The sequence below is a fragment of the Cherax quadricarinatus genome, chromosome 52, assembly GCF_038502225.1.
Source record: "Cherax quadricarinatus isolate ZL_2023a chromosome 52, ASM3850222v1, whole genome shotgun sequence".
Classification (NCBI taxonomy): domain Eukaryota; kingdom Metazoa; phylum Arthropoda; class Malacostraca; order Decapoda; family Parastacidae; genus Cherax; species Cherax quadricarinatus.
In genome coordinates this window covers 24,179,778-24,299,271 of record NC_091343.1, presented here as the reverse complement: position 1 = coordinate 24,299,271, position 119,494 = coordinate 24,179,778, and the positions used below count along the sequence as shown (strand labels likewise).

General features: G+C 43.9%; 1 protein-coding gene across 4 annotated transcripts; it reads right to left on the bottom strand.

Moving 5' to 3' along the window:
• Positions 1–24,173: 24,173 nt before the first annotated feature.
• On the bottom strand, positions 24,174–116,908 carry LOC128696847 (protein amalgam). 4 transcript variants are annotated; one of them, XM_053788256.2, is made up of 14 exons: positions 116,541–116,908; positions 56,552–56,575; positions 47,260–47,433; positions 46,064–46,143; positions 43,031–43,172; positions 42,280–42,401; positions 40,462–40,603; positions 38,966–39,137; positions 38,026–38,148; positions 36,842–36,944; positions 34,435–34,627; positions 32,157–32,375; positions 30,028–30,154; positions 24,174–27,245 (listed from the first exon to the last, which is right to left on the bottom strand). In XM_053788256.2, the coding sequence occupies exons 1-13, from the start codon at positions 116,575–116,577 to the stop codon at positions 30,039–30,041; spliced, it is 1,647 nt and encodes a 548-aa protein (XP_053644231.2). In that variant the 5' UTR covers positions 116,578–116,908; the 3' UTR covers positions 24,174–27,245; positions 30,028–30,038. The 4 variants fall into 4 exon arrangements, with proteins under 4 accessions (XP_053644231.2, XP_053644234.2, XP_053644233.2 ...); XM_053788259.2 differs by having other exon boundaries at positions 32,157–32,291; XM_053788258.2 differs by lacking the exon at positions 56,552–56,575.
• Positions 116,909–119,494: the final 2,586 nt, after the last annotated feature.

The following is a 119,494-nucleotide window of genomic DNA, read 5'->3' as shown; positions in this document are numbered from 1 at the left end:
AGATACACAACATACCCCTCCAAACTGCCAATATCCCAAACCCCTCCTTTAAAGTGCAGGCATTGTACTTCCCATTTCCAGGACTCAAGTCCGACTATATGAAAATAACCGGTTTCCCTGAATCCCTTCACTAAATATTACCCTGCTTACACTCCAACAGATCATCAGGTCCCAAGTATCATTCGTCTCCATTCACTCCTATCTAACACGCTCATGCACGCTTTCTGGAAGTCCAAGCCCCTCGCCCACAAAACCTCCTTTACCCCCTCTTTCCAACCCTTTCGAGGACGACCCCTACCCCTCTTTCCTTCCCCTATAGATTTATATGCTTTCCATGTCATTCTACTTTGATCCATTCTCTCTAAATGACCAAACCACCTCAACAACCCCTCTTCTGCCCTCTGACTAATGCTTTTATTAACTCCACACCTTCTCCTAATTTCCACACTCCGAATTTTCTGCATAATATTTACACCACACATTGCCCTTAGACAGGACATCTCCACTGCCTCCAACCATCTCCTCGCTGCTGCATTTACCACCCAAGCTTCACATCCATATAAGAGTGTTGGTACTACTATACTTTCATACATTCCCTTCTTTGCCTCCATAGATAACGTTTTTTGACTCCACATATACCTCAATGCACCACTCACCTTTTTTCCCTCATCAATTCTATGATTAACCTCATCCTTCATAAATCCATCCGCTGACACGTCAACTCCCAAGTATCTGAAAACATTCACTTCTTCCATACTCCTCCTCCCCAATTTGATATCCAATTTTTCTTTATCTAAATCATTTGATACCCTCATCACCTTACTCTTTTCTATGTTCACTTTCAACTTTCTACCTTTACACACATTCTCAAACTCATCCACTAACCTTTGCAATTTTTCTTTAGAATCTCCCATAAGCACAGTATCATCAGCAAAAAGTAACTGTGTCAATTCCCATTTTGAATTTGATTCCCCATAATTTAATCCTACCCCTCTCCCGAACACCCTAGCATTTACTTCTTTTACAACCCCATCTATAAATATATTAAACAACCATGGTGACATTACACATCCCTGTCTAAGACCTACTTTTACCGGGAAGTATTCTCCCTCTCTTCTACACACCCTAACCTGAGCCTCACTATCCTCATAAAAGCTCTTTACAGCATTTAGTAACTTACCACCTATTCCATAAACTTGCAACATCTGCCACATTGCTCCTCTATCCACTCTATCATATGCCTTTTCTAAATCCATAAATGCAATAAAAACTTCCCTACCTTTATCTAAATACTGTTCACATATATGCTTCAATGTAAACACTTGATCTACACATCCCCTACCCACTCTGAAGCCTCCTTGCTCATCCGCAATTCTACATTCTGTCTTACCTCTAATTCTTTCAATTATAACCCTACCGTATACTTTTCCTGGTATACTCAGTAAACTTATTCCTCTATAATTTTTACAATCTCTTTTGTCCCCTTTCCCTTTATATAAAGGGACTATACATGCTCTCTGCCAATCCCTAGGTACCTTCCCCTCTTTCATACATTTATTAAACAAAAGTACCAACCACTCCAACACTATATCCCCCCCTGCTTTTAACATTTCTGTCATGATCCCATCAGTTCCAGCTGCTTTACCCCCTTTCATTCTACGTAATGCCTCACGTACCTCCACCACACTTACATTCTGCTCTTCTTCACTCCTAAAAGATGGTATACCTCCCTGGCCAGTGCATGAAATTACCGCCTCCCTTTCTTCCTCAACATTTAAAAGTTCCTCAAAATATTCTCGCCATCTACCTAATACCTCCCTCTCCCCATCTACTAACTCCCCTACTCTGTTTTTAACGGACAAATCCATACTTTCCCTAGGCTTTCTTAACTTGTTTAACTCACTCCAAAATTTTTTCTTATTTTCATTAAAATTTCTTGACAGTGCCTCTCCCACTCTTTCATCTGCTCTCCTTTTTCACTCTCACCACTCTCTTCACCTTTCTTTTACTCTCCATATACTCTGCTCTTCTTATAACACTTCTGCTTTGTAAAAACCTCTCGTAAGCTACCTTTTTCTCTTTTATCACACCCTTTACTTCATCATTCCACCAATCACTCCTCTTTCCTCCTGCCCCCACCCTCCTATAACCACAAACTTCTGCCCCACATTCTAATACTGCATTTTTAAAACTATTCCAACCCTCTTCAACCCCCCCACTACTCATTTTTGCACTAGCCCACCTTTCTGCCAATAGTCGCTTATATCTCGCCCGAACTTCCTCCTCCCTTAGTTTATACACTTTCACCTCCCTCTTACTTGTTGTTGCCACCTTCCTCTTTTCCCATCTACCTCTTACTCTAACTGTAGCTACAACTAAATAATGATCTGATATATCAGTTGCCCCTCTATAAACATGTACATCCTGGAGCCTGCCCATCAACCTTTTATCCACCAATACATAATCTAACAAACTACTTTCATTATGTGCTACATCATACCTTGTATATTTATTTATCCTCTTTTTCATAAAATATGTATTACTTACTACCAAATTTTTTTCTACACATAGCTCAATTAAAGGCTCCCCATTTACATTTACCCCTGGCACCCCAAATTTACCTACTACTCCCTCCATAACATTTTTACCCACTTTAGCATTGAAATCCCCAACCACCATTACTCTCACACTTGATTCAAAACTCCCCATGCATTCACTCAACATTTCCCAGAATCTCTCTCTCTCCTCTACACTTCTCTCTTCTCCAGGTGCATACACGCTTACTATAACCCACTTTTCACATCCAATCTTTATTTTACTCCACATAATCCTTGAATTTATGCATTTGTAGTCCCTCTTTTCCTGCCATAGCTTATCCTTCAACATTATTGCTACTCCTTCTTTAGCTCTAACTCTATTTGAAACCCCTGACCTAATCCCATTTATTCCTCTCCATTGAAACTCTCCCAACCCCTTCAGCTTTGTTTTACTTAAAGCCAGGACATCCAGTTTCTTCTCATTCATAACATCCACAATCATCTCTTTCTTATCATTTGCACAACATCCACGCACATTCAGACTTCCCACTTTGACAATTTTCTTCTTCTTATTCTGTTTAGTAATCTTTACAGGAAAAGGGGTTACTAGCCCATTGTTCCCGGCATTTTAGTTGACTTTTACAACACGCATGGCTTACGGAGGAAAGATTCTTATTCCACTTCCCCATGGATATAAAAGGAAAAGTAATAAGACCAAGAACTATTAAGATAAAATCAAAGAAAACTCAGATGAGTGTGTATAAATAAACGTGTACATGTGTGTGTAGTGTGACCTAAGTGTAAGTAGAAGTAGCAAGACGTACCTGTAATCTTGCATATTTATGAGACAGACAAAAGACACCAGCAATCCTACCATCATGTAAAACAATTACAGGCTTTCATTTTACACTCACTTGGCAGGACGGTAGTACCTCCCTGGGTGGTTGCTGATTATGATCCTCCAGATGTACATGAATCCGAGGACTTAAGTAAGCCATTGGTGAAACTTGAGCCCTTGACATAATGCTTCCGAAGATACTTTTGCTTGACAATGCAAGGAAGTGGTTGGAATGTCAAGTAACATAGGAATGAACTGAAGACAGTCCAAAGAAGTTGTCTTCAACCAGTAAAATCTGGTAGGTGGTGTCTCTTGGCTCCAGGGTCTAGTTCTTTTGTTAAAAATCTTGTATAGATTCACACTTCTGAGACTCATAATGTGAGTAACAATCTAACCTCTCATATCCTCATGAAAGATCTTCAATGAAACATGCTTCTGCAGCTCAAGACAATAATCTGTTTTTAATCCCCAGCCAGGTAGAAACATTGGGAATGTTTCCTTACAGCTGCTGTCCCTGTTCACCCAGTGGTATGTACCTGGGTGTTAGTTGACTGGTGTGGGTTGCATCCTGGGAGACAAAATTGAAGGACTCCAGTGGAAAAAGACACTGTCCCCAGTGATGCACTGACTTTCTTGGCTTATCTTGGGTGGCTAACCCTCTGGGTTAAAAATCTAAACAAATCTTATTTATTACTAATTGACTCTTGTTATTTCCCTGTATAGTAATACTCCAGATAAAATCAGTATGTTCAGCAATTCTTACTTCTGCACATTTCTTGGCTTTGATAAGTTCTCCCCCTGCTGGTCCACATTACCATTAGTGTCTGACTTCAATAATGTCATGGATTATTTTTTTTATATTCCAACTTAGGTCTACTGGGGGATAGTTTTGATACTAACAAACGTTTTGTCAGGCTGATGTCCTTGTTTGACCAAAGAAACTTTCCAAGTTCTTGTAAATTATCCCTGATGAGATGGACTGCAGTATCTGTTATTTTGCAAACTGAAAACACCAACATTGGTAGGTAAATAGATGTACTGTACTGATTAAAACAGAGTTTGTGATCAAATTATGTAGGAATCTAATTACTTCCATTTAAATCCTCTTCAAGGGGGGCTCCTTGGCGTGGTGAAGAGGCTCTTGGTCTGAGGAATTAGACCTATCGGTCTTCTTCCTCAGACCGAACCTAATTACCCCCCAATCTCCCCTCCCCTATCCCATCCTCCCCATCCTCCCCTTTTTCCTTTCCTCCTCCTCCTCCCCACTCCTCCCTTTTGCCCTTCCTCTTTTTGTCCTTTGGGATTTCTCCCACAGGCGCGCTAGTTCCTAGGTAGGGGAAAGGACACCGGGGTCCATCCCATTCCGTTGAGGTTTCTTGGCGGTGGCGTAGTTTGCCGTGGAATCTGGATTGCCTAGGGATGTCCCGATCCCTCTCCGGTATCCCGGAGTAGCTTTGGGTGTCTTTTGGGCGACGGGTGTATCTCTGGAAGCCACCTTTCGGATTCCGGGGGTGGTGGCTGAAGGAGGTATGCTTTGTGGCGGATATCCGGCCGCCCTCTCTTTTGTCCACCGAGGTAGCTCGGCAGATGTGAGGTTGCTATCCCAGATTGCTGGTTTACTGGCATGAAGGGTAGGGTATGGCACGGGTTCCATGCTGCATCTGCGCTACTAGCGGTGTCGAGTCCTCTTGGGCGCGGAGGGAGATTTCTGGCCCTTTCATTCCTCCTAGGAACTATCCCTCCCCGGTCCCCCCTTTTTTTTTCTTTTTTTTATTTTTATTTTCTTTTCTTCTTTCTTTTTTTTTCTTAAAAACAAAAAGAAAGAAGTAACCTAACCATGGCAGCCCTAGTCCATGAACCTGGTACCCCCGGGCCCCTTCTTGATACCGCACCCCGTTCTGACCCCGCCTCGTCTTTGGACCACTCTTCAGACATTCCTCATGCCTCTGTACCTATTGCCGGTGCTGTTTCCTCACCCGCTTCAGGTACTGAGGCCTCGACTGACTCCTTCGATTTATCAGACCTTCGCTCTCCTCTGACTATGCTTCCGGCCTCTCCCTCTACGGTGCGGCAATTTTCAAATCGCCGACCCGTTCCACGTCGGACCAACTCTGGTCCCACGCCTAAACGTCAACGACAATTACCTGCTGATGATACTTCTCCACCTTCACCTTCTCGTTCTTCTCAGAAACGATCGACACGTCCTTCACTACCTTTCCACGCTCAGTTTCAGACTGAACAGTGGACTAAATTCTTCACTTTACGACCAACTTCCTCTACTGCCTATCTTTCTGACCATAGTATTGGCAAGGCACTCCTACGCCATGTTGGTAAAGATATTTCTTTTCATGCTCTTAAGAGCGGTACGCGCATCATTACCGTACAGAATGCTACCCAGGCTCGTGAGCTCTCTCGTCTTTCCCATATAGATACTGTTCCTGTCACCCTTGAAAAACATCATTCCCTCAATTCTTGTAGTGGTACCGTTATTCTGCCCCATACCATAGTTCAACAAAATTTCCAGACATGTGGCACCGACATTCTAGAACAGCTGGAACTCCAAGATCTCCCAATCCTCAAGGTAGACACTTACGTTCTTCCTGCCCGTGGGCGGAGACGATACCCTAGCAATGTGGCTCGTTTAACTTTTGACAGCCGAGAACTCCCATCCTCCGTTTATATAGCAGGACATCGGTTACAAGTTCGAAAGGTGATCCCTACACCACAACAGTGTAGAAATTGCTGGCGATTTGGCCATCCAGCGAAATATTGCAGATCTATCGCCGAATGCCCAGTCTGTGGTGCCGATGACCATTCTAATACGTCTTGCAATCGATCTCCCTCTTGCCTTAACTGTCATGAGGCTCACCCTTCGTACTCTCGCCGTTGTCAGGTCTATTTAAACGAGCGGGAAATCCGTTACCTCAAAGAGACAGAAGGTCTCCCTTATGCCATGGCAGTTTCTCATCTCCGCCTCCAAGGGAGACTCCCACGTGTTTCTTATTCCCGTGTTTCAAAACGTCCCCCCACTTCTGGTATCCCATCTTCTACACCCACCTCTGTGGTTACCTCTCCCATAATCACTCCTGTATCTAATCCTTTTGCTGTCCTCGGCTCAGACGTCCCTACTTCAACGCCTCAGTCTAATCTCGCTTCTTCGAGTTCTCTCTTACAAGCCTCAGTATCGACGAGACCTCGTACGACACCTCTTCCCAATCGTCCCTCTACTTCTCAAAAGTCAAAAAAAGGTCCGGTAACACCTCCTACCCATCTTCCACCTCCTCATTTTACCCTCCCTGTCTCTGTCCCTAGTTCTTCCCCTCTCACTGGCTCAGTTACAAGTGCAGAGGTTCACCCTCCTCCTCGTAATGTACCTTCCTCCCCTGTTCCCTCCCAAGTTTCTTCCTCTTCTGCCACCTCCCAGGTTCCTGTCTCTTCTGTCCCCTGCCACGCTTCTCCAGTTCCCTCCACCCTTTCGCCCCCCCCTACCTTGGTACAGTCCAATACAGTTCCAATCTTTACTCATCCTCCCCCTACCATTCCCAATATTGTCTCCCATACGACATCTCTGAATTCCGAAACACTTGAAGCAATCTCTGAATATATTGCAGAGACCAAACCATCAATGGACACTGATCCACCTTCCGCTCTTTCTCTCTCCTCTGCTCCATCTGCGCAACTCCTTTCTTCACAGCGCACCGTTCCTTCGCTGCTTGAACATTTTCCACTGCCTCCGCATGTGGACTTTTCTAACCCTTCTAGTCCGTAGGAACCCTTACCTGCGGATTTCAAGTATCTTTATCATTGCCAATCATGGCCTTTTTACAGTGGAATATACGCGGCCTCAGGGGTAATCGGGGTGAGCTTCAGATGTTACTCTCCCAGTTTGCCCCTGTTGGTGTTTGCTTACAGGAACCAAAATTACACTCTGCTGTTATTTCTCACATCTCAGGCTATAATTTATTGTATTCTTCAGATCCTTTTCCTGATGGGACCTTTAATGAAAGTGCCCTTCTTCTCCGCACTGATATTCCGTACCATCAGCTATTTGTTCATACTTCGCTGCATTACACAGCAGCCCGTATCCACTTACATAGGTGGTATACGCTCTGTTCTTTATATCTCTCTCCTTCTCGGGCATTATCTATTCCGGATTTTGCCTTCCTTGTTTCGTCATTACCGCCACCGATTCTGTTACTTGGTGATTTTAATGCCCACCATTTCCTCTGGGGAGGGTCTCACTGTGATTCCCGTGGAATTCAGTTAGAGGCTTTTCTTGCCACCCACCCCCTCCATGTTTTAAATACAGGTACTCACACCCATTTTGATCCTCGGACTCATACTCTCTCTTGCATCGATCTCTCAGTTTGCTCTTCCTCCGCCGCATTAGACTTTACTTGGTCTGTTCTCCCGGACTTACATGACAGTGATCATTTCCCAATCATTCTTACTTCCCCTTCATATTCGCCACCTCTTCGCACCCCACGCTGGCAATTTAATCGGGCAAATTGGAACCTTTACTCACACCTGACTGTTTTTAAAGAGGTTCCTTCTTCGTCCTCCATCGATGAGCTTTTACACCTCTTCTCGTCCTCCGTTTTCACCGCAGCTTCTCATTCTATACCCCAAACTTCGGGCAGGCATTCTCAGAAATGCGTGCCTTGGTGGTCTCCTGCTTGTGCTCGTGCAGTACGTTTGAAACGCGCTGCATGGGGCAGGTACCGGTACAATAGAACCACAGAGCGACTCCTTGATTTTAAACAGAAGCGTGCGATCGCTCGCCGTGTCATCCGTGACGCTAAACGCACTTGCTGGCGAGATTATGTCTCCACCATCACCTCTGCTTCCTCTATGAGTGCAGTCTGGAAAAAAGTACGAAAACTGAGTGGTAAATATTCTCCTGACCCGGCTCCTGTTCTGCGGGTTGCCGGTGTTGATATAGCAAACCCACTAGATGTTGCCAATGAAATTGGCAATCATCTGGTCCGTATTTCTCAGGGACTCCATCTATGCCCCTCATTTCTTTCCTCAAAGTCTGCCAGAGAGTTAGCACCCTTGGACTTTTCTTCTCTCAGAGAAGAACAGTATAATGTGCCTTTTACACTTCAAGAACTGGAGGCAACACTCTCAGCTTGTCGATCATCGGCAGCTGGGCCCGACGACATTCATATTCGTATGCTACAACATTTACATCAGTCAGCCCTTGCAGTCCTATTACGCCTTTACAATCTTATTTGGTCACAAGGAGTTCTTCCACAGCTGTGGAAATCCGCCATTGTTCTCCCTTTCCGCAAACCAGGCACTACGGGACATGAAACCTCCCACTATCGTCCCATTGCTCTTACCAGTGCAGTTTGCAAAGTAATGGAACGTCTAGTAAATAGACGTTTAGTGTGGTATTTAGAGACACACAACAGTCTCTCCACTCGTCAATATGGCTTTCGTAAGGGACGTTCTACCATAGACCCCTTACTGCGCTTGGATACGTATGTTCGTAATGCCTTTGCGAATAACCACTCAGTTATTGCCATATTTTTTGACCTTGAGAAGGCATATGACACAACTTGGAGGTATAATATTTTAGCCCAAGCCCACTCCTTAGGCCTTCGAGGCAATCTACCATCCTTCCTTAAGAACTTTTTAACTGACAGGCATTTCCGTGTTCGGGTTAATAATGTGCTCTCCCCGGACTTTGTCCAAGCTGAAGGTGTCCCCCAGGGATGTGTTCTGAGCACAACACTTTTTCTCCTTGCTATTAATGATTTGGCCTCTAGTCTTCCATCAAATATTTGGTCATCACTCTATGTTGATGACTTCGCTATTGCCTGTGCAGGCGCTGACTGTCACCTCCTTACAGTTTCTCTCCAGCATGCAGTCGACCGTGTTTCCAATTGGGCCACCACACATGGGTTTAAATTTTCCAGCACTAAAACCCACCAAATCACTTTCACTAGACGCTCTGTCATCTCTGATCATCCTTTGTACCTCTATGGCTCACGTATCCCTGAACGTGATACAGTCAAGTTTCTGGGCCTCCTCTTTGATCGTAGGTTATCCTGGAAACCTCACATTACCTCTCTGAAGGCAACTTGTCACAGCCGGCTGAACCTTCTTAAAACCCTTGCTCATCTTTCGTGGGGAGCTGATCGTCGAACCCTCCTTCACCTACATTCCACCCTTATTTTATCGAAACTTGATTATGGTGACCAGATCTATTCAGCGGCATCTCCTGCTACTCTCTCTAGCCTTAACCCCATTCATCACCAAGGATTACGTTTATGCCTTGGTGCTTTTCGCTCTTCCCCTGTCGAAAGCCTCTATGCAGAAGCGAACGTTCCATCCTTATCCGATCGCCGTGATGCCCATTGCCTGCGCTACTATGTACGCTCTCATGATCTCCGCAATCCTTCCATTTATAGAATGGTCACTGATATTAGTAGACATTCTTTATTTGTTCGCCGCCCCTGCTTACTCCGTCCCTTCTCTCTTCGCCTTCATTCGCTCTTGTCTTCTCTTCAACTACCACCTTTCTATGTACATGTAGCATCTCACTTTTCCCTACCCCCCTGGGAAGTTCCAGCTGTTCGAGTCTGTTCTTTCTCCCTCCCTTGCTCGAAAGCCCAACTGTCTACGGTCGCTTCCCGCTCTCTTTTTCTTGACCACTTTCACTCTCATTCTCATGCCATTGCTGTGTACACAGATGGCTCTAAGTCTTCTGACGGCGTAGGATTCGCAGCAGTGTTTCCGGACAGCGTCGTACAAGGGCATTTACTATCTTCAGCTAGTATTTTTACTGCTGAATTATATGCCATCCTTACAGCACTTATCCGTATTGCATCTATGCCTGTGTCATCATTTGTGGTTGTCTCAGACTCCCTTAGTGCTTTACAGGCTATACAAAAATTTGATACACCTCACCCCTTAGTCCTCCGTATCCAACTTTGGCTACGCCGCATCTTTACTAAGCATAAAGATATTGTTTTTTGTTGGGTCCCTGGTCATGTTGACGTACAGGGCAATGAACAGGCAGACACTGCTGCGCGGTCAGCAGTACATGACCTACCAGTTTCTTATAGAGGTATTCCATGTACGGACTATTTTGCTGTAATATCTTCCCACCTTCACACCCGTTGGCAACAACGTTGGTCTACTATGCTCGGCAACAAACTTCAGTCTATTAAACCGAGTATAGGTTACTGGCCGTCTTCTTATCACCAGTGTCGAGGTTGGGAGACTACTCTCTCCCGTCTTCGCATTGGCCATACTCGTCTTACTCATGGATATCTCATGGAGAGGCGTCTTGCTCCTCTCTGTGAGAATTGCCAAGCTCCATTATCAGTCAGCCACATTCTGTTGGACTGCCCACTTTATCAACGAGCACGCAGAATTTACCTCTGTCGTCGTCTTCGCCCCGCTGCTCTCTCTTTACCTTCCCTTCTCGCTGATGGACCCACCTTTCATCCGGACTCTCTCATTGACTTTTTGACAACGACTGACTTACTTCACAAATTCTGATACTTTCAGCCCTTTCTACTTGTATCTCTTGCTACCCTCTACCCCCGTACTATCCCCTGCCCCGCTGTTTTCTGTAACCTGCTGATCATCCCCCCTCCCTTCTGCCATCCAATTCCCTTGCTTCCTTCCCTACCCTGCAGCGCTGTATAGCCCTTGTGGCTTAGCGCTTCTTTTTGATTATAATAATAATTATGTAGCAATATTCATGAAGGAAATGCTAAAATTAGAGATTATACAGTGCCTGGGAACAGATAATTGGATTTCATCCCAGGAAATCAAGTGCAGTTCCAATTTCTTGGACCAAGAGCCCTTTAGCTTCAAGGCATCCCTATCCCTTAATAGGGATGAATATTGTTGGTGTTATTATCAGCCTCTGTCATCACAGACTACAATATAATTGTCATAGTTTTCCCCATCTATAATGCCTGTGCCCCTTCAAGGGAGAGGTATAGCACTTTGATGCTTGTGAGGGGCTTTTGATCCAAGGAACTGAACCTATCTTTTCCTCCTTTTGATGGAATCTGCCTTCCATTCCCAGGTGCTGTACAACACTTACAGGTTCATCCCTTCCCTTGAAAATAATATTTTTGATTCAATATTGTTTTATTATTATTATTTTTATTATGGGGAAATGGTAACCCTGTAGGGGTCATAGTATCTGGGGAATAGGAAGCACTCAAGTTCAAGCCAGAGAGAGGTGAGAATAATTCCAACTCCTTGGATCAAGATCACCTTACTGATATTGAGTCCTCCTTTGAAAGGAGTGTCTAGTAGATACACAGTCATAATACAGCCTCTCCTCACTTAACGATGGAGTTCCATTCCTAATACCACGTCTGTAAACAAATTCGTCGCTAAACGTGGAGAATTCTATAATAGTAGTGGGTTTGTCAACCATCTTTGATATTTCTTCAAGGTTACCCTTGCACCATTTGTAACACTTTTAGTATACATATTTTGAAATGTTTATACAGTAGTGTACTGTATATTGTAATAAATAGAATAGAGGAAATCAGCTCTAATATACATTATTTAGATGTACATACTGGTCAGAGAGCCCATCATAAGTCCGAGTCATCGGTAAACGAGTATGTCGCTAAGTGAGGAGAGGCTGTACTGTACTCGAGTGTTAATTTAAGGTGTTCGGCTGTTTCACCTCTCCCCTTGTTCATCTGCCAATCCATCACCATAGGTCAGAAGAGGTTAATATGTTGAATATTATTAATAACAAAAAAAAAGGCACAATACCGTGACTTTGTAAATGGTCCAAGTCGGACCGAAACGTCGTCGTAAGCTTCTCTCTTTTATGTGCGGGTTATTTGTGTATTGAATATTATTACTCTTAATGTTACTTAAAAAGAAAGTACATGTACCAGGAAGCACTAAACCTACAGGGGTCTTATAGTGCCTGGGAAGCGGGAGGTAATCAGGTTTGATTCATGGAAGCCAGGATTGTATGTGATTGCTTACTACCACAGAATGTTAGAGGTTGTATGGCATAAAATAAAAATTAAACTCTCAGCCTGGTCACAGACTGGGATGCAGAGGCGTTGACCCCCGAAACCCTCTCCAGGTATATACCCAGGTATATATACACACAGACACACACCGTAGTGTATAAAACCTTTTCATTTACTCTGGCAAGACAGTGATGGTGTGAAAGTGTTTCTTTTTCAGTTCACCCTGCCTCGGACCTCTTCAAGGGGGGCTCCTTGGCGTGGTGAAGAGGCTCTTGGTCTGAGGAATTAGCCCTGTCGGTCTTCTTCCTCAGACCGAACCTAATTACCCCCCATTCTCCCCTCCCCTATCCCATCCTCCCCATCCTCCCCTTTTTCCATTCCTCCTCCTCCTCCTCACCCCTCCCTTTTGCCCTTCCTCTTTTTAGCCTTCGTGATTTCTCCCACAGGCGCGCTAGTTCCTAGGTAGGGGAAAGGACACCGGGGTCCATCCCATTCCGTTGAGGTTTCTTGGCGGTGGCGTAGTTTGCCGTGGAATCTGGATTGCCTAGGGATGTCCCGATCCCTCTCCGGTATCCCGGAGTAGCTTTGGGTGTCTTTTGGGCGACGGGTGTATCTCTGGAAGCCACCTTTCGGATTCCGGGGGTGGTGGCTGAAGGAGGTATGCTTTGTGGCGGATATCCGGCCGCCCTCTCTTTTGTCCACCGAGGTAGCTCGGCAGATGTGAGGTTGCTATCCCAGATTGCTGGTTTACTGGCATGAAGGGTAGGGTATGGCACGGGTTCCATGCTGCATCTGCGCTACTAGCGGTGTCGAGTCCTCTTGGGCGCGGAGGGAGATTTCCGGCCCTTTCATTCCTCCTGGGAACTATTCCTCCCCGCTCCCCCCTTTTTTTATTCTTTTTTTTATTTTTATTTTCTTTTCTTCTTTCTTTTTTTTTCTTAAAAACAAAAAGCAAAGGAGTAACCTAACCATGGCAGCCCTAGTCCATGAAACCACTACCCCCGGGCCCCTTCTTGATACCGCACCCCATTCTGACCCTGCCTTGTGTTTAGACCACTCTTCGGACACTCCTGATGCCCCTGTACCTCTTGCTGGTGCTGTTTCCTCACCCGCTTCAGGTACCGGGGCTTCGACTGACTCCTTCGATTTGTCTGAACTCCGCTCTCCTTTGACTATGCTTCCGGCTTCTCCCTCTACGGTACGGCAATTTTCGAATCGCCCACCCATTTCATGCCGGACCAACTCCGGTCCTACTCCTAAACGCCAACGTCAATCTCCTGATGATGCTCCGTCGTTACCTTCCCATTCTACTCGGAAACGACCGACACGTCAAGCACTCCCTCTCCACGCTCAGTTTCGGACCACACAATGGACTAAATTCTTTACTTTAAGACCAACTTCTTCTTCTGCCTACCTTTCTGACCATAGTATTGCCAAAGCGCTCCTGCGTCATGTTGGCAGAGATATTTCATTTCACGCTCTCAAGAGCGGTACGCGCATCGTCACTGTCCAGAATGCTACCCAAGCTCATGATCTTTCTCTCCTTTCGAATATCGATACTACTCCTATCACTATTGAAAAACATCTTTCTCTCAATTCTTGTAGTGGTACTGTCATTCTGCCCCATACCATAGTCCAACAGAATTTCCAGTCATGTGGCAATGACATTTTTGAACAGCTGGAACTCCAGGATCTCCCAATCCTCAAAGTAGACACTTATGTCCTTCCTGCCCGGGGGCGGAGACGTTACCCTTGCAATGTGGCTCGTTTAACTTTTGACAGCCGAGAACTCCCGTCCTCTGTATATGTCGCGGGACATCGGTTACAAGTTCGAAAGGTGATACCTACACCGCAACAATGTAGAAATTGCTGGCGTTTTGGTCACCCAGCGAAATATTGCAGATCTATGGCCGAATGCCCAGTCTGTGGTGCCGACAACCATTCTAATACATCTTGCAGTCAACCTCCATCTTGCCTTAATTGTAATGAAGCTCACCCTTCGTACTCCCGCCGTTGCCAGGTCTACTTAAATGAACGTGAAATCCGTTGCCTCAAAGAGGCAGAAGGTCTCCCTTATGCTATGGCAGTTACTCATCTCCGCCTCCAAGGGAGACTACCCCGTGTTTCTTATTCTCGTGTTTCCAAACGTCCCCCCACTTCTGGGGTCCCATCTTCTGCAGCCTCCTCTGTTGTTACCCCTCCCATAGCCACTACGGCATCTAATCCTTTTGCTGTCCTTGGCTCTGACGTCCCGACTACAACTCAGTCTGTTCTCACATCTTCGCGTCCTTCCTCACAAGCCCCAGTATCGACAAGACCTCGTACGACACCTAATACCAATCGCCCCTCTACTCAGAAGTCCAAAAAATCCACATTGCTCAAATCTTCTTTGCCCCTTCCTTCCCTTCTTCCACCTCCACACGTTACCTTTCCAGTCTCTGTACCTAGTTCTTCCCCTCTCTCTGGCTCTATTACAAGTGTGGAGATTCACCCTCCTCCTCGTACTATGCCTTCCACCCCCGTCCCCTCCCAAGTTTCTCCCTCTTCTGTCACCTCCCAGGTTTCTACCTCTTCTGTCCCCCCCCACACTTCATCTCCAGTCCCTTACACTTTTCCCTCCCCCTCTACTTTGGTACAGTCCATTACTGTCCCAATCTTTACTCACCCTCCTCCTCCTATCTCCAATATGGTTTCCCATACATCTTTGAATTCAGAAACACTTGAAGCCATTTCAGAATATATTGCAGAGACTAAACCTTCAATGGACACTGATTCACTTCCTGTTCCTTCTCTTCCCTCTCCTCCATCTTCACAACCCCATTCTTCGCAACGCTCCGTTCCTTCGCTACTTGAACATCTTCCAATGCCACCACACGTTGACTTTTCTAACCCCTCTAGTCCGTAGGTGCCTTTACCTACAGATTCCTGATATTTTCTTCATCGCCAATCATGGCCTATTTACAGTGGAATATCCGCGGCCTCAGGGGTAATCGGGGTGAGCTTCAGATGTTGCTTTCCAGGTTTTCCCCTGTTGGTGCTTGCTTACAAGAACCAAAATTACACTCGGCTGTTTTCCAACCTATCTCAGGCTATAATTTATTGTATTCTTCGGATCCTTTCTCAGATGGGACCTTTAATGAAAGTGCCCTTCTTCTACGCAATGATATTCCGTACTGTCAACTATTTGTCCATACCTCGCTGCATTACACTGCAGCCCGTATCCACTTGAATAAGTGGTTTACAATATGTTCTTTATATCTCTCTCCTTCTCGAGCATTTTCTATCCCAGACTTTGCCTTTCTTGTTTCATCCTTACCACCACCACTTCTGTTACTTGGTGATTTTAATGCCCACCATTTCCTCTGGGGGGGGTCTCATTGTGACTCACGTGGCATTCAGTTGGAGGCTTTTCTTGCCTCTCACCCCCTCCATGTTTTAAATACGGGTACTCCCACCCATTTTGATCCTCGTACTCATACTCTCTCTTGCATCGATCTATCAGTCTGCTCTTCCTCCACTGCACTAGACTTCACCTGGTCTGTTCTACCAGACTTACATGACAGCGATCATTTTCCGATCATTCTTACTTCTCCTTCCTATTCACCACCTTTCCGTAGCCCTCGCTGGCAATTTGATCGGGCAAATTGGGATCTTTACTCACACCTCACTGCTTTTAGTGAGGTTCCTTCTTCATCCTCCATTGATGAGCTCCTACACATCTTCTCGACATCAGTTTATACCGCAGCTTCTCATTCTATACCCCAAACCTCAGGCAGGCATTCTCAGAAGTGCGTGCCTTGGTGGTCTCCTGCTTGTGCTCGTGCAGTACGTTTGAAACGTGCTGCATGGGGCAGGTACCGGTACAATAGAACCGCTGAGAGACTTGTTGATTTTAAGCAGAAGCGTGCGATCGCTCGCCGTGTCATCCGTGAAGCTAAACGCACTTGTTGGCGAGACTATGTTTCCACCATCACCTCTGCTTCTTCTATGAGTGCAGTCTGGAAAAAAGTGAGGAAATTGAGTGGTAAATACTCTCCTGACCCGGCTCCTGTTCTACGGGTCACTGGTGTTGATATAGCAAACCCTCTCGACGTTGCCATTGAACTTGGCACACATCTGGTCCGTATTTCCCGAGGGCTCCATCTATGCCCCTCGTTTCTTTCCTCAAAGTCTGCCAGAGAGTTAGTACCCTTGGACTTTTCTTCTCTCGGAGAAGAACAGTATAATGTGCCTTTTACACTTCAAGAACTGGAGGCAACGCTCTCAGCTTGCCGATCATCGGCAGCTGGGCCTGATGACATTCATATTCGTATGTTACAACATTTACATCGGTCAGCCCTTGTAGTCCTCTTACACCTCTTCAATCTTATTTGGGCACAAGGAGTTCTTCCCCAGCTGTGGAAATCTGCCATTGTTCTCCCTTTCCGCAAACCGGGTACTACAGGACATGATGCCTCCCACTATCGCCCCATCGCTCTTACAAGTGCAGTTTGCAAAGTGATGGAACGCCTCGTAAATCGACGTTTAATGTGGTATTTAGAGACTCACAACAGTCTCTCCGCTAGTCAATATGGCTTTCGTAAGGGTCGTTCTACCATAGACCCCTTACTACGCTTGGATACGTATGTTCGTAATGCCTTTGCGAATAATCACTCAGTTATTGCCATATTTTTTGACCTTGAGAAGGCATATGACACAACTTGGAGGTATAATATTTTGGCCCAGGCCCATTCCTTAGGCCTCCGAGGCAATCTACCATCCTTCCTTAAGAACTTTTTAACTGACAGACATTTCCGTGTTCGAGTCAATAATGTTCTTTCCCCGGACTTCGTCCAAGCTGAAGGTGTCCCTCAGGGATGTGTTCTAAGCACAACACTTTTTCTCCTTGCTATAAATGATTTGGCCTCTGTTCTTCCACCCAATATTTGGTCATCACTCTATGTTGATGACTTCGCTATTGCTTGTGCAGGCGCTGACTGTCACCTTATTGCAGTTTCTCTCCAGCATGCGGTCGACCGTGTTTCCACTTGGGCCACCACACATGGGTTTAAATTTTCAAGTACCAAAACTCACCAAATTACTTTCACTAGACGCTCTGTTATCTCCGATCATCCTTTGTATCTCTATGGCTCCCGTATCCCCGAACGTGATACAGTCAGGTTTCTAGGCCTTCTCTTTGACCGTCGGTTAACCTGGAAACCTCACATTACCTCTCTGAAGGCAACTTGTCACAGCCGGCTAAACCTTCTTAAAACCCTTGCTCATCTTTCCTGGGGAGCTGATCGTCGAACTCTGCTTCGCCTACATTCAGCCCTCGTTTTATCGAAACTCGATTATGGTGACCAGATTTATTCCGCGGCCTCTCCTGCTACTCTCTCTAGCCTTAACTCTATCCATCACCAAGGCTTACGTTTGTGCCTTGGTGCTTTTCGCTCTTCCCCTGTTGAGAGCCTCTATACAGAAGCAAATGTTCCATCCTTGTCTGATCGCCGTGATGCCCATTGCCTTCGTTACTATGTACGCTCTCACGATCTACACAATCCTTCCATTTATAGAATGGTCACCGATATTAGTAGACATTCTTTATTCGTTCGCCGCCCCTGTTTGCTCCGTCCCTTTTCTCTTCGCCTACATTCACTCTTGTCTTCCCTTCAGTTACCACCTTTATATGTTCATGTAGCATCTCACTTTTCCCTACCCCCCTGGGAAGTTCCAGCTGTTCGGGTCTGTTCTTTCTCACTCCCTTGCTCGAAAGCTCAACTGCCTACGGTGGCTTCCCGCTCTCTTTTTCTTGATCACTTCCACTCCCATTCTCATGCCACCGCTGTGTACACAGATGGCTCTAAGTCTTCAGACGGCGTCGGATTCGCAGCAGTGTTTCCGGACAGCGTCGTACGAGGGCATTTACTATCTTCAGCTAGCATTTTTACTGCTGAACTGTATGCCATTCTTGCAGCACTTATTCGTATCGCATCTATGCCTGTGTCATCATTTGTAGTAGTCTCAGACTCCCTTAGTGCTCTACAGGCTATACGAAAATTTGATACATCTCATCCCCTAGTTCTCCGTATCCAACTTTGGCTACGCCGTATCTCTACCAAACATAAAGATATTGTTTTTTGTTGGGTCCCTGGTCATGTCGACGTACAGGGCAATGAACAGGCAGACACTGCTGCGCGGTCAGCAGTATATGACCTACCAATTTCCTATCGAGGTGTTCCATTTCTGGACTATTTTGCTGCAATAGCTACCCACCTTCGCACCCGTTGGCAACAACGTTGGTCAACTCTGCTCGGTAACAAACTTCATTCTATTAAACCGAGCATAGGTTACTGGCCGTCTTCTTGTCATCAGTGCCGAAGTTGGGAGACCACTCTCTCCCGCCTTCGCATTGGCCACACTCGTCTTACTCATGGGTATCTCATGGAGAGGCACCCTGTTCCTCTCTGTGAGCAGTGTCAAGTTCCAGTATCGATTAGCCACATTCTGTTAGACTGCCCTCTCTATCAACGAGCACGCAGAATTTACCTCCAACGTCGTCTTCGTTCTACTACTCTCTCTTTACCTTCCCTTCTTGCTGATGGACCCTCCTTTAATCCTGACTCTCTCATTGACTTCTTGACAACGACTGATTTACTCCACAAACTCTGATGATACTTTTCGCACTCCCCTCAGCCCTTTCTGGTTCAGTCTCTTGCTGCCCTTTACCCTTTCACCATCCACTGCCCCGCTGTTATCCGTAACCTGTTGCTCATCCATCTCCCTTTTGCCACCTGATGCCCTCACTTCCTTCCTGCCCTGCAGCGCTGTATAGTCCTTGTGGCTTAGCGCTTCTTTTTGATTATAATAATAATAATGTATACACATATGCTTAAATATAAAGCATAAGAATTAAGCACTATCGGAAATTGACCTGGTAGGCATCAGCTGTAATAGCGTGTGCTTCAGTAGCAGTATTCTGTCAAAGGAGAATTTTTACAGTATCAATATTAAAGACAAGTCTGGGATCACTTGAAGATTCATCCTCCTCTACCTCTTCCCACCAAAGGAGACCAATAAACCAAAGGTGTGTAAATTTTTTATATGTCAAGCTTAAGTTTGTTATAAAAACTAACCTAACACTGTAATCTTGTTAAATTTATGTAAAACACCCTAATTTACATATGCTGTCTATGAATTTACATAATGTTTAACTGTTTTCCTAGGAGGGGAAAATACAACGTGGAGAGTCCTCAGCTGAGTCTAAGTCAACAGGTGTGGGTGTGGCCCGGTGGCCTGGTGGCTAAAGCTCCCGCTTCACACACGGAGGGCCCGGGTTCGATTCCCGGCGGGTGGAAACATTTCGACACGTTTCCTTACACCTGTTGTCCTGTTCACCTAGCAGCAAATAGGTACCTGGGTGTTAGTCGACTGGTGTGGGTCGCATCCTGGGGGACAAGATTAAGGACCCCAATGGAAATAAGTTAGATGACGCACTGACTTTCTTGGGTTATCCTGGGTGGCTAACCCCCAGGGGTTAAAAATCCGAACGAAATCTTATCTTATCTTATCTTATCTCTTAACAGGATTGTACAATCACTTCTCATTTCTTGCAGCAAACACAGCTTGGACATACATTAGAACTCTCTAAAACTGCTTTTACAACAAACCTGATTTAAACTTTTATGAAAATAACTATGTATTGCTATTTTACGAGAATATATTCTCCATGGGGGAAGTGGAACAGAATTCTTCCTTTGTAAGCCAGGAGCAAGGTGCTAATAACCCCTTCTCCTGTATACATTACTAAAGTTAAAAAGAGAAACTTTTTTCTTTTTGGGCCACCCTGCCTCGGTGGGATATGGCCAGTTTGCTGAAAGAAGAATATTCCTCTATGCAGATGTTTATAATGTTATGTGAAGAACATAGGCATTTCAAGTTTTGTGTCCACCAGATATCAAGGGTTACATATTAAATGTAGTGAATCAGAAAGATGGACAGGAGGCTTGAACCATGACCCTGGTGGTGGCAGGCCCAGCACTTTACAGCTGAGCTATAGGGCTTCTAATAGGAAAGATCCAAAAGCACAACTTCTGTTCATCTATGTGGTTTTGAAGGAGGTAAAAATCGATTTACTGCAAAAGCTACTGGAGCCATGGGGAAGATAATAGGGTTAGACGGTGCCACTGAGGATATATGACCTGAAGTTCTCTTTCTGGTTCTTTCCTATTAGAAGCCTTGTAGCTCAGCAGTTATGGACCTGCAGTAGCAGGTCCATAACAAGTTAAATTGAGATCATTAGATGTAGTGTTGAGGGCGAGTACAATAATAATGCAATCAGTGTTGTATGACCCATGTAAGTCATACAACACTGCTGGTAGGAATGTGTGAAGGATAGGAGTGTGTAAGAGGCAGGGGTGTGCGAGGGTAGGGGAGAGCAGGTACAGAACCAAACGGAACACTTTCAAGTTGGTGCCTCTCAAGGGGGTTCATTGATGAAAACTTATTGATCCAAGGAAATGGAGCTACTCTCTAATCCCTTGAATCAAACCTAATTATCTCCCAGTCCCCAGCTGCTGTTGGTTTAGCATTTAGTTATGAATATAATAATTTCCAGCTGCTGTATGACCCTTATGTGCTTAGATAATTATTCTTATATTCATGGAGAAGCACTAAGTTGGTGCAATAAAGCTGCATATAGAATGGCAAAGGCTCTACCCATAGGGTCATTCAGTGCTCTATGCTAGTGGTTCCCAACCTTTTAAAGTACAAGGACCCTTCTTTTACCTTGTGGATTTAGCACTTAGTTTTGATTATAATAATATCTTACCTCAGGTTTTGTGAACCCCTACATGCTAATTATTGAAGTTTTAGACTCGGTTGATAAAATTATAAAAATCATCATTTGGTAACACTTCATGGACCCCTTATAATAACTCAGCAGGACTCCAAGGGTCTGCAGCAACTGCTTTACAAAATGAAAAGATTTTACATTCGTGTTCACATAATTCTCTCAAATGAATGCTAATTCCCCTGAAGTTAGGAAACTGACAAATACAAAGGCTGTATTTTCCAGTCTTGTCTGAGATGTCAGAGGATTGAGTTTCCCATGGAGGATTGAGCTTCTGTGTTTCTATGTTGAAGCAGAGCTGTATAACCCTGGTGGGTTTAGCACTTAGTTTTGATTATTAATAAAAATAATGTAATGTTGAAAAAAAAGTACCGAGCCTCCATTTTAAAGAGACTTAAGCACATCTGGTGTAGTATTAGAGAACTGGCATAATTAAATTCAGCTGATTCCACTTACTGTCACTTTCCCTGCAAAGGGGTTCTTCATCATGTTGAAGTGCTCTTGGTCAGAGGAACTAGAGCTATCATCCCCTTGTATCAAAACTTATTACAGTGGAACCCCAAATATTGGCCGCTGCATTTATTGGCAGAATCGTATTTAGGCCAGTTTTTGGGCCAAAATTTTGCTCCATATTTCGGCCAGTGCCTCACAAATTGGCCGTACTAGACACAGCCCATCTCCCCCTGGGACGCCACGCGTAGGTGAGTCAGCCTTCCTGTGTCTCTTGGAGAATGAGCATATACTCCATGCATTCATCCAAACATTTCCTTAAAATCCACTGGTTTTTGTGCTTGTTTATTAAGTGCAGTAAGCCACCATGGGCCCAAAGAAAATTCCTAGTGCCAGCCCTTGGGTAAAGAAAGTGAGAAACATGATAAAATTGAAGAAAGAAATTGTAGAAAAATACAAGAGTGGTGTGCTTGTGCTCCAGCTTCCCAGCAAATCAACAATCACTTCTATCCTGGCAAAGAAAGAACAACTCCAGGAAACTGATGTAGCAAAAAGGGTAAACATTTTAATGAAAAAGAGATAAACAATGGAAGATGTGGAGAGAGGCAGGGAGTGTAGCAGGGAATTATTATTATTATTATTATAATCAAAAAGAAGTGCTAAACCAGTGTAGAAGGGAAACAGGGAGTGTGGAAGGGAGGCAGGGAGAGAAGTAATCTCATCAGAAAGGGCTTTGATACCTGAAGTCCTTATGAAGGTGGATTCCCCTTCCAAACAATAATCAGTCCTCCCTGTCTTCCATAAGCCAACAAGAGTCTTCAATAAAGGTATGTAATATAGTGATTTAAATGTTCATTTATTTATTTTATTTAGTTCTCATTGTTTTGTGTATGTAAAACTATAATTAATCTTTAAAAAAATATTTTTCTTTTTTTTTTTTTATTCACACATCGGCCTATTCCCATTAAGGCAGGGTGGCCTGAAAAAGAAAAACTTTCATTATCATTCACTCCATCACTGTCTTGCCAGAGGGGTGCTTTACACTACAGTTACAAAACTGCAACATTAACACCCCTCCTTCAGGGTGCAGACACTGTGCTTCCCATCTCCAGGACTCTGAATCCCTTCATAAGTGTTACTTTGCTCACACTCCAACAGCACATCAAGTATTAAAAACCATTTGTCTCCATTCACTCCTATCAAATACACTCGCACATGCTTGCTGGAAGTCCAAGCCCCTCGCACACAAAACCTCCTTTACCCCCCTCCCTCAACCCTTCCTAGGCTGACCCCCTACCCCGCCTTCCCTCCACTACAAATTTATACACTCTCGAAGTCATTCTGCTTTGTTCCATTCTTTCTACATGTCTGAACCACCTCAATGACCCTTCCTCAGCCCTCTGGATAATAGTTTTGGTAATCCCACACCTTCTCCTAATTTCCAAACTATGAATTCTCTGCATTATATTCACACCACTCATTGCCCTCAGACATGACATCTCCACTGCCTCCAGCCTCCTCATTGTTGCAATATTCATCACCCATACAAGAGTGTTGGTACAACTATACTCTCATACATTCCCTTCTTTGCTTCCATGGACAAAGTTCTTTGTCTCCACCGACTCCAAAGTGCACCACTCACCCTTTTTCCCCTCATCAATTCTATGATTCACCTCATCCTTCATAGACCCATCTGCTGACACGTCCACTCCTAAATATCTGAATACATTCACCTCCATACTCTCTCCCTCCAATGTATTTTTTGTTAATATTTTTGGGTGTGTGGAACAGATCAATTGTATTTACATTAATTCTTATGGGAATATTGCTTCGAATTTAGGCCGACCTTCTGAAATGGATTACGGCCAATATTCGGGGTTCCACTGTATCTCCTATTCCCTGGGTCCTGTATGACACCTACAGGTTTATCACTTCTCTATGAATATGCAGTAACAACTGTGAGTCCAGTTAATGGGAAAATTTATTTCCAAAATGGCCACAAAGAGTTACACTGCTTATTATTATAGGCAGTATTTTTTATATGATTATACATGTCATTATTTTGAATTCAGTATACTGTAATGCTTTGCTGCATAAAGAATGAAAAAGCACAATACTGTGACTAGAACAATGCACAAATAATAGGCAAATAGGAGACTGAAACATAAGTTTGTCTCCTATGTGCAGGTTGTATATTTGTATGTTCTTTGCTTTAAGGATATTATTATTATTATTTTTATTATCACACTGGCCGATTCCCACCAAGGCAGGGTGGCCCGAAAAAGAATATATGTGTTGAAAAGTCTATGCATGTGCTTTATAAGTATTAATACTGTGTTAAAACGTAATATTTATCTGTTCTTTATAAGAGTGTAAACAGTATTAAAAATTCAATAGGAAGCCTTATTTTATGAATATAGGAATACTGAATGTTTTAAAACATTATAGAGGTATTTGAGATATCTGGATACAAAGCAGGAATCAAAATTAAAAAAATAAATCGCAAGTTTTCTCTTAACAGGGATAAGTTATGAAAGTCCCCCAGTCTCTAAAAGTAATAATGTTCATACATAACATTAAATTAATACCTACTCTATTTGTCCTGAGGTATTATAATCATGGGTGTTGGTGAAAGTTTCACAGCGCTGGTGGGTCTAGCACTTAATTTTGATTGCAATAATAATAATAGAGACCCACTTACGCAAAGCCTTGGGAGATGAAGAGACGTGTAACATTAGCCTTATATAATAATTTAGCTATCATTATATTGTGAAGATGAAAAATAAATTAAAATCAGAAAGCTATGGAAAAATGTGATCAATAGTACCCATTGTGGTCCAAGTTAATGTGCTGCAATTATTTGTATATATAACTTGGATGATGTTTATGTTGTTTCAGGTACTGTACCTCCTCACTACATCAATTACATCTGGCATTTTTCAAATGATTTAACAGGTTTTGTAAAGGACATTACCTATAATATTTCTATTTTCATAAACAATCCACAATATATTACCACAAAGAGCCATAACTTAGTTTAATTTATATACGTATTTATATAGTGTTCAAACTATACCAATATGCTCTATAATAACCCACATGGAGACAGAAACACAGTAGCGACCAGTGAAGAGGCAGGGGCAGGAACTGTGACCCAACCCCTGCAACCACAATTAGAAAAGTAATTAGGCGAGTACAGAAGATTAATTGGTCTGCACATTTCGATCCCCTTCTGGGATCCTCTTCAGCATATACATCAAATTAATCTTGTGTGTTTCTGTCTCCATTTGGGTTATGATTAAGCACTGACAAGTGTTCATTACACTTTAGTTATCTATACCAGTATGCTTATATAAACAAATGTCTTTTTTCAGATATACTGTACATCATTATGTTTAACCAAACTGATATGTTAAGAAGTAGAGCTTCAAGCCTTAGAAGGTGCAGAAACGAATTTATCACTGCCACTAATAATTATCAAAACAGTAACTGGACGGGATATAATGAGGTTACAAATGGTGATAAACACAGGCAGGTACGTATATAAGAAAGACGCATGCTGTATTAGAATATTTATGAAGGAGACATTTTGCTCACCAGGGACTTTATCAATCTGATTCAGAGGATAAATGCAGTAAGGTGTGAGGGGCTGCACAGACTGAAGGGCAGAGCTTGGTAATGGCTGTGTTCTACATAGGTCGAGTTTGTCAGGCACCTCTGAGATCATGAAATTGCCTTTGTTTTGAGCACTGGTGTTAGTATTTGCAATGAGAGCAGATTCTAAATAGCATCTGCAATGCAAGTCTGATTCTTTGATGATAAATTGGTGAAGGAAGCAATCCTGCATTACAGATGCTGTTTATAATCTGCTCTCTTTGCTACTACCAACACAGCTGTTCGAAACACAAGCAGTTTTATAATCTTTTAAGCACTTGCCAGATTGATCAGGACCTGATCCACTGGGGAGGCTTGGTTTAGGACTAGGCTGTGGGGGTGTTGACGTCTGGAATAATCTCCAGGTAGACATCCTACCTAACCAGAACACAACCATCATCTAGTACTACCCTGCAGCCTATGCAGCAACTGACCCAACCCATTGTATTTATGCTCTGAGTACTAGTCTCTATTGAATTAATAAAGCCCCTGGCAGATGAAATGTCTCTTCCACAAATGTCCAGATATAGTATAACATATGCCTTTCCTACATACAGTATGGGATATGTTCTCAGTGTTGATGAACCTGCACCAACAGAGGCAGCATCAGTGTCTACCATGATATAGGGGCTCCTTGACTTACGATGGGGTTACGTTCCGACAAATCCACTGTAAGTTGAAAATATCATAAGTCGAATATGAATGATATGCTAAATAAATAACTACTGTCATTGAATGAACAAATAATTATTGTAACTAAATAAATGAGTACACATTATGGACTTGCCGTCTTTGTGCTGAGTAATTATCTTAAGTTTTATCTCCAAAGTAATTGCTTTTGCACTATTGTAAAGTCAAAATATCATAAGTCAAACCATCATAAGTCAAGGACCACCTGAATATTATGAATTTTGTATTCACAACTGACTCATAATATGGACATACTTATTATTATAACACAGGTTCCAGAAATGTGGGTTAGTTGCAAATCATTCCAGTTAAGTATTGAGACTTTTTTTTTTTTTTTTTTTTTTAAGCTTTTGCATTGATGACACTTTATTTATTTATGTATAACCTCAGTGCAGTGACTCTGAAACTTTATTATTTGATGCAATGTGATGAAAGTTCTCAGCAGTGTCAGTTTTTCTGATGTGAATTTTAAATCAGAGAACTGCATGTATGTTTAGTATCTTTCACTTATATTGTAAGATGAGGATAATGCTTTTTTGGTTACAATATACACACAATGACTACTTTTTAATTTCTTAAAATTAATTTTTTTACCCATAGCTAATGTAACAAAAATCAATCCCCATAAGTGTTCATATTACTGTCTTCTTAATTTTCCTCATTATCTTACACCTAACTAATTATGAGTGCACTGATAATTTCTCATCTCACCATCACTAGTCAGTTTACAATTTCACTTGTAAAAGAGCAAGTGTGTGTGTGTGTGTATAATATATATATATATATATATATATATATATATATATATATATATATATATATATATATATATATATATATATATATATTATATAAAATTTATTTTTTTCCTTTTCCCATCCCTCCAAGAAATAGGGTTTCCTTGCCCTTCCTTGGATCAAACATAATTCTCATTCTTAAGTGCTATATGACCCTTATTGGTTTAGCGCTTCCACATTAATATGATAATAATATTCCCACTTTTAGAGCAATCTCAATATTCATGAAAGTCTATAACTTCATGGAATGCTTTTACTTGTAACTACCGCTGACTTAGCTTCTGTTGTCCCTCTAGCCTTGGTAAAGACATCCTTAATGTAGTAACACTCTTGAAAGCTCTTATTTTGTGCATTCCAGACATAGTAATTTGTGACGGTTTCCCCAATGGTAGTGAGCTATGCATAGGCAAAATCTGCTCCTTCTCCAGCAATGTACATTTCCAAGCCAGGGATAAATACAATTCTTCTCACAGCCTGAAAAAAAAAAAAATAAATTTTTTTTTTTTTTTTTTTTTTTTTTTTTTTTACAGATAGCAGTTCTGTATCACAGAATTTTGAAGTAACTGTAATATTGCAAAATTTAATAAATAATACTTGTACTATTTTTTAAACAACAAAAATAACTGACCATCCCAATTTTTGAAGCAACAATATGTATTGCAAAGTTTGAAACAGTAGGAGTTTGATATCATTACACTAATTAGAACAAGAGTGTAATAAATCTTGACTTGGAAGATGTGCTTTGCATCACTTGTATGGCTTGATCCAGTCAAAGGGAGTGCCTTGATGTTGAAAGGCTCATGATCCAAGGAATTGGAACCACCCTCTCCTTTCTTGGACCAAACCTGATTATCACAAGTGATTTTTAACTTGTCAAAATCCAAATAAAACTAATCTTTACTTACTTCTTTACTCCCATTATGATGCATGGGAAAAAAATGCTTCAGTAGTTGTCAAACATAATTTATATTTTTAATAAGCACTCATTAAAACAAGATTATACAATATGAAAAAGTTTCACTGTGTGTTTTTTTTATTTATCAACAAAATATGTTTGTTTACTGTAAAACCTGCAGTGCTGTATGACCCTAGTGGGCTTAGCACTTTTTTTATTATAATAAATTTAATGAATAACATGTGATAAATGATTTGAAAACCATTTATGACATGATATTCAGTGAATATTACAGCCACTGAAGCACTGGCAGGCACTGCATCCTTATTTTTATCTGTTCTTCTTCATGGACCATTGTCCATTACTTCATTGTCCATTACTTTCATCCAGTATTTTAATATTGCCTTCCCTATTTCAGCTGTGATCAATGACTTTCATATCTGAATTACAAGCACCAAATATTCACCAGTTTAATTAACATTCAAGGTTGAGGAAGCAACACTTCTTTCAGATGATATTGTGTGAGAGTTGAAAAACAAATATGGAAACTAATGGTCTGATGTGTTACATGGTTTCTTTGTACAGGAAGGCCCCACTTATACGGCGGGTTAGGTTCCAGGCTACCGCCGTAAAGCGGAAACCGCCGTAAAGTGGAACACCCTTTTTTTCCACTTAAAAATGCATACAAACACTAGATAACAAGTTTACACTAACATATATTAAGTTAGCAATAGAACCAGGCATCAAAAAACAATAAAAAAGTACAATACACACATAGTGCACTCATTACTTACCTTAAAATATTTATAGTCTTAATCTAGGGTGAGACAAGTAGTATTTATTGTAAGAAATCAAGTGTGGTATGTATTGTAATAAGCCAGGCTACCTTACCAGGCCACCCCACCCACACATAGTTATGTAAACAAACCAGGCTCCCACATCTTATATTTATGTTTATTTATTCTATTGTGGGGTGTATTTATCATCTTTTTATGTTATGTATCGTGTTTATTATATAATTTTGAAAAAAATATCATGGCTGGATTAATGAAAATGTGTATATTACCGTAATATACGACATTTAATGAGACTCAGTATTGTTATTATCACCACTTGTGCAAGTCGTCTGCTCACATCTCACATTTGTTTATTTATTCTACTGTGGGGTGTATTTATCTTATTTATATGTTATGCATCGTGTTTATTATATAATTTTGAAAAAAAATATCATGGATGGATTAATGAAAATGTGTATATTACCGTAATATACGACATTTAATGAGACTCGGTGACTATTGTTATTATGGCGTCACTTGTGGAAGTCGTCTGCTCACATCTCACATTTATGTTTATTTATTCTACTGTGGGGTGTATTTATCTTATTTATATGTTATGCATCGTGTTTATTATATAATTTTGAAAAAAATATCATGGATGGATTAATGAAAATGTGTATATTACCGTAATATACGACATTTAATGAGACTCGGTGAGTATTGTTATTATGGCGTCACTTGTGGAAGTCGTCTGCTCACATCTCACATTTATGTTTATTTATTCTACTGTGGGGTGTATTTATCTTATTTATATGTTATGCATCGTGTTTATTATATAATTTTGAAAAAAATATCATGGATGGATTAATGAAAATGTGTATATTAACGTAATATACGACATTTAAATGACTCGATGTATGTAAGTTTATTTAGGTACAGGTATACATAAGTATAATTATCAGAGTATATATAAAATATGAAATAACTTTTAAAAACATTTGAAATTTTGGAGTTTCCAGACAAAATGGAGAGACTTAGTGCTTACTGAGCTCATGGAGAATGAAAACAAACAGGGTGGGGCACGGTGACCGTATTAGAAAGTCAGGTGGGGGGAGCCGTATAGTGAGTTTTGGTCATAATTTGAAATGTCCGTATTAGCGGAACGCCGTAAAGTGAAACGCCGTAAAGCGGGGCCTTCCTGTATTATTATTATTATTATTATTATTGTATTTTTGCATTTTATGTTTTAGCAAAGCAATTTTTAATACACAAATATATTTTGAGAATATACATAAAGAATAAATTTTAAATTTCCTTTAGTTTCTTAATGCTATCAATCACTTAATTATGGTCTTCAGTAAGTTACTGTGGTATCCAAACATGTTGAAGATTTATGGTCACTTCATTCCTATAGCAAGACAAAGTTTTTTTTTTTCACTTAATGACTTCTTTTTTTTTGTGCTGCCCCTCTTCCAAGTTTTTGGATGCCTCCCTAGAGGTATATGTCTTGATAATGATCTGTAAATATGAATAACTTATTTTAGTTCAAAATAAATTGCTTCCATAAACAGTCTTGAAAACATACCTCATAGCAAATTATGAGAAAAAACAAGATAGACTGATGGCAGTTACAAGGGCGACCATCTGGCCCCGTCTCTCTGCCGGTGTCATTGTGAAGGTGAATGCTCCTGAGGAATCATCGTGCACTTTTTCTGTTGGATGTAATATCTTTGTATACAGTCATCAGTAAATTACTTTAATATGTATAACATGGAAATTCTCAGTATGAAGGCTACGTACAGAGTTCACTTTAATTCTCGTTTTGGAGATTAAAGTATTGGTAGACTAGTAGTGTACAGGTTACATGCATTTCAGGGTATGTTTTTTTTTTTTATTATCACACTGGCCGATTCCCACCAAGGCAGGGTGGCCCGAAAAAGAAAAACTTTCACCATCATTCACTCCATCACTGTCTTGCCAGAAGGGTGCTTTACACTACAGTTTTTAAACTGCAACATTAACACCCCTCCTTCAGAGTGCAGGCACTGCCTGTACTTCCCATCTCCAGGACTCAAGTCCGGCCTGCCGGTTTCCCTGAACCCCTTCATAAATGTTACTTTGCTCACACTCCAACAGCACGTCAAGTATTAAAAACCATTTGTCTCCATTCAGTCCTATCAAACACGCTCACGCATGCCTGCTGGAAGTCCAAGCCCCTCGCACACAAAACCTCCTTTACCCCCTCCCTCCAACCTTTCCTAGGCCAACCCCTACCCCGCCTTCCTTCCACTACAGACCGATACACTCTTGAAGTTATTCTGTTTCGCTCCATTCTCTCCACATGTCCGAACCACCTCAACAACCCTTCCTCAGCCCTCTGGACAACAGTTTTGGTAATCCCGCACCTCCTCCTAACTTCCAAACTACGAATTCTCTGCATTATATTCACACCACACATTGCTCTCAGACATGACATCTCCACTGCCTCCAGCCTTCTCCTCGCTGCAACATTCATCACCCATGCTTCACACCCATATAAGAGCGTTGGTAAAACTATACTCTCATACAGTCCCCTCTTTGCCTCCAAGGACAAAGTTCTTTGTCTCCAGAGACTCCTAAGTGCACCACTCACCCTTTTCCCCTCATCAATTCTATGATTCACCTCATCTTTCATAGACCCATCCGCTGACACGTCCACTCCCAAATATCTGAATACATTCGCCTCCTCCATACTCTCTCCCTCCAATCTGATATCCAATCTTTCATCACCTAATCTTTTTGTTATCCTCATAACCTTACTCTTTCCTGTATTCACTTTCAATTTTCTTCTTTTGCACACCCTACCAAATTCATCCACCAATCTCTGCAACTTCTCTTCAGAATCTCCCAAGAGCACAGTGTCATCAGCAAAGAGGAACTGTGACAACTCCCACTTTATGTGTGATTCTTTATCTTTTAACTCCACGCCTCTTGCCAAGACCCTCGCATTTACTTCTCTTACAACCCCATCTATAAATATATTAAACAACCACAGTGACATCACACATCCTTGTCTAACTATTTGTTTTTTGTATGTATCCCACATTTGTGTTATTTTCACTGCACAAACTTTCATGTAGTAACTGATCATTCTATTTCACTTCCCTCATGTACTGTACATACCCTCCTGTAACTACAAACCTCCAGTCCACAAACCTTAGCACATTATTATATCAATTCTACACCTTTATATTTCCCCGTGGAAGGCTCCATGATGCCCATGAGGGGCTCTTAATCCAAGGAATTGGACTTGCCTTTCTCCCTCTCTTTAGATCGAACCTGAATGCCTCCTATTTCCCCAGGTGGTGTATGCTCTCATAGGTTTAGTGCTCCCTCCCCCTCCCCCACGATTTTGATAATACATTTTCACTGCATTTTGCACAAACCTTTCTTCACACTAGCCAAACTTACTTTCATCGCTTGCTCGTATCTTTCAATAAACTTGTTTAATATTATCTACTTCTCATTTTACCTACTGACACCATTCTTCTTGTTTTGTACTGCTGCTACTACCACCACCACCATATAATAACTATTATTACTGTTGCTACTATCATGAGTTTACTCTTACTACTACCACTACTATAGTATTACTAATAATAATGACAGTGTTACAACTAAAACTTTCTGCTGCTTATACTTTACTACTACTACTGCGACTAATACCGTTACTACCTGCAGTTGAAACCTTCTTCTGAATTTGCTGCTGCTCTGTTAAGTTGGCAGCCACGATGCTTGGAGTGTTAGGACTGGTAGCAGCATCCATGCTGGGCGTGGGATCTGCTTGCAGCTGACTCACTCCCACAGCCTCTGAAACCACGTCTTCATATTGGTTGATAACGGAGAGCGAATCCTCCCCCTCAGCATCATAATCTTCGGGGGAGTCAGGGCCAGCTAGGAGACAAATGACTCATGCAATTTGTGGGACAAATATGAGTGTGTGTGTGTGTGTGTGTGTGTGTGTGTGTGTGTGTGTGTGTGTACATATGTATGTGTGCATACATGCATGTGTAAACATGCATACATAAATGTTTGTGTATCCATGCTGATATTGTTAAAGAAACTAACCTGCATTTTAGAAAATGCAGGTTAAACTACAATAATTGACCTAAATTTTGACCCTTATACAACATGTACGGTTGCATGAGAGAGCTGGAGAGCTGTAGTAATGAGATGCATGAGTGTACCTGTAACTGCACTGCCACAAGTGCAGTTTAAAAAACTATACCATTTGTGAGATGCTGACCAAAAACTAAGAAGTAAATCATTAAAATAAAACTCTTCTACAGGTTCAGCATTATTCTGTGATAATAAACCTTGAATACCAGTGAGGGGCTCTTTAATCTAAGGTACTGAAGCTGTACTTCCTTGGATTAAATCTAAATGCCTCCCATTTCCCTAGGTGCTGAATGACTCCTGTGGGTTTAGCACTTCCCCCATGATTATACTGCATTTATATTCATGTTTGGGCACTTGTTATTGCTCCAGAAGGCTCGAGGCACTCCTAAATAATTTTCTGACAATAGATGACTGGGAAGCCAAAGTTCCGTTTAACAATCCTGAGCTTTGTGTTATGAAAATATACCCATAGGGGTTTAAAAATTTTTATGAACAATGAAAATAATATAATATCAATAATAATTATAATATTTAGTGTGATGGACCCCACTATTATTATTATTATTATAATCGTAGGAAGTGCTAATCCTGTAGGATTATACAAGGCATATGGGGGAGATGGAAAGTATTCAGTCTCAATTCAGGGAACTGGACCACAGATCCAATTCCCTATATCAAGAGCCCCTCACCAGTGTCAAGGAACCTCCCTTGAGGGGCTGGATCCCACAAAGGAGGTTCCTTGATGCTAGTGAAGGGCTCTTGATCTAAAGAATTGGACCTGTGCTCCAATTCCTTGAATCAAGCCTAAATGCCTTCCATTCCCCAGGCCCTGTATGACCCCTGCGAGTTTAGCATTCTATGAATATAATATGTAATACAATGTAATGAACAGAAGTTACTGTAAGGTATTGGTAAAATACAGTGGACCCCCGCATAACGATCACCTCCGAATGCGACCAATTATGTAAGTGTATTTATGTAAGTGCGTTTGTACGTGTATGTTTGGGGGTCTGAAATGGACTAATCTACTTCACAATATTCCTTATGGGAACAAATTCGGTCAGTACTGGCACCTGAACATACTCCTGGAGTGAAAAAATATCGTTAACCAGGGGTCCACTGTATGTGAAGAATCCGAATACAGTCGTCAAGGTGGAATACGTTACAATTACATTCTTTATATTATGCCCTTAAGCCCCTCACGGAAGGTTCCTTGATGTTGGTGAGGGGCTCTTGATTTAGGGAATTGGATCTGTGCTCGTTCCCCAAATTAAGCCTGAATGCCTTCCACATCCCCCCCTAGGCGCTCTATAATCCTCCGGGTTTAGCGCTTCCCCCTTGATTATAATAATAATAATAATATGCCCTTAAGGGGCTCTTCATCCAAGGAACCAAACATCCTCCTCTTCCTTGGATCAGACCTGAATGCCTCCCATTCCGTAGATGCTATTTGACACCTACAGGTTTAGTGCTTCCTTGTCATTGTAATGAACTTGATTACCCTGAAAAGGACACACTGCAGCTTAAGCTTTAACAAGATATTACATTTAAGGGAGAGTTCTAAACCTGTAGAGGTCATAGAGCCAAGGGAAATCGGTAGCATTCAGATTCAATCCAAGAAAGGGGAGGGCACGTCCAATATCTTGGATCAAGAGCACCTTATCGGCATCAAGGAACCTCCCTTGAGGGATTTACTGAGACAATGTTTCGCTCTGTGAAGAGTTTTATTACAGAATTGGGTTTAGCATTAAGTTTTGATTGTAATAATAATTATTATTAGTGTGACTCTGTCTTTACTATCGTTGGCAGTTTATCATTTATTTCCTTCACTAACCTGGATCAAATGTGGTAAATGTAAAAGTTTCATTGACGTCACTCAGACCAAATTCGTTTTTGGCTGTGACTTGGACATAGTATGTTGCCCCTGGCTCCAGCTGGGTGAAGTTGTGACTGTAAGAGTGGTAGATGGAGGAGGATGTAGTTCCTGGCACCGTCAACTTGATCCCCTCGTCCTCGCCATCACTCTCCTGCAAGAGTGACAAAATCTGCATAAAAATGTTAATTTAATTTACAGGTGCCCTATCAGCCAGGTTGTGATGAATATATGGGCCTGCAGGCTGCTAGCACTAACATCCTTGTTGACCAGGTAGGTCATTTTTAAATTTAAAGATAAAATTAAAAACTAAAAAATTACCAGCATGAATTAAACTCACAACACATACTGTTTTAACACACTTTTATTTTATAATAATAATAACACACTAAACCCACTAGACCCTAGTGGGTTTAGTGCTTCTTCTTTATAATAATAATAATAATATAATCATAAGTAAGTGTTAAACCCATAAGGGTCATACAGCACTGCAGGGTAGGGTGTGCTAAAGGTTATTAATGCTTGATCCTGATCTTTATGTAGTTCACTGGTGTTGTCCCGACCCGGGTCTTTTTCAGTTGGTGACCTGGCTGCTAATCTGCTTGATCTGAGACTAGCGAAGGTGGAGGGTATAACAGACGTTGAGTTAGTAAGGGCGGTGATGACTGCTAAAGGAAGTATAGTCAAAGTTTGTGATAAATCTGTTGCTGACAAAATGTCAGAGTCTGTGCCAAAAGTTGAGCTGTCAGCAAAGAGGGAAGATAGAGTAAGTGGTACTTACCTAATTGTACTCACCTAATTGTGGTTGCAGGGGTCGAGACTCACCTCTTCACTGAGTGCTACTAGGTCCTCTCTCTCCCTGCTCCATGAGCTTTATCATACCTCATCTTAAAGCTATGTATAGTTCCTGCCCCCACTACCTCACTTGCTAGTCTATTCCACTTCCTGACTACTCTATGACTGAAGAAATACTTCCTAACATCCCTTTGACTCATCTGGGTCTTCAGCTTCCAATTGTGACCCCTTGTTTCTGTGTCCCCTCTCTGGAACATCCTGTCTCTGTCCACCTTGTCTATTCCACGCAGTATTTTGCATGTCGTTATCGTGTGTGCCCTAACCCTCCTGTCCTCCAGTGTCGTCAGACCGATTTCCCTTAACCTTTCTTCGTAGGACATTCCCCTTAGCTCTGGAACTAACCTTGTCGCAAACCTTTGCACTTTCTCTAATTTCTTGATGTGCTTGATCAAGTGTGGGTTCCAAACAGGTGCTGCATACTCCAGTATGGGCCTTACGTACACGGTGTACAGTGTCTTGAACGATTCCTTACTAAGGTATTGGAACGCTATTCTCAGGTTTGCCAGGTGTCCATATGCTGCAGCAGTTATCTGGTTGATGTGTGCTTCCAGAGACATGCTCGATGTTATACTCGCCCCAAGATCTTTCTCCTTGAGCGAGGTTTGCAGTCTTTGGCCACCTAGCCTATACTCCGTCTGCGGTCTTCTTTGCCCTTCCCCGATCTTCATGACTTTGCATTTGGCAGGGTTAAATTCGAGAAGCCAGTTGCTGGACCAGGTGTCCAGCCTGTCCAGGTCTCTTTGAAGTCCTACCTGATCCTCATCTAATTTAATTCTCATTAACTTCACATCATCTGCAAACAGGAACAGGGTGTTAGGGCATTGATGACGTTGGAGGCTGTAACATACCAGCTGTCTCCCACTATGGCAGGGTGACTTGAAGAGAGGAAACACTTTCACCATCACTCATTCAGTCACTGTCTTGCCAGAAGTATGCTGACATCACAGTGCTATTCTTAACTGCCCTTCAAGAGGAATGCTTTCTTGATCCCCTTAAAGCAATTCCAATTATCTTCCCCTATATACACCTGGAAAATCGTAAAGGGACAAGTACCGAACTTGCACACGAAAATCACTCACTACGAAAGCAAAAGACTCGGCAGACGATGCAACATCCCCCCAATGAAAAGCAGGGGTGTCACTAGCACGTTAAGAGACCATACAATAAGTGTCAGGGGCCCGAGACTTCAACTGCCTCCCAGCATACATAAGGGGGATTACCAACAGACCCCTGGCTGTTTTCAAGCAGGCACTGGACAATCACCTAAAGTCGGTACCTGACCAGCTGGGCTGTGACTCGTACATTGGATTGCGTGCAGCCAGCTGTAACAGCCTGGTTGATCAATCTCTGATCCACCATGAGGCCTGGTCACAGACCGGGCCACGGGGGCGTTGACTCCCGGAACTCTCTCCAGGTAAACTATCCCAGGCGCTGTATAACCTCTGCACCGCCGTATGACCCTTGTAGGTTTAGCACTTAGTTGTGATTATAATAATAATGAATAAAGACTTACGTTTCTATAGGCAATGATGTAGGCGAGAACTGGAGCATAACTCTCCACGTCCCATACAAGAGTGTAAGTATTCTCCTTGTCCCCCTGGCTGAGGCTGGTAAATCTGTCAGGATGAAAATTGTTAACAAGCAGATGTGTATCATGAACTATGTTATCCCAAGATGGTATACCATCATCCCCGGACCTTTTATATCAATACACTGCAAGAGGAATAGTGTTAAGCGGTTATGCAAGTCAAATGCAACTAAATGTAAGCTTACTTTTGCTTGTATACGTCTGTATATATATAATATTACTGTGCGTGTGCTTGCATATGCATGTGTGTATGTACACTTGTGTGCATTTATATATGTATATGTACATATGAACTCAATTTAAGTCGTTAAAAACGACTGTAGGGTCGCGGTTCGAGCCCCCGTCCATCTTTCTGTTTATTCATATGCATATAAGTGTGTGAATATTTTCGTGTGCACATGTATACTTGTGTGATAAAAATAAGCTAGAACAGAACCCAGTCAAATAAGCACCCCAATGGAAATAAGTCACTTTGCCTTATTTTTTGGGACTATCCTATAGGTAATTTGCATTACGTATGATAATTGTACCTATGTGTACCTGTGCCTAAATAAATTTAATACAAATCACTTAGCGAAATTTTGCGGGTGATACCCGCAGAGTTTTGCGACAAACGAAGAGTTCAATGAGGAGTTGTGACCCTGGAAGGTTTAACGCTTCTTTTTTTGGATTATAATAATGTGGAGTTGTTATAAGTAATATCTATAGGCAAACTAATTTTCTGGGCTTCTGTTTTCATGTTGGTTATTATTCAACACATCTCAGTACAATTACCATACCTAGTAACATATGTGTAAATTACCTGGGATAACCTTCCCAAAAAAGTCAGGGTGACATTTCAATTGGGATCCTTGTAATATCTTATAATTCCCAGTTTATGCCATGGAAACATAAACTGATATTAATGAAATTGACAAAAGTTATTCTGTATCAATATTGGTAGAATTACAGACGATATGCTAAGTAAAAGGACACATGCAACTAATGTGACATTTATTGTGGCAACGTTTCGCTCACCAGGAGCTTTATCAAAGGACACAGTAGTTAGCAGCATATTTGTAGAGAACCTCCAAAGTTACTGACATTTTGGACAAACCATCGGCTCTTACCTGACAGGCTTGGGTCGCCCAGACAGCCTGATGATGGCTGAGGAATTTCCTATGAAGTTGGAGGCGTTGCAGGTGTGGTAACCGAAGTCACTCAGTTGCACGTGGTCAAAATGCAACGAGTACCTGAGAAGTGAAATATACAAGCTAAGTATGTATCCCGAAGGAGATGTATGGAGGGGTGACCTGCAGACACACGTCACCACAGACGCAGGCTGCAGAAAAAGCATTTCTTTGTAGAGACTGTATCAAGTCATGTTTGACTCCGTGTAGAGCTTGTATCATGTTTGAATCTGTGTAGAGCTTTATCAGGTTATTTTTGGCTGTGTAGAGCTTTATCACGTCATGTTTGGCTCTGCGTAGAGCTTCACATAGAGCGTGACAATGCCACAGTATAAGCTGGTTCAGCAACCCGTAGCTTCTTTCATAACCACAAGGACAATGAACGGAAAAAACAATTGCATTTATTGGAAAGCACTAAATACTTAAGGGTTATATAAAGTAGGGGGAAATGGGAGGTAATTATGTTTGATCCATGGGATTGGAGCTACCTTCCCGTTCCTTGGATCGAAGGTGTTTACCTTCCATTCCCTTGGTGCTGTATGATTCCCTACAAGTTTAGAGCTCCGTGTGTGTGTGTGTGTGTGTGTGTGTGTGTGTGTGTGTGTGTGTGTGTGTGTTATTTTAATTCACAAAAAAGTTAAAAATAATTCGAAAACAGTCCCAACTTTACAGCATCAACCGGGTAACATAGACGGTACCCAGCTATTGTTAACATCGACGATACCCATCAATTGCTAGCATCAGCGATTCTCACCTATTGTTAACATCAACGATACCCACCTATTGTTAGCATCGACGATACCCACCTATTGTTAGCGTCGACGATACCCATCTATTGTTGGCAGCGACGATACTTATTGTTAGCATGGACGATACCTACCTATTGTTAACGTCGAATGTCTTGTAAAGCCTGAGGGGATCAACGGGGATATCGCCCAGACGATAAAACTTGACCTGTGGGCGAGGTTCGGCTTCCACGTAACAAGCTATTGTGGCCTCGTAACCCACCCCAGAGTACACCTCCTCTTTCTCCGCCCACACCTTGGGTCGATCTGGCGGTGGAAGGAAGAGATTTTGTTGGCACAGGTCAATTTTCAGGCCAAGAGCTATAGTTCTACCTTGGTTTATGGCGGTGGCATTGTGTTACAGCGGGGATGTGTTTCCTGGAGCTGAATTTTGGTAAGATTGGTGAAACCAGTCAGTGGTTCAGTATATGCTGGTGGACAAGTGTTATATGATTGTAGTTCAGCATTCACTGGCTTACCGGAGCTGCTAGACATTCCTACGTCAAGGTCTCCACTAGTTTGTCAATCCCTAAAAACAAAAGACTACTACAAGTAATTAAGTCCACCATGCTGACGCCAGAACAACACTCATCAACCATGATGACGTCAGAACAACACCCAGCAATCATGAACTAGTGCATCCACCAAAAGACTTGCCAACCATGCTGACATTAGAGCACACACCAACATGCACTCTCTCTCTCTCTCTCTCTCTCTCTCTCTCTCTCTCTCTCTCTCTCTCTCTCTCTCTCTCTCTCTCTCTCTCTCTCTCTCTCTCTCTCTCTCTCTCTCTCTCCCTAATAGCGACCAGTGAAGAGGCGGAACCAGATATGAATCGACCCTTGCAACCAGAATTGTGTGAGGACACATGAAAAAAAAGAATAACAAAGAACACTAAACGAATTTCCACGTACGTCATCAAAAAATACAAAAAAAAAACAACACCTGGAATGTTACTAAACAGCTCCACCAATTTAAAACCATCAGCGCAAATCATCCACTATTGTGTCCTGCACTCGCACAACTCTGCTCTGGTCAACGTGCCTTTCAAGGAAGGTGTCTTACAACCAGCCACCAACAGACCGCACATCACCAGTACTCTACATACGATACTGTGCCTATTGAACCTACAATGGAATTCTTCACGATAATCTCATCGATTTACTGAAGTCTCCAAGCTCATGCTGACAGATTTCACTTCATGGTGTAAAAAAAAGAACCTCTCCCTATGTCATGGAGAATGACAGAAAAACCTTTTTGTCTGATGGAGTCTAAAAGGGGGAAAGACTTCTAAGCGAGGGAGAATAACAGGAAAATTGTCCTGCATGATGGAGTATACGGAAACCATCCTGTCATGGAATATAACAGGAAAGTCCTCCTGTGTAATGGTTGCCTTAGGTGTACATGTCTCTTACTCTGGACCTTTTTTTTAACTGTTTTAAACTATCTCACAGAAAAGAGCCGAAAGTCTCCACTTTGAAGGAGGCGTGTAGATGTTGCAGTCGGAGAGCAACTGCGTCACCCTACCTTGGCGGGGTGACCCCTTCCCCTGGAAGGTAGCACAAAGGTTGTAGGTAGCACAAATACTCACGCATGACTTGCAGGATGATGGAGGTGGAGGCTGGCTTACCCACACCGTTGGTGGCTGTGCACTTGTATACACCATTGTCTTCAGGTACTGCCTCGTGTACTGTCAGGTTGGCACCTTCAGCTGGACCTGGCAAGTTTCCACCCTGAGAAGACAAGAGTTTTGGTTGGTTAATTGAGCTTAAAACCTATTAACTACGCGAGGGTCATTAAGGTTGAACATCAACAATATCCTAATCGTTTATTAGTATATTATTCCCAAAGTTAATCATTATTATGTTTACGTGGTGGATGTACCAGGGAAAGGTCTCTATCATATGACCAAAAACTCCACTGAGTAGGTCATTGCTTGACCAAACGTTCCACTGAGTAGGTCATCATTTAAACCGCGTCAGGAGATGTTGCTCCCATCTCTGCTGACAATATACACACCATCACCACTACTGGCCAGGTGTAAAGATGTCTGATATTTACCCAACAAGTCAAACGTGACTATTTCCCATTCCTCAGGTGTTGTATGATCACTACAGGACTAAGGCTTCCTAATAATAATAATAATAATAATAATAATAATAATAATAATAATAATAATAATAATAATAATAATAATAATAATAATACTGTTACGCCCAACAAAGCGTCTTGTAGCATATCAAAATCTTTACTGAGTCAGAACCCGTCTTGATATAATAATAATAATAATAATAATAATAATAATAATAATAATAATAATAACAAAATTAATAATAATATGAATAGGGTCTAATAAGAACAGATGAAACTCGAAGTCAGAGTGGGTTGAGAAAGGTATTTTGTGTGTATTGAGCGGCCAGCACCTGACAACTGCAGGAAGGCAGGCAACACACATCTAGCAGAGCAAGTTCTTTACCAGCCGAGGTGTAGCATTAAGCAAGAATTAATACAAAAACTATACAACCTATACACAAGGTTGTATGATGCACTAAAACACGTATTTTCATCATTTTATTTGCGTCAATGGCGGCCTCATTCCTTCACTGCTTGCCACATCGATGCACATACCGAAGTTTATATCTCAGTCATCAATATTCGCAGTATCGGTAATGAGATAAATGGCTGCAGCTTTACATCAATCATCACTGTACCGTTTAATTTAATTATCCTCATTATTTTCTCCCCCCTAATATCTCCTACTCCCCTCTCTCCCTCGGTATATATATATATATATATATATATATATATATATATATATATATATATATATATATATATATATATATATATATATATATATATGCAATAAGATCACAGTAAACAGGTGATTTTAAAATATGCAAAACAACCACTGTGAAAGAGTAGTGAAATTTCAAGCGCTTTCGTGACTACTCACATTGCCAAGGAACTATGACAATGGCTTACCCACAATGTGAGTAGTCACGAAAGCACTTGGAATTTCACTACTCTTTCACAGTGGTTGTTATGCATATATATATATGCATATATATATATATATATTATATATATATATATGTATATGTATATATATATATATTCATAATATATATATATATATATATGGGGAAGTGGAACAGAATTCTTCCTCCGTAAGCCATGCGTGTTGTAAGAGGCGACTAAAATGCCGGGAGCAAGGGGCTAGTAACCTCTTCTCCTGTATATATTACTAAATGTAAAAGGAGAAACTTTCGTTTTTCCTTTTGGGCCACCCCGCCTTGGTGGGATACAGCCGGTGTGTTGAAAGAAAGAATATATATATATATATATATATATACATACATATATATACATCAGGTGACAGGGATGGGAAGAGGCATGAGATACTCACCTTTCGGGTCCAGGTGACAGTAGGTGTAGGGTAACCTGAAGCATGGCAACCCAGGGTGACAGTGCTGCCAATCCTGATGGTGACTTCACTGCGGTTATTGGCCGGGTACACTGACGGAGGCACTGTAGAAGCAACAACAACATTACAGCTTGCAGTTGGTACACTGCTTGTGTTTTATAAAGACTTCTTTTTACCTATAAAGTGACAAACCTCTGATGGTAAGGGTGTGGTCTGAGTGACGTACCTATGACGGTGAGGGTGTGGTATGAGTTACGTACCTCTGACGGTGAAGGTGTGGTCTGAGTTACGCACCTCTGACGGTGAAGGTGTGGTATGAATTACGTACCTCTGACGGTGAAGGTGTGGTATGAATTACGTACCTCTGACGGTGAAGGTGTATTAATTACGTACCGCTGACGGTGAAGGTGTGGTCTGAGTTACGTACCTCTGACAGTGAAGGTGTGGTATGAATTACGTACTTCTGACGGTGAAGGTGTGGTATGAGACACGTACTTCTGACGGTGAGGGTGTGGTCTAAGTGACGTACCTCTGACGGTGAAGGTGTGGTATGAGTTACGTACCTCTGACGGTGAAGATGTGGTATGAGTTACGTACCTCTGACGGTGAGGGTGTGGTATGAGTTACGTACCTCTGACGGTGAGGGTGTGGTCTAAGTGACGTACCTCTGACGGTGAAGGTGTGGTATGAGTTACGTACCTCTGACGGTGAAGATGTGGTATGAGTTACGTACCTCTGACGGTGAGGGTGTGGTTGAGTGTTCGTCGTGGCTGTGTGGAAAGTTCACAGGTATAGGTCCCAGCATCCTTCCACTGTACCCTGGACAACATCAGAGAGGTACCATTGAGACCGATCCGGTGGTCCTGTGACACAGCCTGGTAGGAAGGCACGCACCTTTTAAACCTTTGCACATTACTGACACAACGAGAACATTCACCAACATACATTAAGATCAGAAAAAGTATTTCTTGTTTTTTTTAATTAGTGTGAAAAGTTAAATCCGTTAAACCAAGGGAAGGGTGGGTAAAAGACCTCGATCCAATGACCATAAACCTTCAATAAGCGGTTTATCATAACTAAAACCAACATCAGGATAAATTTCTTCACTTCAGCGCTATGCAATAAAAAGTTCTATACCGCCATTTACTCCCTCACAAAATGGCCAGTAAACCACTAGAAAGATGGCACAATGGTTTGGGTGGTATTACATATATCTATATATATATATATATATATATATATATATATATATATATATATATATATATATATATATATATATATATATATATATATATATATATATATATGATGGCAAGGACTCTTATTAAACGCAAACTAAGCCTAATCTTAGCTAACCTAATCTAGCTTAACCTAATGTAACCTAACCTAACAAAGTGTAGGATACGCACACACACACACACACACACACACACACACACACACACACACACACACACTTAAGAACAGTGTTTCGTCACCTCAGCAATGAATCGTTCACGACACTGTACACCGTGCACGTTAGGCCCATACTGGAGTATGCAGCACCTGTATGGAACCCACACCTGGTCAACACGTTAAGAAATTAGAGAAAGTGCAAAGGTTTCCAACGAGACTAGTTCCGGAGCTAAGGGGTATGTCCTACGAGGAGAGGTTAAGGGAAATCCACCTGACAACACTGGAGGACAGGAGGGATAGGGGGGATTAGGTGAGTACATACCACTGAGTACTGACATGGAAGGAAGATATAATAAGATTTACAAAGTTCTTTGCTTAAGAGATCATTCAGCACTTGTGACAATAAAAATTTATATATAACCATGAATGCTAACTCTCACTCATGAGAAAGGGAAGACCAACATACTAAATGTATGAGGAATAGTCTCACGACGACAGTTTTTGTGGAAAGAGGAAGGAACACTTACATCTTGTGGCCCGGTGGCCTGGTGGCTAAAGCTCCCGCTTCACACACGGAGGGCCCGGGTTCGATTCCCGGCGGGTGGAAACATTTCGACACATTTCCTTACGCCTGTTGTCCTGTTCACCTAGCAGCAAATAGGTACCTGGGTGTTAGTCGACTGGTGTGGGTCGCATCCTGGGGGACAAGATTAAGGACCCCAATGGAAATAAGTTAGACAGTCCTCGATGACGCACTGACTTTCTTGGGTTATCCTGGGTGGCTAACCCTCCGGGGTTAAAAATCCGAACGAAATCTTATCTTATCTTAGCTTATCTTTACCCTGGCGTAGGAAGGCAGCAGGACTAGAAGGTGGCGGGCAGGATCAACAGGATTAGGGAGAGGACCGGCAGTATTAGGAAGGCAAGATTAGGGGGGTGAAGGAGGGCAAGATTAGGATGGACAAGAGGGAAAATTGAGAGGAAGGCGGGCAGGATTAGAAAGGAAGAGCAGGATGAGGATACAATTGACGATGAGGAAGGGGAGGCAAATACGGAGGATAATGCAGCAATCGAAACTGATTCGGCTGAATAGCGGCATTTATGATACTAAATAAAGCACCAGCATAAAAGGTGCCACCGTCACAGGAAAGATGCCACCGTCACAGCAAATATGCCACCATCACAGGAAAAGTGCTACATCATAGGAAAAGTACCACCGTCACAGGAAGGAGCCGACAAGCAAATATATCCATTAATATCTTCTACTCCTGTATTTCACGCGGGCAATGGCTGGAGTGGAGCTTGGGGAGAGAGCCTTCTGCTTTTATCTTTGTCTCACACACAAAGTAATACATGATAGTGCCTAACAGTCATAAATCTAGATAGAAATACATTGCTTTTCTCAACATATAGTCTCCGTGGGTACTTAGATGACCGTTGCTATTGTCTTTCCAGTGTAATCCCATATACCTGTTCAACAGTCAACAGTTTACGACAGTGCACAGTGACGGAGGTCACCTTGAGATGACCTCCAGAGTGCCAGGTCACTATGGGGCGACCAAAGAACAGACGTCTACAATCAAGTAATACGTCATAAAGCGTTCGTTTTTTGATGCTTCTCGCCCGTTTACTCAGCCAGTGCTACAGTGAAATATGCCACTTCCGGTTAGGTTACGTTGAGTTATGTAATGGCAGGTTAGGTTAACGTTAGCCTAAAATTACGTAAATCACAAATAATCAAAATACATATTTTTGTTTGTAAAATGGGAGGATATTATCTCGCAATAATATAGCAAAAGAGTATTCTAAGGGGTGCAGGATCTAAGAGGTGCAGGATCTAACAGGTGCAGGATCTAAGAGGTGAAGGTTCAAGAGGTGTAGAATCCAGAAGTGTAGTCTCAAGCGGTGTCAGAATTCAAGGACGGAAGATCCAAGAAGTGTGGAACCTTGAAAGAAAATGGCCCAAGGTGTAAAGGAATCTAAGATTATTAGCGCTCTAAAGATATTGAACTCCAAGAGATTTAGGATCCATGAGGTGTTTATGCAAGAAGCGAAGGGTTAACTAGGTGAAAATAAAAATAAAAAACAAAACATAAAATGTAGCTTCCCCCAGTTGTAAGACCCAAGAGATGAAGAACCAACGAGAGGAAGATATGTAAGAGAAGTCGCATCTAAGTGTCGTGGCGAGCATTTAAGAGATACAGTGAATTACAAACATTTATTGACGAAAAGATTCGCTCTGTGTAGACTTGATAAAGCTCTATACAGAGTGCACCATTGTCCCAATAAAACCTTGTTCTGTAACGTGTGTATTTTCTCCAGCAGAGGAACAAATTGAGGATCCAGGATAGAAATAGTGAGGTCGTACCTCGACGATGGGTCCGTCTGGTCGATGCTGCAGCACCCACAGAATCTGATTCCCGTGGCGCCAGATGAGGCTATACTCTTCTGTGGAAGGAAGCAAGTGGTGTGAGTCTTCAGTGATGGTAGTCTAGAATGTGGTGATTCTGGAACGGGTGGGGCTTTGGAGTGAAACAAGAAGGCGAAAGGGGGGCGAAATAGCTAAGGAAAGAGAGAAAGAAATGGGGAAATAATTAATCGGGAAGAGAAGGTAAGAAGAGGGATAGAGGGAAAGAGAGCGTGAGTGAGGGAAGGAGGGCGAAATTAAGAGACGGTAAAATAACCATCAATGAGAAAGAGAGAGGAACTAACGCAGAGAGGAAAAATACACAAATAACCCGCACATAGAAGAATGAAACATGGCAACGTTTCGGTCCAACTTGGACCACAAACTAATCACACGCGTTATTTGTGTATTGTTCCAGTCACGGTATTGTGTCCTTCATTCTCTACAGAGAGTAAGTAAAGCAGAGAGGAACTAAGTCACAGTATGCTGTGTGTGTCACCAGATGTGTCAACTAGTGTCATATCACGGGCGAGAAATGCGGACCCTTTTTACCCTCAGTATGGTAAGTAATGAGTAATGAGATGAAACAGTGAGGACACCATCTTACCTCACTACACACTATTGGGACTTTTATTATTTCCACTAAACTTTTACCTTACTACTTAAGTAATATCCCCTATTTTTAATTTGTCATTCTTATTAAGAATGACAAATTAAAGATAGGGGAAAGTGAATACTATAATTCACGTTATTACAATTCGTTAATCCTTAATTATTTATTACAATCTGATACCAAAAATAACTAGGGGTAGAAAGCAAGATAATTGAGACAAAGGAATATAATTAACATAGAGCCTTAGCACTGTCCTAGACAGTCTGATCAAGCCCTCACAGAGCCTTCAGCTCTGTAACCATCCACGGCTCCTGACGAAATTTTTCTCTTAGTTACTTTCCCTGAATTTATAAAGGTCTCCACACACCCCGACGTGTGGAGGCCAGCTCCCACGGGAAAATTCACCACGTAGTCTCAATAGAGACTGGAATTCCCCTGACAGAGCTAGGGTGTGAAGATTAGCAGCCGAAACAACTATCTTTGCAAGCAGATGGAATCAGGAGACCCAATCTCAGGCTGTCACACCAGCGAACACAATACTGACCCAGGTTCTGCACGACGCAGGGCAGGATGACGGAGTCTCCCTGTTGGATAGAGAAGGAGCGGCTGCTGCTAGTGATGACTGGAAAGGTGTCCTCTGGGTTAAGAGGGTCGTAGTAATAGTCGTTGTCCCCAGTGGTCCACGGAGACCCCGGCTGGCCGAAGACCAGATCCGTCACTGAAAAGAACAGAGACTGATCGTCAGAGAGATTATTAATTCAATTCAAGTTTATTCTCTATAATGGTTACAATGTGGGGTTTACAGGTTTTGGGTAGTTTGTGGTTTACATGTTATAAAATACTAATTACAGAGGGGGCCATTAGGACACCTAGCATGGCTAGGCATTTCGAGCAGACTTAGATTAATTCTTAACATTAAATCCTTACAGATTATGGTATTAAGGCTAAGTGACTACATCATAATTTGTGAGTTTAGCAATGTGAATGCTTTTGTTTTGGCACAATACAAGGTGTCAATATTTGAGTATCATAGGCAAACTTATGACTAGTTAGGATTTATTATTTTAAGATTAAGATTAGTATTTCTGGGTTTATAGTCAGTGGATGAGTGAGTGTAATTTTGAACCACCAGGTAGTTATCATGTAGTTAAACCATACCACGGGCGGGTTGAAATTACAGTGCTAGGTTTAATTATATTGGGGTCCCCTGGGTAAACAGTTTATAAGCCCTCAAATTATTATTATTATTATTATTATTATTATTATTATTATTATTATTATTATTATTATTATTATTAATCATTACTGCTACTATTATTACTCCTGATCATGTAGCTACAACATTTCGTAATTTAGACACAAATCTTGAGCACTTGGCAAAAGCAATGGGTACGCACTGGTGAAAATATATGAACAATGAACAGTCAAGTTCAACAAAAATGAATAAACAGTTATTTTTTAACAGAATATGTTCTTCCATTGGACACATTAATAAAACCTTAGACTTGTAAACCAGTCTATCATTCCTCAGTGGTATGGTGGTAGGGAAGAAGGGACCATATATCATGATCGTCCACACAGTCGTCAATACACAACCGAGACTCGAGTAATTATTTGCTACAAGCTTCAGAGGAATTATATATTTATAACATGGTTTTATTTTATGGATTATAAATTAATATTTATTTCCTAGTAGTATGAAATATAGTTTCTTTGTGGGGGCCCTACTGTGTATGTGTGTGTGAGGGGCCCCTGGGCTATGGCCCCTGTTGCCCTCCCTTAAAGCTTGCCCCGACTGTAAAAGAAATGGGTTGTCACAGGGATGAACACAGACTGGTTGTCAGTATGATGTTACATAGAAATAATACTGGCAGAAGTGCGCGCAAAATCTGCAGAAAAAGTTACTGTAGTTTTATGCATATAAGCGCAATGTAAAGTACCACAGCTCAACAGAAAAGACTCTTTTTAGGTTTAATTACCGTAGAGTTTCCCATGTTAGTTATCCAGACGACTCACTCCAGAAGGGGGTCGAAATATGCAGATCAATCAATCTTCTGAGTTTCTCTCTCCATGTGGGTGATATAGATAATGTTTTCATAAAAGCTTAGAAATACTTCGTTGTGGCTTTCGATTTTGTTTAAGAGATGTGCGCAGAATTTGAAATATATTTTCCATCAAATTTATATTTTTCGATTTAAGCAATAATATGAGATATGTTGCAGAAGCCAACATTGTGCACACCTGTTCTACATATCAAGGAGTAGTCAGCATAAATCAATAATAAGTCGACTTGGCATAGTCGTGGATATGTGAAATTGTTTCCTCTTGTACATGGTGACCCGGCGAAGAATAAAGTGCAAAGTATAAAAGATCTCGCTTTATTCCTGCTTGGCAAAAGTGAGGGCGGGTGGGTGGGTTAGTAGGCGGGTGGGTGGGCAGGAGAGTGGTTTATTACGGCGCCAAGTGAGCTGGATGATAATGGATGAGCTTAGCGCCATCACCTTCCGCGGAGGATGCATAAACAAAGGTACCTCCCACGAGCCAGCAATCAGAGAGCTCGAGCTGCGTTACGTCACTCACCTGCAGCTGCCTCATTGGTTGATAAGTGCTACCTGACTGACCAATCACGTAACCCGAGACACTTGATGCCTTCATAAACATCATGTGATCGGCCAGTTACCAACTGTATATATACCACTTTGTTAATAAGTCACACAATATTTACTAAGTGGTTATAACTACGATCACAATTTTTAAAGGGGTGGACCGGCAAGCTAGCGGAAGGCCTCGGTCGGATGACCAAAAGCTCCAGCTGCGGGTCATCTTCCAAGACCCGCGTCAGGAAACACTTGTCCTGTTTCCTGACGAACCTTACCTAACCTAACTCACACAAGGCGGGTTGTGCTTGTAAATGTTATGGTGACACCACAAACCTTGGCAAAAGGACACTTGTGATAGCTCAGGACAACATTTCGCCACTAGGACTGATGAAGCCATTGGTGGCGAAACGTTTCATTTAATGAATATCCTGAACAGTACACAAGTGTCCTCATCCATATGCGTGTTATGGCATTTATTGAGAAGACGTTTCACCCTCCTGGGATGCTGGGGCGAAACGTGTTCTCAGATGCCATAAATCACCAATTGTATTTTTTACACATAAACAGCGAAGTGGTGTGGAAGATAATGAGAATAAAGTGAGATCAGATCTATGATCACAAGGTTCAGAGACCAGCGTAAACATCGCACCTGATTGGCTAATAAGAGGAAATTAGAGCGCTGACCCGACCGTCATTTGTGGATCAACAGCCAATCATTACCTCCCAGTGACGTCACTCCTGATTAATGACCAGGCTAAAATAACCAAGATAAATATATCCCTGATGAGACAGTGGGAGCACTAATTGCTGAATTTTAACCTTGGGGGAATAGGGGGCTGTTAGGTTAGATCCTGGGAAGGGGAAGAGAGCTCCAATTGCTCAGATCAAGAGCTCTTCATCAGCATCAAGGCTCTCATGAGGTATACACCACATACTGGAGTATGCAGCACCAGCATAGAACCCACACGTCATGAACAAGTGAAGATAAAGAGCATCATGCAAGGAGACACGATCACAACGTACAAGATACTAGGCTGTTGTGCAAGAAAGGTATAAAATACCGACAATATGAAAGTTAAGACACATGTGCAACATCTGGATATCTTTATTGTAGTAGACGTTTCGCCATCCAGTGGCTTTATCAATACAGATTCTAGGACATAATAGGAAGACAGTAGAACTATATACAAAAGATGAGGTAATCAGTCCCTCGGCCTTGGAGTTAGTGTTCACAGCATCGTGGTGGAGGAGAGTCTGGAGCAAAGGCAAGAAGACTGGCGCTTTTTATAGGCGTCAGTGAATGGGACGGGCAGCAGACGAGGGCTGTCACTGGTAGGTGGGATTCCCCAGTGGAAGTAGGTCCTTCCCAAAGAGATGGGTTAGTTGCAGCAGCCGTGAAGAAGGTCTTGTAGATGTCCTCTGAACCAAGATTCCATGATGTTGCAGTGTCTGACAAGTTGTGCAAGAAAGGTATAAAATACCGACAATATGAAAGTTAAGACACATGTGCAACATCTGGATATCTTTATTGTAGTAGACGTTTCGCCATCCAGTGGCTTTATCAATACAGATTCTAGGACATAATAGGAAGACAGTAGAACTATATACAAAAGATGAGGTAATCAGTCCCTCGGCCTTGGAGTTAGTGTTCACAGCATCGTGGTGGAGGAGAGTCTGGAGCAAAGGCAAGAAGACTGGCGCTTTTTATAGGCGTCAGTGAATGGGACGGGCAGCAGACGAGGGCTGTCACTGGTAGGTGGGATTCCCCAGTGGAAGTAGGTCCTTCCCAAAGAGATGGGTTAGTTGCAGCAGCCGTGAAGAAGGTCTTGTAGATGTCCTCTGAACCAAGATTCCATGATGTTGCAGTGTCTGACAAGTTGTGCAAGAAAGGTATAAAATACCGACAATATGAAAGTTAAGACACATGTGCAACATCTGGATATCTTTATTGTAGTAGACGTTTCGCCATCCAGTGGCTTTATCAATACAGATTCTAGGACATAATAGGAAGACAGTAGAACTATATACAAAAGATGAGGTAATCAGTCCCTCGGCCTTGGAGTTAGTGTTCACAGCATCGTGGTGGAGGAGAGTCTGGAGCAAAGGCAAGAAGACTGGCGCTTTTTATAGGCGTCAGTGAATGGGACGGGCAGCAGACGAGGGCTGTCACTGGTAGGTGGGATTCCCCAGTGGAAGTAGGTCCTTCCCAAAGAGATGGGTTAGTTGCAGCAGCAACTAACCCAGATGTCCAGATGTTGCACATGTGTCTTAACTTTCATATTGTCGGTATTTTATACCTTTCTTGCACAACTTGTCAGACACTGCAACATCATGGAATCTTGGTTCAGAGGACATCTACAAGACCTTCTTCACGGCTGCTGCAACTAACCCATCTCTTTGGGAAGGACCTACTTCCACTGGGGAATCCCACCTACCAGTGACAGCCCTCGTCTGCTGCCCGTCCCATTCACTGACGCCTATAAAAAGCGCCAGTCTTCTTGCCTTTGCTCCAGACTCTCCTCCACCACGATGCTGTGAACACTAACTCCAAGGCCGAGGGACTGATTACCTCATCTTTTGTATATAGTTCTACTGTCTTCCTATTATGTCCTAGAATCTGTATTGATAAAGCCACTGGATGGCGAAACGTCTACTACAATAAAGATATCCAGATGTTGCACATGTGTCTTAACTTTCATATTGTCGGTATTTTATACCTTTCTTGCACAACTTGTCAGACACTGCAACATCATGGAATCTTGGTTCAGAGGACATCTACAAGACCTTCTTCACGGCTGCTGCAACTAACCCATCTCTTTGGGAAGGACCTACTTCCACTGGGGAATCCCACCTACCAGTGACAGCCCTCGTCTGCTGCCCGTCCCATTCACTGACGCCTATAAAAAGCGCCAGTCTTCTTGCCTTTGCTCCAGACTCTCCTCCACCACGATGCTGTGAACACTAACTCCAAGGCCGAGGGACTGATTACCTCATCTTTTGTATATAGTTCTACTGTCTTCCTATTATGTCCTAGAATCTGTATTGATAAAGCCACTGGATGGCGAAACGTCTACTACAATAAAGATATCCAGATGTTGCACATGTGTCTTAACTTTCATATTGTCGGTATTTTATACCTTTCTTGCACAACTTGTCAGACACTGCAACATCATGGAATCTTGGTTCAGAGGACATCTACAAGACCTTCTTCACGGCTGCTGCAACTAACCCATCTCTTTGGGAAGGACCTACTTCCACTGGGGAATCCCACCTACCAGTGACAGCCCTCGTCTGCTGCCCGTCCCATTCACTGACGCCTATAAAAAGCGCCAGTCTTCTTGCCTTTGCTCCAGACTCTCCTCCACCACGATGCTGTGAACACTAACTCCAAGGCCGAGGGACTGATTACCTCATCTTTTGTATATAGTTCTACTGTCTTCCTATTATGTCCTAGAATCTGTATTGATAAAGCCACTGGATGGCGAAACGTCTACTACAATAAAGATATCCAGATGTTGCACATGTGTCTTAACTTTCATACTAGGCTGTACCAATAGGGTTGAGGGTGTCCACCACTACACTACCATCACCACTATTCACCACCACTAATTCCTCTCCCCTGACAACGATCGTGCGCAAGCATCAATCCTTCTGTCACTTGTTTTTCATGTTATTGTCCTTGTTCATGAAGATAATGTTGTTGTTGGACCTGATGTTGTTGTTGTTACTAGTGTAGTTGTTGAAATAATGTTTTTGTTATATAGTTTGTTGTTGATGTTATTTGTTGCTTGTGTGTGTGTGAGAGAGAGACAGAGACAGACAGACAAAGAGGGAAGGGGAGAGAGAGACTGAAATATCAACAGTATATTTTGGTCTACAAAGGGAAGGGGGGTGTGGAGGGAGCAGTCACAAGGGGTTGCAGAGCCTTGTATGTCACACATAATTATAGGTCACTGTGATGCGGGTCATGTTTAGGTCATTTATCATGCCAGTGATTAGGGTTCACAGACAGACCCTTAGTCAGTGTTTAGGATGAAACAGGTCACACTGACATAAACTTTAGTCAGGTCATATTCACCACGACTACTCCAGCTCAAGGGTTACATGTGTGAGGGAAAAGTAGGCGTAAGTGGGGTTAAGGTTGTTCGGGCATCCAGGAACCATTAGTTACGTCGCATGCACCCCCCCCTCTCTCGGGCTGGGGCGAAACTAGTTCCTGGTGTCCGATTTGTTAGTTTCTACTCCTGGTAATATTGACCTTACCTGGTGTGGGTTGAAGTTTGGAGAGTCACTTCACCTCCACTCTTCTCCTAATCAGGTAGGGTGATCTACCAGGAGTATTACTGTTTGTTCTTTTCTTTTGTTTGCTGGTTACCAGTAATGATTTTGGCATTTATCATTCTTTTTCTTTCTTAAATGTTATATTATCATGACTATGGGTAACCAGTTTTCTTTTCTCATTACCAGCTCTGTTCCTGGCGTGGTCTTCCAGGATAGACGCCAGATGAAGGAGCAAGACATGTGTTAATAATACTTATTAACATTATTCTACTACTACCGGCCCTTACCTATTCTACTTGTGCTCCATCCAAGTGGTAGGAGATTCCAGAACATCGGATTACCATCTGCCCAGGATAACCTACATAAATAACATCAGAGGAACTATCCAGGGCCATACCTACTCCTGCCCAACTAAAAGAAACTGAAGGCCAATTTTTGTATTATATTTAAATTTTAAGTAAAATTCTCAAAAATCATTTTTCTCATTTTTTCCTAAGTTATTTCTTTATCTATTTATTTTTCCATTAATTTCTTTTGTTCAGTTGGAAGGCGTTCCACTGACAACATGGGTACGTCAGTTACTGTGATAACTATATGGTAACACTGCTGGCCAAGGCATGTTGTAGGCTAGTCTTTGGTACACGGAAGATTTTCAGTCATATTCATAGGTCAAGGCTACACCCATTGAGGGCTACACAACACTTGGGAATGGGAGGTAGTCGAGTTTAATGTAAGAAGAAAGAGGGCAGCTATTTCTTAGATTAAGGGACCCCTTCACCAGCATCAGTGAATCTCCTTTGAAAGGAACGAGTTTCAATAAGATGACGAGGAGTCCAGCCCAGATGTTACTATCTTGCCACCGTCAGGAAGACAGTCCAGCCCAGACGTTACTATCTCGCCACCATCAGGAAGACAGTCCATCAAGACACACCATGGATACATTTCCTCCTCACTTTTTTGTTCTGATTAAAACAAATCCTGTTTTTCAGAAACATAAGGAGTGATACACCAAGGAATATCTCCCTTGCCCTTTGAGGGAGATGACTCCCGAAGAATGGAGGGAGTGTCATGGGAAGGGAGTAGATATCAGGAAGTGTCGGGAGGCAGATGACCGGGACGTGAGCGGGTGCCAAGGTTATTGTCGCCATAATGAGCGAGTCAGGCGGCTGTGTTCTGTTATTACACACACACACACTAGAGGAGAGGGTTACACAGGGTGATGCCGCTAGTTTTTCATCATAGGAGAACTTCTTTATATAATTGGCAGATGGTTTCCTGGTTGAAGAGTTTGTTTGACAAGACTTTCTACGCTGATCACCTCACAGTAATTCTAGGTCAATGTGACCTCACTGTTTTTTCTCTGTAAGAGGATGTTAGTAGTAATGAGGAGCACTTCCAGTGTCGCGGGCATTACCTTCAGCATCACCACCACAAGAATTACCTTCAGCATCACCACCACAAGAATTACCTTCAGCATCACCACCACAAGAATTACCTTCAGCATCACCACCACAAGAATTACCTTCAGCATCACCACCACAAGAATTACCTTCAGCATCACCACCACAAGAATTACCTTCAGCATCACCACCACAAGAATTACCTTCAGCATCACCACCACTAGAATTACCTTCAGCATCACCACCACAAGAATTACCTTCAGCATCACCACCACAAGAATTACCTTCAGCATCACCACCACAAGAATTACCTTCAGCATCACCACCACAAGAATTACCTTCAGCATCACCACCACAAGAATTGCTTTCAGCATCACCACAACAATCATTATCTTCACCATCACCACAACAATCATTACCTTCAGCATCACAACAATCATTACCTTCCCCATCACCACAACAATCATTACCCTCAGCATCACCACAACAATCATTACCTTCATCATCACCATATCATTACCTTTAGCATCACCACAACAATTATTACCTTCAGCATCACCACAACAATCATTACCTTCAGCATCACCACAACAATCATTACCTTCAGCATCACCACAACAATCATTACCTTCAGCATCACCATAACACTCATTACCTTCAGCATCACCACAACAATCATTACCTTCAGCATCACCACAACAATCATTACCTTCAGCATCACCACAACAATCATTACCTTCAGCATCACCACAACAATCATTACCTTCAGCATCACCACAACAATCATTACCTTCAGCATCACCACAACAATCATTACCTTCAGCATCACCACAACACTCATTACCTTCAGCATCACCACAACAATCATTACCTTCAGCATCACCACAACACTCATTACCTTCAGCATCACCACAACAATCATTACCTTCAGCATCACCACAACAATCATTACCTTCAGCATCACCACAACAATCATTACCTTCAGCATCACCACAACAATCATTACCTTCAGCATCACCACAACACTCATTACCTTCAGCATCACCACAACAATTATTACCTTCAGCATCACCACAACAATCATTACCTTCAGCATCACCACAACAATCATTACCTTCAGCATCACCACAACAATCATTACCTTCAGCATCACCACAACAATCATTACCTTCACCATCACCACAACAATCACCAACAGCACTGCTCCTCTCCACCAGCTCTCTCTCTCTTCCACCACCACACATCCTACTCTCACCACTAGCATCATCACTCTTACAACTATCAACACAACCACTGCCACTATCGCCAGGACTACTATCACCAGCAACATCATAGACACGATATCTTCGTCAGGTGGTCTACCCCACCACCTCACGATTTATCAGCCAATAAGCTATGATGATTTTATCCCTCTCCCTTCTTCCCTGATCTTATATCCTCCTTTCTCTCTCCCTCTCTCCTCCCTGATATATATATATATATATATATATATATATATATATATATATATATATATATATTCTAAACCAAACAAAAGAGTAATTATTTTTCTTACCAGAATCCGACAGTCCTTCATACACTGAAAAAATAAAATTAAAAAGAGTTAAAAGCAACAAAAATAATTATTCCTAAAACAAGAGAATACATCTGACATAAATACAAATGAAAATAAAAAAACATAAATCAAAAAGCTAATATCTGGCCTCAAGAGAAAAAAAACCAGCTTCGGTTTTATTTGTTTGCTCATGATAATGGGAGCAGAAAACTACTGAGATCAAATTAAAATACCACAGCAGATATTAAGAGATCGTAAAAATATATACATTATAAACATCAGTCCATAGGTCTTTATAAATCATAACGTCGAGGAAAATTTACTCTCCAAATTGTGGGTTATTTGTGAATTGTTCCAATCACAGAATTGTGATTTGTTCATCTCTAAGAAGCGACTAACTAGAAATAATGAAGATGTTTGTTGCACACTTGTGAGGCACAGAGCTACACTAAGACGATGGTGGTACATTCCCAGGTGTTTGGGATACTAGGTCATGTATTCCATCTTGCTCTGGGGTGAGGGTATCCCCGACTCCTCACACCAAAATTTGTCTCTAATCATTCATCGGAGGTTGAGTCTGCTCGTCACATTCATACATGATGAATAAGACATATGTGCAACACTTGGGTGTTGCACATGTGTCAGCAACTTGTTGGTATTGATCTATTGATCATTTGGATCCATAAATAATGAAGACTGGACACCATAGATGACACACACACACACACACACACACACATGTCTCCATAGACACGTCCACACACACGTCTCCATACAGACACGTCCACACTCACGTCTCCATACACAAGCAACACAGTTAACTGAGTATAAAAAGCTGGGAAATGCGGAGAGTGAACCAGAAACTAACCATGTGACCATCAACATTTTTTTTTGTCTACTGTAATGATGCATAGAATTCACTTCCGGAGGGATGCTGCTCCTCTCACTGCCTCCAACCCCACCAACTGTGTGTGTGCGTGTGTGTGTATACCCACCTAGTTGTACTCACCTAGTTATGGTTGCAGGGGTCGAGGGGTCTCAGTATCTGGCCAGCTTTCTGGGGGAAACGTGAGTTGAACTGTGGGTCTTTGAGCAGTCGGACGCCCGAAGACCAGTACGTACCGGTGTCTCTTCTTATTAGTCTAGAAGCTAGTGTGTGTGTGTGTGTGTGTGTGTGTGTGTGTGTGTGTGTGGTAAAGTGTTAATCACATGGGTTATAAAACGCCTGGAAAAACGAGTGTGGCCCGGTGGCCTGGTGGCTAAAGCTCCCGCTTCACACACGGAGGGCCCGGGTTCGATTCCCGCCGGGTGGAAACATTCGACACGTTTCCTTACACCTGTTGTCCTGTTCACCTAGCAGCAAATAGGTACCTGGGTGTTAGTCGACTGGTGTGGGTCGCATCCTGGGGGACAAGATTAAGGACCCCAATGGAAATAAGTTAGACAGTCCTCGATGACGCACTGACTTTCTTGGGTTATCCTGGGTGGCTAACCCTCCGGGGTTAAAAATTCGAACGAAATCTTATCTTATCTGATGCAAAGAATGGGAAGGTGCTTCCCATTATTTTCATCAGCAATCCTTCAGCAGTGTCTGAACACTTACTTCCCTTGAAGGGCGAGAGATAGAAGGCTTTGAGTGGTCAGTGAGGCTTATTTTAAGGTATTAAGGTATGAAAGGTAGAAGGCTGATAGTTTCCAGTGAAAGTGGACTCCTACTGTCAATGTTGTACCGTCATGAGCAACATTGACAGTAGGAGCTGTCAATGTTGCTCATGACGAAGCTCTCTTGGAAAGTCGGAAGATGGAAACGTTTAGTAAAGTGTCTAAGAGAAGTTGAACACTTAAATCCTTCAGACAGCGATTTTAGTAAAGTTTCAGTGAATGAGACTGTACTCAGATATACTCATACATGCATATACTTTAAAAGAAATGAAAATTTATGCATAAGAGTATATACATTACTGTCTAGTTAGCAACATTCAACAGCACTGGATTTAAGCACAAGTTTTTCCCTTAATACACTTGTATTTGGTAGTGGTGGTAGTAGTAGTAGTAGTAGTAGTAGTAGTAGTAGTAGTAGTAGAAGTAGTAGAAGTAGTAGTAGTAGTAGTAATAGTAGTACTAGTGTGCTCTGTGACACTGCTGGCAGCCAAGGTGACACTGCTGGCAGCCAGGGTGACACTGCTGGCAGCCAGGGTGACACTGCTGGCAGCCAGGGTGACACTGCTGCTGTAAAATATGTGAGTGAACATAAATCAGTAGGAGCCACCATACTGTAACGTCACTCTTTGTTATACTCGTACATTATGGGTCGTTAAAAATAAGAATGGCGTGCGACTGCGCAGTCATGTTGATAAATACCACATACATTAGCAAGTACTGTTATTATTATTATTAAAGATTAGCCGGTATTCTCCCGGCCCGGGCCTTTTCCAAGTGGTGGCCCGGCCTTGGCTCCCTCTTTAGGGAGTGTCTGAGACCTAAGTCTCCCATGGGAGGAGGCACAAGTACCTCCTCATCTTTGGGACCAACTGTCCCCAGGCCTAGCCACAAGCTAGGCCTCTCTGGTCTGCCATCCCCGCCACAAAGGGGCAAATGGGAATGACAGTCTTATGAGCTAAAGGCTCGGGCTCAGGCACCTACCCTACCCTAGAAGGGTTAGGCATGGTGTCGATCCAAGTACTGTGATCAGACTAGAGAACGAATAAGATAAACCAAACATGATAAAATACCTATATCATAAATGTTATGCAAATGTTGATACTTCAGTTAGTCACCCCAACACCAGTTTCCATCTTTACCAACACAGCTGCATCAGTTTACAAACATTAAACTTATTGCCTCCCTAGATTATTTGGTGTTGACTCTGCTGTTTAAAAATCCGCAAAGGGTTTGTTGTGAAAACATTCTTTGAAGACCTCCCTCAGCCGTTCTCCTTTTCCCTTCCTCCCGCCGACTTAAAAATATGAGTGTGTTTACAGGCGTAAAGTCAGAGAGACGAGCCAATTATGGCGGAGATGGATGATGGATAACACTCACGCCACCTCTATACTCCTACCCATCCTTGACTTGTGTATTATCACTGCATTCACTCATACAATGTCCAGCACGTTCACGAATCATGTCTGTTTTACATATGAATGAAAATGTAGTTTCGAGTACAGTGAGACGAAGGTTCCCGTGACTGTTTCTTTAATTATTATTCTCTATTGTTATATTTATGGAAAGAGCTAACTCATTGGTGTAATACAATAACTAGGGAGTTAACTAATAGGTGTAATACAATAACTAGGGAATTAACTAATAGGTGTAATACAATAACTAGGGAGTTAACTAATAGGTGTAATACAATAACAAAGGAATTAACTAATAGGTGTAATACAATAACAAAGGAATTAACTAATAGGTGTAATACAATAACTAGGGAATTAACTAATAGGTGTAAATAAAAAAAAGGCACAATACCGTGACTGGAACGATACACAAATAACCCGCACATAGCCGTCCTACTCCACTTCTGGTTAGTGTGACTTTGTCAATGGTCCAAGTCGGACCGAAACGTCGTCGTAAGCCTCTCTCTTTTATGTGCGGGTTATTTGTGTATAATAGGTGTAATACAATAACTAGGGAATTAACTAATAGGTGTATTGCAATAACTAGGGAATTAACTCATATCCTGGTGCTAGACGTGATGCGACATAAGACAGCATTAGGTCTTTACTGAATTCACTCACTGACGAGGATCCTGTATGTACAGACCTTCTTCAGGCTCCCACAGTCCCAAACCTCCCACCACTGAGCATCAGAATTCTTGCTGCGCTGCACTGGGATATTCTTGTCCAGATACGTGATAACTCACACCCATCAAGTATTTCGTTATAAGAATGGTGCACAAATCAAAATCTTTAAAACATGTACAGAAGAAAACAGAGCCATGATACAGGTTACCATCAGAATCTCCAACTGTAGTGGATGAAGGAGCAGCACCACAGCCGCCCTCAAGAACCAGGCTCCCAGAGATTTTAGCAGCATTTGGTCAGTAATGTAAGAGGCTGAATCAGAAAGAAAGCTGAGTTATAATTCTTCAGTTGCCACTACTGGATCTGCTGGCGACATACAGTAGTACTCTCATGTGATGATTTAATCCACATTTATGTGGAACGATCGATAATATTGCAGTGCAATATGCAAGGAAGCTAGGAGAGCTCCAGATGTTTTTTTTTCCTTTTCACACAATCTATACTTCATGGATGGGAAAAAAATACTTGCTACTTAAGTCAGATGAAAAGGATGGGGACCCTCAAGGGTAACATATACCGAGTGAGACAGCATAGAGGATGAGCCTGAAGAGGGATGGTGTTGGGGAGGTAACAACCATCACACCAGCGGAAACCCAAAAACATCGTCACTAGAAAACGGCTCTAACCTCCCCCGTCACCGCTTCCCTCCATCTCAGTAATTATTTTCCTCACCTAACTTGCTCCACCCTATTACTGTTGCTGTTGCTTCTGTGCCTGTGCTGTTGGTATTGCTGCCGCTGGTGCTGCTAATACTGCTGCCGTTGCTACTGGTACTGATAATGATGCAGCTGATGGTAGTACTACTAATGATGCTGCTGCTGTTGCTACTGGTACTACTACTACTGCTGCTGCTGCTACTGGTAGTACTACTAATGGTGGTAATAATGTTGCTACTGGTACTGCTGCTGCTGCTGGTGCTGCTGCTGGTGCTGCTGCTGGTGCTGCTGCTGGTACTGCTACTGCTACTGGTTCTACTAATGGTGCTGCTACTGGTACTACTAATGCTGCTGCTACTGGTACTACTAATGGTGCTACTACTGGTACTACTAATGGTGCTGCTGCTGGTACTACTAATGGTGCTGCTGCTGGTACTGGTGCCTTTGTCGCTATTCTTGCTGCTGGTCCTGCTGCTAGTGTACGCCTGGGGCTTGGAATGTTAAATGTGCCGCTCTGTTAGGTTAAACATCGTTGTGTCTTACCAGTAACTGGATAGATAACCTCTTGGCTACAGTCTGGCGGCTACACTGTAAAAAGTTAAGCCACCGGTTTCCTAGCCCCGTCACGGGTATGCCATGCCAGCTGGGCTTACTCGACGAATTAAGGTCCAGCGTGCGTTTATCATGTCATAAAATCCGTCATGAAACCGCATTACTGCCTCACGAACAACGTCACCCAGTTGCTGCTGTTGGCTGAGTGATATCACTGACCTCTTGTTGGTTACTATACAACAATACTGACGCCCCCACAATGAGTGAAAGATAAGGGGGGATACGTAAAATCCTGGCAGGTCCAACTTACACCCACCCATACCCACTCTTGTACCTGTCCAAACTATATTTAAAGTTACCCAAAGTTCTTGCCTTACTGACCCTACCTGGGAGTTTGTTCTACTCGTCTACAACTCTACTGCCAAACAAGTACTTCCCAATATCCTTCCTAAACCTAAATTCCTCCAACTTCAATACACTGCAGCTAGTCCCGTCTTGGTTTCGATATATTAAACACGCTATTTATATCCTGTTCATAATTTGCCCACTTCATTCATATCTTACCTAATTCTACACCTTTCCAGAGAGCGCAGGTTCAATGACTTCAACCTTTTTTCATGGGAAAGGTTTCTAATATATGGAATAAACTTCGTCATCCTTTATATATCTCCGAGCGAATTTTTTGGAGACCAGAAATGAGCAGCATTATCCAAATGAAGTCTAACCATAGATAGACAGTATAAAGTTGATATATAACCCTAGGGCTTCCATTTTTTAGACTTCTTGAATAGAAACAAGAATACCAGTAGTTGCTTTGCGGATACTTATACACTGTATCCGCATTCGCTTTGATTAAGATTTCTGCGCTACTGAGTGGATAACAAGAAACTTTGACACTGATTTTCCTTCAAGGAAAGTCACTGCCTCGGGACTGATCTAAAGAATCTGAACTATCCTCACTTTTGTTTGAATTAAACCCGGCGCTGTGTGACTCGTACGAATACTTCCCCGTGATTATGTTGAAAATAATACGACACCTCGTGGAAAATAATGGCGATGTTGACTGTTTAATAAAGGTGATGTATTAATTTTGGGTGTGATTTACAGGGCCCCAAATCTTGATAGGGAGTGCAGTAAACTTCTATGGGACGAAATTCGTAAGGCATCTACATACGAAAATGTTTTGCTAATGGGAGATTTCAACTATAGACAGATTGACTGGAGCAATTTGACAGGAAATTTAGAGTCAGATGACTTTCTTGATACGATCCAGGATTGTTTTTTAAAACAGTTTGTGACAGAGCCAACTAGGGGAAATAACCTCCTTGACTTGGTTCTTGCCAGTAGGGAAACACTAATTAATAATCTTGAGGTTAATGATGAGCTTGGGGAAAGTGATCACAAATCACTCAGTTTTAATATATCATGGAATTCCCCTAATAATGGCAATCAAGTCTCCGTCCCTGACTTTCGCTTGGCTGATTTCATAGGACTGAAAAATTACTTAGGTGGGCTGAACTGGAATGACCTGACTAAGGGTCAGGTAGGTGGTGATGGTTGCCGATATGATGCTTTCCAGGGCATAGTTCTAGCTGCTCAGTCAAATTATGTTCCAAATAGGGAAATCAGATCAAACAAAAATGATCCTAAATGGATGAACAATAGATTAAAATATCTGATTGGTCAAAAGAGAGGCATATACAGGCAAATCAAAAGAGGAGAGGGGCAATTGAGAAATCGATATATTCAGTTAAAGAGAGAAATAAAAAAGGGAATTAGAAAAGCAAAAAGAGATTATGAGGTTAAAGTTGCAAGAGAATCGAAGACTAACCCAAAAGGATTCTTTCAGGTATACAGAAGTAAGATCAGGGACAAGATAGGCCCACTCAAAAGTTCCTCGGGTCAGCTCACGGACAGTGATAAGGAAATGTGTAGAATTTTTAACACATACTTCCTCTCAGTTTTTACACAGGAGGATACCAGCGATATTCCAGTAATGATAAATTATGTAGAACAGGACGATAATAAACTGTGCACTATTAGGGTCACAAGTGACATGGTCCTTAGGCAAATAGATAAATTAAAACCTAACAAATCCCCAGGCCCTGATGAACTGTATGCAAGGGTTCTAAAGGAATGTAAAGAGGAGCTTAGCACACCTTTGGCTAATCTTTTCAACATATCACTACAAACTGGCATGGTGCCAGATAAGTGGAAAATGGCAAATGTGATACCTATTTTCAAAACAGGTGACAGGTCCTTAGCTTCGAACTATAGACCAATAAGCCTAACCTCCATAGTGGGAAAATTTATGGAATCAATAATTGCCGAGGCAGTTCATAGCCACCTTGAAAAGCATAAATTAATCAACGAATCTCAGCATGGTTTTACAAAGGGGCGTTCCTGCCTTACGAATTTATTAACTTTTTTCACTAAGGTATTTGAGGAGGTAGATCATGGTAATGAATATGATATTGTGTATATGGACTTCAGTAAGGCTTTTGACAGGGTCCCACATCAGAGACTATTGAGGAAAATTAAAGCACATGGAATAGGAGGAGAAATTTTTTCCTGGATAGAGGCATGGTTGACAAATAGGCAGCAGAGAGTTTGCATAAATGGGGAGAAATCAGAGTGGGGAAGTGTCACGAGCGGTGTTCCACAGGGGTCAGTGTTGGGCCCCCTGCTGTTCACAATCTACATAAACGACATAGATGAGGGCATAAAGAGCGACATCGGTAAGTTTGCCGATGACACCAAAATAGGCCGTCGAATTCATTCTGACGAGGACATTCGAGCACTCCAGGAAGATTTGAATAGACTGATGCAGTGGTCGGAGAAGTGGCAGATGCAGTTTAATATAGACAAATGCAAAGTTCTAAATGTTGGACAGGACAATAACCATGCCACATATAAACTAAATAATGTAGATCTTAATATTACGGATTGCGAAAAAGATTTAGGAGTTCTGGTTAGCAGTAATCTGAAACCAAGACAACAGTGCATAAGTGTTCGCAATAAAGCTAATAGAATCCTTGGCTTCATATCAAGAAGCATAAATAATAGGAGTCCTCAGGTTGTTCTTCAACTCTATACATCCTTGGTTAGGCCTCATTTAGATTATGCTGCACAGTTTTGGTCACCGTATTACAGAATGGATATAAATTCTCTGGAAAATGTACAAAGGAGGATGACAAAGTTGATCCCATGTATCAGAAACCTTCCCTATGAGGATAGACTAAGGGCCCTGAAACTGCACTCTCTAGAAAGACGTAGAATTAGGGGGGATATGATTGAGGTGTATAAATGGAAGACAGGAATAAATAAAGGGGATGTAAATAGTGTGCTGAAAATATCTAGCCTAGACAGGACTCGCAGCAATGGTTTTAAGTTGGAAAAATTCAGATTCAGATTCACTTAAACAGTATAATGTGATCCTTTATTGACAACGTTTCGCAAACACAGTGGACTTTATCAAGTCACAAACAGATCTATTTGTGACTTGATAAAGTCCACTGTGTGGGCGAAACGTTGTTAATAAAGGATCACATTATACTGCTTAAGTGTTTATATTTCCAGACTCCTTGATGATGATTGGACAGCAGCAGAGACTCCTTGATGGCGACTGGACACAGCAGCAGAGACTCCTTGATGGCGACTGGACACAGCAGCAGACCCCCTTGATGGTTATTGGACAGCAGCAGAGACTCCTCGATGATGATTGGGCAGCAGCAGAGACTCCTCGATGATGATTGGGCAGCAACAGAGATCCACCGAATTTAAGTGAATGACAAAATATTATTTTCGGGATTTTTTTTTATATTTTATTTAAAAGAACAGAAGGGTACATACATGTAGCATACAATGGTAATATACATGTTCTTATAACAAAACTTATATTTTCGGGATTGTAACTATTATACAGGACGTGTCTCTAATTTCTTTCTTATTCTCTAAACTCCTTCCGTAATCTCTAAAGACCTACCCACTATCACCTCCCCCCCCCCCCTGTCTCTACCAAGACCACCACCTTCACCTGCCTCCCCCCCACCTCCCTATTAAGTGCTCCTTCCTCCATAAATCCCTCAGTGTTACTCACTATGCCCATCCTAAATCAATTACCTTCATCAGTGTGTGGGGCCCCCCCACACACTGATTTCCTGCGAATCCCCCACCCACCCACCCTCCCTCCCTCCCTCTTCTCTCTCTCTCTCTCTCTCTCTCTCTCCGTCACCCTCTCTCTCTGCACCCCCACCACCAACCCCCATCACAACCCCTCCCCCATCAACAACACAACCTTGCCTGCTACTCTTCCAATCTCTTCCCCTCATTTTAGTATCTTCCTTCTTCATCGCTTCTTTCTCTCGTTGGTAATCATTTCTTCTTTTTTCCCTCCCTTCCTCTGCTTCTTCCTCGTGTTTCTCCATTTTTTTCTGTTCCCTTTCCCTCCTCTCCATCTAACAGGAAAGTTGAACACACACACTGGGCTTATCCCATTTATTAAAAAATAAATGCCCATCATCCCAGATGCGTCCAAGGTCATCCCAGATGCGTCCAAGGTCATCCCAGATGCGTCCAAGGTCATCCCAGATGTGTCCAAGGTCATCCCAGATGTGTCCAAGGTCATCCCAGATGCGTCCAAGGTCATTCCAAACTGAAAAGTCACAGCCAGTGTTTATTTCCCCCTCAAGTAGAAGATGTGAGGGTATTCAGAGTACATCAGTGTTAATATTGAGCTCCACACTGGTCAGTAGTCCAGCACTGCTGCCAGACTAGACACCAACTCTCCCTTGAGGCGGGTCCCTTGATACTGGTGGTAGGTTCTTAAAGAGTTAGAAGGTTCAATACCGTGTCTGGAACAATGTACATATAATCCGCAAACAGGAGAATGAAACCTTTGACGACGTTTCGGTCCGACTTGGATCACAGATTCCCATTACATCCCCTAACCATCAATAATACGACCTTGCCTGCTGCTCGTCTGGCCAGTCGATGGTCCAATTCTGGCCGAAATGTCGTTATAAGTTTCATTTTCCTATGTGTGGACTGTATGTGCGGCGAAAGGTTCTTAATCGGAGGAATTGGAGCTACCCTCTCCTTTCTGGGCTCCAATCTGATTACCTCTCGTCTCTCAGGTGATACATGATTCACACAAGTCCTGAACTGCCCCGTAGATATGACAACATAGTTCTCCAGCACATAGTAAGTTTATTCAGGAACAGAAACACATAAATACAGTTATAAAAATTATCATACATAGTAACATACGTGTAAATTACCCAGGATAACCCTCCCCCCCCCAAACAAAAAAGTCAGTGCTTTATTTTCAAAGGGTTTCTTGCCTCTTTGCTGACCAAAGACGTTAATTTTGTTTCCTAACGACTGTTAGAAATCTCAATAATAAAACTCAACTATAATATGAGAGAATTTTTATTTAGTTTAAATACAGCTTAGATTAAAAAAAAAACCCATAAGTGGAAGTCTATTGCGTAGGACTTGCCGTAAAATGATCCAGTAGGCCTACAACACTACTCTGGTCTGATTTTCTTAGGTTGGATAAGTATAAGTAGGAATGGTTGGGTGTAAGTAGGCTCTGCCAAACATGGATCAGGAGGAGTGTCTGAAGGATGATTCCTGGGGGTCGACGCCCCCGCGACCTGCTCCTAGACAGGATAGATATAAATATACCAATAACCAATTTAGGTAAATGTACACGCATGAAATGTTCTAAATGTTTTAGTCTACAGTGTTTGTGGCTCGTTAATGGTCCAAGTTGGACCGAAACGTCGCACTGAGTTCGTCTCTCCTATGTGTTGGTTATTTGTGTGTTGCTCCAGTCAGGGTATTGTGCCTTTTCTTTATTCTTTCTTGATAAAGTTCCTGGCGAGCGAAACTCAGCCGAAATAAAATACCGAGAACATTTTATACACAATATATGTAATTTCCCTGTAAACCAGGAAGCTCAGTGCAGTTCTAAAAATTATTTTAATTGACATCACTGTCGCATTGATTAATAATTTAATTAAATCATTAGATAAACAAGAGGAGATGTGCGCATCTGCTGTGATGGACTCTGAACACAAGTGGAGAGCGAAGAAGAAATTTTGTTAGGTGTACACACGGCAGTGATGGCCAAGGTAAGCTAGAGACCTTGGCACGTGGTTCACATAGCCAGCTGTACAAGCAGCCTGTGTGGCCTTGCCTCCTGTAGTGGGAGGCAGAATGGGTAACATTTTCTAAGCGCCTGGAACAAATGGGCATTGAACATTGTTTATTGTAAGCTCACACACTACTGGACTGATTACATCGACTCCAGGCTGAGGGACTGATTGTCTCAAGCTTCTTCTGATCCAAGTGTTGCACATGTGTCTAATTATCAACTAGCAGTTCTCTGAACCATTTATCGATACTTCTGCACTCGTATTACTGAATGCCAACACAAACTCTGACAACAACATCTCGGAACTAACACAGTTTGGAGAATGAACTGGGTTGCAGACGAGGGGATCAAATTACCATCTGACATTAACTCAAATACACTACAAAGTTTCAAGTATAGGATGGACAAATATATGAGAAAATGAGTATAAATTTAGAGTGCTTCGCATAGACCAACTGGCCCATGTGAGGCACTCCTTCCATGGTCCTATTTATCTAATTCCTCTATTTTTTTTTTTTTTTGAACAGAGGGATAGGTCCATGAAAAAAACGAGGTAAAGCATAGAAAAAGGGTAGTTTAGTTAGTTTAATATGTATGTTATGCACCCCATACCCATCCTGTGGGCGGCAGTCAAAAGATTACAGAGGTACATAATGGGTCCAGGGACTGGACTCCAAAGTTTTGATAGCTGAGCAAGTTACAGAGGTAATGAACTCACAAGGGTAGGTGGCGTGTTGAAACATTTGCAGAAGTTTATCTATGGAGGTAACCCAGAGTAAAGTGGTGCCAACAATTTGAAATGGGTGTGAGGAATGAGCTCTAAGTGGTGCGCTGAAGAGAAGACTGAGAGGGATGTGTATGTTGCGTCTCGGAGCAGAGTGTGGTGCGAGTGTTAGACACAGAATTCCGACTACATTAATCAGATGATGACGGTGTGAGGTTAAAACACTACCAGAGGTGTGGTAACCCCACCACAGAGGTGTGGTAACCCCACCAAAGAACTGTGGTAAGCCTCCTCTAGTGTTGTGGATATTTAGAGAGGATATACGTAGTAAAATAATAAGCCCAAAAAGGCCTATAAATCTGGGGTTGTAGGGAAGGGTAGGAATTGCCCAGGAAGGGTTGGAGGAAGAAGTTAAAGAAAGTTTTGAGTACCAGGGGCTTGAGCATCCAGCAGGCTCGTTTGAGTGTGTTAGATCTGAGTGGAGGTAAGTGATGATCATGGCTAGATGTTCTGTTGGAGTGTGAGCAAAGTAACATTTATGAAGGAATTCAGGAAAAAAGGTTACCCGGACTTAACTCCTGGTTGTGAGAGTACAGTGTCAGCACTCACAAGCCAGGAGCAGGATGTGGGACCTCAGAGAGTCATTTAAACTATAATGTTCGCGAACCTTGGCAAGGCAGCGATTGAATAAATAATGATGAAAGTGGTTCCTTTGTCATGTCACGCTACCTAGGAGACGACGGGAGATTATATATATATATATATATATATATATATATATATATATATATATATATATATATATATATATATATATATATATATATATATATATATATATATATATATATATATATATATATATATATATATATATATATATATATATATATATATATATATATATATATATAGTGACACACCGGCCATCGTTCCCCGAGGTAAGGTAACCTAAAATAAGAGAGAAAGTGCATTTACCCTCATTCATTCAACGGTTGCCCAGAAGTGCGCTGACATCACAGTTAAGATGGCTCTCCAACCTGTAACATCCTCACCCATCTTCAGCGTGCAGGCACTACAATTTTCTTCTCCAGGACTTGAGTCCAACTAACCGATTTCGCTAAATCTCTTCATAAATGTTACCTTGCTCACACCCAACTGAATATAAAGTAAAACAAGAAAAAAACAAATTTTCCTCCACTCCGACCTACAGCGGTCACACAAGCCTGTTGGATGATCAAGCCCCTTGCACTTAAAACCTTCATCCCTTCTTTCCAAACCTTGGGACGATCCCTACCCCTCCTTCCCTTCACCAAAGACTTACATACCATCCTACTTAGCCTATTTTACACTATCCTTCCAAATATCCTTAAATATTAATAACAAATGGCGTTTATAAGACTTCTGGCATTTATTAAACAGGCGCTAAACCCGTGTGTTAAAGACTCATGAAAAATATAGTTAGCCTTGGCGTTTAGTCATACAGTATTTGTTCCATTATTTCCTGGTGCCAAAACGTCAATCACACGTCAGCTGATAATAAAAGACACAGAAACAAACATTCACTTACGTCAGCAAACATTCACAGTCTGGGTGGTCAGAGAGTACACTATATTCTGTTATATTTAACATGAGTGATTAAGGTTCGATACTCTGTTATTGTGAGTTATTGCTCAAGGAGCACTAACAACTCGATTCTCCGTCTGGTAACGGCGAGCCAGACTATTTCTCCTTGGAGTGGAATGATCTGGACGAGAAAGTGGAGGCAAACGTTATACACAGCCTTAAGAATGGGTATGGCGCAATTTAGTTACTAATTAGTGAACATGTTTAATTACGCACGGTCACTGCGTCAGTTTTCGAACGATTTAATAAACCTGTGAAATTAAATATGAATTTAGATAAATTACTTGTAATTAGACTTTAATTAAGGGTGTGGGTAGCGTGCGCTCGAGTAGTGTACTGTGTGAGGTGTTTACTGTAGTGTAACAGAGGGCAACCCTCACTGCTGGGTGATGTTAGCAGGCAACCCAGCCCCCTAACTGCTGGGTAATGTTAGCAGGCAACCCAGCCCCCTCACTGCTGGGTGATGTTAGCAGGCAACCCAGCCCCCTCACTGCTGGGTGATGTTAGCAGGCAACCCAGCCCCCTCACTGCTGGGTGATGTTAGCAGGCAACCCAGCCCCCTCACTGCTGGGTGATGTTAGCAGGCAACCCAGCCCCCTAACTGCTGGGTAATGTTAGCAGGCAACCCAGCCCCCTCACTGCTGGGTGATGTTAGCAGGCAACCCAGCCCCCTCACTGCTGGGTGATGTTAGCAGGCAACCCAGGCCCCTAACTGCTGGGTAATGTTAGCAGGCAACCCAGCCCTCTCACTGCTGGGTGATGTTAGCAGGCAACCCAGCACCCTCACTGCTGGGTGATGTTAGCAGGCAACCCAGCCCCCTAACTGCTGGGTAATGTTAGCAGGCAACCCAGCCCCCTCACTGCTGGGTGACGTTAGCAGGCAACCCAGCCCCCTCACTGCTGGGTAATGTTAGCAGGCAACCCAACCCCCTCACTGCTGGGTAATGTTACCAGGCAACCCAGCCCCCTCACTGCTGGGTAATGTTAGCAGGCAACCCAGCCCCCTCACTGCTGGGTAATGTTAGCAGGCAACCCAGCCCCCTCACTGCTGGGTAATGTTAGCAGGCAACCCAGCCCCCTCACTGCTGGGTAATGTTAGCAGGCAACCCAGCCCCCTCACTGCTGGGTAATGTTAGCAGGCAACCCAGCCCCCTCACTGCTGGGTAATGTTAGCAGGCAACCCAGCCCCCTCACTGCTGGGCAATGTTAGCAGGCAACCCAGCCCCCTCACTGCTGGGTGATGTTAGCAGGCAACCCAGCCCCCTCACTGCTGGGTAATGTTAGATGGCAACCCAGCCCCCTCACTGTTGGGTAATGTTAGCAGGCAACCCAGCCCCCTCACTGCTGGGTGATGTTAGCAGGCAACCCAGCCCCCTCACCGCTGGGTAATGTTAGCAGGCAACCCAGCCCCCTCACTGCTGGGTAATGTTAGCAGGCAACCCAGCCCCCTCACTGCTGGGTAATGTTAGTAGGCAACCCAGCCCCCTCACTGCTGGGTAATGTTAGCAGGCAACCCAGCCCCCTCACTGCTGGGTAATGTTAGCAGGCAACCCAGCCCCCTCGCTGCTGGGTAATGTTAGCAGGCAACCCAGCCCCTTCACTGCTGGGTAATGTTAGCAGGCAACCCAGCCCCCTCACTGCTGGGTAATGTTAGCAGGCAACCCAGCCCTTTCACTGCTGGGTAATGTTAGCAGGCAGGCAACCCAGCCCCCGTCACTGCTGGGTAATGTTAGCAGGCAACCCAGCCCCCGTCACTGCTGGGTAATGTTAGATGGCAACCCAGCCCCTTTATTGCTGGGTAATGTTAGCAGGTAACCCAGCCCCTTTACTGCTGGGTAATGTTAGCAGGCAACCCTGCCCCCTCACTGCTGGGTAATGTTAGCAGGCAACCCAGCCCCTTTACTGCTGGGTAATGTTAGCAGGCAACCCAGCCCCTTTACTGCTGGGTAATGTTAGCAGGCAACCCAGCCCCCAACTGCTGGGTAATGTTAGCAGGCAGGCAACCCAGCCCCCGTCACTGCTGGGTAATGTTAGCAGGCAACCCAGCCCCCGTCACTGCTGGGTAATGTTAGATGGCAACCCAGCCCCCAACTGCTGGGTAATGTTAGATGGCAACCCAGCCCCCCACTGCTGGGTAATGTTAGATGGCAACCCAGCCCCCCACTGCTGGGTAATGTTAACAAGCAACCCAGCCCCCCACTGCTGGGTAATGTTAGCAGGCAACCCAGCCCCCGTCACTGCTGGGTAATGTTAGATGGCAACCCAGCCCCCCACTGCTGGGTAATGTTAGATGGCAACCCAGCCCCCCACTGCTGGGCAATGTTAGCAGGCAACCCAGCCCCCCACTGCTGGGTAATATTAGATGGCAACCCAGCCCCCCACTGCTGGGCAATTTTAGATGGCAACCCAGCCCCCCACTGCTGGGTAATGTTAGATGGCAACCCAGCCCCCGTCACTGCTGGGTAATGTTAGATGGCAACCCAGCCCCCCACTGCTGGGTAATGTTAGATGGCAACCCAGCCCCCCACTGCTGGGTAATGTTAGCAGGCAACCCAGCCCCCACTGCTGGGTAATATTAGATGGCAACCCAGCCCCCCACTGCTGGGCAATGTTAGACTGCAACCCAGCCCCCACTGCTGGGTAATGTTAGATGGCAACCCAGCCCCCCACTGCGGGGTAATGTTAGATGGCAACCCAGCCCCCGTCACTGCTGGGTAATGTTAGCAGGCAACCCAGCCACCTCACTGCTGGGCAATGTTAGCAGGCAACCCAGCCACCTCACTGCTGGGCAATGTTAGCAGGCAGGCAACCCAGCCCCCTAACTGCTGGGTAATGTTAGCAGGCAACCCAGCCCCCGTCACTGCTGGGTAATGTTAGCAGGCAATCCAGCCCCCGTCACTGCTGGGTAATGTTAGATGGCAACCCAGCCCCCCACTGCTGGGTAATGTTAGATGGCAACCCAGCCCCCCACTGCTGGGTAATGTTAGCAGGCAACCCAGCCCCCCACTGCTGGGTAATATTAGATGGCAACCCAACCCCCCACTGCTGGGCAATGTTAGATTTCAACCCAGCCCCCCACTGCTGGGTAATGTTAGCAGGCAACCCAGCCCCCCACTGCTGGGTAATGTTAGCAGGCAACCCAGCCCCCGTCACTCCTGGGTAATGTTAGATGGCAATCCAGCCCCCCTCACTGCTGGGTAATGTTAGATGGCAACCCAGCCCCCCCTCACTGCTGGGTAATGTTAGATGGCAACCCAGCCCCCCTCACTGCTGGGTAATGTTAGATGGCAACCCAGCCCCCCTCACTGCTGGGTAATGTTGGATGCCAACCTAGCCTCCTTCACTGCTGGGTAATGTTAGATGGCAACCCAGCCCCCCTCACTGCTGGGTAATGTTGGATGCCAACCTAGCCTCCTTCACTGCTGGGTAATGTTAGATGGCAACCCAGCCCCCCTCACTGCTGGGTAATGTTGGATGCCAACCTAGCCTCCTTCACTGCTGGGTAATGTTAGATGGCAACCCAGCCCCCCTCACTGCTGGGTAATGTTGGATGCCAACCTAGCCTCCTTCACTGCTGGGTAATGTTAGATGGCAACCCAGCCCCCCTCACTGCTGGGTAATGTTGGATGCCAACCTAGCCTCCTTCACTGCTGGGTAATGTTAGATGGCAACCCAGCCCCCCTCACTGCTGGGTAATGTTGGATGCCAACCTAGCCTCCTTCACTGCTGGGTAATGTTAGATGGCAACCCAGCCCCCCTCACTGCTGGGTAATGTTGGATGCCAACCTAGCCTCCTTCACTGCTGGGTAATGTTAGATGGCAACCCAGCCCCCCTCACTGCTGGGTAATGTTGGATGCCAACCTAGCCTTCTTCACTGCTGGGTAATGTTAGATGGCAACCCAGCCCCCCTCACTGCTGGGTAATGTTGGATGCCAACCTAGCCTCCTTCACTGCTGGGTAATGTTAGATGGCAACCCAGCCCCCCTCACTGCTGGGTAATGTTGGATGCCAACCTAGCCTCCTTCACTGCTGGGTAATGTTAGATGGCAACCCAGCCCCCCTCACTGCTGGGTAATGTTGGATGCCAACCTAGCCTCCTTCACTGCTGGGTAATGTTAGATGGCAACCCAGCCCCCCTCACTGCTGGGTAATGTTGGATGCCAACCTAGCCTCCTTCACTGCTGGGTAATGTTAGATGGCAACCCAGCCCCCCTCACTGCTGGGTAATGTTGGATGCCAACCTAGCCTCCTTCACTGCTGGGTAATGTTAGATGGCAACCCAGCCCCCCTCACTGCTGGGTAATGTTGGATGCCAACCTAGCCTCCTTCACTGCTGGGTAATGTTAGATGGCAACCCAGCCCCCCTCACTGCTGGGTAATGTTGGATGCCAACCTAGCCTCCTTCACTGCTGGGTAATGTTAGATGGCAACCCAGCCCCCCTCACTGCTGGGTAATGTTAGATGGCAACCCAGCCCCCCTCACTGCTGGGTAATGTTGGATGCCAACCTAGCCTCCTTCACTGCTGGGTAATGTTAGATGGCAACCCAGCCCCCCTCACTGCTGGGTAATGTTGGATGCCAACCTAGCCTCCTTCACTGCTGGGTAATGTTAGATGGCAACCCAGCCCCGTCTACTGCGTCAAACGCAAAGTATATATAATAGCACTTCCTTCCCATCAACATTCCTAGTAAAAGCTCGGAAAAATCGTAACAAAAAATAAACCAAATTCACACAAGACTGGACGGGAATCGAACCGAACGTGTGATGGCTGCATCACCCTACACAGTTCTATATATAGTTATTCCTGGTATGAGGGAGTGAGTTGTCTCCAGGTGGGGTGGTAGGGTACGTGACGTCGCCTGCTAGGTAATAGGAAGAGATTGTTGGATAAGTTTTATATGGGGGAAGAAGCAGGAAGAGTTAGCCGCCTACCAGACCGGTTGGGGAGGACTGGGTGCAGGAGGGCGGAGGTACTGGCCTAGATGGGCGATTAAGAAGGGAAACTGGGCCTGGTCACAGACCGGGCCGCGGGGGCGTTGACCCCCGGAACTCTCTCCAGGTAAACTAGATAGCTACTTGCAAATGGTTATAATTATAACCATAATTTTAAAAGGGGTGGACCGGTGAGCCAGTGGAAGGCCTCGGTCAGATGACCAATAACTCCAGTCATCATATGACTAATGCTCGCGTCTGGAAACACTTGTCCTGTTTCCTGACAACCTTTACCTATCCTAACCTGACATACTAGGCAGATTAAGAGGAGAAACTAGCACAGTAGACGGGTTGAATAAGTTACTGGTGTGGATAGGACTATAGATTTCGCCAAGTATTGGAACCGATAGTTCATTCATTTATATTTACAAGTAGACAGCATACACCCAGTCATCTCACAACACAAGCATACACCCAGTCATCTCACAACACAAGCATACACCCAGTCATCTCACAACACAAGCATACACCCAGTCATCTCACAACACAAGCTTACACCCAGTCATCTCACAACACAAGCATACACCCAGTCATCTCACAACACAAGCTTACACCCAGTCATCTCACAACACAAGCTTACACCCAGTCATCTCACAACACAAGCTTACACCCAGTCATCTCACAACACAAGCTTACACCCAGTCATCTCACAACACAAGCATACACCCAGTCATCTCACAACACAAGCTTACACCCAGTCATCTCACAACACAAGCATACACCCAGTCATCTCACAACACAAGCATACACCCAGTCATCTCACAACACAAGCATACACCCAGTCATCTCACAACACAAGCATACACCCAGTCATCTCACAACACAAGCATACACCCAGTCATCTCACAACACAAGCATACACCCAGTCATCTCACAACACAATCTTACACCCAGTCATCTCACAACACAAGCTTACACCCAGTCATCTCACAACACAAGCTTACACCCAGTCATCTCACAACACAAGCATACACCCAGTCATCTCACAACACAAGCTTACATCCAGTCATCTCACAACACACAATGTTAATTACACGCTCCGTAAAATAATAGCAGGTTAATATATTAATATCCATTAAAGTACTTCTTAGAAAGTTCCTTGTTGTGCTCTGTGTAACAAGGATCAACCTCTGAAAATTTCCTGTCTTGAAACTCGCCTCAGCATTTTTAGAGAGCTTTTAAGTTAGGTCAGGTTTGCCAGGGAACATTACAAGTGTTTTCTGACGCGGGTTTTAGTCAGACGATGACCCGCAGCTGGAGCTTTTGGTCATTTGACCGAGGCTTTTCACCGGCTTACCGGTCCACCTCTTTAAATAATAAGGTTATATAACTGGATCTTCTAGAGAGCGTCGAGTACCCGGCAACCAGAGTCATCCAGGCCTGGCTCTCTCTGAGTCGATTAAGGTCTTAAAGGAGGAAAATGGCCACAACCATGCCCGTCTATACATCACTCCAGACCACATGGCCATTTCTCCGGTAATTCAGAAATCTAGCTAGTGTATGAGGTTCTCAAGCCTTTAACCCAGAACAACCCGGTAAACCCAGATAGCAGGATTTTAGTTGGTTGCGACCCACAATAGGCGACTAATGCCCAAGTGATTTTAATGTCCACTCTGTCTCCTTTATTTGTATGACACCTGAAGGTCTCCTATGTTCCGGGGATTTAGGATACTGTTTGGAGTGTGTTCTGATCATGAGATATGTCAGCTAGGAGCCGTAGCATGGGTTCGCCAGTATGGGGTCAGATCATGCGTTGAGAAAATAAAATTGAGAACCACAGCGCCAATGAGCATGCAGCGAGACAACTTTATGAGCCCATAGCTCGGTTGGTAGCGCACTCACCTCACACACTGAGGTCCTTGTTTCGATCCCCGATATGTGTGGAAACATTAAGACGTGTTTCTTTAAGACACCTGCTGTCCCAGTTCACTTAGCAGTAAAATAGGTACGTGGGTGTTAGTCGACTGGTGTATGTTGCATCCTAGGGATAAAACTGACCTAATTTTCCCGAAATGCTCAGCATAACAAGGGGCTTTCTATATAGTAACATGTCATTAATGTCACATAGATCTGTATACCTTGTACATGTACTTGTGTAAGTAAAGATTATGAGAGAAAGAGAGAGAGAGAGAGAGAGAGAGAGAGAGAGAGAGAGAGAGAGAGAGAGAGAGAGAGAGATGGAGGGGGGAGAGAGGGGGGAGAGAGGGGGATGAGGGAGGAAGAGGAAGATAAACACAAAGAGTGGTGAGAGGAGGGGACAGCTGTGCTGGTGTGAGGGAAGCTATTGCTGGTATTACTGCCACTTCCCCCTTCACCTTCCCTCCCTCCTTCCCTCCCTCCTCCATCACTACCCTCCCTCCCTCCTCCATCACTACCCTCCATCCCCACAGGGGTGCCGCGTAGCTCACTGGTGAGAGCACTAGACTCCAAATCGCAAGAACAGGGGTTCGATTTCTAGCCAAGCAGAAACACCCTTGCTGTCCCTGCCCTCCTGGCAGTAAGAAAGAACTACCTGTGTGTTACCCAACTGTTATGGGTGGCATGTGGTGGAAAATTTGTTAGAAAACTGCAGTACCTACTGGGAAGTCATATTTCATGTGTAAAAAAGTATCTGAGTGCAATTAAAGTAACTCCAGCACTTAATGGAAGCATTCAAATCTTAAGTAAAAATAATAATAATAATAATAATAATAATAATAATAATAATAATAATTTCCTGTACAAAGTTTACAGCCTAGCTGACATCACTGACATACTACTATACAGAAAGTCCCTTGTTATGCAGAGCATTTCCGGAAAATTAGGTCAGTTTTGTCCCCAGGATGCGACCCACACCAGTCCAGAAACACCCCGGTACCTATTTTACTGCTAGGTGAAGAGAGACAGCAGGTGTCTTAAGGAAACACGCCCTAATGTTTCCACCCTTACGGGTGATCGAACCACGGACTTCAGTATATTAGGTGAGTGCGCTACCAACCGAACTACGGGACACTTAATATGAGTCAATGTTAATTAAAAAACAGTCCATCCCTACTCACTCCCGTTCCTCTTTCCTGTTCACCATCACTACCAAACCTGCCCCATCACTACTCATTACCCTCCCTCCCTCCCTCCCTCCCTTCCTCCCTCCCTCCTCAATTTATCCGTTCCTTCTTTCAATCGTCTCCTTCACCCTTACATACCACAACCAAAATTCAAGGTAAAGGTGTCTGTTTGAACACTGAAATAATTTGTTATTATTATTATTATTATTATTATTATTATTATTATGTATCCTTGAAGAGGTACCTAAGTGGTTGCTGAAATTTTTTTATTGGCTAATTATTTTACATTAGAAGAGAGCCTCAGCCCATCGGTTTCAATCTTTCACCGCTGGTACGGGGTAACTATGGCAGTTTGATGGAAGTGTTGTCATGCGCAGGAGTCTTGTCACCAAAGCTGCATAACTCGCTCTAGGATTCAGGGAATTAGTCCGATAACTTTCAAAAGTTTCTGCTGTTCGGCTTGAGAGTTACTGAAAGGCGTGGTGTAAGTCTTGTTAATTGATTAGAAGTGATCAAGGTCCCAGGGGCCTCGCTTGTGTGTAGTGTGTCCAGCACTTGTTGGTGTACCCACTATCCTGGGTTGCTGGTGGGCATATTCACACATATATACACGCGTATTCACATGTATTATGCACATGTGTATTCACATATATTATGCACACGTGTATTGACGTAAGAATATAATGGAGGAACACTGCAGTAGGCCTACTGGCCCAAACTAGGCAGGTCTTTCTCTAAATCAACCATTCCTAACTATACATGCACATGTTTTACAAACCTCTGCTTGTTGTCGTTCCTGGATACGAGGAGAATCGTTAGTGGTCATACAGCTCCTGGGACATGGGAGGTAGACAGGCTTGATCCGAGGAGTAGGAAGGGTAGCTCTAACTCCAAACATCAAGAGCCCTTCACCACCATCAAGGTACCCACCCCCTTCCACCCCTGAAGGGAACTTCTTTAACATGTTCCCTGCACATGTTCCCTGCACATGTTCCCTGCACATGTTCCCTGCACATGCTCCCTGCACATGCTCCCTGCACATGCTCCCTGCACATGTTCCCTGCACATGTTCCCTGCACATGTTCCCTGCACATGTTCCCTGCACATGCTCCCTGCACATGTTCCCTGCACATGCTCCCTGCACATGCTCCCTGCACATGTTCCCTGCACATGCTCCCTGCACATGCTTCCCTGCACATGCTCCCTGCACATGCTCCCTGCACATGTTCCCTGCACATGCTCCCTGCACATGCTCCCTGCACATGCTTCCCTGCACATGCTCCCTGCACATGTTCCCTGCACATGCTCCCTGCACATGCTTCCCTACACATGCTCCCTGCACATGCTTCCCTGCACATGCTCCCTGCACATGCTCCCTGCACATGCTCCCTGCACATGCTTCCCTACACATGCTCCCTGCACATGCTCCCTGCACATGCTCCCTGCACATGCTCCCTGCACATGCTCCCTGCGGCAATATAAACACAAATGCAGTATAATGTGTTTATATTGCCATTGTGTCGGTATTTTATACCATTTATTTCCACATGCTCCCTGCACATGCTCCCTGCACATGCTCCCTGCACATGCTCCCTGCACATGCTTCCCTACACATGCTCCCTGCACATGCTCCCTGCACATGCTCCCTGCACATGCTCCCTGCACATGCTCCCTGCACATGCTTCCCTACACATGCTCCCTGCACATGCTCCCTGCACATGCTCCCTGCACATGCTCCCTGCACATGCTCCCTGCACATGCTCCCTGCACATGCTCCCTGCACATGCTCCCTGCACCCTTGCACTAACTTGCAATTATGTCATTGTGCAGATTTGCCACGAGATACTCTGCTACACAAGTCTTAATTCAAAACGTTTTAAGAAGGGAAAAACCTCAAGTGATACGAGGTTTCGCCCACAGTGTTGCCAAAACGTATTATAAAAGTCCTTCTGGTATACTGCGTTACACTGCGTCACCAGTATGACGCAGTGTGACGCAGTGTGACGCATGAAGTAAGGTTTATCTATCTGGAGTAAATTCCGGAGGTCACCGCTCCCGTGGCCCGGTCCCAGACCAGGTCACAGTACAAGACCAGGTCACAGTCTAAGACCAGGTCACAGTCTAAGACCAGGTCACAGTACAAGACCAGGTCACAGTACAAGACCAGGTCACAGTCTAAGACCAGGTCACAGTCTAAGACCAGGTCACAGTACAAGACCAGGTCACAGTACAAGACCAGGTAACAGTACAAGACCAGATCACAGTACAAGACCAGGTCACAGTCTAAGACCAGGTCACAGTACAAGACCAGGTCACAGTACAAGACCAGGTCACAGTACAAGACCAGGTCACAGTCTAAGACTAGGTCACAGTACAAGACCAGGTCACAGTACAAGACCAGGTCACAGTACAAGACCAGGTCACAGTACAAGACTAGGTCACAGTACAAGACCGGGTCTTCAGATATGACAATGAACTGGTACATTAATACGAATAATTATAGTATAACTACGTCATTTTTCTAACGTAGTGTTAAACGTCAGTTTCTTGGCTTTCTAGTTTCCTCATTCTAACTGAAAATAAAACTGTTGTAGTTAAGTTAGGTTCAGAATGCGTTTAAGAAGTTTTATTTAAACCACAAATATGCAAATTATACAAAAACCAGCGGTGATGCGTCTTTCAACAAGGAGGCTAAGAAAAACCAACGTCAAAATCTGAAGGTGAATGATTTTTGATGTGATAATGAGTGGATAAGTATCCTGGCATGCACACAAGACGTTAGTTTTCACACGCATTACAATTTATCGACTCTGCCACAGAAATAACTATTGGCTATTGGCTCTCTCTCTCTCTCTCTCTCTCTCTCTCTCTCTCTCTCTCTCTCTCTCTCTCTCTCTCCACCGTTTCTTATCATCAGCATTCCTCTCTCATCCCTACTTGTTCCTCTTGCACGATATTCTCCCGTCTCTCTCCCTTCCTTCCTCCATCTACCTCTCCTACTTCCTCTCTACCTCGCTGCGTGCACAAACATCAGGGGAGAACAACGGCAGCAAGTGATGGGTACAATTACACCATCAGGCAAATAACTACCCTCGTCGTCACCTTAACAACCCTACACAACACCAGAGATAATCACTCTCTTGTTATTGTAATGTTTATGAAGACACCGTGAAACACGGTAAGATATTTGTCAAGTAACAGCGCATGAGAGACCGCCAACTGGGGTATATATATATATATATATATATATATATATATATATATATATATATATATATATATATATATATATATATATATATATATATATATATATATATATATATATATAATGTAATAAACACACACACACATCAGTTTTCGTGACCAGCAGAGCTGGAGTTACTGTTACCATCTTCCTGCATGGACCATTTCATAAGGATGGAAGAAGGGAAGGAAGGAAGGAAGGAGGAAGCCCCTAGAAGTCAGGTTATCCAGTAATGAGGTGTTGGCCAGGATAATCACTCACTCAGTCTTCTTTGTGACGTAGGGAAGTGGAACTTACAGTACCAAGCCTCTTAAAGAGTAAATATTCCGTCTCAGTTCCCTCAGGGGAGGTTCCTTGACGCTGGTGAGGGGCTCTTGATCTACGGAATTGGATCTGTGCTCTGGTTCCCTGAATTGAGCCTCAATACTTTCCATCGCCCCTCACATGCGCTGTATAATCCTACGGGCTTAGCGCTCCCCATGATTATAATAATCTCTGTCTCAGTAACAGGATAATTAAAGCAAACATTGTACCGAAACACTGTCGCCATTAATTTTTATTAACACATCGGCCGTCTCCCACCGAGGTAGAGTGATCCGAAGAAGAAGAAACACTTTCACCATCATTCACTCTATCACTGTCTTGCCAGAATCCGATTCTACAGTTCAGATGCCCCTCCAGACAGTAAATAACCCCCACCCCTCCTTCAGAGTGCAGGCACTGTACCTCCCACCTCCAGGACTCAAGTCCGGCTAACCAACTGCCCTGAATCCATTCCCAAATACTACCTCGCACTCCAACAGTTCGTCAAATCCCAAAAAAACATTCACGTGGACACCAAAAACATACAGTGAAGTTCAAATATTAGAGAGAAACTAATTAATGTTAAAGCCTTATAGATCAAATCTTAAATATTACAAATGATTAATAAATTGGCCAAATATTTTGCAAAAGAAGTTTTATGTAACGTTGGTTTATGTCAGACATTGACTGGTTTATCAGGTTTAGAGGCTGTTGACTACACGAGAGTCATTAAGGCTGAATGTTACCTACAATAACAATAATAATTTATTCCTTAAAATAAGTATTATAGAAAATTCTCAGAGGTGACAAGTTTATCCCGGACAACTGTATCCCGGTCAACTGTATCCCGGTCAACTGTATCCCGGTCAACTGTATCCCGGTCAACTGTATCCCGGTCAACTGTATCCCGGTCAACTGTATCCCGGTCAACTGTATCCCGGTCAACTCTATCCCGGACAACTGTATCCCGGACAAATACGTCCTGATCACTGGCCTTCCTGGACATTTTCGTCCGTTTTTTTGCGTCCAAGACACTTGCGTCCGAATATTTGTATATTTCATATATATATATATATATATATATATATATATATATATATATATATATATATATATATATATATATATATATATATATATAGGAATTCACAAGAGCAGGCGAAATATACACAAACACTGATCTCTGGCTGAAGGAGACTCGAACCTACGAACCTTAGGACAAGGTACGCAGTGCTTTACCAATCTACCCACACTGGACAATACCTTGGCGTGTAGCTTGCGCTACACGTTTGATCCAAGGCAGCCAGCTTTCAGGGAGAAGGCTTACAGCTTTGTGTATATTTCGCCTGCTCTCGCGAATTCCTTGCATTGTTCAAATCTCTAGTAAGGCTGATGCATGCAGGGGATGAGATGAAAAGCTGTAAGCCTTCTCCCTGAAAGCTGGCTGCCTTGGATCAAACGTGTAGCGCATGCTACACGCCAAGGCATACGCAAACGACCAGGACGAGTTTGACCGGGACACGATCTTCCAGAACGCAAATACCCTACTACCATTCTTGGCCAGGTACCTGAAGTCAGTACCTGACTAGCCGGGCTGCGGTTCCTACGTCGGTTTGCGTGCGGTCAACAGTAACAGCCTGGTTGATCAGGCCCTGATCCTCCATAAGGCCTGGTCACAGACCGGGCCGCGGGGGCGTTGACCCCCGGAATCCCCTCCAGGTAAACATTGGAAAGGCTATGTACGTACACGGAGAGACGTGTCTGGCACCTCTCCGTATATAACCTACATGTTAAGCATTAGAAATAATATCGTGATTACAGAATAACAACTTTGAATCTCCCAGGAATTCTATTAGAAGCCAATGTTTGATTTTTAACCCAGTTTAACACTTAACACTGTGGTCGTAAACAAGTGCCCATCTTTCTTCCCTCCCCTCTCCTCTCCTCCCCATCCTCACCGTATTTTGGTAGCTCTTCTGACCATGTCAGTCTAACCTGTTCTCCAAATACTTATACACCAAAGTTAAACAGTACCTCTTACATACAGCACATGTCAGAGGTCTTCCAGCACGTCATATGCCTGTAAGACCTGTCACAGAGGTCTTACATGTCATAGGTCTTACAGCACATGCCATAGGTCTTACAGCACATGTCAGGTCTTACAGCACATGTCATAGATCTTACAGCACATGCCATAGGTCGTACAGCACATGTCAGGTCTTACAGCACATGTCATAGATCTTACAGCACATGCCATAGGTCGTACAGCACATGTCATAGATCTTACAGCACATGTCATAGGTCTTACAGCACATGTCATAGATCTTACAGCACATGTCATAGGTCTTACAGCACATATCATAGGTCTTACAGCACATGTCATAGGTCTTACAGCACATGTCATAGGTCTTACAGCACATGTCATAGATCTTACAGCACATGTCATAAACCTTACAGCACATGTCATAGATCTTACAGCACATGTCATAGGTCTTACAGCACATGTCATAGATCTTACAGCACATGTCATAGGTCTTACAGCACATGTCATAAACCTTACAGCACATGCCATAGGTCTTACAGCACATGTCATAAACCTTACAGTACATGTCATAGGTCTTACAGCACATGTCATAGGTCTTACAGCACATGTCATAGGTCTTACAGCACATGCCATAGGTCGTACAGCACATGTCATAGGTCTTACAGCACATGTTATATATCTTACAGCACATGCCATAGGTCGTACAGCACATGTCATAGGTCTTACAGCACATGTCATATATCTTACAGCACATGTCATAGGTCTTACAGCACAGGTCATAAGCCTTACAGCACAAGCTCTCGTGTTTTTACATATTGCACAAGCCGTGGTAGCCCCTAAATTCGAGAGCAACAGCAGCCGTAGTTGGTGTTGCAAGTGGTGAGGCTTGCAAACATGGCCTGCATAAGACACGTTGCCACTCAGTTTAAAACTTGCAACCAACATGGCTCAGTGTGTGACGTGCTGGGAATGTATACACGTCTCCACGGGGGATCAGTCCCCTCGTGGTTTATCTCTGACATTTACAGTCGTTCACTGTGGCTCTCCAGAGCACACTGCCTGGTTATGGACCGGGCCGCGGGGGGCGCTGACCCCTGGAACAACCTCCTGGAAGGCAGACACAGCGCTCTACACATTAACGCTGCTGCTACCGGTACAACAACGATATTATATTCCAGGAAAACACTATTTTGAGTCAGTTAATTAACTCAACGGCACAACGATAACTAGGACTGTAGATGAATAGTTCAAAGAACCGACATGCTGTTAAATTAGACACATGTGCAGTCAGTCCATCAAGATTGATGGACTGACCACATCGACTCAAGGCTGAGGGACTGATTACCTCATTCTCCTCCTGTTCTTCAAGTTTATCCTTTGTATAGACTGATGAAGCCACTGTGTGGCGAAACGTTTCCTCAATAAAGATACCCAAGAGTTGCACATGTGTCTAATTTAACGATAACTAGGACGACGATCACGAGTAGTGTGACCAGGTGGACAGGAACGACAAGCAACGACGACTGTGATAACGAGCACTGTGACAAGGTAGACAGGAACGACAAGCAAGGTGACTACGGTGACGAGCAGAGGATGTGGCCACTTTGGAGGCTCGGGTCAAGATAATGCCACAGTTGAGTACTTACACGGTACACTATGAAGTGTACTTAAGGCACTTAGTGCCGGGGTGTGGCAGGGGGGAGGGGGAGGTAGTGGAGGGGGGAAGCGTTGGAGGGGAAGACGGGGAGGGGGAGGGGAGGCAGGAGAACAGCAGGCATGTAACAGGTACTCCCGATATCGTAATGACACGATTGCAAAGAAACTATACAACCGATAGAACCCGCGGTCAGAGTCATTAAACTCCAGACCGACGCGTTAGCCACTGGCCCAGATGGCTACAATAAGATTTATTAAACTAGGTATATTTATACACCATAGGAAGATTAGTTCTCTGACCGCGGGTTCTATCCCGCCCGTGGTATGGTTTGTTTTCTTTGAGGGAACTTGAGCTAGAGTTCGTCACGGCCACGCTGGCGGGAGATTCGTCTGTATAAACTTGCATTTGTGGACACAGTGGTGCCTATGCTAACCTTCCTATGGTGTAGAAATATACTTAGTTAGATGAATCTTATTGTAGCCAACTGGCCCAGTGGCTAACGCGTCGGTCTAAAGTTTTATGACTCTCTGATCGCGGGTTCTAACCCCACCCGTGGTATGACTTTTTTTCAGGTACTCACGTCACTCAGGTAACATACACTCACAATGTTGGAAATACTGGTAATGTTTACCAGGACATGATGTCACTGTTTATCAGGACGTGATGTCACTGTTTATCAGGACGTGATGTCACTGTTTACCAGGACGTGATGTCACTGTTTATCAGGACGTGATGTCACTGTTTATCAGGACGTGATGTCACTGTTTATCAGGACGTGATGTCACTGTTTATCAGGACGTGATGTCACTGTTTATCAGGACGTGATGTCACTGTTTATCAGGACGTGATGGTACTGTCTCCCTTATATATAAATGTATCTTTCTGTCTTTCAACACACCGGCCGTATCCCACCCAGGCAGGGTGGCCCAAAAGGAAAAACGAAAGTTTCTCATTTTATATTTAGTAATATATACAGGAGAAGGGGTTACTAGCCTCTTGCTCCCGGCATTTTAGTTGCCTCTTACGACACGCATGGCTTACGGAGGAAGAATTCTGTTCCACTTCCCCATGGAAGTATATATATATATATATATATATATATATATATATATATATATATATATATATATATATATATATATATAAACTCTCCCTGCAGTCGTGTGGCTGGAGCCACACGACTGCAGGGAAGTCACTATCCTGACCTACTGATCCTACCGCCCCTTATCTCTTGCCGCTGATCCCTCCTCTTGACCAACGAATGTCAAGGGTTTAAGGGAAGAGGGGGTGGGAGGAGACAAGAGGACAGTGGGAGGAGACAAGAGGACTGTGGGAGGAAGAGAGAATTAGGGAGAAAGGGCATCTTGTTTGTGTAAAATGTGGAAATGCCTGGTGATGCGGGCTTTTAATTAGCGATGATTCGCTCAGTGGAGACTGTGGTCATTTGACAGAGATCTTCCCCTGGTTAGGTCTTCATGGGTCTTTAGACACACTGCCTTGCTACGCCCCCGCAACCCGTACCCATCCTGTGGGTGGTAGTCAGGGGATTCCAGATGCACATAATGGGTCCAGGGACTGGTCCAGGGACTGGTCCAGGGACTGGTCCAGGGACTGGTCCAGCGACTGGCCCAGGGACTGGTCCAGGGACAGGTCCAGGGACTGGTCCAGGGACTGGTCCGCACAGCGGTTGTAGGCACAACTTTTGAGGGTCATCTTATGATAAACATCTCTCATGGAGTTTTTTCTTTCTGTTGGCTTACTGGGCCACCCCGTGCACTGGGCCACCCCATGCACTGGGCCACCCCGTGCACTGGTCCACCCCATACACTAGTCCACCCCGTGCACCGGTCCACTCCATACACTAGTCCACCCCGTGCACCGGTCCACCCCATACACTGGTCCACCCTGTGCATGGTCCACCCCATACACTGGTCCACCCCTTGCACTGGTCCATTTCGTACATTGGGCCATCTCGTACACTGGTCCACCCCATATACTGGTCCACCCCATATACTGGTCCACCCCATATACTGGTCCACCCATACAAACATTTTACAGTTAGTAAAAACACACAAACAGCAATTATAAACATTCTCTGTGTCTAACATTAGAATGTTGGTACATGTGGTCAGCAACAGCCTGGCTGGTCAGAATGGAGGGGAGGTCACACTGGCTCACACATCAGTCATGTCTCACAGTGTTTTGCATGTTTTTATGAACTCAAATTATGTTTGAGATGACGCTGGTTGTTGGTGTGAGTGGAAGGGAAGAGAAGGGTGTGTGGGAGGGGGGGATATGAGGAAGGGAGGGAAGGAAGGGTTGTGGGGGGTGAGAGTGGGACAGGAGAGGAGGGGTAGGGTGTTGGGGACACATGGGTGGGGGAGGGCACATGGGAGGGGGGGGGTGAAGTGCTTGCTAGCATTTATGTCGCCCACACTTCCTCCCCCACTGTGGGTTTGGTGGGTGGTTGGGTGGGGGGTCGTCACGCCCATCCTGTTACCCCTCCCATTGCCTAATCCCTCACCTCAGGCACCCCCTCCTCCCCCTCCCTCCCCCCACAACCACATCCCTCACCTAATATATTTAATCAACAATATACATAATTTATATGGGTTCATTTCTCCCGTGTGTGTGAGAGTCCATCCTGAGAGATGACACTTCCCATGTGATAGTAACTCCAGTTCTGCTGGCACGAGAACTCTGAACAGAAGCTGTCGTAGCTGATGAACCTTCAGTGGAATCCTTGACGATATCCTCATTGTCTTACTGAAGTCTGCCAGCTCAGAATGACGCATTTCAACACTACGAAACATTAGGGTGTCTTTCCTGAAGACACCTGTTGTTCCTGTTCACCTAGCAGTAAATAGGTACCTGGGTGTTAGTCGACTGGTGTGGGTCGCATCCTAGGGACAAAATTAACCTAATTTTCCCGTAATGCTCAGCATAACAAGAGGCTTTCTATATGGTAGTATGTCAGTGATGTCAGCTATGGTCTGTATACCTCTGACATGTACTTGTAGAAATACAATTATTATTATTATTATTATTATTATTATTATTATTATTATGTAACGCATTTTGAGTGACGAAATATAACAGGGGAAAAAGGCTTGTTTTTGCTGCTGCTGTGTGACTATCACAGTATAGAGTAACAGCACATCGTTGATATATCCGATTTTGCTAAATAAAATGAATCCTTTAAAAAGGCGAATCCACGAGGGAGAGAAATTCTTGAGGTTTTGAATATCTAGAAATGCCTATTTTTTTTTTATAGCAGTAGCAACAGTTCATGAGTAACGATACAAAAAATCGAGAGGATTTTCTTTTTTACATTAACTTGAAAAATAAATTCTTTGAGAGTGGCTTATAGGGGTCATTGTCCCCCTTCCCCCCTGGCCACTTCCTTCAATTCTGTCCCATTCTATATTTTGTCATCCCCATTTATCTCACTATCTCCCTCACTCCTCATATTCTCACTCACTAACCACAGTAGTAGGCAAAATATGAGACGATGTTAAAAAGAGGAACTGAACAAGCAGAGAGAAACAGTGTACTGACAAACTAGATTTAAAGGAGCAAAATCTAATCTGTTGTCTCACTATATATGTAATCTGCTGAGCAATTATGTCTGAAGATGTTATATTTATCTTTGTTAAAAGATGCGAACGTAAAATTATAACCATGTGAATAGTAATCATAGTACCGTGACTAACAACAGTCATAGTACCATGACTGTAATAAAAGTCACAGTACCATGACTAACAAAAGCCATAGTACCACGACTGTAAGAAAAGTCATAGTACCATGACTGTAACAAAAGTCATAGTACCATGACTAACAAAAGCCATAGTACCATGACTAAGAAAAGTCATAGTACCATGACTAAGAAAAGTCATAGTACCATGACTAAGAAAAGTCATAGTACCATGACTAACAAAAGTCATAGTACCATGACTAACAAAAGTCATAGTACCATGACTAACAAAAGTCATAGTACCATGACTAACAAAAGCCATAGTACCATGACTAAGGAAAGTCATAGTACCATGACTGTAAGAAAAGTCATAGTACCATGACTGTAAGAAAAGTCATAGTACCATGACTAACAAAAGTCATAGTACCATGACTGTAAGAAAAGTCATAGTACCATGACTGCAAGAAAAGTCATAGTACCATGACTAACAAAAGTCATAGTACCATGATTAACAAAAGTCATAGTACCATGACTAACAAAAGTCATAGTACCATGACTAACAAAAGTCATAGTACCATGACTGTAAGAAAAGTCGTAGTACCATGACAGTAACAAAAGTCACAGTACCATGACAATAAAAGACAGTGATAAAAGTCACTAATGTTGACACTATCTTAAGACTCCTTCCAGCTTGTGGGAGATATTACAAGACTGATGGGAAAACTAAAGCCGTATGGATCACACAGCTCCTGGGTAATGGTAGACACATCAGGTTTAATCCAAGGAGCGGGAGGGAAGATCCAAGTTCCTCGACTCAAGAGCCCTTCACCGCCACCGAGAGGACAAGACGCCACTGTCTTGAGCGACGGAAGAGACAGGGAAGCTCTTCTTGACTACTTAATGAGAATGAATCACTGGAGCAAGCAACCCACACACGCTACACTGGAGCAAGCAACCCACACACGCTACACTGGAGCAAGCAACCCACACACGCTACACTGGAGCAAGCAACCCACACACGCTACACTGGAGCAAACAACCCACACACGCTACACTGGAGCAAGCAACCCACACACGCTACACTGGAGCAAGCAACCCACACACGCAACACTGGGGCAAGCAACCCACACACGCTACACTGGGGCAAGCAACCCACACACGCTACACTGGAGCAAGCAACCCACACACGCTACACTGGAGCAAGCAACCCACACACGCTACACTGGAGCAAGCAACCCACACACGCTACACTGGAGCAAGCAACCCACACACGCTACACTGGAGCAAGCAACCCACACACGCTACACTGGAGCAAGCAACCCACACACGCTACACTGGAGCAAGCAACCCACACACGCTACACTGGAGCAAGCAACCCACACACGCTACACTGGAGAAAGCAACCCACACACGCTACACTGGAGCAAGCAACCCATACACGCTACACTGGAGCAAGCAACCCACACGCGCTACGCTGGAGCAAGCAACCCACACACGCTACACTGGAGCAAGCAACCCACACACGCTACACTGGAACAAGCAACCCACACACGCTACACTGGAGCAAGCAACCCACACACGCTACACTGGAACAAGCAACCCACACACGCTACACTGGAACAAGCAACCCACACACGCTACACTGGAACAAGCAACCCACACACACTACACTGGAGCAAGCAACCCGCACACGCTACACTGGAGCAAGCAACCCACACACGCTACACTGGAGAAAGCAACCCACACACGCTACACTGGAACAAGCAACCCACACACGCTACACTGGAGCAAGCAACCCACACACGCTACACTGGAACAAGCAACCCACACACACTACACTGGAGCAAGCAACCCGCACACGCTACACTGGAGCAAGCAACCCACACACGCTACACTGGAGAAAGCAACCCACACACGCTACACTGGAACAAGCAACCCACACACGCTACACTGGAGCAAGCAACCCACACACGCTACACTGGAACAAGCAACCCACACACACTACACTGGAGCAAGCAACCCACACACGCTACACTGGAACAAGCAACCCACACACGCTACACTGGAACAAGCAACCCACACACGCTACACTGGAACAAGCAACCCACACACGCTACACTGGAACAAGCAACCCACACACGCTACACTGGAACAAGCAACCCACACACGCTACACTGGAGCAAGCAACCCACACACGCTACACTGGAACAAGCAACCCACACACGCTACACTGGAGCAAGCAACCCACACACGCTACACTGGAACAAGCAACCCACACACGCTACACTGGAACAAGCAACCCACACACACTACACTGGAGCAAGCAACCCACACACGCTACAACGGAACAAGCAACCCACACACACTACACTGGAGCAAGCAACCCACACACGCTACACTGGAGCAAGCAACCCACACACACTACACTGGAGCAAGCAACCCACACACACTACACTGGAGCAAGCAACCCACACACGCTACACTGGAGCAAGCAACCCACACACACTACACTGGAGCAAGCAACCCACACACGCTACACTGGAGCAAGCAACCCACACACGCTACACTGGAACAAGCAACCCACACACACTACACTGGAGCAAGCAACCCACACACGCTACAACGGAACAAGCAACCCACACACACTACACTGGAGCAAGCAACCCACACACGCTACACTGGAGCAAGCAACCCACACACACTACACTGGAGCAAGCAACCCACACACGCTACACTGGAGCAAGCAACCCACACACGCTACACTGGAGCAAGCAACCCACACACGCTACACTGGAGCAAGCAACCCACGGACTACACTGGGGCAACAAACACACACTACACTGGAGCAAACAACCAGCTTGTTGGTGATGGCATCAGGGTAAGGACGATTACTTTCTATTTTCCATTGTACTCGAGTTTGTCAGAAAGTTAAAAATTATTTAATTTATATTGAAAGGTTCCAAAATGTTATATATTAATTTATATTGAAAGGTTGCAAAATGTTGTATATTAATTTGGAGGATCAGGAAAGTAGTCATCCTCCAGGTGTCTCATACACAGGTTGTTTCAATTAAATTCTTTAACATTAATATTTATCTGCATTACAGGCTTGTGCCGCACTCTGCACTATGCCTTTTGCAAATAGTGGCGTCCAGGGAGCTGGGGGAATGCATTACGGGAATACTTTTATCGGATCATGCAGCGACCGAAATGCATCTTGTTTTCATTCGAATTATATCGATGGAGCACTAAATCCACAGGGGTCATACAACTCAGGCAATTGGGAGGTAATCAAGTTCGGCTTGGCGTCCCTTGTTTTGAAGGTTCTAGTTATCCAACCTATTAGTTTCTTTCCAGCTGCGATAATAACGTTGCTCTGCTCCTTGAACGTGAGATCTTCTGACATGATCACTCCCTGGTCTCTCACGTTTGACTTACATTCTGTTGAGCGGAATGAGTTTGTCGTGTACTCTGATCATTATATTCCCTCCATTTTTCCACGGCGTAATAACCGAGACTTGGCTTACACCCGGTAGCAATAATAATAATAATAATAATAATAATAATAATAATAATAATAATAATAATCTTTATTTACTACAAGTACATGTACAAGGTATACAGTTGTACCTAGCTGACATCAAGACATATTACTATATTGAAAGCTGCTTGTTATGCAGAGCATTTTGGGCAAATTAGGTCCTTGTCCCAGGATGCGACCCACACCAGTCGACCAACTCCCAGGTACCCATGTTATTGATGGGTGAACATAGATAACCGGTGTAAAGAAACACGCCCAATGTTTCTACCTTCGCTGGGAATCGAACCCAGACCCTGGCCGTGTGAAGTGATAGTTCTAGCCACCAGACCACGGGGTACGCAGAAGGCTGACACTCAAGCACTTCCTCCTATTATGTAACCCAAAATTGGAGGTTTTCAGAAGTTGCATTGTTAGTTTGCATTATGAATGGTGACGACTACCAATCATCTCGTTTACTTTTCATGAAGATTGTCCTTAATTTTAATGTCGCCTTGTCACCATAATCTCACTTTATGGAGAAGTGGAATTAAATCCAACTCGACTCAAATCGTTTTCAATCCACTTTTATCATGGAAATCATGCTTATAAATTACGAATACAATATATATATATATATCGTGCCGAATAGGTAAAACTTGCTATTTTGGCTTATATAGCAATGCTCTTCTTGCCGAATAAGGCTTAGACTAAATTAAATTGCGCTTGTTATAATAAGGTTAGGTAGGTTTTCTAAGGTTCTTTTCGTACAAAATTATTAATTTTTACATTAACATAATTGAAAAAAAGTATCCTTAAACGTATAAGAGAAAATTTTAGAAAGGACTTAATTTTAAATAAGTTCTTGCTAATTGCACGTTATATATATATATATATATATATATATATATATATATGTCGTGCCGAATATGTAAAACTGGTCAATTAGCAAGAACTCATTTAAAATTAAGTCCTTTCTAAAATTTTCTCTTATACGTTTAAAGATATATTTTTTTCATTAATGTTAATGTAAAAATTTATAATTTTGCTCCAAAAGAATCTTAGAAAACTTACCTAACCTTATTATAACAAGCGCAATTTATTTTAGCCTAACCCAACTAAATATATTTTAGATTTGTTTACAATAATTTAATACTTAACAAACACAGTGAAATATATTTTTTTCGTTAGGTTCAGAATGATTTTGGTGAAATTATTGCATACACAAATTTTCACTTGTCATATATGGCATGATGAGCGTTGCTATTTAAGCCAAGATCGCAAGTTCTGCCTATTCGGCACGACATATATATATATATATATATATATATATATATATATATGTGCATATGTATATGTATGTATATATATATATATATATATATATATATATAATATATATATATATAATATATATATATATAATATATATATATATATAATATATATATATATATAATATATATATATAATATATATATATATATAATATATATATATATATAATATATATATATAATATATATATATATATAATATATATATATATAATATATATATATAATATATATATATATAATATATATATATAATATATATATATATATAATATATATATATAATATATATATATAATATATATATAATATATATATATATAATATATATATAATATATATATATATAATATATATATATAATATATATATATAATATATATATATATATATATATATATATATATATATATATATATATATATATATATATATATATATATATATGAGAGAGAGAGAGAGTATCACTCATGGCTGTTCTGTGTTAATGTTAGTTGGTTGGTCAGGCACAAGCTGTGCACACGGGTGTGTGTGGTGATGCTACCCACCTGCAGTCTTAATGTTTACTCAAGGCTTCTCCCTCTTATCATATATTTCCCCCCTTATTTTTTTTCTCTCCCTGTCCATCTTCATCTGTCTGCCTCTCTTCCTTCCTCCCTCTCACAGTTTATCTTGCCCACTCTTCCTCCCTCTCACAATTTATCTTGCCCACTCTTCCTCCCTCTCACAATTTATCTTGCCCACTCTTCCTCCCTCTCACAGTTTATCTTGCCCACTCTTCCTCCCTCTCACAGTTTATCTTGCCCACTCGTCCTCCCTCTCACAGTTTATCTTGCCCACTCTTCCTCCCTCTCACAGTTTATCTTGCCCACTCTTCCTCCCTCTCACAGTTTATCTTGCCCACTCGTCCTCCCTCTCACAGTTTATCTTGCCCACTCTTCCTCCCTCTCACAGTTTATCTTGCCCACTCTTCCTCCCTCTCACAGTTTATCTTGCCCACTCTTCCTCCCTCTCACAGTTTATCTTGCCCACTCGTCCTCCCTCTCACAGTTTATCTTGCCCACTCTTCCTCCCTCTCACAGTTTATCTTGCCCACTCTTCCTCCCTCTCACAGTTTATCTTGCCCACTCTTCCTCCCTCTCACAGTTTATCTTGCCCACTCTTCCTCCCTCTCACAGTTTATCTTGCCCACTCTTCCTCCCTCTCACAGTTTACCTTGCCCACTCGTCCTCTCTCTCACAGTTTATCTTGCCCACTCGTCCTCCCTCTCACAGTTTATCTTGCCCACTCTTCCTCCCTCTCACAGTTTATCTTGCCCACTCTTCCTCCCTCTCACAGTTTATCTTGCCCACTCTTCCTCCCTCTCACAGTTTATCTTGCCCACTCGTCCTCTCTCCCACTCCATAACCTTCCTCTCTCCACCTTGAATAAAACAAAAGTCACAGTACCGGGGTTGAAACACTTCAGCGACAACCCGCACTTAGAAGAAACTAATGACAACGTTTCGGTCCGTTCTGGACTATTGCCAAGTCACAGCTGTGTGAATTGACAATGGTCCAGGATGGATCGAAATGTCGTCATAAAATTCCTCTCTTAAACGTCGTGTTTTGGATCATTCTCCTGCCGGTCAGTACAGTACAGGAGACATATGCCAGACCTCAATTCTTATACTGTTGTAGGATATTATCAATGTTTAAGTCATCAGGGGAAGCCATCAATGGTGGAGTATTTCTGATAAAAGAAACTGGAATTACTCTTCCGTTCCTCGGATTACCGTCCGAATTTGGGTGCTTATCATTCGTGGTGTGAGGATGTAACGTAAGGCCCATGGGGCCAGGAATCAGTAAAGCAGGGTGGTATTAAAGAGGGCCAGGAGCTATGACTCGACCCCCCTCACCCCTTCAAACACAGCTAGTTAAATATAACTTGGTACCCACACACGGACACACACAACTACACATATACACACACCTAGTACACATACACAAATTCAATTTGAATACCTTTTGGAATTAAACACTGAGGGAAGAATGGAAACTAGATATCAAAAGAAATCTGGACGACAGTAATAGTAGTCGTAATGTCGAGAAAAAATGAGACAGGGCGAGCGTTGAGCTACAAACCACCATCACTGACAAGTATTCTATGGAAGGTAAGAGAGAAAATAATCAAGACAGTGGCGGGGCACTTGAAAAGAAGTGATTTAAAAAAATAATAATAGCCAGCACAAGTTAACAGATGGCAACTCTTGCCTCATAAACCTGATGGAAGTCTCTGAAAGAGGAACTGTAATGTGGCAACGGTGAGAGCAAGAGGGCAAGGTGTAGGCGGACTGCGAGATGATGTTATCGATAATGTACGTCTGTAGTGACTGGGATAAAATTCTGAGGAACAGTCAGAACTAACAAGGAATGCACTGAACATTAAAATGGTATAAAATACCGACAGGTTGTTAGGTAAGACACATATGCAACAGTTAGGTATCTTTATTTCGAAACGTTTCGCCTACACAGTAGGCTTCTTCAGTCGAGTACAGAAAAGTTGATAGAAGCAGAAGATTCTTGAATTTGATGTAATCAGTCCATCACCCTTCAACTTCTACTAGTGAGAATGGCTGGATTTGAGAGGGACCTGACCTTCCAACGACTACATTCTTACCTCTTATAGTGGCCTACATCTCACCTCCTGGCGGTATATAAGGCTCCATCCTGTCACTTCAATTCCATATTGTTTCAGACTATGGAACAATGCTCTTCTCCAGACTGAGGGACTGACCACCTCAAAACTTCAAGGGTGATGGACTGATTACATCGTCTTCAAGAATCTTCTGCTTCTATCAACTTTTCTGTACTCGACTGAAGAAGCCTACTGTGTTGGCGAAACGTTTCGAAATAAAGATACCTAACTGTTGCATATGTGTCTTACCTAACAAGGAATACACTACTGTGAATCAGAGTACTTAATGAGACAGAGTGATTTTCTGAGGTGTCAGAATGGGACAATAATAAACGAGGTTCTGCATGGGTCAGTATTGGGACCATTGCTGTTTTTTGTATGAGTGGATGACATACCAGAAGAGTTAGTCAGATGTGCTCCAGTTCGCTGATGATGTAAAAGTATTAGAAAAAAATAAAAACCGCTTCGACGGTAAAATCCAAAATCCAATCACGTGCTAAAGATGTTTGAAAAAACTGAAACAGTTATAAAACTCGAATATAAAGGTGCAATAAACACTAGTCAGTGGAGAGTGAGGAACAAGGGAGGGAATGATGAATATGGAGAGTGAGGAACAAGGGAGGGAATGATGAATATGGAGAGTGAGGAACAAGGGAGGGAATGATGAATATGGAGAGTGAGGAACAAGGGAGGGAATGATGAATATGGAGAGTGAGGAACAAGGGAGGGAATGATGAATAGTGAGAGTGAGGAACAAGGGAGGGAATGATGAATATGGAGAGTGAGGAACAAGGGAGGGAATGATGAATATGGAGAGTGAGGAACAAGGGAGGGAATGATGAATAGTGAGAGTGAGGAACAAGGGAAGGAATGATGAATATGGAGAGTGAGGAACAAGGGAGGGAATGATGAATATGGAGAGTGAGGAACAAGGGAGGGAATGATGAATAGTGAGAGTGAGGAACAAGGGAGGGAATGATGAATATGGAGAGTGAGGAACAAGGGAGGGAATGATGAATATGGAGAGTGAGGAACAAGGGAGGGAATGATGAATAGTGAGAGTGAGGAACAAGGGAGGGAATGATGAATATGGAGAGTGAGGAACAAGGGAGGGAATGATGAATATGGAGAGTGAGGAACAAGGGAGGGAATGATGAATATGGAGAGTGAGGAACAAGGGAGGGAATGATGAATAGTGAGAGTGAGGAACAAGGGAAGGAATGATGAATATGGAGAGTGAGGAACAAGGGAGGGAATGATGAATATGGAGAGTGAGGAACAAGGGAGGGAATGATGAATAGTGAGAGTGAGGAACAAGGGAGGGAATGATGAATATGGAGAGTGAGGAACAAGGGAGGGAATGATGAATATGGAGAGTGAGGAACAAGGGAGGGAATGATGAATAGTGAGAGTGAGGAACAAGGGAGGGAATGATGAATATGGAGAGTGAGGAACAAGGGAGGGAATGATGAATATGGAGAGTGAGGAACAAGGGAGGGAATGATGAATATGGAGAGTGAGGAACAAGGGAGGGAATGATGAATAGTGAGAGTGAGGAACAAGGGAAGGAATGATCATATGGAGATTGAGGAACAAGGGAGGGAATGATGAATATGGAGAGTGAGGAACAAGGGAGGGAATGATGAATAGTGAGAGTGAGGAACAAGGGAGGGAATTATGAATATGGAGAGTGAGGAACAAGGGAGGGAATGATGAGTATGGAGAGTGAGGAACAAGGGAGGGAATGATGAATATGGAGAGTGAGGAACAAGGGAGGGAATGATGAGTATGGAGAGTGAGGCACACAAGGGAGGGAATGATGAATATGGAGAGTGAGGAACAAGGGAGGGAATGATGAATATGGAGAGTGAGGAACAAGGGAGGGAATGATGAATATGGAGAGTGAGGAACAAGGGAGGGAATGATGAATATGGAGAGTGAGGAACAAGGGAGGGAATGATGAGTATGGAGAGTGAGGAACAAGGGAGGGAATGATGAATATGGAGAGTGAGGCACACAAGGGAGGGAATGATGAATATGGAGAGTGAGGAACAAGGGAGGGAATGATGAATATGGAGAGTGAGGCACACAAGGGAGGGAATGATGAATATGGAGAGTGAGGAACAAGGGAGGGAATGATGAATATGGAGAGTGAGGAACAAGGGAGGGAATGATGAGTATGGAGAGTGAGGAACAAGGGAGGGAATGATGAATATGGAGAGTGAGGAACAAGGGAGGGAATGATGAATATGGAGAGTGAGGAACAGGGAGGGAATGATAATATGGAGAGTGAGGAACAAGGGAGGGAATGATGAATATGGAGAGTGAGACACACAAGGGAGGGAATGATGAATATGGAGAGTGAGGCACACAAGGGAGGGAATGATGAATATGGAGAGTGAGGAACAAGGGAGGGAATGATGAATATTGAGAGTGAGGAACAGGGAGGGAATGATAATATGGAGAGTGAGGAACAAGGGAGGGAATGATGAATATGGAGAGTGAGACACACAATGGAGGGAATGATGAATATGGAGAGTGAGGCACACAAGGGAGGGAATGATGAATATTGAGAGTGAGGAACAAGGGAGGGAATGATGAATATTGAGAGTGAGGAACAGGGAGGGAATGATAATATGGAGAGTGAGGAACAAGGGAGGGAATGATGAATATTGAGAGTGAGGAACAAGGGAGGGAATGATGAATATTGAGAGTGAGGAACAGGGAGGGAATGATAATATGGAGAGTGAGGAACAAGGGAGAGAATGATGAATATGGAGAGTGAGGCACACAAGGGAGGGAATGATGAATATGGAGAGTGAGGAACAAGGGAGGGAATGATGAATATGGAGAGTGAGGCACACAAGGGAAGGAATGATGAATATGGAGAGTGAGGAACAAGGGAGGGAATGATGAATATGGAGAGTGAGGAACAAGGGAGGGAATGATGAATATTGAGAGTGAGGAACAAGGGAGGGAATGATGAATATTGAGAGTGAGGAACAAGGGAGGGAATGATGAATATTGAGAGTGAGGAACAAGGGAGGGAATGATGAATATTGAGAGTGAGGAACAAGGGAGGGAATGATAATATGGAGAGTGAGGAACAAGGGAGGGAATGATAATATGGAGAGTGAGGAACAAGGGAGGGAATGATAATATGGAGAGTGAGGAACAAGGGAGGGAATGATGAACATGGAGAGTGAGGAACAAGGGAGGGAATGATAATATGGAGAGTGAGGAACAAGGGAGGGAATGATGAATATGGAGAGTGAGGAACAAGGGAGGGAATGATGAATATTGAGAGTGAGGAACAAGGGAGGGAATGATGAATATTGAGAGTGAGGAACAGGGAGGGAATGATAATATGGAGAGTGAGGAACAAGGGAGAGAATGATGAATATGGAGAGTGAGGAACAAGGGAGGGAATGATGAATATTGAGAGTGAGGAACAGGGAGGGAATGATAATATGGAGAGTGAGGAACAAGGGAGAGAATGATGAATATGGAGAGTGAGGAACAAGGGAGGGAATGATAGTATGGAGAGTGAGGAACAAGGGAGGGAATGATGAATATGGAGAGTGAGGAACAAGGGACGGAGGGAGTCCAGCTGTCCATTAATTCAGCGCGAGTTAGAGACACAACACTGTTGTACAGTAATTCAGGTCGATGACGGAGTCAGATCCTTGTGCTGAGTAATGCCACCATAAATATTGTGTGTACCCCCCTATATGTACTAACTTACATGTGGTTGCAGGGATCGAGTCACAGCTCCTGGCCCCCGCCTCTTTACTGGTTGTTATACATGAGTGGGTGTAAGTTGGACCTGACTAGCTTGTGCTGCTGGGTCTGGTGCCGTGCTCCTTCCTTGAGTGGAGGTGACCAGAGTGGGTGGGTCATTGGGCTAATCCGGGGGGGGGGAGACATGGACCTGCTCCGCATGGGTCAGTAGGCCTGTTACAGTGTTCCTTCTTTCTTATGTTCTTATGTTCTCATTAGGTCGAATCCAACCTCCTCTTTTTTTGAGTGCTCTGTGTTGGGTGGAAATAAAGGGGAAACTCAGACACAGTGGCTGATGTTTCTTGATAATGTTTCTAGAGGTGAGTGCCAACCCACCTGCCTGCTTCACTGTTTTTCTGCCTTCCTTCAAGACCACCTGTCTGCCTACCAGCCAACATGTCTGCCCACCCATCTGCTTACCCACCTGCTTGCCAGTATACAACGTGCCACACTTAAGATTTGTAGCATACAGGTCAGGAGGGTAAAGTATAAACACTGTTAGCTTGTGTCACAATAAATTCGCGACAGTTCACGGAGCTCCAGGTTGTGATATTTCTGGCAACCAGCACCACCATCTTTACCTGAAAACCAACAACACAGCTTCACACTTTCTGGGGCACCGCGCTACTGATATTATAACCAGATGTGTTTCGGTTGTTGCGTGTTGCGAGAACCATATCCCTGCATCTTCTAAGCCCAGCCTCCTCCACCTCATTGCATGCAAAGGGAAAAGTACATGAGCATAAAGAGGATAAGGTTTAGCAAAATACTCAGAGGACTCAATTGATGAGACAGGGATAGGCTGTTAGAGAGGCTGTGACACAGATGAGTGACAGGGATATTAAGGAATATTATTGTTTTCATCCTCAGGTTGGTTAGGAAATAGTATAATCTTCACGATATAGTGGAGGCAGGCACCATACGTAGTTTTAAGAATAGGTATGACAGGACCCACGAGGCTTGAAAAGAATAAATCCGGCAATCAACAAGCTAAGAGGCATGACAAGGAGCTGAGACTCGACCCCTGCCACCACAAAGATGTGAACACAAATAGGTGACCACACACACACACACACACACACACACACACACACACACACACTGTCGCTACACTATTCTCTGATTTTCTTCACCAACCCACACACCCACCTCCCCAACCCACACACCCACCTCCCCAACCCACACACCCACCTCACCAACCCACACACCCACCTCACCAACCCACACACCCACACAAATATCCAGGTGCTTTAACACTATACTCCTTCCAATGTGACCTACATTCTTTCATTCCCTAGATTTCATTTTCTCTCATCACCTTGCTCACTGCTGCTTTCACACTCCCTTCTAAATCCACTAAACTTCTGAGTGTCACAAAAGCACTACATCATCTTCTAAAAGCAGCTGCAGCACAATTAAATATTATTTATTATGGTTGAAGATCAAAGCCGTTGCTAACACTCTCCAGCACTCATTCTTACAACGTCGTTTCTAAACACAAGATCAAAGTCACACATGTCGTTTTCGGTTCCATAAATGCAGTATGTGGCTCCATTATCTAAGTACTCAAATCATCTATTTAAATACTTTCTTCTCCTCATCACTTCTTTGTAATTGAATTCTGACACACACTTTACCTAGCATATTTATCAATGCATATTTTATGCATTTCTTGACGAAGCGGTAAAACCCGTCAGTCTCTCGGGATACAGATCAGTCTCTCGGGATACAGACACTGTACATCCCACCTCCACCCAGCCTTCAGAGTGCTGACACTGTACATCCCACCTCCACCCATCCTTCAGAGTGCTGACACTGTACATCCCACCTCCACCCAGCCTTCAGAGTGCTGACACTGTACATCCCACCTCCACCCATCCTTCAGAGTGCTGACACTGTACATCCCACCTCCACCCAGCCTTCAGAGTGCAGGCACTGTACATCCCACCTCCACCCATCCTTCAGAGTGCAGACACTGTACATCCCACCTCCACCCAGCCTTCAGAGTGCAGACACTGTACATCCCACCTCCACCCAGCCTTCAGAGTGCAGACACTGTACATCCCACCTCCACCCAGCCTTCAGAGTGCAGACACTGTACATCCCACCTCCACCCAGCCTTCAGAGTGCAGACACTGTACATCCCACCTCCACCCAGCCTTCAGAGTGCACTGTACATCCCACCTCCACCCATCCTTCAGAGTGCAGACACTGTACATCCCACCTCCACCCATCCTTCAGAGTGCAGGCACTGTACATCCCACCTCCACCCAGCCTTCAGAGTGCAGACACTGTACATCCCACCTCCACCCAGCCTTCAGAGTGCAGACACTGTACATCCCACCTCCACCCAGCCTTCAGAGTGCAGACACTGTACATCCCACCTCCACCCAGCCTTCAGAGTGCAGATACTGTACATCCCACCTCCACCCAGCCTTCAGAGTGCAGACACTGTACATCCCACCTCCACCCAGCCTTCAGAGTGCAGACACTGTACATCCCACCTCCACCCAGCCTTCAGAGTGCAGACACTGTACATCCCACCTCCACCCAGCCTTCAGAGTGCAGACACTGTACATCCCACCTCCACCCAGCCTTCAGAGTGCAGACGCTGTACATCCCACCTCCACTCATTCTTCAGAGTGCAGACACTGTACATCCCACCTCCACCCAGCCTTCAGAGTGCAGACACTGTACATCCCACCTCCACCCAGCCTTCAGAGTGCAGATACTATACATCCCACCTCCACCCATCCTTCAGAGTGCAGATACTGTACATCCCACCTCCACCCATTCTTCAGAGTGCAGATACTGTACATCCCACCTCCACCCATCCTTCAGAGTGCAGACACTGTACATCCCACCTCCACCCATTCTTCAGAGTGCAGACACTGTACATCCCACCTCCACCCATTCTTCAGAGTGCAGACACTGTACATCCCACCTCCACCCAGCCATCAGAGTGCAGGCACTGTACTTCCCACCTCCACCCAGCCTTCAGAGTGCAGGCACTGTACTTCCCACCTCCACCCAGCCTCCAGAGTGCAGGCGCTGTACTTCCCACCTCCACCCATTCTTCAGAGTGCAGACACTGTACATCCCACCTCCACCCATTCTTCAGAGTGCAGACACTGTACTTCCCACCTCCACCCAGCCATCAGAGTGCAGGCACTGTACTTCCCACCTCCACCCAGCCTTCAGAGTGCAGGCACTGTACTTCCCACCTCCACCCAGCCATCAGAGTGCAGGCACTGTACTTCCCACCTCCACCCAGCCTTCAGAGTGCAGGCGCTGTACTTCCCACCTCCACCCAGCCTTCAGAGTGCAGGCACTGTACTTCCCACCTCCACCCAGCCTCCAGAGTGCAGGCGCTGTACTTCCCACCTCCACCCAGCCATCAGAGTGCAGGCACTGTACTTCCCACCTCCACCCAGACTTCAGAGTGCAGGCACTGTACTTCCCACCTCCACCCAGCCTTCAGAGTGCAGGCACTGTACTTCCCACCTCCACCCAGCCTCCAGAGTGCAGGCGCTGTACTTCCCACCTCCACCCATTCTTCAGAGTGCAGACACTGTACATCCCACCTCCACCCATTCTTCAGAGTGCAGACACTGTACTTCCCACCTCCACCCAGCCATCACAGTGCAGGCACTGTACTTCCCACCTCCACCCAGCCTTCAGAGTGCAGGCACTGTACTTCCCACCTCCACCCAGCCATCAGAGTGCAGGCACTGTACTTCCCACCTCCACCCAGACTTCAGAGTGCAGGCACTGTACTTCCCACCTCCACCCAGCCTTCAGAGTGCAGGCACTGTACTTCCCACCTCCACCCAGCCTCCAGAGTGCAGGCGCTGTACTTCCCACCTCCACCCAGCCTTCAGAGTGCAGGCGCTGTACTTCCCACCTCCACCCAGCCATCAGAGTGCAGGCACTGTACTTCCCACCTCCACCCAGACTTCAGAGTGCAGGCACTGTACTTCCCACCTCCACCCAGCCTTCAGAGTGCAGGCACTGTACTTCCCACCTCCACCCAGCCATCAGAGTGCAGGCGCTGTACTTCCCACCTCCACTCAGCCTTCAGAGTGCAGGCGCTGTACTTCCCACCTCCACCCAGCCTTCAGAGTGCAGGCACTGTACTTCCCACCTCCACTCAGCCTTCAGAGTGCAGGCACTGTACTTCCCACCTCCCAGCCTTCAGAGTGCAGGCACTGTACTTCCCACCTCCACCCAGCCTTCAGAGTGCAGGCACTGTACTTCCCACCTCCACTCAGCCTTCAGAGTGCAGGCACTGTACTTCCCACCTCCACCCAGCCTTCAGAGTGCAGGCACTGTACTTCCCACCTCCACCCAGCCTTCAGAGTGCAGGCACTGTACTTTCCACCTCCACTCAGCCTTCAGAGTGCAGGCACTGTACTTCCCACCTCCACCCAGTCTTCAGAGTGCAGGCACTGTACTTCCCACCTCCACTCAGCCTTCAGAGTGCAGGCACTGTACTTCCCACCTCCACTCAGCCTTCAGAGTGCAGGCACTGTACTTCCCACCTCCACTCAGCCTTCAGAGTGCAGGCACTGTACTTCCCACCTCCACTCAGCCTCCAGAGTGCAGGCGCTGTACTTCCCACCTCCACTCAGCCATCAGAGTGCAGGCACTGTACTTCCCACCTCCACTCAGCCTTCAGAGTGCAGGCACTGTACTTCCCACCTCCACTCAGCCATCAGAGTGCAGGTGCTGTACTTCCCACCTCCACCCAGCCTTCAGAGTGCAGGCACTGTACTTCCCACCTCCACTCAGCCTTCAGAGTGCAGGCGCTGTACTTCCCACCTCCACTCAGCCATCAGAGTGCAGGCACTGTACTTCCCACCTCCACCCAGCCATCAGAGTGCAGGCACTGTACTTCCCACCTCCACCCAGCCTTCAGAGTGCAGGCACTGTACTTCCCACCTCCACTCAGCCATCAGAGTGCAGGCGCTGTACTTCCCACCTCCACCCAGCCTTCAGAGTGCAGGCACTGTACTTCCCACCTCCAATCAGCCTTCAGAGTGCAGGCACTGTACTTCCCACCTCCACTCAGCCTTCAGAGTGCAGGCACTGTACTTCCCACCTCCACCCAGCCTTCAGAGTGCAGGCACTGTACTTCCCACCTCCACTCAGCCTTCAGAGTGCAGGCACTGTACTTCCCACCTCCACTCAGCCTCCAGAGTTACTTAGTATTAAGAATGGTGGTGGCGGGTTATTTACCTCAGGATGGTGAAGGCTCGATTCTCCGTCCAGTAATTGTGACATTCATAATACATAGTTGTACAAACCTCTCATCCAGGCTACAGTATCGTGGTTGGAACAAATGACAGTATCGTGGTTGGAACAAATGACAGTATCGTGGTTGGAACACGTGACAGTATCGTGGTTGGAACAAATGACAGTACCGTAGTTGGAACAAATGACAGTATCGTGATTGGAACAAATGACAGTATCGTGGTTGGAACAAATGACAGTAACGTGGTTGGAACAAATGACAGTATCGTGGTTGGAACACGTGACAGTATCGTGGTTGGAACAAATGACAGTACCGTAGTTGGAACAAATGACGGTATCGTGGTTGGGACAAATGACAGTACCGTGGTTGGAACAAATTACATGAGCCACAGTGAATGAGGAAACTTCAAACGACGTTTCTGTCTGTCCTGATCTGTTAAGTCCAGGAGGGAGCGAAACGTCATCTACAGTTCCCCCTCAAACTTTTCCTTATTTATTAATCTCCCATTTTCATTGCAGAAACGTGCCAACTCTTCCAAAACTTGGCACCCCACCTGTTCTAAACATGTTCCTCGCGCTGTACTGGACAAAGGGTCGAGTCTCAACCATACCCTGCTGTCGACGACCCAAGGGGGTTTAGCGCTTCATATAATGTATACTAACAAATCCTTTCCTGGCGTCCCTGACCTAAATCTCCCACAAGAGATGTAAGTCAGGTCACCTTAAGCCACATATTTACTCTCTATACCAACGCCCAAATGTCTTTTTGGGATTTTTTAAGTATCTTCACTTTACACAATATATATATATATATATATATATATATATATATATATATATATATATATATATATATATATATATATATATATATATATATATGAAGGTACCACCTCTAGAACTGTCATAGGGACCCTCATCCTCAGAGAAAAGAATAAACTTGCTTCAGGGAAAACTCAAGGTTCTCCCTGAAGCTGTTTGAGAATTTTCTCCTACCACCCCCTATATTTCAGGTATGTTTCATTTAAAGACAAAATACATTGGCCAAACATTCACAAAAAAACATCAGAAAGTAATACAACATAGGTAACTCAGAGCTACATCTCGAATACTTCGTCCAGCTCCCCTGCGGTGGGCCGCGTGCCCAGAATGCTGCAGGCATTTCCTCTCTGGATCGCAACACTGAGTCACTGAGTCTCTGAAAGAGGAAGCTGGTCGCTCTGTGGTCCTTGGTTTCTATGATGAGCTTTTCACCCAGCTGTTTGAGGAACTTTAGAGCACACTTGCCCCATGCTCCAAGGGTCTCCGACTCTATTGGATATATATATATATATATATATATATATATATATATATATATATATATATATATATATATATATATATATATATATATATATACACACACACACAGATGACTGTACCACACCATCACCTGCCACTCTTTCTACCCTCCTTGGTCATCCTCATTCACCACCTTCCTCTCATCATCTTCCTTCCTGCCCCTCCTTTCATTATCCCTCTTCCTTCCATCACTGTTCCCCTCTCTCTCTCATCTTAGCCCTGGGTGATGCTCAGACGTAAACAAACATCTCGTCGGATCATAGATCACAGCGGCATCTTTCTTCCTTATCTCCCGGCCTTCCAGCTTCCCTCAGCCTTGGTCTCTTTTCCCGTCACTTATACTTTCACCTGCTGGGCCATTTGTCTCAGGTCATGGGGGAGATACACTTGCCCACTACATCCCGAACCACTGGGTCTATCCCCTGGGGCATGTTTCTCACTGTGGGTACGTTCCTCCTTCCTTCTCAGGGGTAGGGTAAGACCACCACTCAATACCCCATAGTGTTACTTTGATTTATAAAACGCAACAGTGTGTGAAAGCAAACAATGATGCAAGAGAAGTAAACAAAGTGTGGAGCCTAACACTGTGTGTGTGTACTCACCTAGGAGTGGTTGCAAGGGTCGATTCATAGCTCCTGGCTCCTGGTGTGTGTGTGTGTGTGTGTGTGTGTGTGTGTGTGTGTGTGTGTGTGTGTTAAGTTAGGTTAGTAATAAAGTTGGTAGAATTACCGACAATATGTAAAGTAAAAGGACACAAGTGCAACTAATGTGGCATTTATTGTGGCAACGTTTCGCTCTCCAGGAGCTTTATCAAGCCATTACAAACAATTGTGATGAATGGTTTGTGATGAATTTCTCTCTGGGGAATGTATATACTCTGGGCACTGTGTACATTATTAAGAAAACAATCATAAAAGCAGATCCCTTCATATTCATAAGTATGATTATCGTCAATAAAATCATTAGCTAGATAACCCCAATCAAGGTTAGACAGATGTTCCCTAAGTCCATTATAATCGGCAGAACGAAAATCAGGGATTTTTACTGTATTATCATTATTCTTGCATTCCCAATTAATGCTAAAAGTGATGGATTTGTGATCACTTGCGCCAAGCTCTTCAGTGATCTCCAGATTATTCACGAGTGTTTCCTTATTTGACAAGACTAGGTCTAGCAAATTATTACCCCTCGTAGGCTCAGTTACACTCTGTTTCAGAAAACAGTCTTGAACTGTTTCCATGAAGTCACTGGACTCTAGATTACCTGTCAAAGAATTCCAGTCAATTTGGCTAAAGTTAAAGTCCCCTACTATGACTATGTTACTGTGTCCAGAAGCCCTAACAATTTCGTCCCAAAGAAGTCTCCCTCTATCGTGATCCAAGCCTGGAGGTCGGTATATTACACCTAGAATTAGTTTTTCTTGACCCTTCACGAACTCTACCCAAACAGATTCTGTTACTGCTCCATCTATTTTTATACCTGTTTTTATGCAACAATTAATATTTTCTCGAACATACAATGCAACTCCTCCCCCCTTCCCATTACATCTATCCACATTGAACAACTTAAATCCCTGAATATTACACTCAGCAGTCATATCCCGACTCTTTAAATCATACCACGTTTCAGTTAATGCAATGATATCAAAGTTCCCAGCACATGTTACCAAACGTAGTTCATTAATTTTATTTCTTGCACTTCGACTGTTAGCATAAAATACCATCATATGTTTTTTCTTCTGCACATTTTTCCTATTCATCTTTGTTTTTACACAATTTCTGAAATTATCATTACCCAGAGTTACTCCATGACAGTTACTATTAAGATTCTTAATATCAGAGCATAAGTCAATATATCCATACTCTTTATTAATCATTTCTAAACCCATACCTCTAACTAATCCTAGTTTAAAGTCCTAACAACCCCCTCAACTGAGTTAGCAAGAAAACCCACACCTGCCCTGGATAAGTGAACCCCATCCCTGGCATACATGTCATTTCGGCCATAGAAGTTGTCCCAGTTGTCAATGAATGGTACTGCATTATCCTTACAGTGTTTATCCAGCCAACAATTAATACCAATTGCTCTGGACAACCATTCATTACCAACACCTCTTCTTGGCAAAATGCCACATATAACAGGGCGCCCCCCCCCTTCTTCCTAATCATGTCTATAGCTGTCCTGAACTTTCTAACTAAATCCTCACTTCTACGCTTGCCTACATCATTGCCTCCAGCACTGAGGCAAATAATAGGATTGATCCCATTACCGTTCAAGATGTTGTCAAGCCGGCTAACAATGTCCTCCATCCCAGCCCCAGGAAAGCATACCCTTTGTCTCCTACTCCTGTCCTTCAAGCAGAATGCCCTATCCATGTATCTAACCTGGCTATCCCCAACAACAACAATATTCTTACCTTGACTTAAGAAATCGTAATGACACGATTGCAAATAAACCATACCCCCGGCCGGGATTGAACCCGCGGTCATAGTCTCAAAACTCCAGCCCGTCGCGCTAGCCACTAGACCAGCCAGCCACAATAAGATTCATCCAACTAGGTATATTTCTACACCATAGGAAAGTTAGCACAGGCACCTCTGTGACCACAAATGCAAGTTTTTACAGACGAATCTCCAGCTAGCGTGGCCGTCGCGACGGGCTGGAGTTTTGAGACTCTATGACCGCGGGTTCAATCCCGGCCGGGGGTATGGTTTATTTGCAATCGTGTCATTACGATTTCTTAAGTCATGTTGACGGCAGTGAAGGGACTTGAGCTAGAGTTCGCCACGGCCACGCTAGCTGGAGATTCGTCTGTAAAAACTTGCATTTGTGGTCACAGAGGTGCCTGTGCTAACTTTCCTATGGTGTAGAAATATACCTAGTTGGATGAATCTTATTGTGGCTGGCTGGTCTAGTGGCTAGCGCGACGGGCTGGAGTTTTGAGACTCTATGACCGCGGGTTCAATCCCGGCCGGGGGTATGGTTTATATTCTTACCTTCCTTGTTGTCGTTCGTCGTGACGATCCCAGTAGTCGACTCACATTCGTCGGGTAGCACCGAGAATGCGTTGGAGGTTTCCACGGGAGTTTCCACAGCAGTCTCTTTCTTCTTCATCGTTTCTGGCTTTCCATTCGTCTTCTTGATCGTCAACTTCGTCGTCCCCTGCTGTCCAGCCACTGACCACGATCCCTTCTTGACCTGAGGACTCGAAACAGGAGGACTACTACGAATCCTCTTGTTTTCCTCGGTCAATCGCCGTATCTCCATCTTCGCTGCCCTCAATTCTTCCTTAAGTTGCTGGTAAAGTTGCTCGATGGAGGGCATCTTGGTTCAGTCCACGGGAGCAAACAAGACACTTCTTCACAGAGTTAAGTACAGGTCACCACTGAAGTTAAGTACAGGTCACCACTGAGTTAAGTACAGGTCACCACTCATGTATTTATCCAACCTATTTTTAAAACTACACAACGATTTAGCTTCTATGACGGTACTCGGGAGTTTGTTCCATTCATCCACAACTCTATTACCAAACCAGTGCTTTCCTATATCCTTCCTGAATCTGAATTTTTCCAGTTTAAAGCAATTGCTGCGAGTCCTGTCTATGTTAGATATTTTTAGCACGCTATTTACATCCCCTTTATTTATTCCTGTTTTCCATTTATATACCTCAATCATATGCCCCCTAATTCTACACCTTTCTAGAGAGTGAAGATTCAGGGCCTCAGTTTATCCTCATAGGGAAGATTTCTGATACATGGGATCAACTTTGTCATCCTCCTCTGTACGTTTTCCAGAGCATTTATATCCATTCTGTAATACGGTGACCAGAACTGTGCAGTATAATCTAAATGAGGCCTAACTAGAGATATATAGAAACAAGAAGGACGTTATGAGGGACATCTAGTGATGAGAATGAGAAAGAACACAAGGAAAATGTGGAATGTAGCATATTCAGAAGAATGACCACGCCAACAGGTGTGCATTCGAGTGCAGAATGCCAGGAAAAATAGCTGACGAAACCACGAAGGTAACCAGCGGGAGTCAGCAACAAGCATCTGAGCGTACAAGAGCTGAAACCTGGCTGACAACACCCTCAGAAAAAAACTGGAGTGTCACCTTTCACACGCAACTTTGTGTCACGGGAGAACATCAAATCTGGCACCAGCAAGTGTGTGTGTGTGAGGCAGCCGGGCGAGGCTGGCTGCAGGTGTGCCACCCAGGCTGATGCAGTGCCAAAGATGAGTGTCAAGTGTAAATAATCATAATTATTATTACATTAACATCAATATAATAATATTACCAATGATAATGGGTATTATAATTAATAATAATAACAATGAAGAAATAATATTACTACTACTACTACTAATAATAATAGCTATTATTATATTTATATTAATATAATACCTATAATTATATTAAAATAATAATACTTACGTAATGTTATCATATTGATATTAAAATAATAATAATAATAATAATAATAATAATTATTATTATTATTATTATTATTATATTTTCTCAAGAAAGAAAGAGCTGAACCAGCAAGGAACCTGAAGGAATTAAAAAAATGTAATTAGGTTTGATCCGAGGAAAGGGAAGGCTAGTTTCAACTCCTTGCATCAAGAGCTCTCCACCAAGCTAAGGTACAGTGATGACAGTCATCAATATTGACGATATGAACTTACATAAACAAATATATTGACTCAGGTGAGAGGTTGATGTATTGGGTTCCCTGTAGGTTACTTGTAGGTTCCCTGTAGGTTACTTGTAGGTTCCCTGTAGGTTACTTGTAGGTTCCCTGTAGGTTACTTGTAGGTTCCCTGTAGGTTACTTGTAGGTTCCCTGTAGGTTACTTGTAGGTTCCCTGTAGGTTCCCTGTAGGTTACTTGTAGGTTCTTTGTAGGTTCCCTGTAGGTTACTTATAGGTTCTTTGTAGGTTCCCTGTAGGTTACTTGTAGGTTCTTTGGAGGTTATTTGTAGGTTACTTGTAGATTCCCTGTAGGTTACTTGTAGGTTCCCCGTAGGTTGCTCTAGGTTCCCTGTAGGTTCCTTGTAGGTTGCTCTAGGTTCCTTGTAAGTTTCTGCAGAATCCCGTAAGCTCCTGTAAGTTCCTGTAGGTTCCTCTTAGGTTCCTTATAGGTTCCTTGTAGGATCTTGTAGGTTCCTGTTGGATCATTGTATGCTCCCTGTAGGTTCCCTGTAGATTGCTCTAGGTTCCTTGTAAGTTCCTCTAGAAATCTCCTGTAAGTTTCTTATAGGTTCCTGTAGGTTCCTTGCACGTTCCCTGTAATTAACATGTAGGTTACCTGTAACTGCTTCCCGGGGATCGCCGTCCCCGCTCCACGGTCCCAGATCAGGCATAGACCACCTTCAGACTCACGATACACCAGCTGACATCACCAGCTGACACAGCACCAGCTGATGGAGCACCAGCTGACACATCAACTGACACAGTACTAGCTGACACATCACCAGCTGACACAGCACCAGCTGACACAGTACTATCTGACACTTCAGCTGACACAGCACCAGCTGACACATCAACTGACACAGTACTATCTGACACATCACCAGCTGACACAGCACCAGATGACACAGCACCAGATGACACAGCACCAGATGACACAGCACCAGCTGTGCCCAACTCTCACAGTTTATGCGACATAAAGACACCTAAACACACCTCCCAGACCCAGGGTAAACTTATGTACATGAAGAACTGTGGGCACTGCAGGGTTGGTGGCAGGGCTGGTGGCAGGGTTGGTGGCAGGGTGGTGGCAGGGTTGGTGGCAGGGTGGTGGCAGGGTTGGTGGCAGGGTTGGTGGCAGGGTTGGTGGCAGGGTTGGTGGCAGGGTTGGTGGCAGGGTTGGTGGCAGGGCTGGTGGCAGGGCTGGTGGCAGGACTGGTGGCAGGGCTGGTGGCAGGGTTGGTGGCAGGGCTGGTGGCAGGGCTGGTGGCAGGGTTGGTGGCAGGACTGGTGGCAGGGCATTGCCAACAAGTACTGTTTTGATTGAACATCAAAAATGGTATACAATACCGACAGGTTGGTAGGTAAGACACATAGGCAACAGTTAGGCAACTTTATTCCGAAACGTTTCGCCTACACAGTAGGCTTCTTCAGTCGAATACAGAAAGTAGGCAGGAACAGTAGAGATGTGAAGACGATGTAATCAGTCCATCACCCTTGAAGTCGTAGAATTTGAGGTTGTCAGTCCCTCGGCCTGGAGAAGTTCAGTTCCATAGTCAGGAACTATCTGAAGATTAAGCTGTTGTTGTTGTTAAAGATTCGCCGGTATTTTCCCGGCCCGGGCCCTTCCAAGTGGTGGCCCGGCACTGGCTCCCTGTCTAGGGAGTGTCTGAGACCTAAGTGTCCCATGGGAGGAGGCACAAGTACCCCCCTCATCTTGTAAGGTACAAACTCGGGCTCTGGCACCAACCATGCCCTAGAAGGGCAATGCATTGTGTCGATCGTGCTAGCGCTGTGCTCTCCTGTGTGGAGTGTCGTGTGTTGGTGTTCATTTTCATTCATGTTGATTCGCAGGTCCTTCTGGCCCAGGTCTTCTCCAGATGGTGACCCGGCAGTGGCCCCCCGGGTGGGGGGTGACGATAATCATCTTTCTTCTTTCTTGGCCCTCCGGTTGGATGATGTCGTCTTCTATCTTCCGCTGACTTCCCCAAAGAGAAGCGCAGTCGGGCAGAGGCAGCAGTTACAGGGTTGATTGGAGCCACACCCCAGCTTTAGCGGACAGCAAAGTGCTGGGTGAATGGTCATGGATAGTCGTGCTAGACGAGGGTACCGTCTTCAAGGTCCCTATTCTGAAGCATGAAGTTGAAGTGTATGTATGTGTGTATAATGTTCGCCAAGACCGTAGTCCTGGCACGGGTCTCAATCTTGCGATGACCCGTCTCTGGCTCCCGAGGGAGAAAGGTTTCTACAATGATGCGACATATGCTGTTCAAGCACTCTTCTGGTCAGTTCAACTGGTGCATCTCATAAGCGACAACACCGTATGTACTCCTAACTGTGGACACTAGCGAGGAGGAGGATATGTCGTTATCACAGGTAACAGCTTGTCTGGTTCGTTGACTCCATGGTACACTAGTGTGGCCGCAGTCATCTCTGGGTCCTCTTCGGGAGGGAATATCACTCCTAGTTGCCTGCGGAGCGTCTCAGTAACTTCGCACTCCAGAAGATAGTGTGTTAGGGGCCGCTGGACAACGTGCTGACAGTACTGGCACATCTCCTCCTCAGCCTTGTCTACCATCATCTTGGCTGTGGGAAAGCCCAAACGAAGCCGATGGATGGCGGTACACTGCGCTCTGGACCAGCTTCTATCATATGGAGGGGGTTCTCCCTGAGTCGCTGCTCGGTACCACTGTTGAGATGGGGTATCACCTAAGACCTCCCCCATAAGTTTCATGGCTCTGGCAGCCACCAGTTTGGTCTGTCGTAGGCTGATTGGGACAGTAATCCCAACATGTGGATAGTCTGTTGCTGCCTTGGCTGCATCATCTGCCGCCTCATTTCCCCGGATGCCAGCATGGCTGGGGATCCAGTTCAATGTCGATCTGTTACCCTGAACTTCTAAGGCTGTCATTATGCTCAGGATCGATGTGATGAGGTGAACATTGTCCTGTGGTTGAGGATGGGAGAGGGCATTGATTGCAGACGTGGAATCAACATGTATGACAGGTCGGAGTCGATGTCGTAGGGCATGTGACAATGCCTGCTGAATCGCCACCAACTCAGCTTGAAGGATCGTGCAGTGGTCAGGGAGTCGCCAGCCTTGTGTGTGACCATTGTGGTACAGTCCAGCTGCTGCTCTCTTCCTGTCAGGGTCGACAGAACCATCTGAAGATTAAGCGACAGTGCGGAGACTTAAATACTGTCGAAAGGAGAGGTGCAGAGTAGTAGTAGTAGTGAGACTGTAGCCACTGAGAGGTCAGGTCCCTCTCAGATCCATCTTGTCAGACACTGCAACACATGGCCTCTTGGTACAGAAAACGCCTTAGACAACCCTTTCAAGTGAGAACTGTTGGATCTGAGAGGGACCTGACCTCTCAGTGGCTACATTCTCACTACTACTACTACTCTGCACCTCTCCTTTCGACAGTATTTAAGTCTCCGCACTGTCGCTTAATCTTCAGATAGTTCCTGACTATGGAACTGAACTTCTCCAGGCCGAGGGACTGACCTCAAATTCTACGACTTCAAGGGTGATGGACTGATTACATGGTCTTCACATCTCTACTGTTCCTGCCTACTTTCTGTATTCGACTGAAGAAGCCTACTGTGTAGGCGAAACGTTTCGGAATAAAGTTGCCTAACTGTTGCCTATGTGTCTTACCCACTGTTTTGATTGTTATTCTTGTTACTGCTACTGTTTTGTTACTGTTATTGTTGCCATTGTTCCTATTATTGCTGTTGTTACTGTTCTTATTACTGTTACTACTGTTCTTGTTACTGTTGTTCTTCACCCATTCCCCATGTTGCAGATATCTCGTACACCCATTTCCATCTTCAACAAATAAAACATTTTTTTTCTGTTCTAAATACAAGAAATCAATAGTTCTCCTTCATGAAAGACTATTTATCTCCGTTGTCTTCTTGTTCGTCTTCTTCAGGACACGTACAGTGTACTTGAGGCGTCTCCTCGTGCTGACAGCCGTGCTTGGAGTCCTGTGCAGTGTCACCTTCACAGGTAAACATATAGAACACACCAGCTTTATGGTACCATTATTTTCCGGGTAAAACTTGAGACACAAAACCCACCAGGTATTTGCAGTTCTCGGTAAAGTTAATATCTTGAGCATAATATATTACCACGGCTGACATCAACACGAGGCTCTATAATGTATGACATCAAAACTGATATCAAGGTGAGTAAGAAAGTCACAGTGCCGTGGATGGAACGATGTGCAATATGCTTATTACGACGTTTCGGTCCGTTCTGGACCGAAACGTCCATATCGTCATAGGGATCCTCTCCTAAGTGAGGGTTGTGTATACAACTGACATCAGTATACACAAATTGATATCACAATAGACTCTCCCATAACTGAGAAAGAATCCCTGTATACGCAAAGTGACATGAAATTATTCCCGTCTGCACAGCTGACATCATAATAAACTACCATCTACATAACTGACATCATAATGAGCCCCGCCCCTGGACAACTGGCTATAAAGTCAACTCTTCCTCCACACAACACTATAAAATGAACTATATATATATATATATATATATATATATATATATATATATATATATATATATATATATATATATATATATATATATATATATATATGACAATTGTTATCAACTTCTCTACCTACTGTGTGGACAAAATCTAGCAGATCTACAACGCTACGAGATCCTTTTTAATATTTTTCACGTACCAGCGCTAAGCCCGTCATACACCGCCTGGGAAATGGGAGGTTATCAGGTTTGAGTCGAGGAAAGGAAGGTCAGGTCCAATTCCTTAGATTAGAGACCCTCACCGGTATCAAAGAACCTTCGCCTCACGAGGAACCTTCCTTGATACCGGTGAGGCGTCAAGGTGAGAGTACTTACCAGAGCACGAGGCCAGGAAGAGGGCAGCGAGGAACATCTTGAGGACGAGGTAGTTTATCTGACACTTATCTCTTGCAAATAAACAACTTAAAGTCTTGTGGAAGTGTTCAGGAGCACTTGTCACTGGCCATCTCTCACTATTTATCACTTCGTTGTGTCTAATCCTCTTATGCCTATAGTTACCTCACTCGATTCTATAAACGAAATTATGCTTAAGAGGATATCTAGTTTTAATATTGGATATATAGTTTGTTGTATGGTTCATGAGGGAGAGATAGAGAGAGAAGATGGGGTATATAGATGGCGAACCTCTCTCGTGTGTGAGTGAACTCGAGTTGACTAACTCTCCCCTCGTCCCAAGGCAGCTGGCTGGCTACTGCCCTCACACCCACCCCAACACTCATTATCAACACGCTAGTTTCTCTAACTTGCAACTCTTTGTATGTGCTCCCCTTTTATGACCTAGTTTTCATGTGATGTGAGCGTTCTTTTAATCTTGGTTTTGCATAACGCTGTTTATTTTAGTTTCAAGTATTGAAAGTGGGTCACCTATAGGGGTGGAGTTTACAATAGGTGGGACGCAGTGTCATGGTCGGGTTAACACGAGTTTCCTGGTACTCATGTAGCCTGCTCAACAACGTTACAGAATCAATGTACACTATCATTACCAAGAACAGTGACGCATGCTTGGTATTTATTTATTTAATAGTATGCGTGTAATTGTCTCCCTGCATTTGGGGAGGAGGGGTCGATCCCTGGCTCCTGGATTTGTGTCCTTTTCGATAGACTGATAAAGCCATGTCTTTTATGCTGTCAGTCTCTATGGTCCTCACCTCGCTCTGCTTCAAGACTATCCTAGCAATGAAAAAAAAAATGTGATTCATTGTCTGCGACTTAACTGGCTGTCAGCTTTCATGTGTGTCCCATCGTTCTTATCCATCCCATGTCAGTCTGGTTTTGCTCATCCTGTCAGTGGAAAGCCGACCTTTGAACATTTAGTCTGATTTGGTATCAGAGGAAGGCTTGTTACGTGGATCGAAGACTCTGAGCAAAAGACCTGCTTCGCCTCACGAGAAGTAATAACAAGTCTGCAATTTCAAGGTAGATGAATGGTTCAGAGAACCGACATGTTGATAAATTAGACACATGTGCAACTCTTGGGTATCTTTATTGAGGAAACGTTTCACCACACAGTGGCTTCATCAGTCCAAACGTAGGAGAAACTTGAAGAACAGGAGGAGAATGAGGTAATCAGTCCCTCAACCTTGAGTCGATGTGTTCAGTCCATCAATCTTGAATAGAATACGGCATATCAGCGAAGAAGCAGCTTATAAACCGTATGGCAGGAGAGGTGCAGCAGTCATAGGTAGTGTCACATTTGTTCAATGTGGAAGTAGGTCGTGCCCAAGAATTAGGCAAGCGAAGAATTCCTAAGTATTAAGATCCCAAGAAGTTGCAATGTCTGACAGATTTGTAGATGAATGGTTCAGAGAACCGACATGTTTGGACTGATGAAGCCACTGTGTGGCGAAACGTTTCCTCAATAAAGATACCCAAGAGTTGCACATGTGTCTAATTTATCAATTTCAAGGTAGGCAAAATTGCAGACCTGAATATACAGAGAGCTTTAATTGCACGTATAAGTACAATAAAACACCTCAGTTACTGGAAACGGCTGAAGTCCCTTGACCTGTACTCCTCTGAACGCAGGCAAGAAAATCCTAGAGAAAGAGACTAGTTCCAAGTCTGCACAAGGAAATCATTCCCTAAGAAAGCAAAAGTCTCGGCAGGCGGTGCAACATCCTCTCAGTGAAAAGCAGGGGCTCCCTGAGTACACTAAGAGACAATACAATAAGTGTCAGAGGCCCAAGACTGTTCAGCTGCCTCCCAGCATACATAAGGAGGATTACCAATATACCACTGGCTGTCTTCAAGAAGGCGCTGGACAGGCACCTACAGTCAATACCCGACCAACCGGGCTGCGGTTTGCACCACACAATGGGTGAGATTTGAACCAATGATAAGTGAGTTCAAACATCTTCAGTGTGAGAGTGGTCATGAAGTTTGAAGATCTGGATGAAGCACTAATGAAAGCATGTTCCATACACAGTTTTAGGAGTAGGTGCGACTTGACCCGTGAGGCGAAAAATAAAGTGTGACCGTTCTTCAGTAGTCGACTAGTTGGCCAGGAGCCCAGACTCGACCAAAATAACTACAAAGAGGTGAGCACTAATACACTGCTAATATACAATGTAATCTCATGCGAGCAGTTAGAAGGACTGTAGGACACGAGGGATCGAAGCCGCCAATGAGTGGGATCGAAGCCGCCAATGAGTGGGATCGAAGCCGCCGATGAGTAGGATCGAAGCAGCCAGTGAGTGTTATCGAAGCCGCCAATCAGCTTCGGCGAAGCTCCTCTTTCATGACATAATTGATTCCTGTTTGACTTGCATACCAACTCTTACAACTAGCACAACTTACACCACACTGGTCAGCTTACTATGCTGTCGCAAATACTCGTGTATTCGGAAAGCTGGCGAGGTAATGGGAAGCTTCACAAAGCTCCTGAAGAGTGAAACGTTGCCACAATAAAATGTCACGTCGGTAATTCATCGATTATTACTAGTATGTATATTACTAGTTATCTGACTGGAGGTATAGCTAACACCCAGTGTGTCGCCCAGAGAAGAGAAAGCTTGAGGCCGTTTCTAGCATAAAATTTAGAAATGTTATAATTATTTAGGATAGATCTGCTAAATACGTAAAACATCACAGAAGAGAGAGAGAGAGAGATTACGAAGAGAGAGAGAGAGAGAGAGAGAGAGAGAGAGAGAGAGAGAGAGAGAGAGAGAGAGAGAGAGAGAGAGAGAGAGAGAGAGCTGATGAGTATGTAAGGCTCGTGGATACTGATCTGGCCTTAAATCCTCTTCAGATGGGTGATGATTTTTCTCTTC

Excerpts from the sequence above, each read along its gene's own strand:
- LOC128696847 (XM_053788256.2), bottom strand. The coding sequence starts at position 116,577 with ATGTTCCTCGCTGCCCTCTTCCTGGCCTCGTGCTCTG. Across the intron at positions 56,576-116,540 it reads CTTCCTGGCCTCGTGCTCTG|TGTATGAAGGACTGTCGGAT; the intron begins GTAAGTACTCTC and ends TTATTTTTTCAG. Across the intron at positions 47,434-56,551 it reads TGAAGGACTGTCGGATTCTG|TGACGGATCTGGTCTTCGGC; the intron begins GTAAGAAAAATA and ends TGTTCTTTTCAG.